Source organism: Leuciscus leuciscus (genome assembly GCF_965113295.1).
Source record: "Leuciscus leuciscus genome assembly, chromosome: 2".
NCBI classification, from domain to species: Eukaryota; Metazoa; Chordata; class Actinopteri; order Cypriniformes; family Leuciscidae; genus Leuciscus; species Leuciscus leuciscus.
The window spans coordinates 55,590,241-55,693,010 of record NC_138726.1 but is presented as its reverse complement, the minus strand read 5'-3'; the positions used below and the strand labels follow the sequence as shown (position 1 = coordinate 55,693,010).

The 102,770-nt window shown below is 38.7% G+C and overlaps 6 protein-coding genes and 3 long non-coding RNA genes across 13 annotated transcripts in view; 5 read left to right on the top strand and 4 right to left on the bottom strand.

Moving 5' to 3' along the window:
- Window positions 1–11,263: 11,263 nt before the first annotated feature.
- On the top strand, window positions 11,264–16,840 carry pnp5a (purine nucleoside phosphorylase 5a). 2 transcript variants are annotated; one of them, XM_082148806.1, is made up of 6 exons: window positions 11,264–11,467; window positions 13,379–13,548; window positions 13,636–13,739; window positions 14,213–14,388; window positions 14,871–15,061; window positions 15,960–16,840. In XM_082148806.1, the coding sequence occupies exons 1-6, from the start codon at window positions 11,445–11,447 to the stop codon at window positions 16,175–16,177; spliced, it is 882 nt and encodes a 293-aa protein (XP_082004932.1). In that variant the 5' UTR covers window positions 11,264–11,444; the 3' UTR covers window positions 16,178–16,840. The 2 variants fall into 2 exon arrangements, with proteins under 2 accessions (XP_082004932.1, XP_082004933.1); XM_082148807.1 differs by lacking the exon at window positions 11,264–11,467 and having other exon boundaries at window positions 13,036–13,548.
- Window positions 16,841–17,519: 679 nt separating this feature from the next.
- On the bottom strand, window positions 17,520–24,144 carry LOC309493503 (uncharacterized protein). Of its 3 annotated transcripts, XM_082162663.1 has the most exons (7): window positions 23,785–24,144; window positions 23,084–23,279; window positions 22,932–23,008; window positions 22,764–22,842; window positions 18,902–20,679; window positions 18,523–18,726; window positions 17,520–18,205 (listed from the first exon to the last, which is right to left on the bottom strand). In XM_082162663.1, exons 1-5 carry the CDS (start codon window positions 23,947–23,949, stop codon window positions 19,511–19,513), a joined length of 1,686 nt encoding a protein of 561 aa, XP_082018789.1. In that variant the 5' UTR covers window positions 23,950–24,144; the 3' UTR covers window positions 17,520–18,205; window positions 18,523–18,726; window positions 18,902–19,510. The 3 variants fall into 3 exon arrangements, with proteins under 3 accessions (XP_082018789.1, XP_082018788.1, XP_082018790.1); XM_082162662.1 differs by having other exon boundaries at window positions 17,520–18,726; XM_082162664.1 differs by lacking the exons at window positions 17,520–18,205; window positions 18,523–18,726 and having other exon boundaries at window positions 19,375–20,679; window positions 23,084–23,276; window positions 23,785–24,140.
- Window positions 24,145–24,211: 67 nt separating this feature from the next.
- On the bottom strand, window positions 24,212–26,360 carry dusp19b (dual specificity phosphatase 19b). The gene is made up of 4 exons (XM_082162454.1): window positions 25,570–26,360; window positions 25,124–25,170; window positions 24,628–24,780; window positions 24,212–24,493 (listed from the first exon to the last, which is right to left on the bottom strand). The coding sequence occupies exons 1-4, from the start codon at window positions 25,793–25,795 to the stop codon at window positions 24,311–24,313; spliced, it is 609 nt and encodes a 202-aa protein (XP_082018580.1). The 5' UTR covers window positions 25,796–26,360; the 3' UTR covers window positions 24,212–24,310.
- A 152-nt stretch (window positions 26,361–26,512) lies between these two features.
- capn1 (calpain 1) lies at window positions 26,513–57,250 on the bottom strand. The gene is made up of 22 exons (XM_082162358.1): window positions 57,070–57,250; window positions 50,698–51,137; window positions 49,385–49,454; window positions 47,394–47,512; window positions 41,890–42,023; window positions 39,298–39,466; window positions 38,377–38,460; window positions 37,856–37,941; window positions 37,698–37,772; window positions 36,414–36,574; window positions 35,790–35,950; window positions 35,663–35,674; window positions 34,881–35,092; window positions 32,829–32,868; window positions 32,466–32,531; window positions 32,263–32,320; window positions 31,089–31,153; window positions 30,793–30,861; window positions 28,872–28,950; window positions 28,634–28,750; window positions 27,522–27,580; window positions 26,513–27,324 (listed from the first exon to the last, which is right to left on the bottom strand). The coding sequence occupies exons 2-22, from the start codon at window positions 50,947–50,949 to the stop codon at window positions 27,298–27,300; spliced, it is 2,115 nt and encodes a 704-aa protein (XP_082018484.1). The 5' UTR covers window positions 50,950–51,137; window positions 57,070–57,250; the 3' UTR covers window positions 26,513–27,297.
- LOC309493377 lies at window positions 44,370–45,717 on the bottom strand. The gene is made up of 2 exons (XR_014203887.1): window positions 45,056–45,717; window positions 44,370–44,842 (listed from the first exon to the last, which is right to left on the bottom strand). It is a non-coding gene; the product is annotated as an uncharacterized lncRNA (long non-coding RNA).
- Window positions 57,251–57,869: 619 nt separating the features above from the next.
- Window positions 57,870–76,160, top strand: sf3b2 (splicing factor 3b, subunit 2). The gene is made up of 22 exons (XM_082162348.1): window positions 57,870–58,022; window positions 58,449–58,492; window positions 58,579–58,638; window positions 58,753–58,908; window positions 61,245–61,307; window positions 62,082–62,211; window positions 63,272–63,375; window positions 63,892–64,000; window positions 64,261–64,355; window positions 64,579–64,776; window positions 65,097–65,219; window positions 65,296–65,376; window positions 66,170–66,397; window positions 67,416–67,565; window positions 68,339–68,428; window positions 68,574–68,681; window positions 70,106–70,213; window positions 71,146–71,288; window positions 71,949–72,050; window positions 72,858–72,957; window positions 75,029–75,229; window positions 75,939–76,160. The coding sequence occupies exons 1-22, from the start codon at window positions 57,917–57,919 to the stop codon at window positions 76,008–76,010; spliced, it is 2,571 nt and encodes an 856-aa protein (XP_082018474.1). The 5' UTR covers window positions 57,870–57,916; the 3' UTR covers window positions 76,011–76,160.
- Window positions 76,161–83,785: 7,625 nt separating this feature from the next.
- The window catches only part of pacs1 (phosphofurin acidic cluster sorting protein 1), a 56,385-nt gene continuing 37,400 nt past the window's right edge, over window positions 83,786–102,770 (top strand). For both annotated transcript variants that reach the window (XM_082162338.1, XM_082162337.1), the window contains exon 1: window positions 83,786–84,187. In XM_082162338.1, the coding sequence (XP_082018464.1) occupies window positions 84,039–84,187 (149 nt within the window). In that variant the 5' untranslated portion in view covers window positions 83,786–84,038. The remainder of the gene's footprint in view (window positions 84,188–102,770) is intronic.
- On the top strand, window positions 98,113–100,763 carry LOC309493360. Its single transcript, XR_014203865.1, has 2 exons — window positions 98,113–98,343; window positions 98,402–100,763. It is a non-coding gene; the product is annotated as an uncharacterized lncRNA (long non-coding RNA).
- LOC309493363 overlaps window positions 101,574–102,770 on the top strand; it is a 2,591-nt gene continuing 1,394 nt past the window's right edge. The window contains exons 1-2 of the long non-coding RNA XR_014203869.1: window positions 101,574–102,600; window positions 102,651–102,770. The exon at window positions 102,651–102,770 is cut by the window's right edge and continues 1,238 nt beyond it. This is a non-coding gene — a long non-coding RNA (uncharacterized lncRNA). The remainder of the gene's footprint in view (window positions 102,601–102,650) is intronic.

The following is a 102,770-nucleotide window of genomic DNA, read 5'->3' as shown; positions in this document are numbered from 1 at the left end:
GGAAAGGGACCGGATGAAATCCATGAATAACTGCTGTGATCTCTGTAACTGTAAGCCTAGGAACTCCTGTGTGAGTCTTGAAGCTGAACTTCTGCTGATGAAACTGCAAACTATTTTCAGTAAAACTTTTCTTTAATTTATTATAATTCTGACTCTGGATCTTCTTTCAAACATCTGGTCCTTGGGTCCTAAACTGTAACCCCCTAACAATGCAAAATTCACTTTTACATGGTGTTTGAACATAAATGTGTGTTAGCAGTGTGTGTACACAACCACCCAGTAATAATGAAAATCCACCAAGTGCTTTCTTTTAAATGCCCATAAATCATAAGCATTGTCTCAGAACAAGCCATTCGCAGATTCTGGGCAAAGTGACATCAATTTGCACAAGCCCCGCCCACGACTGTTGACTGACACTGCAGTTTTAGTATAGACCCGCCCTGAGTGAGCTGTACACAGTCGGAGACAGAGCGACACGCGTCATAATCTGAAAACCACGCCCACCGGGGGGCAAACAATTAACCGTCTCCATTGACTTTGCATTGCGAGAAGCTGCCACCTTGTCATTTCTGACTTATAAGTTATAACAAAAAACAAAACAATGTCTAAAAGCTGCTATGTGACAAGGTGTACAGCAAAGAAGCTAAAAAAAAACTTTTTTATAAGCTGTCGACCCCCAAAAATTTGCGTTTAAGGACACAAAAGTGGATACAGGCTAGAACAAATGGGTAAATTGTGGGATCCTGACACTCATATGCACTAAAAATATTCTACGTGTGCAGTAAACATTTTTTCACTGTATAATTAAAATATCCACATGTCAGTTTTATATATTATATTTCTGTAAGCTAAGCTATCCTGTCGCCAATTATGTTCCCCTCCAGTGAAGTAGTTCTCAGAGTAATATGACACGTTGCACACTTTCTTAATTGCCCATCCACTATCATTTTTTGGGGTCGACAGCTAATAAAAACGTATTTCTGGTTTTTTAGCTTGTTTGCTGTACACCTTGTCACATAGCAGCTTTTAGACATTGTTATATGTTTTGTTATAAGTCAGAAATGACAAGGAGGCTGCTTCTCGCAATGCAAAGTTAATGGAGACGGTTGGATTGTCCCCCTCGGTGGGCGTGGCCTAAATGTGCTCTGTCTTCTATTGTCTCTGAGACTGCCCTGCTCTCAGTAATTGAAGCTCTGAGACTGGCAAGAGCAGCTTCCAAATCATCAGTTCTCATCCCGCTGGATCTGTCTGCTGCCTTTGACACAGTTACCCACCAGATCCTCCTGTCAACCCTAAAGATGAAGGGCATCTTGGGAACCGCACTCCAATGGTTCGAATTTTACCTCTCAGGTAGGTCCTTCAGGGTATCGTGGAGGGGTGTGGTGTCTAAGACCCAACATCTAGCTACTGGAGTGCCTCAGGGCTCAGTGCTGGGATCACTTCTCTTATCCATCTAAATTACATCACTAGGATCTGTGATTCAGAAACATGGCTTTTCCTATCACTGCTACGCTGATGACACACAACTCTACTTCTCATTCCAGCCTGACGATCCGACGGTAGCTGATCTTATCTCAGCCTGCCTGACTGACATTTCTGGCTGGATGAAGGACCACCACCTTCAACTAAACTTTGCGAAGACAGAGCTACTTGTGGTCCCGGCCAACCCAACACTTCATCACAACTTCACCATTCAGCTAGGCTCGTCATCCATATCTCCATCAAGGTCAGCCAGGAACCTTGGAGTGGTAATTGATGATCAATTGAACTTCACAGACCACATTGCTAGAGCTGCCCGGTCATGTAGATTTGCCTTGCACAACATTAGGAGGATCAGGCCCTTCCTATCAGAGCATGCTACACAACTCCTTGTCCAAGCGCTTGTTCTATCCAGACTGGACTATTGTAATGCACTCCTGGCTGGTCTTCCAGCTTGCACGGTCAAACCTCTGCAACTGATCCAGAATGCTGCAGCCCGAGTGGTCTTTAACGAGCAGAAGAGGGCACATGTCACTCCTCTCCTCACAAAATTGCACTGGTTGCCAGTTGCCGCTCGCATCAAATTCAAGTCACTGACGTTTGCCTTCAGAACAACCACGGGCTCTGCTCCCTTTTACTTAAACTCATTACTTCAGACTTATGTGCCATCCAGAAACTTGCGCTCTGCAAGCAAACGACGTCTTGTGGTGCCATCTGTGGTGGATTTTTAATAGATAAAATAGTAAACTGTATATTAAACTAACCATGTTTCTAACATCTAACCTTACTTCTCTTTTTAGGCCTAACATGATAACACTTTGAAACACAATGTACTAAAACGTTCTATCCTGTGTTTTTGAATGTTGTATGTTGTGTTGCCATACCCCATTGACTTTGGCTGTGTGAGTGTAAAAATAACAAATTTGGGAATTGAAACTAGACAGTTGACTAAATTTGAACCTTGTGATTAACAATGAAGTAATCATTAAAACAAAGTTTGCTTTACCTGGTAACAGAAGGGTTTGTCTATGAAAACCAATCAAATTGTGGGGAAATTATGTAATGCAGCATGACATTTTTGCCATACCTCCTTATTCTATAAAAACTGTTGTAGAGTGGCTGTTGAAGAAATGGCTGAAGACGCTTCTTTTTCGACAGCATTTGATCCAGTAATACTAACACTTTCTCTTCTATTCTATTCTATTATTTAAAAAAATAAAATAATAATTAACATGTACTGCGTTAGATTAAACTGGGAAGGGTCATAGCACTTGCATATCGTTGTCCTACTGTTAGTTTAACTGCTTCTATTGTTCTCATTTGTAAGTCGCTTTGGATAAAAGCGTCTGCTAAATGAATAAATGTAATGTAAATGTTTCGACGCTGGAGGAGCTGTATGTCAGAGAATGTCTCGTAAGCGATTAAGGTGTTTTGTTGTTGGATGTAAGAATGAACATCGCAGTCGTCATTTACTCCCAACATCTGAACTGCTGAAGACACAGTGGATTACTATTGTTTTTGAATGGAATTCAAAATCAGTGCATCCTGACACCAGAGCACGAGCTCTTAAAGCTCCGCCCTCTTCTTGAAAGAGAGCAGCAGCTCATTTGCATTTAAAGGGACACACAAAAACAGCGTGTTTTTGCCCACCCCAAAAAGTGGCAATTTTAATATGCTGTAAAAATTATCTGTGGGGTATTTTGAGCTAAAACTTCACATACACATCCTGGGGACATCATAGACTTATTTGCATCTTGTAAAAAGGGACATAGGTGCCCTTTAAACATTGCATGTAGGCTTACCTTGGTGATAATATTAACTTTCTGCTTTGATTTAATGCAAAACCGTTGCTTGGATTAAAGAAAGTCATGGCAGCGTGCTTTTAGGCAAAGTATCTCTTTATTATGAATGAACAAGCTCTTTTAGAATTGAACAATGGGATTTTTGTCTTCGAGTGTGTTCATTACATCTGCAACCCAACCGATCCCTAATCTTAGTATACAATGACTTGCAAAAAGCATAACGTGTTGTGCAATAGTAATCGAAGAAAACAGTCTGTTAAACTCAGAGTTGAGGGAGGGACATGCAGGACATTCACTTTTATTCTCAAAGTGATACGAAACGCCACCATCATCACACCACCCCCTGGATGCGCCAATTGCTGGCGTGCCGCACAGTTCCTTCTCTTCACATCTGTACTGTGCGTTGACTGACCTGTGTAGGGCCTTGGCCTAAATATTTGCTAAAATAAACAGTGTCTGCACGCCATTATATGTCAGCGGCTGCCCATTATTCTCTCATCAGATGTCTCAATTTGGAATTTAGAAATGCTAAAATGTCGCCTGTGTTCTTGTGATGGTCTGAGTTTCATAATAGATTTGTTGCAAAACTGTAAATTCCAGCTAGTTTCCACTGTTGACCAAGTCTAATGTGAAAGTGTTTTATGATGTACACAAAAGAATGGCTTATTGATAAAGCTTATCTTATCATGGTTTATCACCCATTTCCTGTTTTATTTATTTCTCTTGTTATCCCACTGTTTCTTATAAGGGTGATAAGAGAGATAAGGACGGAGTGATGGCTTGTTCTAGAAGGGAATGGTTGGCACAGTGTCCACATTATGATAGTAGGTGGGAGTAGATGACTCTGTGAAAAATTTCACATAAGACTGATGAGCCACAACAACAACTGGAAAACCTAATTATCTTCATGGCAAGAGTTTAATAAAGAAAGATCATTTGTAATAATACTTGATCACTAGCAGTTAAACCCTTCCTTTTACATCACTTTTATAAAGTCAACAATTTCCTCATATGTTCCTCAAAATGTTCTTCCTCTTCTACTTCTTATTCTAAAGTTGCCAGAAGTCTTTTTCAGTTCAAATATTCTATATTAAATAAAAAATAAAAAGCCAAACAGAAGCAGTTCAGCAATGACTTTTGTACCCGTCTGTATATTTACTAAAGCTCTGTGTGTTTGCTGCGCAGGAAATTCAACATTTGAAAGTCATTCGCGAAGGACTGTGAGAGAAAACTGAGGTTAAGTCTACATTTACTTTGGTCTCAGTCCAAATACGTTTGGCTGTCAATTTCTGCAGTTAAACTGACTAAAACACACATTACATAACATTTTAAAACACATTCAACTGTGTTTCACAGTCCCACTATATCACTCTTAAAAAGAATGTTCTATAGAGTTCCATATGGTTCTTGACTCAATTTAAAGAAAACCTTGATGCCAAAAAGGTTCTATAATGAGTCTTAAATGATATCCACACTGTTAACGATTTTCTTGTATTTTTACAGTACAGTAGTGGCAGCAAGGTTGCCAGCAAGTTACTGTATTTTGATTTACAGTAACTGTACTGTAATTTACTTTACAGTACAGAAGATCAGTACTGTAAACTACAAAACAGTACTTTACTGTATTTTACTGTATTTTTGTAATGTTTCTGCTTCTGCTGTAATTAATTATACAGTATACAGTATACAGTACTAATAATGATAATATTATATTTATATAATATGTAGTTATAACAGTATATAAATTTACAGGTAATAATATTATAATGCAACTTCAGAATAACTGCAAATCAATCAATCCAAACAATGTTATTGTCAAAAAAAAATTTATGAATCAGTTACACTGTGTATTTGTGAAAAAAACATTCCATTTAGGAACATTGCATGTCCAGTACACCAGCACTTTACAGGTAAACAGCTTTTAAAGGGATAGTTAAAGGAACACGCAGACTTTTTGGAACTTCAGCTTATTCCCCGTATCCCCCAGAGTTAGTCCACACATACCCTTCTCATCTCCGTGCGTGCCGTAACTCTGTCTGACGCACCCACCGCTAGCCTAGTTAGCACAAAGACTGGAGGTAAACGGCTCCAGCTAGCATACCGCTCCCAATAAGAGACAGAATAACCCAACATTTTCCTATTTACATGTTATGATTTGTATAGTCACAGCATGTACAAATAACAAGGTCACATGAGACACGGCCATCTTCTAACCGTACACATACTGGGAACTAATACTTCTGCGGAGTGATTTGCTCGCAGCGCCTGAGAAGCTCGGTGGTGAGGAGAAGAGTTCGCTCAGAGTGTTGCGCTAATCACTCTGCCCATGTAGTAGTGCTTCGCCTTCTGAGAATATAGTTCCCAGTATGTATACGGTTAGAAGATGGCTGTGTCTCATGTGACCTTGTTATTTGTACACGCTGTGACTATACAAATCATAACATGTAAATAGGAAAATGTTGGGTTATTTTGTCACTTATTGGGAGCAGTATGCTAGCTGGAGCCGTTTACCTCCAGTCTTTGTGCTAAGCTAGGCTAGCAGTGGGTGCGTCAGACAGAGTTACGGCACACACGGAGATGAAAAGGGTATGTATGGACTTCACTTATCTAACTCTGGGGGATACGGTGAATAAGCTGAAGTTCCAAAAAGTCGGTGTGAGAGGTTGAGAAACTGCATGACTTGCGGCTGTAGCTGGACATACTTTTAAATTTGGCTGGGACTTTGAGGTGGTACTGGAACCTGGCGGTGACCAAAACTGAAAAAGACATGACACACAAAAACACGTATGACAAAACCTGTTATCCACAGTACCAATAAAGATGAGCAGACAGTGTAAGAGAGAAATTGTAAAAGAAAATTCTGTAGAAATAACAAAAATTAAATAAATAAAAAACTGCCAATTAAAAAAACAAAAATGTAACCTTTAGATTTTAAAACTTTGAGTTTAAAACATTGTATTAACATGGCTAATACTTACAGAAAACTCCTTCCCAGGCTGCAAATAAAATTGTCCCACACTGTAGAGCTGTAAGAAATCAAAATACATATTATTCAGTTAACTGTTATGTTTCTTGTTGAGGACATATATTTCATTCATCTGCTTACAATACATCTAGGTTAATAAAATAAAAATAAGCTTCTCTTTAAGCTTCACTTGACCTCTTTAAATATTCTAACTAGCTTTTTTGGCATGCATTTTACTTGTCTTTGTTGCCTAATAGATCATTATTAACTCAGATAGTTTTTTTTTTGACTAATTTACACCTTTATTCATATTTTTAATTATTATAATAATCATTATTTGTCATTACAAATCACAATGCTACAGAACTGGGTCTCCCGCCTAAATAGAAATGAAATAAAAGGCTAAACTGGTAGGCTACCAATAGCCAATCTCTCTAAGCCCAAATCACCCATTTTGCGTTGCAAAGGAAAGTGCAGTATTTTTAACCCTTGTTTTCACGTGTTTTTGTGTCTAAACGACTTATTAAATTTGGTCCAGTATTTATCATAAAAGTTCGTAAAATCATAAAATCATAAAGTTTCCCATCCGAGAAACGGACTGCAAATAGCAGTTTGAGCAAAATAACGTTATGTCTATAAGTGCTTGTTTTTACCACTGACGGGCTCGGATGTTATGGAAAGGATCCCTACAGATAACAGTTAACGTTAGACATGTTTGTTATCATAAGATCCTCCAAACGTAACATGTCAAATGCAGTAATTTTATCTCGCAGACCATCGTATAACACATTTAACGTTAGTTAACCACCTCGATTTGTCCTTCCACCGTTCCAACAATCACCAAGTCTGTTTTGGTCGAAATAAACCGTAAGGTAATGTTAATTCAATGTTCAAATCTCGAGTTAGATTTGAAAATGTCGGGACAAGCAACGGGGTGAAAGAGCAGATCTAACTAACGGTGTTTTTGCAACCGTCGCTGGCTAAACTTCCACTGTTATTTGTACACTATAGTGTAAAATCCTAAAACCTTATTATAAAATTCAAAATTAACTTGCCAAATGTCCAGATATCCGCAGAGATCCATCCATCCATCCAGCGAGTGATCTGCGTCTGCCTGCAGTTGTGCTCTGACGTCAGTCGGGCGGCGCGCGCGCTCTCTGTTTACAGCAACCCTGTACTATTGCCTGGCATATTACAGCCAGGCTACAGCTAGGTTACAGCAACACTAAAATTTACTGTAAAATGTTCCCGCTCAAACAAAATTACCCACAATACAATGCAAATTACTGTACTTTACTGTAATATAGAAATGCAGTATTGTCCTGTAGGTTATTACAGTACTGTGCTGCTAAATCTACAGCGACATTTAACAGTGCATGTTTAAGAGGAGATAAACTATGAATGTGAGCTGTTTGAATGTTTATAAAAATTTAATTAGAATGAAAACTAAATTAATGAAAACTAAATCCATAAATTGATGGGAACCCCTCAAAAGTTATATAAACAAAGCTGACGGAACCCTTTATGTTTCTATAGAACCCATACAGAAGATTCTTACTCGACTGCAGATTACACAAAAACATCTCAATGCTTATCAGTTCATGAAGCAAACACATTAAAGGTCGTCACTCATGTACTGGGCTGTTTTATTTCCTAACTTTGACGACACCTGATTCTGCCATAGCCTAAGCCTAAAGCCGCTCATCATTCATTAAATCGGGTGCTTTGGTGCAGGACAAAACGATTCCACAGATTCTGCAGTCATGTGCTTGTGTGTCTATCTGTAGATCATAATCAGACAGGGTCAAAGATGAAGCCCAGTGGCCCATTACATAAGATCGGTCTCTTTTGAATTGGAAAAGTAAGATGGTTAACTGCTAGTTGGTCAAACTAGTTCTGAAGACACAGAGATGCAACTGGCCACAGAACATTGTAGATCCTCAAGTCTCACACCGAGTTACAGACATGACGGTTTTGCTCGTGACCTAGCTCTTCTCAAATGATGCATTTACAACACTGTGTTGGATTATCAAAACCACATTATTCTTTTCTGTGTGTGGCAGTTAGCCAGGCTCAGAAGTAGCCTAAAGCTAAACCATTAAACTCACACACACTCTCTCTCATTAAGAATAATGGGGTCGCTGTGTCTGATGACGACACATGTGACTTTCATGCACACACTTTCCTGAAGTGAGTATACTTTAACAATTGACCCTTTGCAGGGAGTTTGATTAACAGGCGATTAACGTGGGTTTGAACTTGAAAAACGGTGTGTATTGACGTCTTTCCGCAAACAACATCCCTTCTTATGTCCATACGTGTTTATGTGATGCTATAAATTATCTAGAAGGAAGAAAGGATCGGTTCACGAGCAGCTTTAACTGAGGATCTGTCAGACACACGGTAGGCCTATTTATTGTTTAGATAAAAAAAAAAAAAAAAGCTTTTTTTTTTTTTTTACCACATTTGAAAGGTGAGACTTTGTTTCATATCAAAAGTAAGCTGGTCTGTCCTGTCTGTCTGTCAGCGCGATGTCGTGTCTCTCTGCTCCGCGATGTATTTCTCACTGCGTCAGTAACTGAAGGGGGCGTGTCTTTGAGAACGGTCAATTATCTGGCATGGATAATGTTATTATCTCTGCAGTTTGTTGCGTAAAGGTTCATGTGTTCATTCAAGACTGATTCTGATTGTTGCAAAGTTCAATAAAGTAGTGAAGGAAGGAGACAGGGCTGGCTTGCTGTGGAACGTGTGGATTTTGTATTCAATATTTTCTCAACCAAAAACAAAGTCGCGCTCTCATACGCAGTCTTTCTCCAATAATTTCCACAAGCAGCTTCTCTGGCAGCACAAACGTCCACACTATTCCACAGCCCCCCTCTCTCTGTCCTTGCTTCCCGTTTCCAGATGGCTTTTATCCGGTTCCCCATGGCAATTACTGCAACGAGATCCAGGTGGTCATTTTGCACTTGACCTACTTACTCGTCTCCCGACTCTCTCTCTCTCTCTCTCTCTCTCGTCAAACTAAAGAAACAAAAACAAACAAAAAACAGTTGCAATGGAGGTAAATATCATGGTGTGTAGACTTTGCTCAGACAGTGTTTAGATTTATCGGCTTTTCGGAAATAATGTGTAATCGCGTCAGATCATAAAAGTGAGAAATGACGAGGGCCCCCCGACCTTGTTCTGCAGAACTTGTTGCTCAATGAACTTGGCATCGTGTCAGCTGTGGGAACATTTTTATTGATTCCTACAAGGGCTCTGGAGGAAAAGGCTCGATTGTTTTGTGGCATCATGATCCAGAGAAGCCACGCGATTGGTCAAGATGGAGGAGTGTCAGCTCGTCCAGGGAAATACCACAAATAAGAGTCATCCATGTAGTGAGCTCTGCACTTGTTATTTCTCTTCATTGTGTTTTTGGGTGGAGTCACAACAGAGACTGAGACGAAAACAAGGGCCCTTAACAGGCCTTACCTTATACCATAGTGGAAAAAAACTATACCTAAATGTATTTAAAATATATTTATTTCATACTAAGTATACTATAAATCCATTAACATATGTATTGACATATCACTTGAGACTTACTGATATAAAAAATATAATTAAACTTTATTTGGAGTACTTTTTTATTGCACAATGCACATTTCTTAATTGTAATGCTAAAATGTGTTCAATATCACTATTAGCATTTAGCAAGGATAATGATCTTATCAGTCTTTAAATGCAAGATATTTAAAGTGTACCTAAAATATACTTTCAATAGGCTAGTTCCACTTTAGCACAATCAAATATTCTTAAGTATATATTTAGTTGGACCTCAGAACTATTTCTGAATAAATAAAGTACAAAAGTATTTATATTAAGTATGTAATATGTATGTGTATTTATAGTATACTTAGCATTTAATTGATGCATTTTAAATATATTTTAGTGTATTTATTGTTCACTGTATTATAGGTGAGGTTGTAAATATTATGCTTATCTATTCGCCATCCAGTCACGTGTGTACCTTGAACCTGCGGATCACAACAACAGGATACATCAAAATAACAGAATAAGTGATGTAATGAATTGAAATGATGCCAGTCTCAGGTGCCACAGTTACAGAATGACAGAAAGAGGTGATCGCATCAATTAATCATTACTGAAAAACATTCTTCTTCATCGGTGGCTCTGAGACTGTTTTGACGGACATGATCATGTGTGGGAAGTGAGGTGCTAATATAAATAGGATAACTCTACCTAATGTGATATGTTTGAGACAGGTCGTAGGTCAACAGGGGTCATGACCTTTGTTCCTGAGGTGCCCTGGTTGGTCATGTTCTTAGATATAGGTCCAAAATAACGTGTGCTCGACCATTCTAACATGTCGTTGTCCAGTGATTTGAGGTGGCCTAAATGAGGGGAATGTTGAAGAACTGAATTCTTTGACTTGTTATTTACTTTAGGCATTTCTGAAATGTTGACTCAAGACTGGTCAAAGTGGGTCAAAATATGTTAAATTCCAACAACATTCCATTTTTTTTTATATTTATTTTTTTAATAGGTTGTGCATAGCCTGTTTTAAAATACACACCCTACAATTCATAATAGGAAAAATGAAAGTTTAATTTTCTACATGGTAAAAAGGCACCAGGAACGACCCTTATATCGTGCGTTATTGTTGATATTACGCACCACGCACTTCTTCAGTATAGGTCTGGCAAAGATAAAAGGTAATTGTCGTGATTTAAGTTCACGATTTCCTTATCTAAGCCAAATACACATGGACCCAGTGTTAATATTTGAATGACTTGTTGTCTCATGCGTTTGTTTTGTTCGACCATCCATAAATCTAATCTTGCTGAAAACCCATTTCCAGTATATCAGCTGTTTCTCGTGTTTAAGAGCCCGTGTTGAACTTGGCCCACCCTGACCGGGGGCGATGCGTCAGGGCGTTGCGCCAGGGGTGTGTGTTGCGTTCCGTTTTTCATTTGCGTCAGAACGCGGGGAGGAGCGGCAGAAACGGAGGATCTATAAAACACCGGCGACGTGCGCAGCACTTCAGGAATTATTAAACAGCTTTATTGACTGTATTTGTTTGAACTCTATCTCCGTTATTTGTTTTCTTGGTCGTTCGTCGCATAAGTTACTTCCGAACCCGAAACATTGATATTTCCGTTCCGTATTTGTGAAGGATCTGACCAGCGATTTTGAACATGTTTCCTGAGAGCAGCACTGGGTATACTATTATCATTATTATTATTTTCAGATCTAACTATTTCTGCATTCTTTATTTTGTCTTTTAAAAGTGTATCCTTTGTTTGAATTCTATTTCGTTGGTGAATGTAATATAATCGCTCCATAGTACAGGGGGTTGCATAGTTAAAGCTGATCTATCATCATTTATCCATTCATTCTGTCATAATCAATGCGAGATTGCATTTAACCGAATCGTCACAGTGAGGAGCACGTGGTGATGCTCGTGCGCGCTTTGTGTCTTGAACAGCTGCCAGAGAACTGGACTACAGTGCGCGCGCGTTTCGGTGCCGTTATATAAGAGGACGTTTCGGATTTTAAACGGGTTTTCTTTGAAAACTTCTAATTATTCAGTGGAAAGTGGTCGCATTAAAAAAAAAAAAAAAAAAAATTGACTATTTTGATTTTTTTTTTATATATATTTTTTTTTACTATGTTGATTGTTGATTGTATTGAAATTATTTAGAAAATTTATATTTTCTACAATAAAATTGTAAAATACGTAACGCACACATACATATCATATACAACAAAGACACTATAACCTGCAACCCTACTCTCTAGATAAGCTTAATTTTTCAGCCATTAATATTGGTCAACCATTAGCCTACTAGTTGTAAATTCTATGATATACAATACATCAAACTAAAAGGAAAAGGGACTGACATGTTTAGTTAAAAGCTTAACAAAAAACAAAAATAATAATAATATTAATAATATATATCTTTTTGGACCTGGACTATTTTCACATTCTTTTAGATTTTTTGACAATTAATTGGTTGTATAGAAAATGTATATTTGCTACAATTAAATTGCAAATCTAAACATTAATTTTTTTAATGATAAATTTGTTACTGTTTTCCAAACTGCAAAGGCCATAGTTAATCGTAAAGCTGCTCGGTCACAGAAAGTTTATTTCAGGAGTCAGCCGCTCGGGTTACAGTAGTGATGTGTCCAAAAGTGGCTCAAGTTTAAAATCTGCCAGGATATTTTTATTTGCTATCAAATTCATAGCCATTCAAATCCATTCAGAGCTGCCTAATACAGTATTTGGCATCTTATAATGCATAATACATATGCAGATGCTATTCAAAATGCCTTTTGTGTAAGTAAATTCTATGTTTATGACGTTCAAGTGTGTCAGACTCCGGGGAATGTGATGGAATTTAAATTTTTTGATGAATGTAAAGTGTCGTTTGACAATGTCTATTCCTACTTTATGATTTAAAATATGTTTATGTTGAAATGTTATGTCCCCTGTGTGGAGGTTGTGGAAAATATCTTCTCACAAAAGAAGGAGAGTAAAATGAAACCCTATATAACGTCTTTCTAATCTACAAATACTCACGTGATTTAATAAGTCTAGACTTTGTTGATTAATATGATAATACTGTCAGCTGCGAGTCGGGCCAGTATGAGCGTCACCAATCAGAATGTAGAACGCTGTGGCGCACACACACTCATCTCATGAGTATTTTGAACATATTCTGCCAAGTTTGAAATGAGTGTGTATTTTCTGGCCATTGAGTTGCTCTGCTGCGTCTGAAGTGACTCCCGACCGGCTGCTAATAAACTTTATCACTGCAGAGAGGAACTTCTCTGATGCTCTGATAATTTAAGGGAAGCACTAGCAACACTTTGAAAGTGATACTTAAGTAATAGTGTTTCTTGGGCGGGACGCCATCGCCCATGTTGGGTTAACAACACCTGTGGAAAAAGTGGTTAGTCCATGTTAGTGCCTCAGGCCAGAATCGGATAGGCTAGTTTTTAAAACTTTCCATCACAGGAACTTGACTTCTGGGCAGATACAAGCATAACATGTGTGCTGGGAATGCAGTGAGCTAGTTAAAGTCGTGTGTGTAGTCTCATAAATGTTTCCACTGTCTCTCCGCAGCTACAGCTATGAGGATTGCCAATCCACAGCGGACTGGCTCCTGTCCCAGACTGCAGTGCAGCCTCTGGTGGGCATCGTGTGTGGCTCGGGGATGGGTGGACTGGCTGACGGGTTGAAGGACCCGGTGGCCTTCAACTACAAAGACATCCCCAACTTCCCCCAAAGCACAGGTGAGCGTTTCTGTATAATGTGAGGTATTGCCTTGCAAGGTTTCCATTATTTTGTGCTAAATCTGTGCATTTGTTTCTGTTCTGCAGTGCACGGTCACGCAGGTCGACTGGTGTTTGGCACTTTGAAGGGAATACCATGCGTCTGCATGCAGGGAAGGTTTCATCTCTATGAGGGATATGCCATTCAAAAGGTACAAACGCCCCATAATACTCACGTCCAGTTTATTTTTTTGTCAGTCTAACAGCTAGACTGAGAGTTATCCTGGTAGGAGACTGGTTGTTTATCCGTTTCTATGTATTAAAATATCACTGAAATCGCAAGTTGGACAACGTTAAAGAACCCTGACCTAGATTTCTCATGACCATTTTTGCTCTTCACCACGTGATTAATCTAATTATCAAATGACCTAATTTGAAAATCTAATTATTGTGTTCTGTGTGTGATTGAAGCATAAACTCTTCGACCGTATGAAATGTGAAGTCCAGAACACTAGTTGGTTTTGCATTAACTTTAAAACTTGCCTTAGTGCTAAAATCTGATGCTTGTGTACTTGGCACACGTTTCATTAGTGCCATTTTTGTATGTAATTGTTGGTCTGTGTAAACTGCTACTGATGTGAGCTTCCTCTGAGCATCTCAAACTAATATCGTTGTTCTGTTGCAGATTACGATGCCTATGCGGATCTTCAAAATCCTGGGAGTGAAGACCGTGATTCTTACCAACGCCGCTGGCGGTCTGAACCAGGACTTTAAAGTAGGAGACATCATGATCATCAAAGATCATCTCAACATGCCTGGGTTTGCTGGAAACAACCCGCTGACGGGACCCAACGACGAAAGGTGTGTTTATATGTGTTGTGGCACTAACTTTTATATTTAACACTCTCACGCCATGGAGCTGTTTTGACATGCAGAGATTTCATGCATACTTCAACCAAAAATGAAAATTACCCCATGATTTACTCAACCTCAAGCCATCCTAGGTGTATTTGACATTCTTCTTTCAGTCGAATACAATCTGAGTTATATTAAAAAATGTCCTGGCTCTTCCAAGCTTTATAATGGGAGAGAATGGGCATCCTTTTTTTGAAGTCCATACAAGTGCATCTTTACATCATAAAAGTGTCCCAAAAGGCTCCGGGGGTTAAAAAATGGTGCCCATAAAGCTTGGAAGAGCCAGGACATTTTTAATATAACTTTGATTGTGTTCGTCTGAAAGAAGAATGTCATATACACCTAGGATGGCTTCAGTGTGAGTAAATCATGGGCTAATTTTCACTTTTGGGTGAACCATCCCTTTAACTTGCATTGCTTTTTTTTAGGTTTGGGTTGCGTTTCCCCTGCATGTCTGACGCATATGATCGAGAACTCCAGCAGCTGGCGTTGGACGTGGGTTCAGAGCTTGGCTTCAGTGATTTCCTGCGAGAGGGCGTTTACTGCGTTCTAGGAGGACCTTCGTTCGAGACGATCGCGGAGTGTCGCATGTTGAACAAGCTGGGAGCTGATGCTGTCGGTAAGAGCTGTCACGCCTCTCTTAAAGGGATAGTTCACATTAAAATAAGAATTCTGTCATAAATTACTCACCCTCATGTTGTTCCAAACCCGTGAGACTCTCGTTCATTTTCAGAACATGAATGGAGATCTTTTTGAAGAAATCTGAGAGATTTCTGTCCCTCCATTGACAGCTACGCAACTACCACTTTGACGCCTCAAAAAGTTCATTATGAGATCGTGAAACTAATCCATATGAGGTTTAGTCCAAATATTCTGAAGAGACTCGATTGCTTTATATGATGAACCGATTGAATTTAGGCTTTCCTTTTATTCACATTTAAACATTCATCAACTCACACATTAATTGTGGTAAACAGAAGCTCAAGCATGTTCGCTTGACATGCAAGAACCAATAAATTAAATCTGTTCACCATATAAAGCGATCGAGTCTCTTCAGAATATTTGGACTAAACCACTATGAATTTTTTAAAGCGTCAAAGTGGTAGTTGTGTAGCTGTCAATGGAAGATATCAAAAATATCTTCTTTTGTGTCTTCAAGACCCTTCAAGTCTTACTGGTTTGGAACGACATGAGGGCGAGTCATTTATGACAGAATTTTTATTTTTGGGGTGAACTATCCCTTTAAGATCCAATCAGTAAACGCCATTATAGTTTAATTCTGCAGTTCTCTGACAGGCCAAAGGGGGCGTTCACACTGACAACAATTTGCAGTAACTTGAAGTCATTCATTTTCAAACTTTTTTCAATGTAACCAAGTTAAACTACATCACTTCTCATTTGCATGAAGTTAAATCCAGTGGCCAATGAGAGTGCAGACAGTGACATTTCTGTAACATTGAAATAAAACATGTTTTCTGATGTGAACTAGTTTACTAACCAGGCTTTGTCTGTTTTAGGCATGAGCACTGTTCACGAGGTGATCGTGGCGCGTCACTGTGGCATGCGTGTCTTCGCTCTGTCTTTGATAACTAATAAAGCGGTTATGGACTACGACAGCGAGGAAAAAGCCAATCACGAGGAAGTTCTGCAGACGGGCAAACAGAGAGCGGAGCAGCTGGAGAGACTGGTGTCCACCATAGTCGCCCGGCTAGAACACAACAACAATTACGCCTGAGACTGTTCTCGGATCAGATCCGACATCAGTCACAGACCAAAGAACGCCGATTCATCTGTGAACAAACACACTGGATATATGGTTTCAAAAAGCATGTTATACAGGTCAATTCCATTCAACTCAGACTTATTTATAATGTTTATTGAATCTTATAAGTCTTCATTTATTTTTGGTCTGCCTGATATTTTGCGCTTATGTATATAGATCTGGTGAGCATGGGAGTGCTTGGGTGTTTTTCCTCTTTCTCTCTTTTTACAGGAAAAAATACAAATAATTTTTACATTCCTATGAATGATAAACTAATGTTTCTTATTTCTATCTTAAATGTTTACCATTTGTTACTTAAAATTAAAAATCTCTGTAACACTTTGATTGGTTTGTAGCATTTGTAGGTAGATGTACAGTAAAGGTCTATCTTGTGTATTTTTTTAACATTATTAGCAAAATTGGCTATTTATTATTATTGTCTCCCTCTTGTTTATGTAACTTAATATTACACATTTATGGGTGAACTTTCTGTCAATGCTTGAAATGCTTGAGGGTATGAGGACATGGTGATGAGTAGAAAAAAAATTGAGATGGAAGAAAATATATATTTAATATATATATAAAATATATATTCACCCCAACATCAAAAATAAATTATATTTTGCATAAATATAATGAAGTCTCATTATTTTGTCACTATCAATCATTATTTCGACTATGTTGAGACAATTACATAACATGTAAGTATTTTACATTTCAAGTTGTATATGTATTTGTTTATTGGGGGTATAATGGCTTTATTTTGACCTGAAAATATTTTTGTTTTTTTAAATGTTAAAAATTGAGTGTTCATCAGAGGGGTCCAAAACCCTAGGCCTTTTGTCGAACTTGAACCACGAATACACACACAAATAATTTAATGGATTCGAGGAGTTCTGTGGTTGAAATTTAAAAAAGTAACAAATCCTTCCCTCACGGGTCAATTTGACCCCCATAGGAATGGATGGAATGCGTGGAATGCTTCAGTACACAGAGAAAAACATAAAAATGCTCAAAATTCTAACTAAAAATGCTAAAACTTTACCAAAAAAGTATTTTATTATGTCTACATGTGTATCTGAATGCACACTGAAGAAAAACTGACTTTAGGACCCAGTGGAAGAGCTCACTTGCTCCATATAGAGATATAAGGACATCTAGAGTCATGAAATATGTAAGGGATAAATAATATGTAGGCTGTCAGGCTGTCTTGAATCAGCTTGAAGGGGTTGTATTCGCTATAACAACCGCCTCTACATTATCCCGCTTATTACATGGCTACCTACCAAATAAATCAATAATTTGACACAAAATATTGATTTAAAAAGGAGTTTATTGATTTAAAAACGTTTGTATTTCTTCCGCTAAAGAAAATAGTCCGTTTCGTCTCTTCTCTACGGTTAGAATCCTGCGTCCATAGCAACGCTCTGTTTTTCATGGCAACGGTGAGTTAGCGGTCTGTTATCAAGAAATAACACCGCATTCTACATTATAATTCAACCAAGCCATGTAATAAGTTATATTATTATTTTTCCACAAGAGGTCGACAAAGACACCCAATGTAAGGTATTTTGAGCTGAATTAAAAGGGTTATGTGTGAAATAGTGAGTTATTTTGAATTTAAGTTGAAAGAATGTGAAGAATGTGCTTAAATTACTACATTACTATTTATTTATTATTTATTGATCAAATCTAGTAATTTAAAGGTAAATAAAATAAAAAATAACAAAAAATTGCATTAAAAATAGAAAAAAACACGAGGGAAAGATGTTACAAAGTGCGAGGTTAGGATGAGGGTTAAGGGTGAAATATGACTTAGATGTTTCGTAGATTCACCCTAATGATCCAATCCAGAACTTAAACAGGAAATTGCAGTTCATCTATGAAAATTCTCACGTATTTGGGCACAGTTGGGTTTAACAGGGTTCCCACAACTTGGTTAACTTCAAATTCAAGAACCTTTCAAGGACTTTCCAGGTCCAATACCCTCAAATTCAAGGACTTAATGTGGGGAAACATTTGTTGTGTTCAACAACAAACGTTGAGGTACCATAGTAGTTTAGTACCTCGTCATGGCAACGTACAACACAAAGTACCTCACATGGGAAACTCTTAACATAACGCATGCGCGGAAAGCCTGTTCACTCCAACGCCCTATTTAGTCCTATTGGTTGTAGTTCCACCAGAGTTCCACTGGGGGCGCTCGCCATGAGTGCAAAATGAATGGGAGTCAATGGGGCTAGACGGCTAAATTTGTCTCTTTCACCCGATTGCCGTTGAGAAATCTCAGATTTGATTGTAGGTTTTGCCAGTTCAACATGGGTTATAGGTCGAAAGTTGAATAAACGAGTACTTATGTCCTTTCGATTTCTTACAGGTTGAGTTGTTGTTGCCCATAACACGCTAGCATTCTGTTAATGAACGCTGATTGGTCAGTGAAGGACTGATTACGACCAGAGATGCCGCTTGATGGCACCGTGTCATCCGAAGCGGGACCAGAAACAAACAAAACAAAAACTTACCTGTGACAGCTGTGTTGTGTGTTTACCTGTGTCAGCTGTGTTGTGTGTTTACCTGTGTCAGCTGTGTTGTGTGTTTACCTGTGTGTTGTGTGTTTACCTGTGTCAGCTGTGTTGTGTGTTTACCTGTGTCAGCTGTGTTGTGTGTTTACCTGTGTCAGCTGTGTTGTGTGTTTACCTGTGACAGCTGTGTTGTCGATGCCTCGAGAGAAAAGAAAGTGCAGAGCGCGAAAGCACCAAAGTGACTGAAGGATTGCCGTAAAGCAGTATCTCTGGTCGTACGATGTGTATGACGTCATTTACATTCTGAAAGACTTTTTAAAGCAAATAAGTGACTATAAAATCTAACACCAAGCAATGTGTAATTTCTTTGCATCTCCTCTCGAAAACAACATTCAAATTACTAGACAAAAAATTATATCCTGAGAAAAGTGGATTTTGATGGGTATAGCGCCATAGACCTCCATTCATTCTGCACTCGTCCTGTGAGCGCCCTCATATGGAACAAGAGTGGAACTGCAACCGGAAGTTTATTGAGTGGCACTTCTCCCCTCATTAGACTTTCTCTGCTTTCATCCGATCGGAGGGAATAATATGGATTTTTTTTCAGAAAACTTCTTGCCCAAAATAAATTGAAGCACTCTCAAGGACCTGTATCTATGTATGTTTATTTTCCAAAACTTTCCAGGGCCTGCAAAAACAATTTTCAGATTCACAAACTTTCAAGGATTTCAAGCACCCGTGGGAACTCTGGTTTAATCAGGAAAGGCACAGGTGGAACGACTGGTTAGTTCTCGTCCACATTCGAGTTGGCTGAACTTCCTGTCCCAGCGTGACAAACCTTCGAGTGGTAGTTACGGTGGCTGCTTTGAGAGAAAGCCCTGCCACAGTTTCGGCAGCGATGCGGCTTCTCTCCGGTGTGAACCCGCCTGTGTTTTCCCAGCGAACTGGGCTGAGTAAACCGCTTATTACAGATGTTACACGCGTAGCCCTTCTGTCCTGTGTGAGTGAGCTTGTGAGTCTTCAAAGACCCCTTGAGAGTGAAAGTCTTCTCACACACGTCACAACTGAACGGTTTGTTTCCAGAATGTGTCAGTAGATGAGTCTTGAGATGCGTTCCTCGTCGAAACCCCTTCCCGCAGAGCTCACAGCAAAAGGCTTTGACTCCTGTGTGGAGCTGTTTGTGGGATTTGAAGGTGTTTGAGTGTACGAAGGTTTTTCCGCAGTCCTCGCATCTGAAGGGTTGTTCCCCCGTGTGCAGCCTTTCGTGTGCCTTGAGGTTCCCCTTCTGAGCGAAGCTCTTCCCGCAGTGTTTGCACGGGAATGGCTTTTCTCCAGTGTGAACTCGCTGATGGTAATCCAGGTAAGATTTGGTGAGGAACCGGGAACCGCACTGCAAACACACAAAGTTCTTCTCGCCACCGTGTGTTCGCTCATGAGATTTGAGGATGCTCATCAACGTGAAGCTCTTGCCACATGTGGAACAGGTGAACGGTCTCTCGTCACCGTGACTCGTCATGTGACTCCTCAAGTGGTTTGGCAAGCGAAACGTCTTCTCGCAGAGCTCGCATTTGTGAGGTTTCTCCACCTTGTGGATTCTCCGGTGGATTTGGAGGAGGCGTCTGCGGGCGAAACGCTCTCCACACTCTTGGCAAGCGTGAGGTGTTTCTCCACTGTGGAACTTCTGCTGGTGTCTTCTCAAGTTATTGAGGAAGGTGAAGGTTTTTCCACAGGTTCTGCATACAGTGTTCTGCTCATCTTCTGCATTCAGTTGCACTTCTTCAGTAGTGTGTGTAGTTGCATCCAATCCTGTTCCGATAATGTTGGGTACATCCAGTGTGTCTATGTTTAACTGGACTGAAATGTCATTTGATTCGTCTTTGGGGTTTGGTTGGTTTGGTTCATCTCTTTGATGGTCTACAGATTCAGGTTCTTCTGCATTGGGCTCTACTGATTCTGTAATATGAACATTGCATGTTTATTAAGGGTGTAACAATATATCGTGTCACAATATATCATAATACAAAAATGCAACAATATGTATCATGGATAGTGACAATATGTATTGTGTATAGTTCGACCAAAATAAGAATTACTGTGTGAGAAAAAAAATCAAGTTTTCAGAGTTTTAGTGTCAGTACTACATTAAACTACTATATAATGTTAAATAGAGGTCGACCAATTCATCGGTTTTGCCTATATATCGGTACCGATAGCTGATTGGTGGAACTATCGTTGGCAAAAATACACACCGATAGTTTTCCCGGGTTGTGTCTGTTGCTGGATCGGCTGAGTTCGTGTGTGCAGTCATTACACAGTAGGAGAGCAGAGTGCTGGCATTATATAGAGCGAGAGCGACCTCTAGAGGACAAATAACAAACTATCACTGGCTGAGTTGTTTACGTTAACACGGGAGACTGCGCGGATCACAGAGATCACAGAATACAGAATGAATACAGAACACTAAAGTACATATTGCCATGTCATTATAAAGTAATTCATTTGTTGACTAAATGCTGCATTAGCAGAGAAAGAACAGAAGTATGTTTGCCGTCGAGTCTGAGAGGAATAACATCAGTGGCTATACCTCAACAATGTGACAAAAACACACGCAAACCTCACCCAAATGTTTTATGTCACAATCGTTACCATCTATTTGCATTAGTTTATATCCAGCTGATCACTTTTATGGATTCATTAGCCGGAAAAAAAATTATATTTAAAGTTAGTGACGTGATTGCTTTCTCAACATTGATATGTCAAAACATAAACAAATCAGAAACGCATTCGATTTCTTTTTTTTCTTTTTACTACAATACATATTATTATTTTTATTAGATAATCATCAAGTGTTCTAAAACTGAGAGACTATACATGTAATATAGCTCTACATTTATGTAATTTTTATGCTCTGGCCTTTGCAGATATTTAAATATGGCCATCTTCTTTAAGCATGATTCATGTGAAATGGTAACACTTTACAATAAGATTACAATTTTAGCATTAACTAAGGTTAATAAATGTGGTAGACGTATTATTCATTGTTATTTAGTTAATTTCAACATAACACATTTTAAATTGAGTTTTGATTTTTGATTTTATCTGAAATTACCTAAGTTAATGTACTATGAACTAACATGAATGATCAAGGTACAATTGTATTGCTCAAATATTATTACATGCAGTAAAAACGTATATTGCATAATGCATAGTTCATGAAAGCTAGCTAATACATCCTTGTTAACAAATGGGACTTTTGCAAAGTGTTAACTATGAAATTTGCATAGGCTATGTTTCTAGGTTATCGCTAAAGAAACACACATTTGACCGGTAACATTTTAATGTTTAAATTATTTTCTGTAGAACTTCTCATTTGAACATATTCATATTTATATATTTATTAATTTAGCACATTTCAGTTCAGCACTGTTTCACTTGGAGTGTTATGTTTGTTTTTAATCCCAATATCCATTAAAAACAAAAAATATCAGTTGAATCGGTGATCAAACCTAAATATCAGTATCGGTAAAATCCACTATCGGTCGACCTCTAATGTTAAATATAATGTATAATAATGCAATGGGGGAATATTTGTGGGTCCGGATAATGCCAAATGTCTGATGTTACCAGTAAAAAGTGGCCGACATTATTTTAAATATATCTAGTCAGTGACAGTGAAAGCATATTCGTCTAAAATAATGCTGTATTTTCAGCTTCAGAATCATGAATATTGTTATTCTGGTGTCTCTACTGCCCTGTGCATTGGGTTATCAGCACCAAGTCCAAACATATTCATTTACACACACACCATATAAAATTTAATTTAGCATTTTAATTAAATAAAAAATAAAAAAGTTAACCTTTTACCACATGTCTTGGAGAATCGCAATAATATCGTATCGTGAGTTCAGTATCGAATCGTGATATAAGGGTATCGTTACACCCCTAATGTTTATAGATATGATATTGGATATTTAGGCCTCACATTAACATATTACACCACGTGCGTTATGTGCATGACACAAACATGCCGTCAGTACCATCAACAGCAGGAGACTGATCCTCTATGTGTTCCTCTTCATGACCAAATGCATCCTCAAATGTAAACTCAGGCTCTTCCTAGATAAATACAAGACTATGTTACTTTAATGTACAGCAAATTATAGTTTGTATTATATTGTAAACAAGTACAGCAGGATGTGGTTTACTTCAACAGTCCGAGGAAGATCTCCACCAAATGTGGTGCAATCCTGGATTCCTGAGGTGACATCTTCCTGGTTTCCTTCTACAACAGTGCATTTTTCTTGTTTAATCATTTAAAACATAATTTAATACATGATTTATTTACGTTAAGAACCACCTTTGACGTGTTCCTCATCTTTGGCATTGGGGTATTGGGTCTTGAGTGGTTTCCCCGTCCCATCAGACTGCTTGTCTAAGCTTTTGTTGACTTGTGTAAGATATTTTCTTCGTCCAGTTGATGCTTTATGAAGGATTGTGCAGATGTGTTCAGCTGTTGAGTTTGTTATTTTCCTTATAGCATCTGTCAGATTCTTCTGAAGCAAACAACACATATCAGTAACTATAACTGTGAAGGTAAAGTTCTGCTTGCCTAACTTTTTAACACGTAATACAGATTAACTTAATGTAACTGCGCATGTACTATCAATGATCAAAGCTCAAAAATATGATTTTCAATCAATGTTTTAATTGAATACCCACAAAGCTGTTTTAATACGTGCAATAATATTTCAACAGCACACTAAACAAAAGTTTACCGTTAATTATTAGCAATAAAATGTATCTGGTAGTTCCATCATTAACTGTGGCAGTTTAATATTAGTCAGTTATTAGTCGAACAAAATGCTTATTATCAAAAGAAAACAAAATGACAGAAGCTAAGGAGATTCCATATTAATTATTTATAACTTTACAGCGATTCAAATAACTATTAACTGGTATGTTTAGCAGTAACTATGTTTACCACGGTGATTTTTAATAAAATATCTTATTCTTTACGAATTTTAAGACATCAGCAACGATATATTTGAACGGACTTACCAATTTGATATCAGTTTCTGCATTTCCATTTTGACGTTTTGACTGAAAAATATCAAGTTGACAAATTTCTGTCACTATAGATGAGACTAAACTGTCCATTATTGTGAGCAGTTGTTTCTGGATAGAGAGTTCACACGACATACTTCTATTCCTTTGATATATCATTAAAATGTTTAATAAAAAAGGCGACTATTATCAATGATTCATTTGTTTTGCCAAAGTCCCTTCGGTTACTGTGTTGTGACGTGAACGCGGATTCAATGGTTGATCAGTTTCCAGTCCTGATGCATTTCAAAATAAAAGTCACCTATTAAACCTCATGAAAATGTAAAGACCATCGATAAATCAGCAGCAATGGCAAATGTTTTATTTATGCAACAAGTGTAAACATTATATATATATATATATATATATATATATATATATATATATATATATATATATATATATATATTTTAATATATACAGAAGAATTGGGTTTACAGAAACATCAGATCAGTCTCAATGTTTGTATGGAATTATGGCATTATGGATTATATTTCTTCAGCTGATTCATAAAGCCTGGGTTTGGCTGGATGGAAGGCCGGGCAGTTTTCACAGCGCTGAAGGCTTCATCAAACGACATCTTCTCCTGGGACATGAGGAACCCGATGACGACAGAAGCAGAGCGAGACACTCCAGCGTTACAGTGGACCAGCACCACACCATCCTGAAGAACACACAGAACAGAGCTTATAGACACACACACACACACACACACACACACACACACACACACACACACACACACACACACACACACACACACACACACACACACATCTGTCTGTCTTCCACACACACCTGCTGACTGGCTTCCTTTATGAACTCAAAACATTCAGGGAAGTATGAGGTGATGTCTGTCTCTGGGATATCCATCATGGTAACAGTCTTATATGTGAAGAGATCAGGAAACACATTCTGAACCCCATACGACACATTCAGCACATGAGTCACCTAAAACACAACAGATATACGTGTGTGTATATATTATTATAATGTATATATATATATATATATATATATATATATATATATATTTGTGTGTGTGTGTGTGTGTGTGTGTGTGTGTGTTTGTGTGTATTTATAGACACACACATTTAATGTATATACGCACATATATAAAAAACAAAAACTTTTATGTTAGATATGATTAATCACGATTAATCGATTTGACAGAACTAATATATATATATATAGCTGGCCTAGTTTTATAAAGTTTATAAGTGGCTTTAGTAAGATATATAAAATAAATAATATAAAAATATATAAAATAACAATAAAAACCTCATTACCTTACCTTTAACCTTTTCAATGTTTCTATGTCATGAGCTGCATCCTGGGATGCTAAAAATACAAATTTGACAGTTAGAGGTTAATACTTAATGTGCCATATGTATATGTATATATATATATATATATATATATATATATATATATATATATATAAAAAAAAATCATAATCCAACATTATTTTAAAGTTTGAATTTAATTCATTTTAAAGTGTAAACAATAGCTGTGGGCCAAATTATATAATTTATTACAATATTGGATAAACTTCGTTTTACAAAAAGTAACATGCTAAATGCCATTTAGACACTGTGTTGATAACTTGGAGTCCATTAATAAAGTAATAATTACCATGTTACAATGGTATTACCATCACTTTACCAAACACAGTGGGAGTTGTGTCGGGTCTTTTATTTTTATTACAAATTACAAATAGACATTAAAGACAAACCGCACAGAGCAGGAGGAAGGGTCTTATGATGCCCACTTGCAGGTCCAGGTTCAAGTCCTGCACGAACCCGCACGCCGCGTCACTCTCGCGCTCCGTATCGCGCGTGACGTGGAAATCATCGCCGCGTCGCGTCTCCACGAGTTTCTCACCCGTTACAGTCGTGACGCGCGTGATCTGCTTCCTCAGACGCGCCGTGGAGAATCCCTCGATCTCCTGCGAGAGAGAGTTCATAACCTCTATCTACTGATCGCACTGCGGAACTAAAGAGAAAGGCTGTAAACAAAGCGGGGAACCCTAAACTTGGTGCAATGGTGCACCCTTTAATTTCAAAATAAAAGACCCTGACTATAATTTCCACAAAATACAACGTTCGTTTAATAAATCAATACTAATGAATCTGAAATGTGGCCTTAAAACAGTGTAAACATTTCCAGGAACTCTGTGGTTCTATTTAATAGCTTAGTATTTTAAAATAAACAAAGTAAAATAAAATTATCTAAATTTCTTTGTATAAATGTCAAATTCTATTTTATTTACTAATACCAAGCTAATATTAAACTACCAGTTTCTGTAGGGACAAATCTTCTTATAGATCTCTAGTTGTTTATAAAATCTGCATATAGAAAAATTTGTATATAAAATCTACATGAATGTTAAAGATATTTTTTTTAGCTGCTGACAGTGTGATCATTTTTATAGTTAAATAGTTACAGTACCAGCCAAATTAATTTTATATTCCACGTAATATAAAACTGCATGCATAATAATTGTACATATATATTATTATATGCTGTTTAAAATAGTATTCGAGTAAATAGGCTATATTATTTTGTAGAATCAACAGACATTATTACTCATATTTGATATTAAGACCCACACCGGAAACATTTCCCTACAAAAACTAATAAGTAAGAAACAAAAACATGTAGACAAGCCATAACAGAGCACTTTTTTTTTTTTTTTTAGTTTATTTAAAACCCCAAAAAATGAATTAACAAAGGAAAAAAATATTTTGTGAAACCTGCTGATTGACATTAAAAGAAGATGAGTTTCCTCAACTTTTCATCTTTGTATTGTAAGAAAAAAAGTTTGGTTCAATCTCGTGGTTCTGTATATCAGATTCGATCCTGTTGCTCCTGTTGTATTGAAGAGAGGTTTTGAATTGCTCATATAAACAGAACTTAAGTAATGTATATAAAATACAAACGCGTGTCTGTTTCGGCTTGATAAAAGATCCTTTGGTTTGTCCTATAAAACAGCTGCATGAACTTCAGTCCAAACAAACACTTCCTGTAAGTAAAGCTGGGCTCAGATCTACACGTGCGTTTCTAATACGGCATTCTTTGTGTGTACAACATTCAGATATGACATGCACTGAAAAATACACAGCTCATAAAACATTGATTAAAAACGGCTGAGAATGATTGAAATTGGCAATGATTGATTTGGCACAGAAAGTGTAAACGGGATTTATCTGGCGATCCATGGGAGACGCATGCAGCTCGATCCAGAATGACTAAAAACATGCTGTAAATGGTTTGATAAGAGCTTTCTCTTGGCTTCAGAAACACTCACGATTGGCACAGTATTTTCCACGCTCTGATTAAAGTCTATGTAAACAGGGCTTCGTGACTTAAGGCTGTTTGTCCATTAGAAATGAATTGGAGATGTGTAGAAATGAAGGCACTCTTTAGACGGTCTCAGTGCAGACAAAGGGTGGATATCTGTCCTTTTCAGGCAAACATGGTCAGAGAGATCCACTGAGAGAGAGAGAGAGAGAGAGAGAGAGAGAGAGAGAGAGAGAGAGAGAGAGAGATGAGACACAAATGCTTGTTTCCTTCACATGTCAGTGTGTTGTTTCAGGGATCATTTAAAGTGTGCTGTGGCTGTTGATGTCGTGCACCAGGTAAAGCAGAAGTAGTGTGTGTGAGAAATGTTCATGAAAGTGAAGTGAAACCTCAAAGAATGTGAGCGACACGACTCCGTCTGCGTCTGTGTCCATCGTTTTGAAGGTCTCTGAAAAACACAGACGTCTGAGTCAGCTTTATGTCATGGCAGAATTACTGTATTATTAGATAGAGATTATGTTTAGATATGTTCATGTAATGATTTGTTGTTATGATAACGGCAGAATACTTAATTACATGAATTCTCTATATATTACTAGTCTCTTCAGCTCATCAAGGCTGCATTTCTTTGATCAGAAATGCCGTAAAAACAGTAAAAATTGTGAAATATTATTGCAATTTAAAATAACTGTTTTCTATGTGAATATATTTTAAACTGTAATTTATTCCTGTGATCAAAGCTGAATTTTCAGCATCATTACTCCAGTCTTCAGTGTCACATGATCTTTCAGAAATCAGTATAATATGAGGATTTGATGCTCAAGAAACTTTTATGATTATTATCAATATTGAAATCAGTTGTGATGCTTCATATTTTCGTGAAAAAAGTTTTTTTTTTCAGAATTCTGATGAATAGAAAGTTTTTTAAAAAACAGCATTTATTTGAAATAGAATATTTTGCAACATTATACATGTCTTCACTGAAGGGTTATTAAAATTATTAAAACATTTATGTTAATTGAAATAAAGCTGAAATAAAATAAAATATAAGTATTAGTTGAAAAACTTAACTAAATGAGTTTTGCCTGGGCAACAAAACTTAAATAAGTTTAAGTTTAAGCACTTGAATTAATAACTGGAAATAAATAAAAGCTAAAATAAAAACAACTTAAACCTAAATAGCAATATAAAAAAAAAAAAATGAAATGACTATTACTAAAACACACAAACTGAAAATAAAAAGCGAATTAAAAACATTAATAAAACTATAATAACTAAAATAAAAACTATCGCTGCTTTACTGTCACTTTTTATCAATTTAATGCATCCTCGCTGAATAAAAGTATAAATATCTTTCACACAAAAAAAAAAATCTTCCTGATCTCAAACTTTTGAACAGTTGTGTTTATATTTTCTACATATAATCTTTGCACATTATTGAAAAACAAAAACAATACAATTCTAATATTTAGGACAAAACTAATTCTCCAGCCCGACTCACTGAACATGGTCTCCAGTCGCACTAAACAGGTGACGAAGTTGTCGAAATCCACAGAGAGGTCTTGCTCCGTGTACCGCAGGATGATCAGCTGGAATAAATGATTGTTCAGCTTGAAACCTGGAGGAGGAGAGGAAGAGATGAGGAGATGAAGAGATGAGGACAGGAAGAGAGGAAGAGATGAGGAGATGAGTGCTGTTTCCTCTGTTCAGTTTCTATCGTCCCGTGTAAGTCAGTGTACCTGCTGTTTCCAGAGCTCTTCTCATCTCATACGAGCTCATCGTGCCGGACTTATCCAGGTCATGGTCTCGGAAGATTTGCTGTGAACAGGAGGAAGACTTCATGAACTTCAAACAATATGAAGTCGGCAATCAGAATTGACAGCATTTATTTTGCATTATGAACACTGTTATTTTCCTATTTATTAATCTGCAGCTGCTTTGAAATAATTTGTCTGGTATCCAGGCATGTGATTGGCTAAAGACAAAAAAAGGAGGAAAACCTTCTTAAGCAATTATTATTAAAAATAATTATCTTATTAAATTAATAAAGATAATACAATACAATTACAATTATACATACTATCGTACTGTTAAATAATATCAAGTAAATCAAGTATTTAATAATAATAAAATATTATGTTATAATAAAAGTATTAATAGAATTGTTATTATTAATAATAACAACAAAAATAATAATTATCATTATTATTATTATTTTATTTTACAGAACAACAGTAAAATTATAATACTAACATTTATGGTTGTCTTAATTGTTTTGCTTTCAAACGTTAAACCATTGTGCTTTTATTTTGGCAGGAAACCACAGGGTTGTTTCCCACAAATTTGGGAAGATAGTTGGCGTATGTTGCGTACCAAATGCAAATTATGAGCGACTTAGGCCGTGTGTCCACCAAAGCGTTTTTAGCCAGCTGAAAACGCTAGGCGCTCTGCTAAAAACGCTCAGCTGTGGGCGCTTGAGAGCGTTTTGGCAGCGCAGCGTTTTTTCAGTTGAGACGGTTGAGACCGAGACACTTTGCTTGTTATGATACGGAATATCCGCGAAAGTCTTACTAGTATCTCATTTCACACATATTTTGTTTCTGTGTTGATTCTATATTAAAATGTCAATACAATGTAATGTATTTTCTCTGGCTCTTGATTTTTTTCCGTTATTATGCTTGTTGTTGTCATCTGTTGACGTTGTACAAGCAGAATCATGTGGCGGACGCGGTTGGTCGGTGTGGTATTAGTCCCGCCCCTCCTCCACTGTGATTGGACGGTTGGGTAAAAAGTGACAGTGATGAGCGCTGCGTTTTACCAAAAGTTGAACATTCTTCAACTCTCGGCGACCAGTAAAAAACGCAGAACGCTCAGCGCTTCGGCGTGAAAAAGACGCTCAGCGCCTCGTTACGCTCATGGCGTTTTAAAAACGCGGCGCTCCCATTGAAAACAATTGAAAAAACACGCCAGCCGCGAGTAAAAACGCTTTGGTGGACACACGGCCTTAAAACACACAGAATAGCAGTGAATCTGAAAATGAACACAGTGCTGTGCTTTACTCTGAAACATGCAGCGTGTCAGACTATATATTTATATAATTACATCACAACCGCTGCGATTTGATGATCACACTAAACCATATCACATGCATTGACAAATTTATAAAAAAGTAACCAGGCAATTGGCGAGTAATATAATTTCAATGCTGTTTTTTAGTCGCATTTGGCGCTTTGAACCCTGATTTGTTTAAGAAAACGTAATAAAATGTGCATATTATTTAGTAATTACTTAAGGCCATTTCACAATTACAGTGACAAAATCCTGTCCCTCCCCCACTAAACCATTTTTTCCCTCGGATTTACACGATTCAGATGGTTCATACTTTTCAGTTTGGATAATACGGAAATTTGTATAATCCCATCCCTAAGTATATTGCTATATAAACACAGGTGGCTTGACCAGTTCATGACCTTTCCCACCTTCTCTCTGACCCTGAGAATTAAACATGAAGCTTTTTCTGCTGCACCTTTAATATGTTTATATGTAAATGACCTGTGTTGTGACTGGCTGACCTGTTTGCATGTGTTGACCAACTCGTCATAAGAGCCTTCACTAAAGACCACCTTTGAAAACCATGAATATAATATAACATCATCTCACCAGGTAGCGTTTAATCTTTTCCCACAACACATGAAACTCTGTGAGTCCGAGCTTCCCGCTGCCGTCCGCCTGAAGCAAGTCAAGGACAATAAGAGCAAGACCAGCAGAAATACAGCCAGAACTGTGAGAGACAGAGAGGCCTGAACGCGAACGAGGCTGGACATTAAAACACTGCACTGGCTAAATGTATCTGGTGATAAAGCATAAGAGGATAACTCATATTTGGAGATGAGTTATTCTGCATTAGAGTCAAATTGAATATTTTTGCATTAAAGCAGAATCTGTGGAAAGGATACGTCCATGAGGTTGATCATGCTCCGACAGGACTCCTTCCCGAAGCCGTCCGTCTTTAAATCTTTATCTGTGGAATAAAGACACAAACACAGACGAGTGTTCAGGACTCTCACGTCCTTTTCTTGAGCGGTGATCAGTCTGATAGTTCATTTAAAGTGCCGCTATTATGCAATGTGAAAGGTTCCTAATTTAGTTTTGGAGTCTTCTACAATAGATCCTGCATCCAAGGACAAAAACACTTACATTTTCTCATAATACACATTGCAGCATCAGCTCTTTTCTCTCAGTGTCTGAAACGGTTCGATAAAGGATTCGGTCTCTCTAAACCCCGCCTTTCTGAGAGCTTTCCTCTGCTCTGATTGGTCAGATGACCCAGTCTGTTGTGATTGGTCGATTGCTTACAGCGTGTGTCGGAAACGAAACGCTCATTTCCATATCTGAATTTCAGATTTTCCTCAGCACTTGATAGGAACAGTAACGATGGCGTCGTTTTATCGTATCAATCTTATCTTTTGGAAGTGCAGCAAAGTGGATTTACTTTTAAAAAAAGCATCTTCTCGACACGACAACACGAACCAAACTCTTCCAGTCTCAGCTGCAACTACAAGTTTGAGGGCGGGGCAAAGGAGATGTTATTCCCCGGCAGCCAATGAAAACCATAGACTGGAATTACTGACGACTCGTTTCAGGATGTTTAGAATCATAGTTTTTGGGGTTTTTTTTGGAGACAATAGCTTCATTTATCGTTCACTTTGACCTTTAAACTTTGGAGACCTTTTACATTCACAAACAGCTTTACTACACACTACATGACAGGTTATTATCAAAAAAGCATAATAGGGGCACTTAAAATGTTATTAGCTCCGTTTCGAAACCTAGTGAGACAGCATAACGTATTCAGACAAATTCTATGAATAACTGAATCAAAAATATAATATAGAAGTATGACAGTCAATACTTTAAGTTTATTGCTCAATATTCAGATGCAAATATGCAAATAATTTGAGAGTGTAGCAAGAGTGAGACGACCGACTACAGAAGTATATGCTATCGATTTATTTACTTTTATTTAATTGCATGTAATTTAGGATGCTGTCTTTGTAGACAGTGAAGTGGTTCCCTAAGGTTTGGAAATCAAAGCTAGAGTGTCTGTCACGTGTGCTTATGAAGACTCACGTTTGGAGATGATTCTGTTCAGGATGGTCTGCAGCTCCGTCACACTGATTTCCATGTCCTAGAAAACACAACCACACACATGATTTCTGTAGCAATGCATCATAATGTTGAACGTCTGCACACAACAGTTGTGTGTGTGTGAGTGTGTGTGAGTGTGTGTGTGTGTGTGTGTGTGTGTGTGTGTGTGTGTGTGTGTGTCTCACCGGTCCGGCCAGCTGTCTGAAGAGACTCTTAAAGCCGGCATCAATCTGACTCTCATGCAGATGTTGCTGGAGAGAAAGAGAGAGAATACTGTGTCTGTAATGATAGAATGACTGATAAAATAACAGCGCATCACAGTACCACTAACTATTAAATACTATTAAACTTAGTTTACATATCAGGACTAGATCTTTTATTAAATGAATTTACAGCTTTTGTATGTTCTATAGCAGCACAAACACACTATACAGATGTGTGTCGAGCCAAACTACAGCCTTTAGCCGAGACTATACTGACAACGCAGAAGCAGTGCAATCTTACTTATTGCTTAAATATAGAAATGCGTCTCGAACTGATCATCTCACCTCCTCGGGAATATCAGCCGTGACTTTATCATCCATTTCTCTGAAGGGTACAAAGACAAAATACATTATCAGCCTGTGATTCTATGATTGGATCATTTTCTAGCATGTTAAGTTTGGCAACAGTTCTTCTAACCCTAACTGATAGATCTTGACCAAAAATGTAAATACATGTTGTGATGTTATTTCCATCAAGAGGTGCTTCAATTTTTGGACAAGATCTTGTGTTGACAATGCAAGAGTCCAGCTCTCTGTAAAGTCTCCTCCAGCACATCCCAAACACTTTCAGTGAATTTAAGCTCTGGACTCAGAGGAGACCATTCATGTGTGAAAGTGATTCTTCATGTTCCTCCCAACTATTCTTTTACTGATGAATCTTGACACTGTCATCCTGGAATATGGCCATGATGTAGTAGTTTAAGAAATGAAAAGCTACACACTCCATTAGGGCTGTATTCTTCCAGTCGATTAGTCGATTATTTGGTCGATACGTTCTGGCTCGACCAAAATTCTGATTGGTCGATTTTTTGCCGCGTTCATTGCATTAGTTTTGTCGCGTTCATTTACCGGTAATCAGTTTTGCCGCGTTCATTTCATCAGTTTTGCCGCGTTCATTTCATCAGGTGGAAAGCACTAATTGCTAATGGGGGTGTTTTCAGAGCACCCCTGTTTCACAGGTAACAGTCTGTCTTCAGAACACCCCCCTTGTTTTCACTTCTTTTGGATTAGCCCAACTCACCGGAGAAGACGGACAGATTGAAGAAAGTATGCTACTAGAAGGTTTGCTGAATATTACTTGATCTGGTTTGTTTAATAAATATAATTTTTTTATTAAAGTGGACGTGCCTTTTGTGTTTAAGAGTAAAAGCTTTAAGTTAATAGTCTATTCGTGTCTCAGCCGCGAAGCTGAGCTCCTATGTTCAGCCCATAGCATAGACTGTAAAAAATAGGTTCAGCCTCACTCTGTGCGAGCTGCACAGAGCGGCTGAAATTATAGAGTCTGTCAGTTATTATAATACATATGACAGAAACAATTGTCTAAATTATGTTACATATTCCTCAAAAGTTGTCATGATATCACTAGTTGACAACATAGTACTATTTTCGGAAATCATAGGCTATGATATTGCGCAGGTGCACGTGATGCAACGCTGTCAGAGCCGACAGACTCGTGTGTCAGACTCATTTCAGTGCACATTAATACGTCAAAAACGATTTAATACTGCAAATAGCCTACTAGTTTTTTTTTATGTTTATTTATAATTCATTTAGGCGGACAACAAGGCTACCAAGTACTGCGCACAGTGCGCAGCTAATTAATTTAACGTTTTTTTTCTAACGTCATTTTTAGTCGATTTTAGTCGATTTTTAGTCGAAAACTTCAGGACTTCAGTCGACCAAGATTTTCTTTGGTTGAGTACAGCCCTACACTCCATCAATCAGGGCTAGAAGAGCTGTTGATCCATAATGATCCAGTCATAGACTCTTCAGCATTTGCCTATTTAAATCCAAACAGGGATTTTTTTGGACGGCCAGTGTGTGTATACACATTTTTATGTTAGATGCAAAAATTGTGATTAATCGATTTGACATCACTAATTAAAAGTAAAGCTTGTTCTGATGAGTCAATAAAATTACAGAAAAAAATATGAAAATATCAGTTGGCAAAAAATTATTGCAACATAAGAGCAATAATCTGCTACGTTTTTTCTCCTTGACAATGCAAAGCGATTCAAATCAGAGAGATTAAAGAATTAAAGAAATGTTGGGCATCTTCAAAAAAGAAAAAAATGTAATTAAATTCATTAAAAGTTTAGTTAGAAAGTCAGAAAGCCATATTCAGGCATATATAGCCTTTTGATTCCACTTAAACAAAAATATGGATCATATATGATGCTTTGAGTGACAGCATGATAAATAATGCAATTGTCTTTTTAAGAAAATTATGCAAAATAGATGTGCATGGCCAGTGAAAAATACTTCTGGACCCCATTAACAAACCTTATTTTTAATTCCGACTAATAGCAGTTTAATGCTGTAAAATGCAGGACTCACTGTGAGTTGGCTGGTTTCTCTGAGAAAACTCTGAGCACGAAGTCTCCCTCTTTGTTGGGCTCGAAGGTGGACGGTACGATGATGTACTCTCCGGCCGGCAGACGGAAGCGCGAGCTCACCTCCCGCAGGTTGATGAAGAGCTCCGAGCGAGCGCTGGACGCATGACTGAGGAAGAAGTCCCGCTTCAGGTGCACGGCCGACCTGCCCGTATACTGAGCGGAGAAGTACACACACAACAACATCAACTGAGGGTTGTGTCGGATTTACATGTTGCTTTGGTCAAACATTAGGTCTCATACACCAATCATGAGCACATGTGAATTTGTGTGTGAAATCCGTGTACAAACGTTTTCACAAATCATGATTCATCAATAACTTTCTTACTAATATGAATTCTAAATTTACAAAGAAAAAAAGAGTGGAGGAAAGCCCTTATGTGGAGACGGTGTGGGCTTTTTAAGCCAATGACTAACTTTGGCCATGAGGTGGCTCATTTAGAGTCCGAATTCATTAACATTAGAACGAGGTTAAGAACATATTCACATGCGTATGCATGTGTTGAGAATTAGGCAGAAATTTTTTGTGAGAAGTTAAATATGAATAATCCATGCAACTATAAGTGAAACAGACCCAGTGTCCTCAAGCTCTTCAAGAGGATCTCAATTACCTTTCCGGACAAAATGCTTTTTCTCTCCATATTCTACAGTGTTTCAAGACCTTCAAAACTCAGAAATATCTCACAATCTAAAATTCACAGTCATTCAAACGGCCTCTGATCGTACCTCATCTGGCACCTGCAAAAATAAAGGTGGAAAAAAACGACCAATCAAAAAGAGCAATCAAACAGAGAGCCAAGAACAAGTGAACACAAACTTCGACAAGTTAAACAAAAGCGATCTGCTTTCTGACCTCATAAATGGCGAACCCGATGGTCTCCATGTCCTGTCCTTCTCTCCGCTTCTTCCTGCGGTCCTTCTGCATCAGCGCCACCAGGAAGCTGCAATCTGATTGGCCGGGAGAATCCGGATGTTTTAAGGCCACCTTGAACTGAGGGTTGATCCAGAACGTGGCTATGGTTTATGGGAACAAAAGAGGATGATGAGGATTTCAACTTTTTTGCAGACACTGACTAGAGTTGGGTATCGTTGAACTTTAGCGATTCCAATTCCGATTCTGCTTATCGATTCAGATTCTTATTGATTCTCAGTTTCGATTCCACTATGTTATAAAATAAAACATTGACAAAAAGTCAAACATTTAGATATCAAAACATTCTGTTGCAGCTGAATACCATGAACAAAAATCTGCAGCCTAAAGAACAACTAACTAATAAGCATCTTTTTCCACATCTTCTTGCGCTTGAATGGTTTAAAACCATTCAAATTAAAATAAAAATGTTTAATTAAAGCATTAAAATGCGCACAATTTTGATTCCGCTTATCGATTCCTTTAATTTTATAACAAGTATTGGATACGTTTTTCGATTCCCAAACCAAACACTGAGGCAGCGATGTCCTTCTGCGGATGCTGTACCTGGGAAGTTCCTGCAGCCTCCAGCCGTGCTGCCTCTCCTCCACTCGCCCTGATAGAGCGATGTGCTCCACTTCTTCACCTGACTCGCCTGGAGAGCGTCTGGTGTCAGGTTACAGATCTCCAAGCGGCTGAACTCGCGCAGGAAATCACTGAACGACATCCTGAGAGAGAGAGAGAGAGAGAGAGAGAGAGAGAGAGAGAGAGAGATGCAAACGATAGAAGATCCAGACACACTCATTTTCACAGGTGCTGAGTCATTGATAGGTCGTTGCCAGGGTGTTCTATGTGGTTTCTGGTTTCTAGGGTGTTGCTAATGTGTTTGTAGGGCATTTATAGGTCGTTGCTAGAGTGTTCTGTGTGGTTTCTGGTTTCTAGGGCATTGCTAAGGTGTTCTGTACAATTTGTATGGCATTTATAGGTCGTTTCTAGGGTGTTCTGTGTGGTTTCTGGTTTCTAGGGTGTTGCTAAGGTGTTCTAAACAGTTTGTAGGGCATTTAGGTCATTGCAAAAGTGTTCTGTGTGGTTTCTGGTTTCTAGGGCATTGCTAAGGTGTTCTGTACAATTTGTATGGCATTTATAGGTCGTTTCTAGGGTGTTCTGTGTGGTTTCTGGTTTCTAGGGTGTTGCTAAGGTGTTCTAAACAGTTTGTAGGGCATTTAGGTCATTGCAAAAGTGTTCTGTGTGGTTGCTAGGTGGTTGTTGAGGTGTTCTGAACGTTTATAGAGCATTGATAGGTTGTTGTCAGGTTGTTGTGGTGATTCAGGTGGTTTCTAGGGTTGTTGCTATGTAGTTGCTAAAGTGTTCTGAATGGTTCATAGAGCATTGATAGGTTGTTGCCAGGGTGTTGTTCTGTGTGGTTTCTGGTTTCTAAGGCTTTGCTGAGGTGTTCTGAACAGTTTGTATGGCAATTATAGGTCATTGCTATGTTTTTCTGGGTGGTTGCTAAGGTGTTCTGAACGTTTATAGAGCATTGATGGGTTGTTGCCAGGTGGTTCAGGTGTTCTGTGTTGTTGCTTGGTAGCTTCTAGGGTGTTGCTATGTGGGTGCTAAGGTGTTCTGAACAGTTCACAGGCATTTAAAGGTTCTTGCTGGTGGATCTCAACCTTTTTGACTTCAAGCCCAGACTTTTGACTTTAGCTGATAGCTAAAGAAAACCACTATGGTGTTCTGTGAGTTTGCTAGGTGGTTTCTAGGGTGTTGCTAAGGAAATCTAGGGAATTTTTCCTACTAGTATGGCTGGAGACTAACTGCTAATCTAAATCTGTCAGAGCATGGTCCACTAACCAGAACTCCCCGTCCTCGCTGCGGTTCTGTAATCGGCCCCGGACGGAGCGGTCCACGTTGTCCCATTCCCGAGAGCTGAACACACACGTCAGATCGGTCATCAGAGCAATATCATCACAGTAAAACAGACTCTATCAGTTCGCTTATGTGTTTCTCACTTGTCACTCCAGGCTCCCGTCCACTCCACTTCCCCCCACGGGTTCCTGATGCGCACCAGTTTAGTCATGTTTCCTCTGTAGACCACCTGATCAACACATATTTCATATTTTCATTAGGAATTACATGCACTGAACAATCTTCCATAATAAGACCAGAAACGTGTCCAATGTCCTTTTTGATTTATATTATTCTCTCTCGCTTGGCTTGATTTCTGGGATATTGAATATAATATGCAGCCATCAGGGATGGCTTTCAATATGTGGGAGACTCCCGGAGCTTCTAAGGAAAGCTGGGATGCCTGAATTTCCCTCACATTTATGCATTTGCCAGATGCTTTTATCCAAAGTGACTTACATGGCATTAAAAATATAAATGTTTTAGTAAGTTCATTCATTCCCTGGGAACTTTATCTGACTTGAAAGCATGACAGGAACCTCAAAGAAAGATATTCTGCATCTAAAACTGGCTAGATTGTTGTGTACAGTAAGTGTTTTAGTGTGTCTTTGTGTCTCTGGCTCACCTCTTCCACTCCAGTCACTGAGTACGCGTGACCTTTGACCAGCTTCTTAAAGGTCACCGCCTCCATGTCAAACTTACTGGTGATCTTGAGGACAAAAAGAAGCATAATGCAATCAGAAAATGAACTTAAACACCCTCAGCAATACAAACATGAGCAAAATAAACATGCTTATCAGTGTTGTCATCGTTAACTAAAACTACAATTATTTAAATAATTTCAGGAATTAATATAAAGCTGAAATAAAATATAAATATTAGATTAAAAACTTAGAAAACTCAAATGTGCTTGTTCATCTAAACGTGCCAAAGCTTTAACATAAGACATGTTTTTTTTTAATTTTTTTTTTATTCTGTGTTGTGTATTTACATTTTTCTGTTGATCAAATTAAGGCACAAAACAATAATTTATCTTTTATTCAAATGAAAATTAAACAAGCCCAAACAAGTGCAACACAACAGAGGTTTACTGTTGAAATTATAACATGGAAGAAAATGAGTTTTAATAATTTTATTATTAGTAGTATTATTAGAAGTAATAGTAGTATTACATTAAGATATACATGATATATTTTGACGGGTTGAAGTGTAGACCTTCTTGTGTGATGTGAGGATAGTTCCTCTCAAATGAAATGTTGTCAAAGTGAGAATATTACACAACAAAAGGCAAAAAAAATGTACATATGATTCCAGCATGTTCTGTGTGTCTCTGTGTGAATAAACGCTGCCTTAAAAGTATCGAACTCGATACCCAGCCCTATTTAACAAACTATACAAATGCAGCCTCATCGTTTTGCAAACACCTCAAGTGTCTGTGACTGTACGAAGCTCATGAATATATAACGAGGCTGCTTCTATTGGTGTTCTGTTGCTCATTGAAAGGTGTTCAAGCATGAGGCCGAGTGTGAGAGAGAATCATGCTCACGTCTATCGAGCAGCCCAGCAGCGAGCCTCTCTCCACGGCCCGACCGATGATGCTGAAGAGGTCAGAGGGCGCTTTATTCAACTCGTACATCTCTGTGACCCCGCCTGTGAAGTCCTCAAAGCCCTCGGACGTGCTGCCGCCCGACAGAGCCTCGTAACAGCCGTTCAGCCTGGAAAACAGAGCAGAAGCTGAGCGAGTGCAGTTCAGCTGTGTTTGATTCATGTGTAGAGTTAGGGATTATCAAGAAATATGGACTTGGTTTGTGTTTGAGAAAGGTCTTCAACGTGTTAAAACATACAGGGGTCACTGAAGCCAATAGTTTAAGGGACCATTTCTTTGTTAAAGCCTTACTTTCCAGTTAGACTAAAGTGTAGCTCTCCTTCAGAGAAAGAACGCATTATCTTGATGTTTTGAGAAAACTCTCCTGTTTATAGTTAGAGCCTGGCCAAATCCAACCTTGGAAAAGCTGTGTGTCGATAACTAACTTCAGGGTCCGAGTGTCAGCAGCATAATCGATGGAGATATGCTTCAGTCTATCTGTATATGTGTGGAAAATTACTGTGTTTATCTTTCTTAGCCAATCAGAAACTGCAACCTGAAGCAAGGACATAGTTCAGACCTTGGTGAAGGGTATAACTGCTGTGTGTGTGTGTGTGTGTGTGTGTGTGTGTGTGTGTGTGTGTGTGTGTGTGTGTGTGTGTGTGTTAGGGTATAACTGCTGTGATCTCTGTAACTGTAAGTGGGGCGGCCTACGAACTCCTGTGTGAGTCTTGAAGCTGAACTTCTGCTGATGAAACTGCAAACTATCTTCAGTAAAACTTTTCTTTAATTTATTATAATTCTGACTCCAGGTCTTCTTTCAAACATCTGGTCGGTCCTTGGGTCCTAAGCTGTAACCCCCTAACACAATAGTTGGGCCTAGGCTATAGAATAGTCTCCCCTTATCTGTGAAAACGTCACATTCTGTTTATGAGTTTAAATCTAAATTGAAATCTTATTTTTTTTACTTTGGCTTTTTAAACTTCAAGAAAACTTCAAGAAAGGGCATTCAACTGAGACTGCATTACTGTCAGTCACAGAAGCCCTACGGATCGCAAAAGCTGCTTCCAAATCTTCAGTCCTCATTCTCCTGGATCTGTCTGCTGCCTTCGACACTGTGAATCATCAGATCCTTCTGTCCAGCCTCTCATCACTGGGCATCACAGGAACTTCCCTCCGCTGGTTCGAGGGCTATCTCACAGGTAGATCTTCAAGGTCGCATGGAGAGGTGAGGTATCCAAAGCACATCAGCTGACCACAGGTGTTCCCCAGGGTTCAGTTCTTGGACCCCTCCTCTTCTCCATCTACACCACATCACTGGGACACATCATACAGGCACATGGTTTTTCCTACCACTGCTATGCTGATGACACACAGCTCTTCCTCTCATTTCAACCAGATGATCCCACAGTAGCTGCACGGATCTCAAGCTGTCTGGCGGACATCTCGGCATGGATGAAGGAACATCACCTGCAGCTCAACCTGGCAAAGACTGAGCTTCTCGTCCTCCCTGCCAATCCGTCTCTACAGCACGACTTCACCATCCAGCTAGAATCATCATTAATCACCCCATCAAGGTCGGTCAGAAATCTTGGAGTAACGTTTGATGACCAGCTGACCTTCACAGATCACATTTCAAAGACAGCTCGATCATGCAGGTTTGCACTGCACAACATCAGGAAGATCAGGCCTTTCCTAACTGAGCATGCAACACAACTTATCGTCCAGGCCCTGGTCATCTCTAGGCTTGACTACTGCAATGCTCTTCTGGCTGGACTTCCAGCATGTGCAACCAAACCCCTACAGATGATCCAGAATGCTGCAGCTCGTCTTGTCTTCAACGAGCCCAAGAGGGCCCACGTCACTCCTCTGTTCATCTCTCTGCACTGGCTACCTCTCGCTGCTCGCATCAAGTTCAAGGCATTGACGCTTGCTTACAGATCTATCACAGGCTCAGCTCCCTCCTACTTTCACTCACTCCTACGAGTCTACATCCCTACCAGACACCTACGATCGGTCAACGAGCGACGTCTCGTGGTTCCATCGCAGAAAGCCACAAAATCTCTTTCCAGAACATTCTCATTCACAGTTCCATGCTGGTGGAACGCTCTCCCCACCCTCATCCAGAATGCAGAATCCCTGACAACATTCAAAAGACAGCTGAAAACCAATCTCTTCTGTGAGCACTTAACGTCATAAAAAAAAAAATCAGGCTTATCAGGCTTATGCTACTCTGAATAATACCTGAACTTCGTATTTTGAGCACTTCTTGCGTTGATGTTGTTTTTTGCCTCTTCATGATGACTTGCTTAATTTAGTCCTAATTTGTAAGTCGCTTTGGATAAAAGCGTCTGCTAAATGACTAAATGTAAATGTAAATGTAAATGTAAAATTTGTATGTTAAATTTGCTGATTTTCTGATTGCTGATGTTCCCTTTTATCTTTTGTTTGTTTCCTTTCATTGTTTTATCTTATTTGTACAGCACTATGGTTCAACTACTGTTGTGTTTATCGGTGCTTAGTAAACACATGAATGAATGAATGAATGTTTACTTGGCATAGGCCTTCTCCAGCAGAGCGCTCCAGAACTCTCCACCCTCCGCTGAGTGAACGAACAACAGCTTCCCATCTTTCACCGGCAGACGGTCATCAATCACCACGTCCAGCCACTCGCCGAACTGCCAGAACTACAGAGACAGAGACAGAGAGAGAGAGAGAGAGAGAGAGAGAGAGAGAGAGAGAGAGAGAGAGAGAGAGAGAGAGAGAGAGAGAGAGAGAGAGAGAGAGAGAGAGAGAGAGAGAGAGAGAGAGAGAGAGAGAGAGAGAGAGAGAGAGAGAGAGAGAGAGAGAGAGACAGGTTAGATGAGGTAACGCATGAACGCATGGGATGGCAGAGATGAAGTGTGCAGAAGAGAACGAGGGGAAGCAGTGATGGAGTAAATTAAAAATTAAAACAGATTGAAACTTGTGTTTAGAAAAACTTGTGTTTTGCATAGCTTTGTATTTTACTGATTCACTTTTATGTTGTATGGTGTCCTTGAGTGTCTTGAAAGGCACCTATAAATAAAAGTTATTATTATATATTAATTCTTGTTTCTGACGTCACAAACTACCGTGTAACCAATCATATCAACGTGTGATCGTCAACGAGTGAGAGACAGAGAGAGCAGTTCAGTTTCATATCCTCTAAAAAATAAAGGTTCTTCATGTAAATGATAATGTACATCGTATAGAAGCTTGGTTTTGCCATGGAATAAAAAAAGGTAATTGAGATGTTTTATTTCACAAATCTGACTGAATTTTTTTCTGTTTACGTCTTGCAATTCTCAAAGGACAAAAAAGGAAGGGCCGTGACGGAAATAACATTTAGCTGGTTATCATCACAAAATAAACGTATTCTGTCCTGACGTTCAGCTGGATGTACATTATCCCACTTATTTCACTGGTGACACTTTACATTACAATAAGGTTCATTAGTTAACACTAGTTAATGTAGTAACTAACATGAACTAACAATGAGCAATACATTTGTTACAGCATTTATTAATCTTTATTAATGTTAGTTAATAAACATCCAACTGTTCATTGTTTGTTCATGTTAGTTCACAGTGCATTAATGTTAACAAATACAACTTTTGATTTTAACAATGTATTAGTAAATGTTGAAATTAATATCAACTAAGAATAAATAAATGTTGTAGAAGTGCAGTTCATTATTAGTTCATGTTAACTAATGAACCTAATAATAAAGGGTTAACATTTTACTTCTCACATGATGCAAAAAATGTATCTGAGTTTAAATATTTTTCATCATGTATTATAAATATTACGTATATATAAACAAGACGAGACATATGTTCAAACAAGACAGACATTAATGGGATAATGTACAGCCGGATCACGCATTACACAGCTTTACACCACATAAATAATGACAGGGACACGAAATATTAAACCGTTTTAAAGGCTTACTTGTTTAATATCTTATCATCCGTTACACTGCACAAAACAATCATTCTTTCTAACAACCTACTATTAATAAAGTCCTCCGGTTTCACTTACTTAGTAAACAAGAGAGAGCGAGTGTGTGGTGTGATTCGAGAGACATGACAGAAGAGTCTTCCTCAGATACCCGGATGAGCCTCATTATACAGGTTAAATGTCATGACTGACCAATCAGAATCAAGCGTTTCAGAGAGCCATATAATGCCAAATAATGGCACTGATGGTTCGATGACGAACCTTTAATATTCATGGAACCTTTTCATTCCACTAAAGATTATTTATAGTGGAAAAAGTTTCTTTAGATTTTCTAAATGTTCTTCACACTAAGAAAAAAAGGTTATTTTAAGGTTCTTCCAGAGCCAAAAAATGGTTCTTCCATGACCGTCCAGCAGGTGGCTCACACACACACACACACACACACACACACACACACACACACACACACACACACACACACACACACACACACACACAAACACACAAACACACACACACACACACACACACACACACACACACACACACAGACACACAGACACACACACAGAGACACAGACACACACACTCTCTCTGGTCCTGTAATCACTGGATCACATTAGTAGATTATAACTTACATTTATCAGTTATCCATTAGCATAGAGATAGCATTCTACAATACCTGATCATTAAAGATAATCACCAATCTGTTAAAGATACTTTGTAATGATTTTGTTGAGGAATAGCATCCACTGATCACTGGAAAAGGTGGCTGCACAAACATGATAAAAAAAAAACAGAGATAAAGCATTAACTTCACAGATAATGCACATCCTTTGCAGTTTGTTTTGTTGCATTAGTGCTAAAAAGTCAAAGAAAGATGAAACGTTCTGAACAAATTGGCTTCCATGCACTGAATGCACATCATAATGTCATTACAACTTCAACATTTCATGTTCAATTGAAATCTGATTTTTATTTTTATTTTTAAAGGTATAGACTTTTAAAAGTATATGTAACTTTTTTGTAAAAAAAAATATATACAGTATATATATATTTTTTTTTTTTACAAAATGTATATAATTGGTGCATTCATCTTCCAAACCGTGTTTTTGCCTTCTCCTGACTCACTCCGCTACACATATACTGAGTTTATATTTGGACTATATTAGAGCGAGCAGGACGACAGGAGCCAGAACCAGCGGGACTCGCGAGACTCATGCAGTTTTATTAACCGCTAGAGCACTGAAAGTTACATAGTGTACCTTACATTTTTATTCAATCAGTGTTACTTGCCATTTCTTTGTAATTATTTGTGAAATTTACTAGTAAATTCTGAGTGCAAACAGTTCCTCCCCCAAGGGTTTTCAGTATGAGGTGATGTGACTACAGCGTTATAGTGAACCCTCATTCATTATTCATCACGTATTCCAGAATATACTGGTGCAGCAGAAAACCCTGTTATTTACGTCCATCCACACTTCCACCAGAAATACACACACACACGTCTGTCTTCCACACACACCTGCTGACTGGCACCTTTATGAACTCAAAACAGTCAGGGAACACACACACACACACACACACACACACACACACACACACACACACACACACACACACACACACACACACACACACACACACACACACACACACACACACACACACACACACACACACACACACACACACACACACACACACACACACACACATGTCTGTCTTCCACACACACCTGCTGACTGGCTTCCTTTATGAACTCAAAACAGTCAGGGAATGTTTAGCCTCTCTCTCTCACACACACACACACACACACACACACACACACACACACACACACACAAATGGATTTGAGAGACATAAATGAAATCAATCATCAATCATTGAACATCCCTGAGGAATTTCTCTTCAGGATATTTGATTTATATAAAGCAGAGGCCAGATTAAATCTCACAGTCTTTCAAGAACATCTCGGAATAATTGTTCAGTACGTGTCTATTATACATATACGTAAATAGATATACAGGTATGAATATGTATAAATCTTGCATAAAGAATATATTATGCATTTGACTATATATTTCAGTATCAATTTGATGGTTTTATATAAAAATGAAAGCAATGTCACAACGCAAATCATCTAAATGGTCCTAAAACTGCATTACTTGTTATTAAATATGACCAGGACAAGCGAGGTTCACTCATTTCATTTTTCATGTGTGTGTAATTCTCTCCCACCGTCCCTCGTGATTTACTCTCTCATCATCAGCTTCAACACACACTCGCTGCATTTCTGCTTCTAATGTAATCTAAATGAGTCCCAGATGAGACAGACAACGTGTGTGTGAGAGTGTGTGAGAGAGAGAGAGAGAGAGAGAGAGAGAGAGAGTGAGAGTGTGTGTGAGAGAGAGAGAGAGAGAGAGAGACGCATTAGTGAACACATTTGGGTCCTAAAGAAGCCCTGTGTTTTTGTTCTCACGCTCATTCATGCATGATGCACATCGGCTGTGTGTGTGTGTGTGTGTGTGTGTGTGTGTGTGTGTAGTATTTGATGATGATATATTTTGCAGTTCAGGATTATATTCAACTTTTGTGAGTCCTACTGAGTGTTAAGTCTGACTGCACGGTGTTGTTGTCTAGTTCTGCACAGATGTTCATGCCACCCCCAAATAAAATCTGTGTTTTTACACATGTGCCACAGTAGCAACATCACATGTAAACACTAAGATGCATGAACATGGTAATCATTCAGAGCCGTTGTATTTCTCAATTTGAACTTGTGATGTAATTTGCTTCGTTGCATTATGCTGCCTGTACAAATTGTGAAAGGATTCTTGGCTTGCGGTGTCACCTCATTACCCATAATGCCACTTCACTGAGGTTATTTGAAGAGTGTATAACCTGCCCTCCCCCTCATCTCACACACATCCGCACAATAACTCCCTTCGAGACACTGAAATGTGATCACACCTATTGCCATTGTGAACGCACTACAGTAGAGCACAAGAGGAACAGATTACCCATGTTGCCTGAATACGCATTCACTGTTTCTGAGAAGCACTTCACCGCTTTATAATACTCACACACACACCATTGCTCACTCTAGTCTGTTTACAGAGCAAAGTTCAGGAATGGTTTATGGCCACATTTGTTTCAAATCACTCTTAAAATTAAAGCTCCCAAAGGGGGTTTTCACAGCAATGCCCTAGAAGAACATTTTAACCCTAGAGTCTTCGCACGTCGGTCAAAAAAAAAAAAAAAATATATATACATATATATATATTAAGGAACTATATTTTAGTTTGATAATGTTTTGTTAATATTTTGTATTTTTAGGGGATTTTATGGTACTACATCATATTTACGCAGTAATTATAATCCATTTATTCACATTTTGAGCATAGACCTGGAATTTTTCCAACTTAAACTTTCGTAAGTCTTGAATGCTTTAAAGCACAGACTGAAGTTTGGTCTCTTTTTAAAGAACACACACGGCAAATTATTGCTGGAGTGAAAAAAGTTTAAAAAAGTGAACTCAAATTTACAGAATTTTACGTTTATTGTTACGAAAAATGCACAAAATTACTATAAAAAAATTGTTTTACTGTAAAACTGCAAGAAAATCAAAGACATAAATAAATCTAAACAAGTTGTGATCCAAATTTGAGATATCAAAAAATGAGCTTTCAGTAAGATTATTTTTGGCCGCAGTACCAAATGTTTCCACCAGATGATATTCATCTCCCATTCATTTCCAATGTGCTCATTTTTGACCATGTGACAATTTTTTTCAGGACCATTTAACCTTTTCGAATCATGACCATGATTTTGTGTGTGTGTGTGTTTACATAGCAAGTGCCAAAACCTTTACCAAGTTTCGTACCATTCCGTAAAAAAAACAAAAACAAAAAAAAACGTAAAATGTTCCGGTCAAAAATGACGAAGAGCATCAAAGGATCTTTTTCCACTATAAAGAACCTTTAGTGCATTGGAAAGATTGCATGGAAGATGAAGGTTCTCAGTGGAACCACAGATGCCAGTAAAGAAGCTTTATATTTAGGAGTGTGACGTACCTGGAAGTGGAAGATTCCCACATAACTTCCGTCAAAGTCCTGTCCGTGCGGCACCACGCGGTGCAGGAGGTTATCGTTCAGAGTCAGAGACGCGATGGCCGCCAGCAGCCAACAGTCACCTGATGAAACACACCACACATGAGCTTCAGTGAAGACAAGAGACCAGATGTAAACACTTGGTCAAAGTCCCCCTGTGATGAAAACTCACGTTTTTAATGTTGTTTATATGTGAATGTGAAGATTTTTTAAATATGCTTTAAGACCAACCATGTGCAAATTCATCAGTCAACACCATTGCTGAGTATTTTCTCCTTAAACTGTCTGAATATCAGTGTCTATGGTGTTTTGGCCCATGATGAGAGATTTAGTTTTATTTCAGTACAGGTAATTGTGTAACTTAAACACAGCTGAATAAATATGTGTAGAGAATGGTGTCTAACTAACCACGAGTCCACCAGAAATGGTCTTTGGTGTAATGAAACGCCTGTCTAAAGCCCTGTTCACTGCTGGTATTAAGATGCGTTTTGGTCGATCGGATCACAAGTAGACGAGGGAGACACATTCCCGTTTACTCCTGGTGTTTTAATCCGTCTCTTCTGTCCACTTTCATCCACTTCTGTCCTGATTTCTTCGAGGGGAGGGTCTATGGGCGGGAAATGGATGGGTTTTTCAGATCTTTCTATCTAATAAGTTTGTTTACACATGAACACGACCGGAGACGAGGGAAAAACTCACGGAGAGCATCAGCTTTAGTTTCTGCTCTGACCGACCCAAGATCAGCCGAACGCTGTGAGTGTGTGTTAGAAATCAGCCGAACGCTGTGAGTGTGTGTTAGAAATCAGCCGAACGCTGTGAGTGTGTGTTAGAAATCAGCCGAACGCTGTGAGTGTGTGTTAGAAATCAGCCGAACGCTGTGTGAGTGTGTGTTAGAAATCAGCCGAACGCCGTGAGTGTGTGTTAGAAATCAGGAATGGAGAGAGAACATTGTTTGTGTTTGATACGTTTTTCATCTTCAAACCAAACTTGGTTCTTCAGTCGACAGAGTTTAAACCCCGTCTGTATAACCTCTTCTCATAATGTCTCTCATTAGTTCAGTGGACGGAGAGCAGACGAGCTTCTGAGGCTGTTTGAACACATTCGATCACAAGAGTGTTTACACTACGAAAGCAATCCGGTCGGATGTGTTTTAATCTTCCTCTGGAAGTGTTGGAAAGTGGACGAGCTCAAAGCGTTTAGACCCGTTTACAGCTGTATTTAGTGTCGTCCACTTGTGATCCGATCGACCAAAACACATCTTAATACCAGGAGTAAACCGGGGCAAAGTGTTCCTTTCTGTATTTATTTATTTTTACTTCATGCCTCAGTCTCTGGGATCCTTCAAAACATAATAATTATTGCCCCAAACAACAGGACGATGAACGATGACCTGATATTACAAGCCAGAGAAAATGTAAATAACCTCCATCAGGTTAAAGGAAATGTGATATAAAAGAGGGAGAGTCATGTGTTTATTTAAGCTTTTACAAGCACAAGACTAACATCAGCAGTCACTGTGTGTGCTCAACAAACATCCTGACCAATCACAGCTCTTCCTCCCGCTTTTATTTAATGACCGCAGAGCTTTAATTATGAACGGGGCTCTGAGTCTGGAGTAAACATTGCAGTGCTTTACTACTCCATGTGCCTTCCTCTGTGAAATACAACACTGATAATAATCACAAATGTTTCTTGAGCAGCAAATCCTCATATTATTATGATTTCTGAAGGATCATGTGACACTGAAGACTGGAGTAATGATGCTGAAAATACAGCTTTGATCACAGGAATAAATTACATTTTACTATATATTCAAATTGAAACCAGTTATATTAAATAGTAATAATATTTCACAATTTTATGAGATTTTTGATCAGCCATTGGTCCAGTAAATGTTTGGTTGAGGTTGTGAGGTAAATCGAGGTTGCGTGAGGTAAAGTCCTGGACAGACTCACCCAGAGCTCCCTGACAGATGTCAGTACGAGTCGCTCCATCCACGATGAACTGGGGACGCGTGCAGATCTCCTGAAGCACACAAACACACAGAAATTAGATTTGCATTTACACACGGAAATGAGGCACATCAGTATTTAGCCTCACACACACACACACACACACAGGCCTGTCTGTAAGCTGTGGGTGACGAGCACATGCAAGCAACGAGTGGAAACACTGGGAGTGTTGTTCAAATTCAAACTCATGTTCGGTTCATAAAGAGAGGAAGGAGAAACAAATGTAAAACGAGTTGCCATTTTTCCTGACAAATTGTTCCAGCTCTTAAACCGCCCATATCAACTCTCTCTCTCTCTCTCTCTCTCTCTCTCTCTCTCTCTTTAAGGCGGTTTAAGAGCTGGAACAATTTGTCAGGAAAAATGGCAACTCGAGAGAGACATTGGGAGTTGATTACTAGAGACAGAGAGAGAGAGAGAGAGAGAGAGAGAGAGAGAGAGAGAGAGAGAGAGAGAGAGAGAGAGAGAGAGAGAGAGAGAGAGAGAGAGAGAGAGAGAGAGGGAGACAGACAGAGAGACAGAGAGAGAGAGACAGGTTAGATGAGGTAACGCATGAACGCATGGGATGGCAGAGATGAAGTGTGCAGAAGAGAACGAGGGGAAGCAGTGATGGAGTAAATTAAAAATTAAAACAGATTGAAACTTGTGTTTAGAACAGCTTTTAGTGATTTGATTGTTTGATTTTATGTTTGATCTGTATGTCTGTCTTTTTGCATAGCTTTGTATTTTACTGATTCACTTTTACGTTGTATGGTGTCCTTGAGTGCCTTGAAAGGCACCTATAAATAAAAGGTATTATTATTATAATAAGGAAATAGTGTCCCAAACAAATACAAGACTAACCCATTTGACCCTTAAAGTCCTTTTCTTGACTTTCTTGTTTCTGACGTCACAAACTACCTTGTAACCAATCAGATCAACGAGTGGATTTCTGAGCTGAGTGAGTGAGTGGAGGCGGGGGTCATTTGCATATTCATAGAACTGCGTATACTAAATGAGGCAAGGGTGTCGAGTTACATTCAAGATATTTTAAGGCATGAGGATTTTTTTTATCAAGGAAAAAACTTTAAATATGTAATTTTAGTGATCAAAGATGAGTTTTAAGGGATAAAATGATTGACTACAGGCGGACTTTAAAATAATGCAGTTAGAAGAGAACGAGAGGAACAGGAAGCAGTGATGGCGTATAAAGGAAGTAGTGTGGACAACAAATACAAGACAAACCCATTTGACCCTCAAGACCCTACGGGTCGGCTCACCGTCGGTCTCTTCCAGCGTAATCCCTGCGTCTTGGAGGATCGCGGGCCCAACTCGTTGAAGCCCACAGAAGAGCTGCTGGCTGGGAACAGTGGGTCCTCAAACAGGGTCCTGGTGCGCTGGCATTGGGCCCTCAGCGAGTCGTAATCTTGTCCCAGGAACTTCACGGCATTGTGGTTCTGACCCAAACCTGCGTCCCGGTCCCACTGACTCCGCAGCTTCGCAGCCATTCCCGTGGCGTAAATGGGCTCCATGCTTTGGCCCGCTTTACTTTGGCACTAGAGCGCTAATAGATGACGTTACCCCAGACAGCCAATGAGGACAGAGGAAGGGGAAGAGACGAGCCAATCACAACCCAGGAAATGAGGAGTGGAACGAATGTCTTAACTTTGAATGAATGATGTTGGATGACATTAAATCAGAGCGCACAATGGTCCAAGTCCTGGAAAAGAGAAGAATTAAATAAAATGAGCTTGTCATATGAACAATTGCATATTTCTTTCTGTCATTTTTTGTCTGATAATTCTTGTGAACTTGATGGGAAATGTAGTTTCTTATGTTTTCCAGCTTAAATGAGTCATATTTTCTAACTAGTTTCATCACTATTCTTAATCAACAGAACAGAAAATGCACACAAACATTCACAATTATATCATGATCAAAATCCATTCATTCCCACCATGTTCCCAACCTCGAAAGAAGGAAATTAACCCCTAACTTAGGTGTCGGGTCAATCTGACCCATTCAGATAAAAGTTAACCTATGATGCTTTTCTTGAAATTTGAAACTTTTTTCTAAAATATATATATATATATATATATTGATGTACTTTGTTATGCCAGTTTCTCAACTACCCTCAGAGAGTATTTACATTTACATCTATGCATTTGGCAGATGCTTTTATTCAAAGAAACTCACAGTCCATTGAAGGCGTACATTTGTAACAGGTCACGCATGTTCAGTTCTCTGGGAATCACACATGATCTTGGTGTCACGAGCGTCATACTCTTTGAGTTCCAGGAAAACACACAAAAGATGTGCTTTTCCACACTTCAAAAACATCTGAAAGTCTGTTTAAAAGAGTAAATGCAACGAACACTCTTCCATTCCCTACTGATTTTTGTGTTTGTTTGTTTATTAAAAGAATAATAATTGGATTCAACTTACCAAATATCAATTATTTGGTGAATTGAATCCACTTCTGGTTCATTTAACCCCCACTGTAACGACTGTACCCAGATTTTGAACCCAAGAAAGTTTCCCACAGGAAACTTTGCCTATATGGTGCTTAAATATGATCATTCTGACATGCCTCTGAATGCAGAATAAACTAGCATTCATTTCAAACAAAGCCTGAGATCTGCTGTCACAACCTCCATAAGCCTGACCTCAGCCTGCATGCTCAGCTTTAACCTTCAGAATAGTGACTCACTAGCGCTAACAAACTTGACAACCACAGAAAGAACTGTTAATCCTCCAGGGAACAGCAAACATTCATATCTCGAGCTTCAACCAGAGCAAAAACATCTGAGAGTCTGTTTCAGAGAGTTGAAAGAGCGATACAGTAAACGAACACCCGCCCATTCCCTCCTATGAGTCAAACCTGTCGTAATTTACCCTCCTCCTCCTCAAACGTTTATCCTTGTTTGGTAAACCATAAAGTGCTATTAGTCTAGTCTTAGGGCTGAAGCTCCATTTAATGTTTCTTGCTAATGTTAATGTTTTTTATTTAAATGCTGTCGACCCATCTTACTTATGTCATTTGTTGTTGTTTGTTATAGTAGCTCAGGGCCGGCCCGTGGCATGGGCGGAAGAGGCAAATGCTAGGGGTCATGCCGAATTCACATGACGCATGAAAAATGAGCATTATACCCTGCCATAGATGGCACGCAATGTTAAAAAAGTAGACCAAAGACCTCTGGTGGCCATGCAAGAAAAAGATAAAGACAGAGGTAATGGGATGCAATGAATGAACAGTTTATCTAGTAGTTAGACAAGAGTGACGTTTATTATTCTGAAAGCTATCTAGCCAGAGTTAACGCCAGTTTTTTAACCCTAAAATCGCAACATTTTATGTAAAATTCACAGTAAAAAATATTTTATTTGTGATTACAACATGAAAAATGTGCCATAGTTTAGAAAGACTGCCGCCATCTACTGGAAAACAAACACTTTTAAAATGTATTTTGAAAATTAAACAGTATTCTAGACTATGCTCAATGAATACGTGTTAGCATGAATTGCTAATTACTCTTGCTATTTGAGTTCAAGCCAGGACTATTTTTGTATAGTTCACCCTCATCAGCTTTTTTAATTTTTTTATAATATAACGTAACACAATGGTCTCTCTCATTCTCCAGTATATATGCCGTTTCTGTGTAAGTGTATAAACACAAGGACCAGTGGCTAATGCAAGCGGAACAATCTTGCCTAGGACAGCAAATTAGTCATGATCATGAACATGAAAGCAATCCCCATTAAACTTAATGAATGAACTCAATAAACGCATTCAAACCAATGAGAGAAAGTAGAGCAGTGGAAGGGTGTGGTGCGTGAGAGCCGGGGAGAGCAGAAGACACGCTGCCAAGAGTGTATTAAACTGTGTGTGTGTGTGTGTGTGTGTGTGTGTGTGTGTGTGTGTGTGTGTGTGTGTGTGTGTGTGTGTGTGTGTGTGTGTGTGTGTGTGTGTGTGTGTGTGTGTGTGTGTGTGTGTGTGTGTGTGTGTGTGTGTGTGTGTGTGTGTGTGTGTGTGTGTGTGTGTGGATGTTTGCCATGAGTACAGATGCAACATTCAGCGCTCGAACAGTGACTTCGCATAAACACACTTCAGCTAAAAAACGGGAAACCCATTTCAATTTTGCCTTCAGCGATGCTTTTCTCTAAAGCGAGTTTCTTTCTTTGTTTTGTGAAGTTCTTGCTATTTGTCTCATGTCAAATCTCCAGCCATCTGCCATTAAACCAGCCTGATGAAACATGTTCCTGTTATCATCGAGATCTGGTGGTGGAGGCGCTCAGGCATGATGAGCAGAAGCTCACAAACATGCTCAAGTAAATATTGAATTTGTCTCTTGTGGAAGCGGGAACCTCTATTGTGTAGCTCTCTGAAAAAAGGGACAAAGATGACAAAAGAAAAACAAGTAAAGACACATCATGAAACCTCAGTTTTTGAACAGACGCTGTCGACCAATCAGAGAGAGAGAAGACGTGCACAGACTGAGAGAAAACATCTGAGGAAAAACGTGTTCCAGGAGACCTAAAACCGTTCCCAAGACTGCTAATGGGAGTCGTTTAATTCACACTAATGAGCCAAATATGTATGTGAACAATGCTGATCATCTCCTAACAAGGTCACATGTCAAGTTCTCAGTAGATTCGATGATTAGCGAAAAATCAGTTCTTGTAGAGTTGAATGCAGGAGAAATGAGCAGGAATAAAGATCTGAGTGACTTTGACAAAGGCCAAATTGTTATGGCAAGGCGACTGGGTTAGAGTATCTGAAACGGCAAGGTTTGAGTGTTGCTCCCGTTCGGCAATGGTGAGAGTTTACCAACAGTGTCTGAGGAGGGACAAACCACAACCTGTCGACAGGTTCATCGAGGCTCATCACGGCTCATCGAGGCTCATCACGGCTCATCGAGGCTCATCGAGGCATGAGGGCAACAAAAGCTATTCCATCTAGTCCGAGCCAACAGAAGATTTACTGTGGCACAAGTCAAGCAAAATATTAATGATGGTTTTGGGAGGAATGCGTCACAACACACAATGCATCGCACTCTGCCTGCGTATGGGGCTGTAGACCAATCAGAGAGCCTGTAATGAATGACAGTTGGGCAAACAAGTGTCGTAACTGGACCTTGAAGCAGTGGAAGAAGGTCTCCTGGTCCGATGGGTCCCGTTCTCTTTTACATCACATGTGTGTGCCGTTTACCTGGAAGTGATGTCACCAGGATGCACTATGGGACGCCGGCAAGCCGGTGGAGGGAGTGTGAGGCTCTACTGGGAAACCCTGAGTCATACGTGAATGTAAATTTGACACGTGCCACCGACCCTGGTGTGTTCAGCAGGATAATCTCACTGACACACACTGCACACACACACTGCACACATTATTCAGGAATAGTTTGAGGAACATGATGAAGAGTTCAAGGTGTTGTCCTGGCCTCCAAATTCTCCAAATCTCAATCCAATTCATATTTCGCAGGGAGTTTGATTGACAGGCGATCATCTGACCAATCATAATCCGCTGAATCCGCCATTTTGTCCGACAAAGCAGTCAGGAGAGTTAGTAGATTAACGTCTTTCCGCGGTTAAAACAACATTCCTTCTGATGTTCATTCATGTTTATTTGATGCTCTAAATTAACTATAAGGAAGAGATGATCGGTTCACGAGCAGCTTTAACTGAGGATCTGTCAGACACATTAAAGAGCCACAAAACGTTATTTATTGTTTAAATTTCTTTAAAAAATGACCAAATTTGAAAGTTGAGACTTTGTTTCATATCAAAGGTAACCTGGTCTGTCCTGTCTGCCTTCACTGCGTGAGAACATGTGTGGTGTGAGAGTGTCCATGGCGGACATAGCAACAGTAACTAAAGGGGGCGGGTCTTTGCGACAGTAAATTGAGGATCTGTGGGATGTGCTGGACCAACAGGTTCAATCCACGGCGGCTTCACCTCGCACCCTACAGGACAGGACACCTTCAGGGCTCTAGAGTCCATTCCTCTGCGGGACGGTGGTGTTTAGGAGATACATGGAGGACCAACAGCACATTAGGCATGTGGTCATAATGTTGTGTGGCTCATCGATATATAATTTTTTATTAATAACATGTCAAAATCCAGATTTTTGCAATTATGTTTGATGCCATTAGTGGTGCAGAAATCACAATTAAACATTGCTCAGTGGGAAGCAGCAAGAAGCCTCTGTATTCTCTCTGTACTCTTCCATAATCAGAGAAACAGCAGATGTCGAGGTCAGGTCAGGTTAGTCTGCAGGTACGGGATTTTCTCACACTCACACAGACAGACAACACCCTAAACTACTAAATCACACAACTAACACTGTGATCACAGTAAAACACCTGCACTGTTCCTAATGTAAATAATGGCGCTGCTGATTCCAACTTCCCTGAATCTGATATGATCACGTCAATAGTGGCAGAACTCTACAATACCGACAACACTTATCAAGTTACATCCTATTTAAGACATGATTTTCATACAAAGCAACACGCAATACATGAGCCCTCTAGGGGCTCTAGTCGTCTCAGAAGACAACTACGGGTTCAGTGTCTTAGTCCAGGGGGTTTCAAACTGGGAGACACAATGGAGTGCTAGGGGGTCTGTGGAAATGTTGTTTAGAGAAAGAACATTAACAATAAATCTATAATAAATAAATAAATTACATTAAAATTAATTATTTATTAATTTATAAAATAATTAAATAACTAAAGAATAAATATAAATTAACAAATAAATAATACCTAAAGTAGTTATAGAAAAATAGATTTAAATAAAATTTTATTTAATATAATAATGTAACTTAATAGAAACTAGAAATCATATTTTTGAAATATTTATAATGTAATTTTTTCAGAGTATAAATTGGGTCTTTATACAAGAACCTATATAGATTAAATTTTAGGATGGGGTCCCTCACACAGGGATGATCATAATTGGGAATAATTGGGAAAAATCCAGTCTTATTAAAGTGTAAGTTCTCCAATGGCATTATTTAATCACAAAAACAAGCACCATTGCACTACCAAAGTGGATTTTAGACAAGAAATAACGGGGCTTCGCTTTCATTCACTTTCTGTATGATCGAAGAAACCCACCCTGACCACAACAGCTGAGCTGACCATGTGTGTGTGTGTGTGTGTGTGTGTGTGTGTGTGTGTGTGTGTGTGTGTGTGTGTGTGTGTGTGTGTGTGTGTTATTTAAAAAGCTTTTAATAGCCAAGCCATGCATGCATTCAGCATCAAACAATTCAGATGTTTTTTTTATGGAGAAGTGACACGAATGTAAACTGAAAGTATCAACTCTCAGAACTTGACCCACACACACAACTACACGCATTCACAACCACTATGACGTATATGTATGCATGCAAACGATATCGTATGAGTGTATAATGGCCATAAACAGGCGAGCTTTAGAAACTGCAAAACAAGGAAATGAAGTTCATTCACTTTTAGACGTTTTAAAGTCTAAAAAAAAAAATTGTTTGGCTGACAAACAATTATCTTATAACACAACCTTCACGTAAGGCATATTTTGTATCAACAACACGCGAATAAAATAATAAAAGTGCAACAAAGTGTCAAAGTCTCACTTGCGTGGATGGGGAGAAAGCGTTGATTTCTTTCACTTACCTCGCGTCTTGATCTGCAGTGCACTTTCGAGTATGAGCAATAATTATATAATCCAGACCTTTTGGTTCTTGTTTGGTCCTTCAAACATCTGGAGTTCATGTAGTTTAACGTCTTTCCACTGATTTTGCACTGCAGCACAAACGCCCTGCGGATCCGGGGCGCGTGCGCAATGTGTGGGAACGCGACGCGATGGGGTCGTGACGTAGCATCACGTCGACCAATCAAAGAGTGCGTTTAAGCGTTCACCGCGACGCGACAAAACTAAAACGCTCCCGTTCGATAAATAGGAGAAAATAACCACAAGAAATGTTTAATATAAATACAATAGCTCGTTTAAACAAACAAAACAAACAAAAAATCATAGTATAAACTGTAAGACCACAGTTCTGACACCATGGTTGGAATTGTATAAATATGCATTTCGATATGATTTTGCGCATATCAAAGGCTGGTTGGCTATTAAATAGCAGGAAAGTATTGTTTTATTTCAGATTTTCTTTTCTTTTTTCAGATGTTAGAAAGACCACCACCTTGAGGCAGAACATGGTAAACGCATCCTATATACTGTATAAACGAGACGCCAAATATTTCACCTGTATTATTCATCTTATTCATTTCACTGCTCATCATGTTTGTTGTTGCGTTATTATAGTTAAATGTAACGGAAACCATACAAATATGTTCGTTATTTGAAATAAAATAAGCGTTAAATGAAACACTATGAAGTATTAAACGCAAACGCGTCATTTTCAAACTGCGAGAAAAGGCACAACAAATCCCATAATGCTGTGCGTCGCGTTCCCATGATCCCTCGCGCTTGAACGCGTTTGTGCCGTAGAGCTTCATCATGGCTAGCGACGGGCCGCCAGGCGCTGAATCAAACATAGATTTTAACACATGGAACCACGGCGAGCTGCAGGCCAAACTGGCCGAGTTTGGTGCTCCTAACATGGGTGAGAATAAACCGTTTTGATAAGAGCGCTGTGACGGAGTTCAGCTCAGTTTCCCTCCGTTAGCTTAGTTAGCATGTTAGCCTGTTATTTCCCTGTTGATACCCTGCGGGCCATTAGCGCACGAAACTTCGCGCTAACGTGTGCAGTACATGTAAATAAGTCTAATTGATAGCTGTATTTGCGTTTATTCTGGTAAGTTAGTTAAAACCCCTGTGAGCTGTGAATGTCGTTAAACAACTAAGTTAAGTCGCAGTGTGAATGTATCTGCGTAAACCGTAACACTGTGATCGTATTTAAATGCAACAGTTTTAAACACAAACACACTGCAGTTACAAATCAGCACATAGCCCATTAAACTAATGTAAGCCATGTTTAATTCAGTCCAGTGTTGTTGGCCATCTTCATGTATGGTGTTCTGTTCTTCAGGTCCCAGAGAGGAGCTCATAGACCGGCTCAAATCGTTTGCACAGGTAAGCTATTCAGTTTTGTTTAAAACTGCAAATCTGATCATAACTCTTATTTCTTTTCCTGAGTGTAATTTTTATTTTGTCTGCAGTCTGGGATGATCTTAAACAAGCCAAACATAGCAGGAGGAGATGACAAGGTCATGACTACGGTACTGCAATGTGTCTTTTATTCTGTTTATTAATGTTTTTTTGGTATAATTAGGACTAGACACGACATGCCTGAGACTATAAGTGTTAAAGGTTGTGCTGTGTGTGTGTGTCAGATGCCAGGTCTGCCGCCCATGCCCCCGATGCCCTCAATGCCCCTTCCGCCGGGCATGAACATGATGCAGGCCATGAATATGATGGCCGGCCCTCCACCGATCCACATGGGCATGGAGCCGCCCGGCATGATGCCACACGACGACAGAGTCGCGCAGGTGAGAGCCGCGCATGCTAACTCTGTGTGAAACCTTTTACTGTGAGGCAAGCTGCAGTTGTGTGGTAGATGATGCATGACTTTACTGTCAAGTTACACTACTGGTGATGCTTGCTAACTACTGCCAAACTTTCCTATTAATGCTTGATGTACTTTAGGCATAAAATTGAGCAGAGACTTGCATGATGACGTGGTTTTCTTCAGAATCAAAACAAACGCTCATTATGTATGGCTTAAAGGGCACCTATTATGCCCCTTTTCACAAGATGTTAAATGAGTCTCTGATGTCCCCAGAGTGTGTATGTGAAGTTTTAGCTCAAAATACCAAACGGATCATTTTTTACAGCATGTTTAAATTGTCACTTTGGGGCTCAGAAAAACGTGCCGTTTTAGTGTATCCCTTTAAATGCAAATGAGCTGCTGCTGCCGGCCCAGAGGGGCGGAGCTTCACGAGCTCGCTCACAGCCAGGACAATCTCATCTGACGGAATGATAATATCAGAACAGAAACTCTCAGTAACGGTGTTCATTTCAACCCTGAGTCGGACAATAATGCACACAGAGTCAGAGAATATTTGCTGCATGGAGATAGAACAGGTATAGTTTAGTTTAATTACGGTTATAACTTATTTGTCATTTGCTTTTATCCACTATTAATACAAGCCTGCTGTAGGGGACCGTGTCCGAATGATGGCCAAAAATATACTGATGAGTTTTATGAAGTTTATTGTGCATCACACAAAAGATGAAGCGTTAGTTTTACTCCAGAGAATCACAGTAAGAGCTGAATAAACACAGTATAAGAAGTGCGCATTAAAGTCTTATCCATAAACTCTCTCTCTCCCTTTCATTATCATCAACATACACAGCGAATTACGGAAAACACTTGTTGCAACTAACAGTAAACAAATACATACTCACCTTTTAAAGGGGTGCTTAATAAACTGGTAAACTTTATATCCGTAAAACGACTCTGAGCTGTCGTAAAGTGTGCGCTCTCACTTTCATTTCTGCTGTGATCAGTGACGTAAGGACTATCACTCCGGAGAAAAAAAACTGCTTTACACTGACCCTTATTCACAAAGCAGTCCGGTGTAAAATGATTCGAGCAGACATAAATTAATTTCGGTAGAGTTGAGGGAGCAATTTCTTCGAAAACAAAATCAATCCACCTCGTCTTCTTGCTCAATTTTCGGGAGTAAATGGAGAGAGCCATGTGTATTAATACATCCAGCTACACAACACCTACAACGCTTGGGAGACATTCTCGTCAGTGCAGCAATGGCGGATGTGTGCAACTCGCTGTGAACTCGATCAGGGCGGGTCTATGTTCAAACGGCAGTGTCTGTCAACATTTGTGGGCGTGGCCTGTGACTGATGTGACGTCACACCGGCCCCATGGCTGAAAACGGGTCGTTGGGACACACTGCTTATGATTTATGGGGATTAATAAAAAAGGAGTGGATGGATTTGTATCACTATAGGGTGGTTGTGTACACTATAGTGAATATTACATAAAAGGTCCCCTTTAAAAGAAAGAAGCATTTTTTATTTATTTAGATGTTAAATGCTGAAAAACTTACATGATCAAACATTATTAAAGGGATAGTTCACCCAAAAATGAAGTTTGTCATTAATTACTCGCCATCATGTCGTTCCAAAACCGTAAGACCTTCATTTGTCTTCAGATCACAAAGGAAGATATTCATACCCCTCCATAGACTGCGCCGTCATTGCAATTTTCAAGGCCCGGAAAGGTAGTAAAAACACAGATAAAATAGTCCATGTGACTCCAGTGGTTCAACCTTAATGTTATGAAGTGACAAGAATACTTTCTGTGTGCAAAAAAACCCCAGATTACGACTTAATTCAACAATCTCTTCTCTTCCACGTCATTCTCCTCCGCTGTTGAAGTGGTGTAAGCAACACTTCCGAGTCCTCACCATTGGCTGACTCTGATCATGTGAGCACCACGACACATGCGCGTGATGCTGACGCAGGAGTTAGCCAATAGTGAGCCAGCAAGTATTCTCGTCACTTCATAACATTAAGTTTGAACCACTGGAGTCACATGGACTATTTTAACAATGTCTTTCCTACCTTTCCGTGCATTGAAAGTTGCAATGATTTTGCTGCCTATGGAGGGACAGAAAGCTCTCGGATTTCATCAAAAATATCTTCATTTGTGTTCTGAAGATGAACGAAGGTCTTACGGGTTTGGAACGACATGAGGGTGGGTAATTACTGACAGAAATTTTATTTCTGGGTGAACTAACCTTTAAGAATACAATGAAATAAAGGGGTCACATGACTGCAGTTTATAACCGTGTGTGTTTAGGGTGATTCTCGGGGGATGGACGAGCAGATGAAGGAACAGGAACTTCTCGAGCAGCAGAAACGGGTGAATGTTTGCTTATTACTGTGATGCTGTCTTCAAAAGAATTTGTCATATAACCCACACATTTAACAGCTATATGAATAATGTGATATGCACTCTACCGTTCAAAAACTTTTGGGTTTGGTTGATCAAAATTGCAAAGATATTTGTAAATAAAATAGCAACATTTATAATATTTAAAATAAAAGCTGTTCTTTTGAACGTTCTATTCATCAAAGAATCGTGAAAAATAATTCACGATTTGAAATAATTCACGATTCACGTTTTCCACACAAATATGAAGCAGCACAACTGTTTTTAACATTGATTATAACTATAAATGTTTCTTGAGCATCAAATTATCATATCAGAATGATTTCTGAAGGATCATGTGACACTGAAGACTGGAGTAATGCTGAAAATACAGCTTTGATCACAGGAATAAATTAGTTTATTATTCAAATAGAAAAGGGCTTTAAGTTGTAGAAATATTTCACAATTTTACTGTATTTTTTATCAAATAAATGCAGCTTTGTCGAGCAGAAGACTCTTTCAAAAACATAAATCATACCAACCGTAAACTTTTAAACGGTAGTGTACATATTTTGATCCATATTCTGCGATGTACCATAAAGTTTAAATAATCTTTCGCCTGTCATGTTATCGTTGGTTTGGTGTTTTTATTTTTTATTGTTTTTTTTTATTCTTTTCACTCAGTGTGAATTAGTATGAATGACTCTAAAACCAGTTTAAAGGTCTAATAGTGAGTGTGTGTGTCTCTCTCTCTCTCTCTCTCAGGCTGCTGTGCTTCTGGAACACGAGAGACAGCAGGAACTTGCTAAAGTCCAGCAGGGGGCGCCACCGGGCCCCAGAGGACCTGAACTGGGACCCCGACCCAACCTCCTGCCCCCCATCCCCCCTCTCAGAGGTCATTCACCATGATGCTCTCTAACATGCTCAAACATCAAGTCATGTCAACCTAATATCACATCATGCTGACTGGATGCCGTGTTTGAATTTTAATAAGGATATATAATGGGCAAAACATTTCTCATCCAAATTTTGGTCCAAAATCTATTTTTCGTCCATTACGTCTCTCAGACTAGTGGAGAGAAAACATCCAAAATACACTTAAGTGTTTAGTTTATTGCACTATCTATTTGCATCTGTAGATTTCAGTTACAATCAGTCAGAAATCTCCACTTCAGCAGCTTTACACACCAAACTTTAGCCTTATTAATATCTATATTTTGAATGTTTTTACAGAGGGGTTTGTTCATAAATAATTTTACTGATTTATATAACATTTTATTATTATATATATATTTTTTTGGCAATATTTTCTGATTTATCAAGTGATAAAAAGTGAAATCTGAAATGCCCTCTGGTTTTCACCTTCAGATTTTCATTTTGTCAACAAAATGAAACACAAATTTTAAATCCAGCTTTATCAATATTCAGATTTCTGTAAATGAATGCATATTTAATTAGATATTGTCTCTTTCGCATATTTAAACTGAATGTTTCAGAAAACTTGTAATGCAAAAAATGTTAGCAATTTTTAATCAATCAACTGGGGAAGTATGATGATGTCTATTAGTTGCATGTTCACCCTATTCATCTGTGGTGTCTAAAGGGACCGTTCACCTGAAAATTACAATTCTGTCATTTACTCGCCCTCAAGTTGTCCCAAACCTGCATGAAGTTCGTTCTTGCGCTGAACACAAAAGATATTGTGAAGAATGTGGGTAGCAACAGTTTCTAATCCCCATTGACCTCAATTCAGTTAATGGGGACCAGCAGCTGTTTAGTGGCCAACATTTTTCAAATGTCATCCTTTGTTCAACAGAAAACTTGAGGGTGAGTAACTAAGTAATGACAGAATTTAAATTTTTGGGGTGAAGTATTCCTTTAAGACAAATCGACGAGATTGAAACGCCTGTAAATGTGATATGGATTTTACTCTAATCATTGATTTGCTCCTGTAGTTGGGACTCAAGGTGGCCCGGCTCCTCCAGGTGTGTCTATGATGCTCCAGTCTGCCAATCAACGGCAGAAAGTCCCGCCCCCTCCAGGAGAGGACGCCAGAGAGGTGCGAGAGCCTTTACTTATGAATCTCTTTACTGATCTTGAACAAGACGAGTGGAACACGGGCAAGAATAATAAACTATACATCTCAAACAGACTTTTAATCACTCTTAAAACTAGATCTGATCAGGTGGTGTTCACCAATGTCGTATAGGTCATGCAAGCTTGACTCATGCTTTTTTGCTTAAAAGTAAAGACTCAACTCTATGCATGTTTTGTAAGATTCCCCTCTCTGTTAAACATATTTTATTGGACTGTCTGGGGTTTAATACTAGTAGAATGCTATTTTATTAAGTTATTTCACTTAAGGACTTATTTAGTAAGATTATGCCTGAAAAGATTCTTTAACATGTAAAGAAAATTGATATATATGACTTGTGTTTGTTTGCTTGGTTTTATTTTATTTATATGATATTTGTATTTTTGTAATCTAATTTTTGCCATGGAAATAGCCTTAAATGCTGACATTCTGTCTATCTATCTTTACTGATCTTGACTTGTGTTTGTCATGTGTGTTCAGGCGTGGCAGGGTGAAGATGTTGGCGTTGGGCCGAAGATCCCTCAGGCTCTGGAGAAGATCCTGCAGCTGAAGGAGATGAGGCAGGAGCAGCTCAGCGTCGCCCCTATAGGTCACTATGAGGAACTCATCATTATCATCAAACGCAGCCTTAATGTCACTAATGATCGTGTTTAAGAGATGAGAGCACTTGAGCACATCAAGTCTAATTACCAGTGGGAGAAACACTGAATTTACTTTGAGACTTGAATGTGAAAGCGGGGGCGTGTGAAGTGATAAAACCAATATTTGTGATTAAGTCAATGCTGGTTTACTTCTAAACAATATAGGAATGTTTGTTTAATGATTTCTCTGGCTCTTTTTTGTCTTTAGAGGAGGAAGATGATGACGATGAGATGGACTTGAACAGTTCCTCCGCCCGTGGAAATTCAGATGACGACGATGAAAGCGGCCTTTCTAAAAAAGATGTAGGTCTCCTCGCCTGTTTTGTCAGCATTTGCGAGTCTCTCATTGATATAACTACAGGAGTCAACATATGAAGAGGATCAAATCCTTTCATCAAAGTTATACATGAATTTTGAACAATACCTGTTCGGCTTTGAGGCACTTTTTTTTATCCACTTCAAATGTTGACTGCTGTGTTTCTTCTGAACACTTTTACTCGATTCCTTCTCTCTCGCTCGCTTGCAGAAAAACCGCAAGCGCAGGAACAGGAAGAAGAAGAACAAGAAGAAGAAGCGGGAGCAAGAGAAGGAGCAGGAGGAGGAGAGGAAGAAAGAGGAGAGCCGTGAGAAAGAGGCCGAGGTGGAGATCGAGTACGTGACGGAGGAGCCCGCCATCTACGACCCCAACTTCATCTTCTTCAAGAGGATCTTTGAGGCGTTCAAGGTCAGGAACTACAGATGCTTCATTACAGGGTGGCCAATGCTAAATTTACTTGGTATTTTGAGATAAGAAACTGTGCTTACTGTAACTTTCAAAGCTCAACATTTCCTCCCAAGTCCAAAAATAACATTTCCTGAGCAAAACTGCTGCAAAACATTGTTTGATATGAGAAAGTATGAAGAATGAAGCGCTTTTTTGGTGTTGTATTTAGATTTTTGATTGATCGATCATGACCCGTCCAGCTTCATTCACCTAGACTAGTATTTTAAAGACTGAAATGTTATATTTTGATGGATTTGTCATTGAATGGCTTTCTATCACAGCTGACAGATGATGTGAAAAAGGAAAAGGAAAAAGAGCCGGAGAAGCCCGAAAAGCCCGAAATCCTTTCCTTTAAGAAGAAGGGATTCGAGCTGGAGAAGAAGGACAGTGATGACAGCGACGATGTGAGTTGATAGTCGCCCAGCTCTTATGGTCTCCTGGTGATGTTCCCGTCTAACCCCTCCACTTCCTGTTTCACAGGACCTCAAGAAGGACTTGCCTAAGCTGTCCAAAAAGAAACTGAGGAGAATGAACAGGCTGACCGTGGCGGAGCTCAAACAGGTTACTTGAGTTTATTGTTCAATGTTTAGATCAAAATGCATATTAAAAAGACTTGTAGAATTGTAAATGTACTTACTGGAAATGTCATAACTGTGCGTTTTATTGTTTACTTGGCACTCAAATAATATGATCCAGTCATTTGAAAGTGGGAATTGTTGCTGGTTTTAGTACTAATAGCAGATCAAATATTATTGTCACCAGGGTTTGACATTAACTTTTTTGCTCACCAGCCGTAGTGGCTTGTGGTTTGACATCGATACCATAGCCATATAGAGATTTTTAATTTTATCTCATAATTTGGTGGCCGGTATATTAGGCTGCTTTCACTTTAAGACCTGACACACAGACCCACTATACTGTTTTATATAGCCAAAATACTTTATGTGCACTATTATGCACACACTTTGGGTGTGAGCAAAATCATGCAAAATATGTGCAGTCCCACGGCAAAATTCAAGCCCTGTAACATCAATATTTATCCAGAGCAAATGAAAAATATTTCCACAAACGTGGGTTTGTGTGTAACTCAAGCGCAGCTGGTATTGTGGATCCTGCGGAAGAGCTTCAGATATTTCAGTATCTATGTATCAAAAAATCTATATTTTTGACAACACTACATTGCACTTAGTTTATTATTTCAGATGCCTTTTTAAAAGACTACAATTCAAAAATGTATATTATATAAAATTCAACCCGCCAAAGTGGCCGGTAGGAGTGACTGCAGCCACACACATCTGACAGGTGTTAATGTCGATCCCTGTTTGTCCCCCTTCCTCACGTGTGTCTCTGCTAGCTTGTGGTCCGCCCTGACGTGGTGGAGATGCACGATGTGACGGCGCAGGAGCCCAAGCTGCTGGTTCACCTGAAGGCCACCAGGAACACGGTGCCGGTGCCGCGTCACTGGTGCTTCAAGAGGAAGTACCTGCAGGGGAAGAGGGGCATAGAGAAGCCTCCGTTTGAGCTGCCCGAGTTCATCAGGAGAACCGGCATCCAGGAGATGAGAGAAGCCCTGCAGGAGAAGGTACCGCACACTGCCATACCATCAATTTATTTAAAAAAATTATATATAATGCCTTTATTCAGCGAGGACACATTGTTTATGAAAAGTGACTAAAGACATTTCTTATGTTCTAAATAGACGCTGTTCTTTTGAACTTGCTATTCATCAAAGAATCACGAAAAATGTGTCCTATGAAGCATCACGACTGTTTTTAGCATTGATAATAATCAGAAATGTTTCTTGAGCTGCAAATCATATCAGAATGATTTCTGAAGGATCATGTGACTCTGAAGACTGGAGTAATGATGCTGAAAATTCAGCTTTGATCACAGGAATAAATTACATTTTACTATATATTTAAACAGAAAATAGTTATTTTGAATTGTAATATTTCACAATATTACTATTTTACTGATAATTTGATCAAATAAATGCAGCGTTACTGAGCTGAAGAGACTTCTTACAAACACTAAAAAAAATTACCAACCCCAAACTTTTGAATTGGTAATATATAAAGCTTTATTTAAATATTAAGTGCTTTTAATGTACACGGCTGTATAAAAATCTATTGAATATGTTCCTCTTGGCTGTTATTGTGCCGCATTTTTGCTTTTTATTGTGGTAATATAATAATGCTTCCTATAATAATAATAATAATAATAATGATGTTTGATCATATTGTTTTAGAGCAAGGTCATAAAACCAGAATGTTAAATATAGTTCAGCGCAGACATTAAAAAAGCAGTTTTTTTGTCAAACATGATCTATGCAGTTGAACATTAAGCAGATCGTGAAGAGCACCTCAGGGTTTAGTTCCTGTCTTGAAATGTGTCAGATGAGCTCATGAGGCCGTCAGGAGTGACACTGATGTGTGATCATTTGTTTGCTTCATCTGGCATCATCTTGTGAAGTTTCCATCCGAGACCGCGCTTGACTGACGTTTATACGATTGTGAAGCTGGTTATTTTAAACTTTAATGTTGAGTGTTGGTGTGTTTCCCACTGCTGTCGGCTCTACTGACGTCTCTGTGTCCCTGTAGGAAGACGCCAAAACCATGAAGACCAAAATGAGAGAGAAAGTTCGGCCCAAGATGGGGAAGATCGACATTGACTACCAGAAGCTGCACGACGCCTTCTTCAAATGGCAGATCAAACCCAAGCTCACGATTCACGGAGACCTGTACTATGAGGTGCGCTGGCGTTACCTGCTCATTACAGGAGGAACCTATTCATAGCTCCTAGAACTGGCGGAAGTTCCCAGATTTTGGCGCGTTCGCACCGCAGGATCTAGGAACGATTTTAGTTCTAGGAACTCCTTTAAGAGGAACTAATTTATCTCCTACTTCAGAGTCGGTCTAAACCAGCACTATATGAACTATCCGTGACGTTAGTGTTCGCTGATTGGCCGAACGCACGCGAAACACCAGCACCCGCCATTTAAAAAAAAGTTGTGTAAACACAGATTATAGCCTATATATTTACTCCAGAAACTAACTCTACGAACATGGAAAACAGTGATAGATGAACCTCTTGACCTTTACGCTGAGGAGGAAATCCAACGCGACTTTGAGGGACCAATAGAAACATGATTATGTATTCCTGCTCCACATCACTGAACATCAACCGCACGGCATACGCTAATAGCTTTTCACACACTGTCTACTTTCTATGTATAACAGATTGTAAACTAATGAACACGGAGGATGCGAGCGCTGTTTGTTTGCTCAGGCTCCGGCGTTCTCAGCGCCGTCAAAATAAGTCACTACAACAAGCGCCGCTTGCGTCACTTCAGAGTTCCTACTGGCGGCGCCAATGCAACAGGAAAACGGTCCTATGGGAACCATTAGTTCTCGGGGAACCACCCTGGTGGCTCGTTCCTACTGCGAAAGACTCTTATTATGTCACTTTATTTGTTATGGTGGTGCTTTCTAAGAAAGAAACCCTTTTTGTTGTTGCTATTCAGGGAAAAGAGTTTGAGACGCGTCTGAAGGAGAAGAAGCCGGGCGATCTGTCGGATGAGCTGAGGGTTGCTCTCGGGATGCCCACAGGACCTGTGAGTGCTCCTTTATCAGCTGCTTGTGCACAGCAAGTGTTGCTGTTGTGTGAAATTGCAGGAGAGCTCCTCATGCACCTCGACGCTTATGTAATTTCTCCTGTCTAATCTTAGCTGAGCTTTTCACATGTGTTTGTCTCGGCAGAACTCTCATAAAGTTCCTCCGCCGTGGCTGATCGCCATGCAGAGATACGGTCCTCCACCCTCCTACCCCAACCTGAAGATCCCCGGCCTCAACGCCCCCATCCCTGAGGTCTCACACACACACACACACACACACAGGGGAAAATAATGTTGAGGAATGCTGCTTTTATAAGTAGCTCTTTCCTATACATGCCTTAAACCTTGTAAAATTAAAGGGATAGTTCACTTTGAAATTAAATTTTGGTATGTTTTAGCTTACCTCAAGGGCATCCAAGATGTAGGTGTCTTTGTGTCCGCAGTAGTTTCAATTTTGATATTTTTAGGTCAAACCGTTCTTGTCTGTCAGTCATATAATGCAGGTCTATGGTCACTGTCTCAAAGAGCATGTACAGAGTCCAAATTAAAACAATTCCCCATCGTAAGTACACATTGATGGCCTAAGACATGAAACGAGCGGTTTGTGTGAGAAAACGAACAGTATTTATATCGTTTTTACCTCTTGTACACAACCGCGTCCAAGTGATCTGAGGGCGCGGGCGCTTCCTGCTGTGTGACGTGTGCGCGCGTTCTGGCTTAGTCTGCGCAAGCGCCTGGCTGTGTTCAAGAGGTAAAAACTATATAAATACTGTTCGTTTTCTCACACAAACCGCTCGTTTCGTGTCTAAGGCTCTTTTTTTTAAATGGTAGTGTAATTGACTTGCAGGGTTTTAATTGACCTTTTTAATTAAGTATTGTAATGCATTACTTTTAAAAGTAATTTGTTACAATATTGCATTAGTTACTTTTTTTGTGGAAAGTAATGTTACTTTCTCATCTGGGCTTGTTTGTTAGTTTTTGTTAGTTTGTAATTAAAAACACCCGAGAGTTAAGATTAGAAGAGCTTGTTGCCTCACATAAGAAACATAATGATCACTGCAATAATGATCCGGCACAGACTCTGAGGCATTGGCCTATTTAAATCTAAACAGACTTTTTATGCTGGGCAGTGTATATTAAAAAAATATAAAAAAATGTGCTTACTTTTTTAAACTTAAAAAATGTAAGCAGCTGTTATGAACTATATATGGAAAATTTCCAATGAGATTATTAGGTTTTCAAGCTCAATTTGAAAGTATTTCTTTGGCAGGATCGACACTGTTGGTGAGTGTGAGCTCTATTAAATATTCAAGTTCATACATCAATTAAGTTGTTAAGTTAATTAACTCAACATGTGGGACTCCAACATGCAATTGTTATTTTTCACAATTAATTAAAAATGATGCAAACACTTCCCGCAGTGATATGCAAAACTCTGAGCCGTCATGTTTGATTAGAGGACGTTCTTATGAGGAAGGAAGTGATTTTCCTTTTGATTTAGTCAGTAATTAAGATATAAAGTAATGCTTGTAACTCAACAAATGCGCATCCTTCTCCATTAGAGGATCTGATTTACATTCATGAAAAACCCTTCCACAATCTAAATGTCATGGCTGTCATAATGTTGATGTAAAGCTGAGATGTTCATACCGAGGTGTGTGTGTGTGTGTGTTTCAGAGCTGTTCGTTCGGGTATCACGCCGGCGGGTGGGGAAAACCTCCCGTGGATGAGACGGGAAAACCGCTGTACGGAGATGTGTTCGGGACCAACTCCATAGACTTCCAGGTGAGGACACTCAATTAGCTGCACATTTAAGCAAAGTGCAAAATGTTGTGAATATAGTCACATTTAAGAACAACTGTGTTCATGATAAACCACATCCTAAAAGTTGCGAAACCTGAGATCTGAAGATCAACTTACTCATGCCAAGAACTGGCTCAAAGTGTCGGAGTAATAGAGCTTTCTCTGAGGCTGGTCCCACTTTATGGAGAAGCTTTCCAAACTACATTAGGGTTCATCTGCATTCAGATCTAGTCTTAAAACAATCTCTTTTCTTTGGCTTTTAATACATTGTAATATCTTATTATGTTCTTCTGTTATCTTATGGTCTTATGTTGTGTTGTACAGCAGATTGGTCAGCCTTGTTGCTGTTATTAAATGTGCTTTAGAAATAAACTGAGCTGAATCTATTAAAGCAAAATGCCTTATTGGTTTCATAAAACTGTTAATTCAGGAAATAATTAAGGTGCAAGTTTTCATAAAATGTAATTGAAGTAAAGAACAGTGTTTCCGTAACCCATGGGGTTCATGAGATGAGGAAAGAATAGTTAAATCATAAAAATGTCAAATTAAAATAAATACTAAAAACGAAATAAAACTCTTGCTATAAAAGATGAAATATTTTATGTTTGCCTGCATGTGACGTGGGTATTAACCAACATCTGAGAATCACGAGAAATGTACACGTTAAATTATTGAACTATTAACTTCAAATCTCAGGGGGACTTAGAGTAAAGATTTTGGTTCAGCTGAGAGTTAATTTTGCAACACTGATTTGAAACACTGAAATAAAACTGAAGTATTACAGTTCAAATAGTTTCTTAATGAACTGTACAACATTAACACTGTTATTTTCCTGTTTTATTAATGTGAAGCTGCTTTGAAACCGTATAAAGCGCTGTATAAATAAATGTGACTTCCTTCTGAAATGTGGACAGGCCAAAGCCGAGGAGGAGGAAATCGACCGAACCACGTGGGGCGAGCTGGAGCCGTCCGATGAAGAATCATCTGAGGAGGAAGAGGAGGAGGAGAGCGACGAGGACAAACCGGATGAAACGGGTTTCTTCACACCTGCAGACAGGTGCCGATTCATCTCAGCGATTCAAACTCTAGCGATTCAGTCACTAGCCGCGTTTTCCATTACCCTTCAAATTGGCCAAATTGAAAGTACGCCCAAACACGTCAATTTTGCAAAAACTCCCATTTATCGCAAACAAGTTTTTACGCTCGCATGAGGTGGTTTTTCAGGCAATTCGAAAAAGAAATATTTAGCAAAACTGCAATGGAAACAGTTTTTGGCCATTTACAGGTCACCTGACGCAGATGACGCGGTGTGTTTGGACAGAATACGAGACAGAGCTCTTTATTAAATTCATAAAAGACAGAAGGATTACAGGAATACTGGACTCTAAACCTCAAAGAAATGCCACAATCAAGACCTCGAAGCAGATACGAGTGAGAAACACCCAGAAACACCTCATATGAGCCGCTCACAGTATAAGAGTCGTTCCTTGCCATTAATGATTGGATAACACACATACGTCTCCTTTGATTAATAATGGCCAGTGCGGCGACTGAGGTTTAGTCACATAACCAATGTTAATGGAAACGCCGTCATTTCGCAATAGTTTTGTCAACATTTAGAAAAAAACGCAAAAGTTTTGCGCAAATCTGTAATGGAAACACGGCTAGTGTCGTGTGTTGAAGTCGTTAACGTTTCCTCTTGTTGTTGTTGTGACAGTGGCTTGATCACTCCGGGTGGATTCTCCTCCGTTCCTGCCGGCATGGAGACTCCAGAGCTCATTGAGCTCAGGAAGAAGAAGATCGAAGAGATCATGGACGGGTGAGTGTCTGTGCAAACACCAGATTTAAGCCCCGGAAATCACTAACTTAACCCTGTAAAGCCTGACAAATGAAATGGGCAGAAAAATCTATTTATTGAACCTTAAGACAATCTTTAAAAATAAAAAATGCATGTTTTTTTGTTTTCATATTTGATACATCAGGCTTTTATGGCTCATATAGTGAGAATATGGAGCTCATATTCAAGGAGGGGGAAAAAAAACTCAAGTTTTATTCATAGTCCCAACTGCAAAATATTACATTTTATATGGCCAAAAAGTAAGATGATATTCTTGTAATGTAATCAATGAGATCTTTATAGCAGATACTGACATAGTGTGTATAAATATTAATATCTGCCAATAATGTTTTAGTAAGGAGATATTTAAGTGCTTCGTTTTATGATCAAAGCTCTGTAGTTTTAAAACAATGCAGTACAATACAGTAATGCTTGAGGGATGAACTAATAAACTAATAAACCGTTCTCAAAAGCCTGATGATCATATTTGATACTTACATTTTAACAAGATTTTCTAAAAATGATATGGATAATCAAGTAAAACTTAAGCTGCTTTCAGTCCAATAATGTTAATCTTGAAACAATACTAACAATATAAAAGTTATTCTTACATTTACTTTATAAATAGTTTAATATGAGACTATTATATAGAGAGAGTGCACTGTGACTCGGTTTATACTTTTGAGCGCTCTGAGGCAACAACTGTCTCGTCGAGCACTTAAGCAGCGGTGTATCAGACACTTATATCTTATTTAACACGTGTGTGTGTGTGTGTGTGTGTGTGTTCAGGAACGAGACGCCTCAGCTGTTCACGGTGCTGCCGGAGAGGAGGACTGGGCCTGTCGGAGCTGCTATGATGGCGTCCACACACATCTACGACATGACTGCGGTACGTCTGTGTGTGAGAGATGGATGAGTGTGTCATGTGTTGTTTCCATACACCTATTTTTATGCCAATTTGCTGGATGGAAACGCTAAGATGTGCATCATTTCATTTAAAAAGCGTATGCGCTCAATTGAGCCTGATCAGTTTATTATCTGACAAGACATGCGCATAATCTACAATTGACACATTTACTAAATAAATCTGCATAAAACTTGTGACTGTTTCAACAGTGGATGTGATTGGATATCTGGACTAGCCAGTGGACCAATCACATCGCACAACATCTCAGATGTTCCTTTAGTTATTCAAAAACGCCTGAACCAAAGTCTGTCGTCAGGATGATTTGGTTTACTCCCTTCACGTCACATGAGTGCGTTCCCAAACACCAGCATCCGAACGCAAGAGAACATGACAGAGTTTAACTCCGGTATGATGGAGGAAAAGAGTCCCCGATTGCTGCAACTTCCAATTTTATGTGCCAATTTCCCAGGAAGGGATGATTTTGTTCTCTTGAACACACGGGATGAAAACGCTGCTTTGTTTGTGAATGTTTTGTGATATTCCAATTACAAATTCCCGTGTTTTGGATGGAAACGGCTGTAGGAGTCCTCAGTTTCTCAGATCAGTTTGTTTTTAAACTCTTGGCTCGTTCCCATCCACCTTTTTCCCTACGCTCCATGATGCTTTGTGCTAATTATGTGGATAACTTCCATTTAAACCACACAAAATCTGCCAAAAAAAACATTTAAAATCCATGAATGCAACAATAAGTTCCCCAAACCACCCATAGTTTAAAATATGGATATGAAATCTACAGGACCAAAGATGCACACTTTCCCTTATACATTTAAACCTAAACTATTGTTCATTAAAAAACATCTGACTCGTTCTGCGTCATCTTCCCATTGATGTCATCAAAAACAAACCCAGAGCCACGAGATGAACCAGTGCTTGCTGAGCCAAACCATTTGTGTTTTGTATGGTAATCAGTTCGCCTCAGTTGTTTTACACGCTCGTATCCCAGAGTTCTCTCTGTCTGGTGTGTTCAGATGTGGCAGATAACCTTTCCCAGGCCTCTGATAACAGAACGACCTGCGCCTCATCTGTCACAGCCGTCACATGCTAATGACTTCATCCATATGGGACTCGTTTAGGTTTAGACGACGGCGAGAATATAAACGAGGCGCAGAAGCCGACAGCTGCCCGTGGAAATGTCAGCTATAAAGCGGTGATGCCACTGCTGATATATTTGTGCAGCTGTTTGCGAATGTGAAATGAATGAGATTTTGATGTGTGACCTTGGCTGGATCAGATGTGGTTTAAAAGACACTTAATATTCAGTGGCCAAAAGTGCTTTCAATGACCATTCAAGTGCGATTATCCCTCATCCTTCCCTCGCCTTTGTAACAAATCCTTCCTGTGCGATGTTGTAAAATAAGACTTAATTTATGTATTTTTGCCTATAAAGCTTATTTTATTTCATTTTGCAATGCAATTTTTGGGGAGATTTTTATTTTATTTCATTTACTTTTTTAAATTACTAGATTTGATCAATAAATAATTAGTAATTTAAACACATTCCTCACATTCTTTCAACTTAAATTCAAAATAACTCACTATTTCACACATAACCCATTTAATTCAGCTCAAAATACCTTACATTGGGTGTCTTTGTCGACCTCTTGAGGAAAAATAATAATATAACATAACATGATATTTCATGACTCTAGATGTCCTTGTATCTCTATATGGAGCAAGTGAGCTGTTCCGCTGGGTCCTAAAGTCAGTTGGCTTCAGTGTGCATTCAGATACACAAGTAGACATTTATAAAATAATTTTTTGGTAAAGTTTTAGCATTTTTAGTTTGAATTGAGCATTTTTAGGTTAGTACTGAAGTACTCCTCGCATTCCATTCATTCCTATGGGGGTCAAATTGACCCGTGAGAGAAGGATTTGTTACTTTTTTTTCTTTTTTTTATACTCAAGTCCATTAGGTTTTTTAAGAGCTGTTTTGAGGGAAGAGCAAAAAACGAACCTCGGTTAATGTGACGCATGATATGTCTGTCTCTCTCAGACGGTGACGAGCCGTAAGGCCGGGGTGACGGCGCTGGGCGGAGACTCTCAGGCTGTGGAAGTGGCTCTGGCCCCCGAGGAGCTGGAGCTCGACCCCATGGCCATGACACAGAAGTACGAGGAGCACGTCCGGGAGCAGCAGGCGCAGGTGGAGAAGGAGGACTTCAGCGACATGGTGGCCGAACACGCCGCCAAACAGAAGGTGAGCTCAAATACTGCAGCCAATCACAAGCCAAACTCGTATACATCACTGCAAAAACAAGGAAACAGGAACATATCTTGCATTATTGCATTAAAGTCTGTAAGGATTTTTTGGGGGTAGATTTTCTAAATTGTTATGGTCATTCTCATTAGATCAATTAAATTAGTCTATACAGAAATGCATAATGTATAACTTTGCCTGTGATATTCCTCATTTGTAAGAAGCTTTAGCCTAAATGAATAAATGCAAATGTAAAATCAGCCTAGAATTAAATGGAAAAACATTGGCATGATGCATTCATTTTATAAATGTCTAAGATTTTTTTTTTTATGTACATTTATAATATAAAAATACAATTATAATTAATTTTTTTTACATTTTATATATTTATTTAATTATTAATATTTTCACATAATTACACAATTTTTCACATTTTCGCAATCCTAAATAAACTGTCTTCATGCCACATTTTCATAATGTTCCACATTTGTATTTGTGGATAAATGTAACCTGTACATGATATTGAAATGTTTTAAAATCGCAATATTAACGAGGAACTAAATGGGACGCATTAAAAATGCAGTAGTTCTGGGAGAGCCCCTTTAAACGCATCTGATCACATGAAGTGTTTGATTAACCATTTACAAACAAGAAAAAGATGGTGTTTACCCGTGTTCCCTAAAGCCTTCCTCTCCTCTGTTCCTGGCAGCAAAAGAAGCGCAAGGCTCAGCCGCAGGACACGCGCTCCGGGGCCAAGAAGTACAAAGAGTTCAAGTTCTAGTCCTGCCAGAGACGCTCTCCTTCATTCTGCTTCTTTTTATCTGCTGATACGCTGTAGAAGCGCACTCGTGTTTGTGCGTTACGTTACAGCGAGTGACGATCTTCATTTATGCTCAAATGTTTTTGTAAATAAAATGGCCGTCAATGACAAGCTGTTGTTACAGAGTTTTTATTTAACGTTTCATCCGCCTCGTTTAGGTTTCACTGCTTATGAAAGCTAGTCTGTTTTTGGTTCCATCTGCTAATATCTGAAATATGGTGTATTTATATGTAGCATTCCTGGAAATATCAGTTTAAAATAGTCTATTAATGTAAAATGTCATCTTAAAATGTAAATATATCATGGAAATTTCAACGACTATGAATTTTTGTAGTTTTCTAGAATGTATTTTGTGAGCGTAAACTTAAACATGATTTTTTTTTGTTTTAATCCTTAATCATTAACCTTGAACAACTGCACACATTGTGGTATTTATTGTTCTGTAAGTCTGGGATCTCAAATATAAAAAATCTATTCATATAATAAATTATATTCAGAGTATTCAATAATTGTATCCTTAACTCATCTATGATCACTAAAATTACATATTTAAAAGTTTTTTCTTCATGCCTTAAAATATCTTGATTGTAATTCGACACACTTGCCTCAAGTGTGTTTCTATGAATATGCAAATGAGCCCCGCCTCCACTCACTCATTGACGATCACACGTTGATCTGATTGGTTACAAGGTAGTTTGTGACGTCAGAAACACCAGCGACTTCAAAGTGTGTTTTTGAGACTGTCTTTGGTTCACTGCAGTTTTAAAGGGGTGGTTCGGGATTTTTGACATCGGACCTCATTTTTAAGTCAGCCTGGTTGTTATTCATCAGTGGAGACATTTTTTTTTTTTAAATTATCCAGTCCTTATATTTGGATAGTTAGCCGATGCTAGGCTAGCGCGAGTCAATAGTATATGTTAGCCAGCCATTAAAAACCGTTTTACCCACTCCACAGTGCACCAAACGCAAATCAATTATAACACCAGACTATCGATGTCCGTTGAGAGAATAATGTTAGAAATCAAACTTACCTTTCATCTCAATGATCCCAAAGGAACTAGTTTCTCAGCAGCTGCGGAATTTTACTTTGCTCCGGTTAGTAATGCGGCAAAAAGTAAACACAGAACAGAAGCGCACTGTAATCAGTGTACCAGCGGCAGGTAAATACACTTGCGTCATGTGTGTACCGGCTCACTCGGTTGCCTAGGTAATCAATATCACTCCACTGCTGCTGTAGACAAGGCTTATGATTACAGGGAACAAATTATAACTAATGCAATGTGATGAAAGGTAAGTTTGATTTCTAACATTATTCTCTCAACGGACATATACATCGATAGTCTAGTGTTATAATTGATTTGTGTTTGGTGCACTGTGGAGTGGGTAAAACGGTTTTTAATGGCTGGCTAACATATACCATTGACTCGCGCTAGCCTAGCATCGGCTAACTATCCAAATATAAGGACTGGATAATATTTTTTTTTAAATGTCTCCACTGATGAATAACAACCAGGCTGACTTAAAAATGAGGTCCGATGTCAAAAATCCCGAACCACCCCTTTAAGGAGAAAATACCCAGCAATGTTGTCGACTTATGAATTTACACATGGTTTTTCTTAAAGCGTATTAAAAACACCATAGACATATAAACAACATTAAAAGCTTGATTTTCACCACAGGGACTTTAAATGAATCGATGATTTTGAGGTCTGCAGTGACACACTCAGGCCAGCAGGGGGAGAGAGAGAGTCTGACCGTCACCTGATGTCTGGGATTCGGTTTGACCTACATAAAACTTTCACCGACAAACAAAGAGTCAAATACGCTTTCTCAGACAATAACACACTCGTTTCCCCCCAAACACACAGTCTGAATGAGCTGAAACACTGCATCCGTGGGCAAGATTCAGTGTGACTTCATTAAAGACTCTATCATCTCAGCCCTTCCTTTGTTCAGTGGATTCTGAGGAGGAACTGGAGGGATTGTCTTGTTCAGGAAGGTGTGCTGTCGAAGCGGGGTGGTTTGTGCTCTCGTCTCCTTATGAAACGCCATTTCTGCCACATAAGAAAAAACGGGGGGAAATGCTTTGGTAAATTGCAATTATGACATAATAAATCATAAGACACTAAATCATAGACAACATATTAACAAGAAAATATGAGCTAAGTCAATTAAAGCATAAGTCACTAATAGATTATTATTTTTTTTCATTGTAATAATTTAAACATTTTATCTCAGTTTAGAAATTGTCAATTATAACCATAATTTTGATATGTCATGGTTGACTATCTCATAGTTTCAACATTTCATAATTATGACTTAGTATCTCAGTTTCGACATTTTATGCCATGGTTGACTATCTCATAATTTTAACTCAAGATTTTTTTTGAGATCATGACAAAAGTAAAAAAAATATGAGAAGTCAATCATGACAAAGTCAGAATTTCTACTTGTCAATTATGATTTAGTGTCATAATGTCATTTTAGTATTTCATAAATTTTACTTGTCATGATTGATTATCTTATAATTTTTTACTTTGATATATTTCGATTTGTTTACTATGACCTTATCTCATAATTTCAACTTTTTTATTATAAATATGACTTAGTAACTTAATTTTGATGTTATGTAATGGTTGACTTTTTTTTGTATTATTTAAACTTTTTATCATTACAACTTAATTTCTCAATTTTTACTTCTAGCGTCATGGTTGACTTTTTATCTCAATAACTTTCACTCTTAGTCATATTTAGACGTATGATGATTATGACAATTAAATAATTTCAGCTTTGTATTATGATTATGAATTAGTATCTCAATTTTGACATTTTATGTCATGATTGACTATCTCATAATTTTGACGAGTCAAATCAAAATTATGAGATAAAAAGTCAAAATTATGTGAAATGACTTCTCATAATGTCAACTTTCTTTGTCATAATTTCGACTTATGACGATGTCAATTTCATCTTAGTATCTTCATCTTTTTATCTCATAATTCAACTTTTAATCATAATTACGACTTAGTATCTCAATCTTGAAATTTTATGTCATAATTTTGAATTGTGTCATAATTATGATTTACCAATGCACGCTTTTTTTTACTTATGTGGCAGAAATGGGCTTCCATGCATTTGAAATAAAATCTACACAGACTAACTTTTCATATTTTAAACTTTAAGGAGCAGCTTTGCATGACTAAAATTGTGATGCAAACCAGTAAATGGAGTGTTTTTAAAGGCAGCTTGTAATGACTCAACTAATTAGTGGTTGATTTGAATATCCACAGGCGTGGGTTCTTACCTTCCGTTTCAACTGTACAACATCATCAGCGTTCTTCAGGCTGCGCTCATTAAAAGATGAAGTCATGAACGCACCGAAAGCTGGAGGCAAACACACACACACACACACACACACACACAGGAGAAACCCAGCAGTGTCGTGCATTGGTCAGCATCAGCCAGTTTCTCTCCATCACACACACCCACAGGGGTTAATGAGTCTGATAAATATAGATGTGCTTTCATCATCACCAGCCTCTGTGTGGGTTTCCCAACGCCTGCTTACTGGACAAAATAATATCCCGTTTGCCTGGAACTGAGTGACTAAACAACTATTTTAAATGTGAGAAAAGCTTTTTATAGTTTATATATATATTTAGTGATTTCTGAGAAACACTGTTGATATTTGAAATCAACCCAAACAAACAAACACACCCCTTCCTTCATTGCTCCGCCCCTAAAATGCACAAACACACAATGCAAGAGTGGATGTCTCTTTATCATTGCTGAAGCAAAGCAAAATAAAGTGAAGATGATGAACGAACAACAAAGAAGAACAAAAAATGAACACAGTACACATTCGCCAAACTCAAACATCACAACAACAGCATCTCGGTCATGAGAAACAGCAAAACAAATGTTACTCGTGTATGAAGTATCGGCATCCGTTTTCAGGCCTTCCCGCTTCTGTCTCTCCAGTGCTGGAAAGCTTTTCTAATATAAACGCGGGTCCTAAAGCTCTTGCCTGATCATAACCCTTCTTTCCCCAGTGATACTCCTCTGAGCTTTCTCTTTTCTAATGTCTCTCAGCCATCTCTCTTTCTACAGTCTTTCTTCAAATCTCCCTCCTACTCACTCTCTCTCCCCCCACAACATGAGTGGAAACATGCCCCCTACTGCTGATTGGCTCACTCTCTCTCTCCTCCCCCATCATGAGAGGACACACCCCCTACTGCTGATTGGCTCACTCTCTCTCCCCCCACAACATGAGAGGACACACCCCCTACTGCTGATTGGCTCACTCTCTCTCCCCCCACAACATGAGTGGACACATGCCCCCTACTGCTGATTGGCTCACTCTCTCTCTCCTCCCCCATCATGAGTGGACACGCCCCCTACTGCTGATTGGCTCTCTCTCCTCCCCATAATGAGAGGACACGCCCCCTACTGCTGATTGGCTCACTCTCTCTCTCTCCTCCCCCATCATGAGTGGACACGCCCCCTACTGCTGATTGGCTAACTCTCTTTCTCCATTATGAGAGGACACGCCCCCTACTGCTGATTGGCTCAATGTCTCTCTCTACTCCCCCATCATGATTGGACACACCCCTACTGCTGATTGGCTCACTCTCTCTCTCTCCTCCATCATGAGAGGACACGCCTCCTACTGCTGATTGGCTCATTCTCTCTCTCTCCTCCCCCATCATGAGAGGAGAGGACACGCCCCTACTGCTGATTGGCTCACTCTCTCCTCCCCCATCATGAGAGGACACGCCCCTACTGCTGATTGGCTCACTCTCTCTCCTCCCCATCATGAGAGGACACGCCCCCTACTGCTGATTGGCTACAGGAGTGTTGTGCTGATCGGTCCTTTAAAACGGTATTTAAAATACCGTTATCGTCTCAATGTAAACTACAAAAACGTTTTTTTTGTGAAACGGTGACGTCATGCAAATGTTCAGTCTATAGGCATGTGTGTTTCTTTACAAAGTGACATCGCCATCTACTGGCCTGGCAGCAGAATACAGCATTTTTTTGTTGTTTTCGCGGATCCGTTTGAATGGAGATCATTTTGACAATCCACTTTCAACAGCATTTTTCAGAAATTGCTTACTGCGATATTAATCCATAATTCCATATAGAACCTTTCACATCCATGGAACAGAGGTTTTGTGTGAAAAAAGGATTATTTATAATGTTCTTCACACTAAGAAAAAACGTATATGGAATCGCTGTAAAAAAAAAAAAAAATACGTTTGGAACCTTTATTTTTAAAGGTGTATCTACTTATTTCCAGCACATGCGACTCACTTAATCTCAGCGTGGCTTGTTATGACACAGAGGGGCCGTTTCTAAATGACCTTCTCATCCCATTCCTCTCTGTCCTGATGATGTGGATGTGTGTATTAGGACAGGAGAGGATCAGTGTCATATCTATAATCTAGGCTCATTATAAAGTTGCTGACACATGATCACATGACCAACAAAGTGCAATGAAGTTAGCTTTGACCTCAAATGTTGGTTGCGATGGGTTGTGTGTTTAATCAAATGCATTCAAATTGCGGATACTCTGATATGGGGTAACTTAATATATTGCATTATGACTAGTTCAGTGTCCCGTTAGAGGCCTTTAATACTGTTCATTACCAAGCCATTTAGAGATCTGTCTGACAGAGATGTGCATGATACAATTTAACTTATTTTATTATTTAATTGAATAATGCATTAAATAATAAAATATTTATTTAATAATGATATGTACAGAAAATGGTTTAATTTAATTTAACGACTATTTCACAATATTAACTAAGACCCACAAAAATATCGAAATATATCATTTAAAATATATCAAAATATTCAATGACAGTGTTGTTGTGCTTGAGATAGATATAAAGGAAATGTTTCAAAATGCCATAGCAGTGGACAACTTTAATGAGGATATATATCTAATATCATATGTCTGTGTATATATATATATATATATATCTAATACAAATTCATCAGACATTAAATAACTCTTAAACATGTCAAACAAAAGCAGCCGTGAAGTCATGAAGATGAGCTCTAAACCCTCCGGTTGTCCCGAGAAACTCAAATTTGACCCACATTGAAAACCGTCAATAATTCATGAACTCTTAATCACGGTTCACTGGGTCTAAGGGGCCGTTTACACTGACACGCTCTTCAACTAAAAACATAAAACTTGTTTTGCGTGTTGGATGTTCATTTACAAAAACACTGTTTTGGGGGCCTGAAAACGCAAACTTTAAAATACCGTTATCGTCCCAAAAAGTGCATTTGTGAAACGGTGACGTCATGCACATGTGAATTACATGTTCAATCTATAGGCATGTGTGTTTCTTTAAAAAGTGACATCGCCATCTACTGGCCTGGCAGCACAAGTACTAACGTTTTTAGTACAACATTGTCATGTAAATATGTGGTTTATCTGCTCTCAAAGAGTGTTATGATCGAGAGAAAATAATGGTTACACAACAATGATGTACTAGAAACTTAAAAGATTTTAATTTGCGTTTTTCATGTACAGACGACAACGTTGTCAAAATTATCCTCATTCAAATGGATCAGCAAAAATGACTAAAAACACTGCATTCTGCTGCCAGGCCAGTAGTTGGCGATGTCACTTTAAAATAATAATAATAATAATTACGCGCATAGTAATACGCACGCGCATGACATCACCGTTTTCACAGATTCACGTTTTAGTCGTTTACATGGCGAAGATAACGGTATCGTTTAAAGTTTGAGTTTTCAGGCCCCAAAACATTGTTGTTGTGTAAATAAATGGCCAAAATGCATAAAAAGTTTTCCGTTTTTAGTCGAAAACGGTGTCGTATAAACGGCCCCTTAAAGGAATATTGATGGAGTAACACAATTGGAGGTAAAAGTTGAATATCAATCACTTTTGGCATTTTACATTTCACTTATTTCTAAACAATGCATTATGTTATTTGTCAATGAATGGTGAATTTCTTACAGCTAATAAATAAATCTCCACTGTCTTCAACTGGAACAGCATATAGTCACACTTTACACATCTATCACAATAAATTCACCCCCTCCCTCCACTTACACAAATCCATTTCCTGAGGAACCACAAGTGTTTCGAAAAGTGCTGTTGTGGTTTTTGCTGTCAGTGTTTTAGAGAAAATTGCATCCAGAAGGCTTGTACTCTTTTAATCACAAGTCGCTTGGGATAAAGTGTTTGCTATAAATGTATAAATGTAAAATAAATGATCCCCATTGTGGCTTTGTTGTAGGTAGGGCCGATACACTGTAGGCTAAAAATATGAATTTTTAAAGCTGTGCATACAAAGATTATTGGAGTAGGCTATAATTTAAAAGAAAGAGCTACTTCAAAATTCCGTGTTTAATCGAATGCGCGTTACTTTCAGTTTCTTTATTTTGAGTAAATAGATAAATATGAGATAATTTAAATTTACACAATAAACAAACAAATAGGCAAAAGGCCAAAATATTCTGGATATTCGAGAAGCGCGGGAAATTGATAGGCCCTTTATAAGAACATAAGCTAAATATTCCCTTTGTGGACAAATATAATTTAGGCAACAACCGTTTTGCACGATAAAAAACCCGAAATGTGTCCACAAAAAAATCTCTCTCTCTCTCTCTCTCTCTCTCTCTCTCTCTCTCTCTCTCTCTCTCTCTCTCTCTCTCTCAGTGGTTGGTTGTGAGGGCTCGTCTTTCACTAGAGGCGTTGCTCTTCGGCAGTGGCGCTTCTCTCTGCGAGGCAAAAGAGAAATTTCCGCTTCCTGCACCGATAAACAACTAACGCAACTTGAGAAACACTGGCCGCGAGTTTGACGGCGAACGGCGGATCGGTATACACCCGAGCCTCGGTGTTCGTGGACGGGTGTTCGGGGAGCAGTAGTGGACCAACCCTCCGACAATAGCCGCTTTATTCGGGTTTTCTTTCATTGTTTTCAAACATAAGGTTCCTCCAGTATGTCGGATCGGGGAGGGCTCCCGAGGACTGGAGGAGTACCGTCTCCGCAGCCCTCCAAGCCGATGGCGATCACCTCCAATCGGCCGGTGCACATGAACCTGTACGCCACCTGGGAAGTGGACCGGTCGTCCCCGAGCTGCGTGCCGAGGTAAGGCGCCTCTACACCGGGGAGGGAAGCAGCGATGCACCGCCGGATAATGCGGGAGGTTCAGGGCTTTTTCTTGACGCTTATCCGCAATCTGCGATAGTGGATATAACTAGATGTAATTAATTAGTCAAATTGGGGTGGACAGTTTTCCACACGATGTGTGTGTGTCGCGGTTTGCAGCGAAAGCGATATGAAGAATGAACCTCAATCTGAACACGACAGTGCGGTGAAGACAACCAGAGCAACTTCTGCTTAACAAAGAAATGTTCAGACATGCAGGGTTCATGTGTGGTCTTCAGCCTGACAGTGCTCTGGATTATGTGTCTGGAATGCTGCATGCTTTGTTTCCCAACCTGCTGTTCAGGAAAATATTGGAGTAGTCGAATATTAATAGACCGATATTGCTTTTTTTTTTTTTTTTTTTTGACCATATGGATATATACAGGTATTGTTAAGGTCAGCGTGATTATTGTTCTTATCATTTTAATTTTTATCGGTAGACCCAATATTGACAAAATGAGAACCGATTAGCCTAAATTTAAAGTGAATATCGGGAAAAAATGTCTTCCCATTTAATCCGAGATGATCATATTTATGCATTGTATTCCATCCTGGGAATCGTCTAAAATATATGTTTGGAAATGAATGTATATTAGTGTGACATATCCTAGAAACGCTAGGATTCTATTGTATAGAGTCATGCATTGCATTCCGAAATGGGAATGGAATGGAATTGGATTGGGATTCTGCAATGGTAACTCCAGAGCTTGATCCGTTTTATTCTAACCTGATGTTCTGGAAAATATTGGAGTAAAGGATTGCGATTAACTGATATTGTTTATGTGTTTATTTTATTCGTAGTAGTAATCAGTCTTATTATTATTTCACAATTAATGCTAGTTTGTTTGTAGACCCAATATTAAACAACTTAGAACCAATTAAGTTGATTGTGAATATCGGGAACAATATCTCTCCTCCCCACTTAAAATGAGGAATGCTATTGTATCCTATTCATGCATTGTGTTCCAACCTGGGAATAGTCTGAAATGTAAGTTTGGAAAGCTGCATTGTTGGGAATATATTGATGCGATAGATCCTATAAATGCTGGTTCAGTATGTGCAGGGATTCATATGGAAATCGTCTTGTATATATGGGATGCTGCCATGGTAACTGTAGAGCTTCATGCTTTGAATTCCAACCTGGTGGTCTGGAATATGTTGCAGTCATGTGGCGATCCTAATGTGTAGATTCAGGTTTCAGGCATTGTGTTCTAAATTGGGAATGGTATGGAACTGGTTTGGGATGCTGCCATGGTAACTAGAGCTTCAAGCTTAGTGCTCCAGCCTGGCTTGTGATCAGGTGAACATGTATGTGTCAATCTTCAAAACAACTGTCCGTTTGAAATCCAATACTCCCTGTTGTTTTGGCCTGGAGTTAATATCGGCTACGGATACAGACAACACATGCACGTGAAATGGCTGCCCATAGAAGCTAATTGGTTTATTTGTATTAAATGCGTATTGATGGAGCAATTGGGATAGATCTGGGTTACACAGCGTGCGCTTGTTTTGCATGGCGTCATGCTGCTGTTATTGACAGGAAACTCTAAAAATACATGGAGATATTGATCGGCTTGTTGATGTTTTGTGTTTGGCCGGAGCGGTGGCTGTATTCAAAATGTAATCCATTAGGAAAAGAGCGTAGCGCTCTTCTTTCCACTACTATCATCTTGCTCGCAACTGCTATTAAATATTGATGCAATCTTGTTTTATGTCTAATTCAGGTGGACAATAGCCCTGTAATTCACCCCAGCTACTTAATTAGAGCTAAAGATGGCACAGTGGGCGGCACAGGGCACCCGTGCGGCGCGGGTCTGATTTCTGACTGTGGCTTTGAGTACGTGTTTGTGTCTCTGTGTGAAAACTGCGAATAGGAATGGGATTTGATGAGCATTTAAGGGATAGTTCAGCCAAAAATGAAAATTATGTCATTATTAATCACCCTCAAGTTGATCCAAACCTGTATGAGTTTCTTCTGTTGAACACAAAGGGAGATATTTTGAAGAATGTTGGTCACATTGACTTCCATTACATACTATGGAAGTCAATGGGGACCGACTGTTTGACAACAACTTGAGGGTGAGTAAATGATGACATAATTTATTTTGGGGTGAACTATCCCTTTAACAGCACAGTAACATTTATTGGTTCAAAGTGGACATAATGATACTAATGACTGTCAGTTCAGCAAAAGAGTCAAGAACCGCTCTGGGCTGCGTTTCCTAAAAGCGTCGTAAGACTGAGTAAATCACGCCAACCACCGGCACTAATGGGCTCTACTTTTGGAAAGACAGATACAAATCAGTCATTCAAGGCTCTGTTTACTCCTGGTATTAAGATGCGTTTTGGTCGATCGGATCACAAGTAGATGAGGGAGACGCATTCCCGTTTACTCCTGGTGTTTTAATCCGTCTCTTCTGTCCACTTTCATCCACTTCTGTCCTGATTTCTTCGAGGGGAGGGTTTATGGGCGGGAAATGTTTGTGTTTTTTCAGATCTTTCAATCTAATGGACAAAAATAAGCTTGCGCAATTTACATATGAACTTTAGTTTCTGCTCTGACAGACTCAAGATCAGCCGAACGCTGTGAGTGTGTGTTAGAAATCAGCCGAACGCTGTGAGTGTGTGTTAGAAATCAGGAATGGAGAGAGAACATTGTGTTTGATACGTTTTTCATCTTCAAACCAAACTTGGTTCTTCAGTCGACAGAGTTTAAACCCCGTCTGTATAACCTCTTCTCATAATGTTACGCATGAGTTCAGTAGACGGAGAGCAGACGAGCTTCTGAGGCTGTTTGAACACATTCGATCACATGAGCGATCACAAAGCAATCCGGTCGAATGTGTTTTCATCTTCCTCTGGAAGTGTTGGAAAGTGGACGAGCTCAAAGCGTTTAGACCCGTTTACAGCTGTATTTAGTGTTGCCCACTTGAGGTCCGATCGACCAAAACACATCTTAATACCAGGAGTAATCCTGGCACAAGAGTTCAAGTCGGTTAAAGAGTCATTTATAAGAACCTACTCACTAGAGTAATAGAAAAATGAAGGTTCCTTCTAGTTGTCTTCCTTGGCGTAAATGGGCCTTAAGAACCGTCCTCGATTCCCAAGCCTGCGTTTGGCTGTAGCAAATGAGCTGTCGTCTGTATCTGCGTGTCAAGCGTTTTGTTGTCGCAGGTCTGTCATTTGTCTGATATTTGTTAAGATAAAATCCCTCCTTGCAGAAACCCCTGAGCATCTTTTGGCAGCTGAATCATTGATCGGTGCCAAAGGCCAGCAGGAAAACAGATTGACACCTCATTCAACACAAACAACAACAACAACACATTCAGTGTGCCATTATATTCACACTTCTGTCATACACTTCCCCAGAAAACCTTCAATACAAGGATCTAACCAAATGTTCAAGTAACGAAGTAGTTTGGTCTTTGAAAACACACATCGATCGACCTCAAACATTGACGTCATTGACACCAAAACGCCACTGGTTCTCACAGAACGTGACTAGTCATTTCTGAATTCTGGACAGGAACGTGGGCTTGGTGAGAGCGAGCTAGAGCTTCAGTGGTTTTAATTTCAGTCTGTCCCTCACACAAAGCTATCAGATGACTTTGTTTGATGGCGCACAAGCCGTATGGATCATTTTTTATGGTTGTTTTTTTGTCTTTTATTGCAGATTTACAGATGTAAACACTATGAAAAGATTCTTATCTTTAAGGAGGCCATATTATGCCCTTTTTCAAAGTCGATGTTGTTTTTTGGGCTCTATTAGAATAAGATTTCATGCTTGAATGTTCAAAAACACATAATTTTCCTCATATTCTCCATTGTTGCAGCTCCTCTCTTCCCAGTCTGTCAGTAACGCTCTGGGGTGTGTTTCCCGAAAGCATCGTTAGTCAACTATGGTCGCAAGTTTTGTCGTTATCAGCAGTTCAACGAGTCGGTGTTTCCCGAATCCATCGTTCCAATGAACATTCGACAAACAAACATCATCGCAGAGTCGTGTGTTCGGAACGACAGCTCTCGACCTGTCATTATAATGAGCCAAATAAGCAAGATGATGTTCAGTACAATCTGCATCTTTTAGTTTAGAATACATACAAATGTCATTTACATCGTTTAGTTTGTCAAGAGATTTAAAGCGTCGTTCTTGAAGAGTGTGCGTGTGTGAACGTGCTCTAGTGTGTAAGAACGAGCCTATGATTCAATCTGGAAATAAAGCAAAATAACCGAGAAAAATTAGCATTAGTCCTCAGATGTCATGTCCGTAATTTATAGCAAAACATCTGCCGTTAATTCGATCTCTAACAGATTCATTAAAAGTAGTTATTACTCCAACACCTGCGTGACATCATTAACTAACGCGGTTGAACGACCAATTTGTGACAATACGGTTTCGGGAAACAGTCGTGACTAGATAGTTGATTTCTTCAACAATGCTTCTTACTACAGAAGTGAAGCAGCGAGTTACGACGTTGTACGGGAAACACACCCCTGCTTAGTTCCTGTCTCTATGAAGCCCCTCCTTCTGAAAAGCACACTGTGCTCTGATTGGTTGGCTGGAGCAGTGTGTGTTGTGATTGGTCAAGCGCTTTGAGTGTGTTTGGGAAATGCCCCGCCCCTTACCATAATCGCTTAACTAACTCAACCAGGCCCCGCCCCTTTATTTAGCGTATTCATTGGGCGGGAAATATTTAAATGAGGAATTTTTTGTTCCTGGAAGAAAACTCATGACTACAATTAAGGCTTTGTAGACTCTTTTTTTATGCTCAAACAGCAACATTACATCCTAAAGAAAGATACAAATAAAAATAGTGAACTATTCCTTAAATTTGAGAATTTTTGGTCATTCGAGGCGTATTAGCATTGTGTTTGGCACAGACTCTGGTTACTTCCTGTTCATCTGCTTCTGTTTCCCTCTGCAGTCTGAAGGCTGGCGATGTCACATCCTTTTGTTTGCGCTGCCACCGATTTCTAGAGTCACGCTTTGTTCACATAATTTGATTGCCGAGCACAAAAAGAGAAGAAATGAAGCCGACAGTCTGAGAGACGAGGATGGAGGGAGATGCAGAGAGAGTTCACACTGGAAATGTGAGTTAGGGAGCGAGGGAGTGAAGGGGGGGATGATGGGACGAGGGTGGAAAGGTAATTGTTTCTGCCGCAAGATTCTGAGAGAGAGAAACGAAACTGTGGCACCCAATCAATATCGACAGGCCGGCTCTCCAAACTGAGATTGAGTTCTCCTTGATATCCACAAGAACCATCGGAGAGCTGGAGGCTACGGCTGAATCAGCTCTGAAGGTCATCGCCACTGAGACCATTGCTTTGGCTGTTCTTGGTTTTAATCTGAACAATATGTCTGTGCAAATTATATATTTTTTAAAAATCCCTTTTATTCTAAACTCAGATCCATTCTGGCACAGAACGCAGACCTTTGATGATCTGCTTGATCCAGTTTCACAACAACATTTAAAATGATTTAATCCGTAAGTAATGACAACATATGTTTGTGCATTGCTACAACTCATCAAAATAAGTTAAGCAATTTACTTTTTTATAGTATACAAGATTGAACTCATGTTTAAGTCAGTTTAATGTGATTTAAGTTGAAATGACTCAAAAATTCAAGTTGATCGTACTTAAAAATTTAAGGCAGCATCTTTTTTATTGATTTAAAATTAATGTAAAATTAATTATTTGATGTAAAATTAGCTTATTATTATTATTAAAGGACAAATCCAGTGAAAAATGAACCTAGGGGTAATTAACACATGGTTACCGAGTCGATCGTTCCCTGGAGTGCGTTTTCATGATAATCGAATGTAAAGAGTTTTACTTATAAAAACAGATTAGCTCATAACACTAGTATATTGGGCACAGAGTAAGTAAAAACAAATCGCAAGTTAATACCACTAACAAGGCTCAAAATAGCCTCACACTAACACGGTAGCATAATGAGGGTCCCTACATGCAAACCGAAGCATTGAGAACTTTGTAAGTGTACAGACAGTTTAATAAGAAGATACTTTATAAAGACAGTACATTACGCGTTTACATGCAGGATCCATCTTGGAAAACAGTCTCGACTAATCGACTCACAAACGCCGCGCTAAGTGAGCTGGTCGATAGGAATTACGCATAGTGAAATCTAACGTAGCGCGGCGTTCGTGACTCGATTAGTCGAGACTGTTTTCCAAGATGGATCATGTAAACGCGTAATGTACTGTGTAAGTACTGTGTAATGTAAGTGTTATGAGCTAATCTGTTTTTATAAATAAAACTCTTTACATTCGATTATCATGAAAACGCACTCCAGGGAACGATCGACTCGGTAACCATGTGTTAATTACCCCTAGGTTCATTTTTCACTGGATTTGTCCTTTAATGAATTGGCTGTGCATTACAGGGATTTATTTATTTGTATTAATTTGTTAATTGATTTTGTTTTCATTGTTTATTATTCTGCCATACAACTCCCCTTAATTGTTTTATTGTTCTTAATATTTTGAATTAGCTTTTATTTTTATATATATATATATATATATATATTTTAATAGTTTTAATTTTACGTTTTAGTAATTTTATGTGCTTTTGTCATTTTTATTAGTATTTGTTTATATTTATATTTAGTTAATTTATTTTTATTTCATTTTTTTCAGTACTTCAAAACTTATTTTATTTTAGTTAATTGCCAAGGCAACATTTCTAATTTTCTTTTTTTTTTATTAGATAAAATATAAATAATTCCAGAATTTTTAAAATTTATTTATTTATTTAATTTTTTTAAAAATATTTTTAATGTTTAACTTTTGACCTCTTTCACAGTAACAGCACCGAGGCTCATTGCCTGTTCAGTAAGACATGTGTGAACTAGTGCTAAATGTTATTAAACTCACGACTTGCCCTTGCAAGATCTTCCCTGCCTTCACTGAAAGTGTTGGGGAATTTTCGACAGTTGCATTATGGGTAGTCTTTGCTCGGGAGCGGAGATGAGAGATGCCTGACATTCCTCTCCATCCTTGAAATTGGGAAATCCTCACGGCTCTGCCGTTTCAGTGATTGTCCCTGCAGGATCTCGTCCCATCCTCGCAGAGCTGATCAAGATGGACTTTCCCATTTTCTCCTTTCCTTCCTTCCTTCCCTCGCTCAGGTGGAGGATTATTCTCTCTTTCTCAGAGTCAGACAGTCGCACTCTTCAAACTAAAGACTCGCTGCTGCACTAAAGCCGTACATGTAAAATATACTGTATGAGATTTAATTCATTTAAGCAGTTTTGTCTACATCATTTGCTCTGATTAATTATACACTGATTAGCCTAAACATTGACCTAATATTGTCATGAAGAGCTGTACATCATTTTTTATCATAATTAATGTTAAATCCAACTTTTATTTTGGTGGGTTGTATTGAAGACCTTTGAGTTTTTGCGTTTGTATTTGTTAAATATATTCTTTTCACCTTCAATTTAATGGATCATGTGATCTTTATGGTGTTTCTCTGGTTTCACCTGCATATATTCTCATGCATCAGCTTTGTTCCTGTCAGTGTTGTGCATGTTTATGTCATCATCATAACTGTTATGAAACCATACACTCTGCCAATGCAGAACTGAAAAATGTTGACGGCATTGATTATTAACTGATGAGTCCATGCGAGTGAAACCAGAGCAATGACCCACTGGAACGCTGAGATACTGACACGTTTATCAGTGTGTGTGTGTGTGTGTGTGTCACAACAGGCCTGTCAGTGGTCATGTGACTCAACTGCAAAACTACTGACTGCTGGGATCCTGAAGCTTATTATGAAGGCTTAACACTGACACACGAGAGCGGCGTACACTTCATCTGTGTAAGTGTGTGTTTCTGCACGACACATGCTTGCGATGATGATGATGATATAACCTGAGGAACTGAATCAACAGCAGCGTTCTGACATGTTTCCTGGGATTGTTAACTGTATTTCTAATGATACACACACACACACACACACACACACACACACACACACACACACACACACACACACACACACACACACACACACACACTCTCGTGTCATTAGGCCAGAGACACACTGACCCACTGACACACAGAGACGGCAGTCGCATGATTTCAGTCATTCATAACATCAAGATATGACTGATGATGATGATATCACAGACTAATATTATATCTAGTTAATATTCTCATTCAGTTATTGTTCTGATTTGTAATATGTTTGATCAATGCAGTGAGTCATGACTCAGTAACACATGATAGAAAATCTAATATGCATCTCACGGTTTTATGGCTGGAATTTGATGAATCTGGTTCTAATTTTTATTAAAATTATGGTATTTCAGCATTATTTATACTATGATATTATTTATTAATATTTTGAGTTAGTGTTTATTTTTGATATCATTATAATATAGCATACCATTATAATAATAATAGTAGTATATGTTAGTGTTATATTAGCTTATATCAGTTTACATTTACAATTTACTTTAAGTTTTAGTAATGTTGTCGTGCTTTTGTCATTTTCCTTAGTTTTTTGGGGTATATATTTCTAATATAATTTTAACAGATTTTTATTTTTAATTATTTACAGTTTTAGTCATTTAATAATTATTTAAACTTTTTACATATTATAATTCGAACATTGCTTTATTAGAAAATAATGCCTAATACAGTTTGTAGATTCTCAAACATTATGAAAAAAAAAAAACCATAATGACAAATAAGCAAATATTTGTCATGATAATAAATATCATATGAGAAAGAATATTCCTAATTGTCAGTCCTGTGTAGAAAACAGATGTGCTTTTAAATATTAAAACAAATTAAATTCAGATTCCACATGGACAAATAACTGAAAAACACATTGTATTTCCTGTCAGATGTTTGAGTCACAGACAGTGCATGACATCATCATCATCATCATCATCATCATAAGGCGTGGACGTTTAGTCTTTCAGCTCCAGTGATGATGTCATTACTCCGATTAAATTTCAGTCTCTCTGAGTCTGATTTGAATAATAAGGGTGTGTGTGTGTGTGTGTGTGTGTGTGTGTGTGTGTGTGTGTGTGTGTGTGTGTGTGTGTGTGTGTGTGTGTGTGTGTGTGTGTGTGTGTGTGTGTGTGTGTGTGTGTGTGTGTGTGTGTGTGTGTGTGTGTGTGTGTGTGTGTGTGTGTGTGTGTGTGATCGACATGTTGGTGTGTGTGTCGTTCTCCACACCCTTTCTTCTCGGCTGCGGTTGCAATCGAGCATCTGTGTGTGTGTGTGTGACAGCAGAGACACATTCTTCACCGCTGAACTTCAATATATACCAATATATCAGTCACTGCAGATTCATAATCATCATGCCTTCTGATCTTCAAGGCATGTCGGCGTAATTTTCCATATTGTGCCGCTGTTTACATTTATCGACTGATTCCGATGACGTGCCGATTATATCATGCATCTCTAGTTCTGAGTCAAGTATGTGGTTGCTAGGGTGTTTCTAGGTGGTTAAAATAGCCCATTTTCCAGTTTCATTTTCCAGTCTAAAGATATGCCTTTCAGTCAGTGTGTGTTTCACTGGTTTTATTGTCCACAAAGTGAAATATTGCTCATTATGAACCGTAATAATAATGGAGAAACGTTCACTCTCCTTCATTGCTTTTCTATGTCATCTCCAAATAAGATTAACAGTCTTAGCATCATTAGTAGCTAATCGTGTGTGTGTGTGTGTGTGTGTGTGTGTGTGTGTGTGTGTGTGTGTGTGTGTCAGAGCTGGTGAGAGTCTATTCATCTCTTTAAACTGATCAGTGTTTAACTTGTTTTGCAGGACTGACAAAATTATTAATTGATAGACCTCTATTATACACTTGCCGGTGGTTTCAAGGTTATAATTGAATCAATATTTGTCATGAGCATACATAATGTGTCCAATAATATGAAGATAATTTAAAAAGTACTTTTAATTTATTTATTATAGATTTTAATATTGATAAAAAGCCGCTTTATTTGCCATACAACTGGAAAGACGTTTTACAGTATTATTTTATATACTATTATAGTATTTATTTATGAATATATGTTTAATTGGCTTTTATTTTTTAAGTGTTCAGGTTTCATTTCTAATTTTAGTAAAAAAAAGAAATCATATTTAAACATTTTTTTTTATTATTTCAGTTTTATTAATTTAAGTACTTAAAATTAAACTTGCATATTTTAGTTACTTGCCAAAACCACATTTCTAATTTTTCTTTAAGGTTAAGTTTTTCATCAAATATATATTTTTAAATGTAATTTAATGCAATTTTATTTTTCAAAAAGTTTGTTTCTATAGTTTTAGTTCGCAGTAACAACACTGACGGTCCATCATTCCTTTAACCTCAAACTCATTTGATTTAGCATCAACCCTTTAAAGAGTGTGTATCTACAGACACACACCAGTGTGTGTGATTTCAGAGCCTCACGGAGTCTGTTTTGAGATCAGTGGAAATGAAAGCTGAGCGAGTGTTTGATGGATGTCTCATGTTGTTTTGAGAGTGCGTTCAGCGTGCGGGACGTCCCGCGGTGTGTGGGACTTCCATGACGTACATGTGTCTCTTATCTGTCCAGAACAGAAAGGTCACAGAGTCGTGTCATCGTCTCTGAAGATTACGCCGATGCTTTCGCTTTCTGTCAGAAAGTGAACCGTTTACACCCAGACGTCAGAATGATTTAGAAAAAAATTGAAAATTGAACAATTGAAAGTTGCGAAAAAAGTTGAAAAAAAAAGGCTTTTTAATATTTTGATTTTGAAGTGTCCTATGGATTATTTTTTATGATTATTACTATAAATTTAAATGTATACATTTTTCATAGCCTAGTTCAGGAACACTAATATTTATTTTGACCATTTTCTTTTGACATTTATTATCATGACAATCAAGCTCAATTACTCAATTACTGTTATTTGTGATAATCTCATTCCTGTTTTTTTCTAATTAAATAAACAAATTAAATTAATTTCAACAAATACTATCATATACTTGAAGTTATACTTTACAAATATACTTAAACGTGTGTGTGTATAGATATACACATATTTGCATTGTCAAGAGCTTAAAATATTTGTATTAGTGCAAAGGCAAATGTTTCTCTGTGAATAGTTTGTCAACCCATTTTATGTAATTTATTGCATTCATTTCAATTTACGCAAGTATTATTATTTTTTAATTTTTTTATTTACACATTGTGTTTTATGAATGATACATGCTTCATTGTCAAATATGTCACACTGCATAAAAACTCATAAAATTGGTTTAATTTTCTTTATGCATATACAGTGTGTGTGTGTGTGTGTATATATATAATTCTTTTTTTCTCTTGACAGTTTTTGTGATTTTGATTCATCGTAGAAAACGATTTAACTCTAATAATCTCTTCAAGCCATGGGCCAAACATAAGCGATTAACTAAAACTCTGCAAACTTTAACCGTAGCGCATCAGACATTAACCTCACAAACACAGTTAGTAAAGTTAATTCAGTATCGGGACTCTACAGGAGTGGCTAATGGGGGCAAAGACTGGACTAACCCCATTTGAAGTGTGTTTTGAAGTGAGCAAAAGCAGTGTGTGTGTGTGTGTGTGTGCGATGTGAACGTTGCCCGGGGGTCTTAGCATGTCTAGGGAGATGAGCTCGACTCGTGAGCGGATCGCCACCGAGGACGTGAAGGAACAGACTCGTCCTTCCCGCGAGCGACTGGAAGATGGAGGGAGGAGAGGACGGAGGGAGGGGTATTATGGAGGAGAAGATGGAGGGAGGGGTATTATGGAGGAGAGGATGGAGTGAGCGTTATTACGGAGGAGAGGATGGAGGGAGGGTTATTATAGAGGAGAGGATGGAGGGAGCGTTATTACGGAGGAGAGGATGGAGGGAGCGTTATTACGGAGGAGAGGATGGAGGGAGGGTTATTATAGAGGAATGGAAAGCTTTGTCAGAACGGATCTTGCACTGGGCGAAAGACACGAGTCTATTGTACAACATCCATTAAGAGCCAAATGTCTGTTATACTTGTGCATGTTTGTGTTTGCCCACCTACTTTCCTGGTTAATTTTAGCCTGTTATAATGTGTGTGTGTGTGTTCACTGTCCCCATTCCACTGGTTCTTTACATTGTCTTGTTTATGCATGCATGTATGACTGCATATTTGTATACATGTCACTGAACAATGTTATCACGATCAGCACGTCTCTCTCTCTCTCTCTCTCTGTGTGTGTGTGCACGTGCATCCAGCTTCAGCATTTACCATTTAAATCCCCATTTAGAGCAAGAAGAAACTATGAAAATTAATAATTAATTTGGCAAACACTGTAAAAAGGAAAGTGATATTTTCCTGCGATTGCAGTCAGTTATAAATGAATGATCTATCCATTCTTTTCATTTTGAAAATACACTGTAAAAAAATCTCCTGTTTAATTTATGGGGAAAAACTGGCAGCTGTGGTTGCCAGAAATTCACAGTAAAAAAAAATACTGTGACAGTGGGTCTCATTCACTAAGCATGCGTACGCACAGATTTGTGTGTGAAATTTGCGTACGAATGATTATATTGAGGCTATATTGACATTGCACTATAAATAAACATTATCCTTATGAAAATATCATATATGAAGAACACCGATATGATAAACCATCATACTGGCATCTTAGGGTACGTCACTGACCCTTAACTTGTGTAACGGTAGTGTAAAAGAGATCAAACATGTGTAACGGTAGTGTAAAAGAGATCATACTTGTGTAACATAGTGCAAAAGTGATCAAACTTGTGTAACGGTAGTGTAAAAGACATCATACTTGTGTAACGGTAGTGTAAAAGTCATCATACTTGTGTAACGGTAGTGTAAAAGTCATCATACTTGTGTAACGGTAGTGTAAAAGGGATCATACTTGTGTAACGGTAGTGTAAAAGTGATCATACTTGTGTAACGGTAGTGTAAAAGGCATCATACTTGTGTAACGGTAGTGTAAAAGTCATCATACTTGTGTAACGGTAGTGTAAAAGGCATCATACTTGTGTAACGCTAGTGTAAAAGGCATCATACTTGCGTAACGGTAGTGTAAAAGTGATCATACTTGTGTAATGGTAGTGTAAAAGTCATCATTGTTGTTAAAATTGTACGCCATTTGCATTGGTCTAAAGTCAGACTTTCTAAGATTATAGCTAACATAGATTCCACATGTGATGGATGCAGACAGGCTCCCGCAACACTACTGCATATGTTTTGGACATGTCCAAATCTTTACATGTTCTGGACTAATATCTTCGAGACCTTCTCTGGGCTATTTGGAGAGGTAGTAGAACCATCTCCATTTATTGCATTGTTTGGTGTGGCCCATGAAAATATTAGTTTTACTAAAAGTAAAAGTAAAATATTGGCCTTCTGTTCTCTTTTGGCTAGAAGACTGATACTGATTAAATGGAAAGACCCTTTGCCACCTACATTTAATCAATGGGTAAGAGAAGTTATGTACCATCTTAAGCTGGAGAAAATTAGGTATACAGTCAGAGGGTCTACTGGGGCATTTTATAATATCTGGCAACCTTTTCTAAATTTTGTGGAGGGAATGAAAGCAGACAATATGACATTGTAAAAGAAAGAGGGAGGGGAATATTATTCATACTTACTTTATGTTGTTTATTTATTTATTGATTGTTACTATCTCTTTATGGACGCCTGATCATGTATAGTATCTTTATGTTTATGTCTGGTATTTGAGGGATGGGGAGTTGAGTTTTGTATATCTTTGTTCTTTCTGTATAATTTGAAAACAATAAAAAAACCTTAATCAAAAAAAAAATCATCATTCTTGTGTAACGGTAGTGTAAAAGTCATCAAACTTGTGTAACGGTAGTGTAAAAGTCATCAAACTTGTGTAACGGTAGTGTAAAATCCATCAAACTTGTGTAACGTAGTGTAAAATCCATAAAACTTGTGTAACGGTAGTGTAAAAGTGATCAAACTTGTGTAACGGTAGTGTAAAAGTCATCATACTTGTGTACTTGTGTAACGGTAGTGTAAAATCCATCAAACTTGTGTACCGGTAGTGTAAAATCCATCAAACTTGTGTAACGGTAGTGTAAAAGTGATCATTCTTGTGTAACGGTAGTGTAAAATCCATCAAACTTGAGTAACGGTTTGAGTGATCAAACTTGTGTAACGGGAGTGTAAAATCCATCAAACTTGTGTAACGGTAGTGTAAAAGTGATTGTACTTGTGTAACGATAGTGTAAAAGTGATCATACTTGTGTAACGGTAGTGTAAAATCCATCAAACTTGTGTAACGGTAGTGTAAAAGTGATCTTACTTGTGTAACGGTAGTGTAAAATCCATCCAACTTTATGTAACGGTAGTGTAAAATCCATCAAACTTGTGTAACGGTAGTGTAAAAGTGATCATACTTGTGTAACGGTAGTGTAAAATCCATCAAACTTGTGTAACGGTAGTGTAAAAGTGACCATACTTGTGTAACGGTAGTGTTAAAGTGATCATAGAGCTGCACCGGAGACTGGAAGAAACCTGAGAGCTGCTGTGTTGTGGTATGTACTGTTGGTGTGTGTGTGTGTGTGTGTGTGTGTGTGTGTGTGTGTGTGTGTGTGCGTGTGTGCGCGCGCGCATGTTTTTCTGTGGCTGAGTAAAAATATGTGATTGTGAAACTGCGAGAGAGACGGGGGAGTGTCGCACACAGAGGAAAGTGTTATTGCTCAATGAAGCTCAACACACTTCTCTACACAACAGCTGTGGTTGATCTTATTTGTGATTTGTTGTTTCCTATAAAACAACACACATGGCATGTCAGGAGTAGGAGGAGTTGAGTACGAGTTACAGCCCTTTAGAAAGTGCCATGGTGTGTGTGTGTGAGTGTCTGTGTGTGTGTGAGTGAGAGAGAGAAACTGCATTGCAGAACTAGATTGCGGCTTTATTAAGTGGGACAGACTGAGAATGAGAGATCATGTCTGGAAAACAATGAGGAGGGAAACGGGACATCAAGTGGATCAGAAAATAAGATCTTTGCTGTTTTTTTGTTGTTGTTTTTTGGTTAGTTTGTTTATTAAAGATGAAGTGTGTAATCTCTTCTGCACCAAACAACCCTATCTTCCTTTAGTAGTCAAACAAGAACTCCTCAGCTATACTAGGTGGTTGCTAGAGTGTTTTGGATGGTTGCTAGGGTGTTTTTGGTGGTTGCTAGGGTGTTTTGGGGTGGTTGCTAGGGTGTTTTGGGGGGTTGCTAGGTGGTTGCTAAGGTTTTTTGGGTGGTTGCTAGGTGGTTGCTAAGGTGTTTTGGGGGGTTGCAAGGTGGTTGCTCCCTGGCCAAAGTGACAACACTCCTGCGTCCTCAAATCTCTGTGATATGCAACTTTCCTTCAGTGCAATATTTTGGGAAATCCCACTTACTCATTCACACTCACACTCGCACACACACACGCTTACACACTCACTCACGCTCACACACTCACTCACACACACAATCACTCACACTCACTCTCGCGCACACACACACACACACACACACACACACACACACACACACACACACACACACACAAATATAGTAAAGGTAAACAAACCGATTGAATCTCTCTCTCACTCACTCACACACACACACACACACACACTGTTCTTCACAGGGGTCGGTTGAAGGCTATTGTCTTCACAGCATGACGACTAAATTGTAGAATCATTTGATTGCTCCCATGGGGCTCAAACACACACACACACACACACACACACACACACACACACACACACACACAGAGAGAGAGAGAGAGAGACTAGAGTGATTCTCATCCAATCAGCCGGGTTCTGGGTGTGACCCTCACCCAAACCCATTGCAGACTCTTCAATCAGAGCCATTTAGCCACGATTGAACCGCTGATCTCAGACCTGCCCTGAGCGTCACATGATGATGATGATGATGATGATGATGATGATGATGCGGGTCGGGATTTCAGCCGTCATGTAAATTCTGTCCTCATTATTAACTCTCCTTCAGTCGCGCACACACACACACACACACACACACACACACACAGGAGTGAGTTAAGCTGTTGTTCAGTGTGAACTGGAACATGTTTGTGCAGATGATGATGATAATGATGATGATGATGACGATATTACTGTGGGAAACTGTCAGATGAGCACATGACACTGAGAGATGGCACGACAGGAAGAGGAAGTGGCATAATGACTGACAGATTCATTAGACACTTAATCTTCCGTGAATCACATCCTGTTCACTGCCTGATGAAATCATCTGATGTTGAAATATTAATGACTTTATTTTAAAGACACGATTGAATGCCTGTATAATATCAGTGCAGGACTTTTACTCCTGGTTGTTAATGGGCTTTCACAGTGTTCAGCCGTACACCGGTTACATTACTTGCCCTCCGTTTATTTACCGTTGTGGAAAATGTCCTCACTGTGAAACCACTGCTTGTTAATGTGTGTGTGTGTGTGTGTGTGTGTGTGTGTGTGTGTGTGTGTGTGTGTGTGTGTGTGTGTGTGTGTGTGTGTGTGTGTGTGTGTGTACATAAAACAACTCTCATTTCATATATTTCACAGACTGTTTCCTATTTGTAACTATTATCTATTATTTATGGTTTTGAATTTATATTTGTCCTAAAACACTCATTTAAATCTGTTAAAACTATGATTTGAACTGACTTCTCCAAGACTAAAGGCGCGTCACAATTCGTGTGCTTGCGTACTCATCTTTCCCGCTTTGTAGTATAAATAGTGCTAAACTTCATCACAATTGAAAAACAGAACTGAACCACGAAAATGTACTGTACTTTTTAATATAAAAATATTAATTACGCCTCGATCATTCATGTTAGTTCATAGTGCATTAACAATGTTAAGAGATACAGCTTTAATAAAATGTAAAAATAAACAATATTTTTATTAACCTTAATTAAAGTTAAAAATGGAATCTTATTGTAAAGTGTTACCATTTCATATAAATCCATACATACTTAAAGATGGCCATCTTTATTTATCTACACAAAGGCCATAGCATTGAAGTTATATATATATATATGTATGTATGTGTGTGTGTGTGTGTGTGTATATATATATACACACACACACACACACACACACACACACACACACACACACACACACACACACACACACACACACACACACACATATATATTATACACACACACACACACACACACACACACACATACATAATATATATTATGTGTGTGTGTATGTGTGTGTATTTGCTTGAGGCACTAACTTTAGCGTCCTCTCAGTCTCGACGGCAAACACACTGCTGTTCTCCACTAATGCAGCATCTACTCAACAAATTAATAACTTTATAATGATATGAAAACACTTACGGTAGTGTATCACTGTATACATACCATTTCATTCTGTCATTCTCTGTTTTACACCCGCTCCGTGTAGCGCAGTCTCACGAGTCAAAACAAACTCCACGAGCGTCAGTGATGTTTTATTGCTCCTCTAGAGGGCGCTCTAGTTCTGTATAACAGCAGACGCTTCTCCGCCGCTCCAGCAACGGACGCAACCCGGAAAAACTATCGGTATGGATTAGGGAAGCACAAAATATCGGCCACCATATCGGTATCGGCCAATATATGATCATTTTTAATGTTATCATTATCGGCCCGATAAGAAAATGTGGCCGATATATTAAAGCTGAAAAATAATGTATTATTTCCTCCAGCTGAAACACTTCAGATGCGCACTGATCATCATGATGGTTTTGAATTGCTTGAAATATGATTGAAATCACTTAAAAAAAGGAAAATACAGTTCAGTGCAACATGTGCAGAGCAATGATACATAAAATTATAATGAGAACATTATTATAATTGTGTGCTTTGGGCATGGATTTTAATGGTGACTTTTTTGTAATCAGGCTCTCAGAAATTATATAAAAATTTGGATTTAGATTTATCGGCCAATATATCAGTTATCGGCTTACAAATATAAAGCTTTATCGGTATCGGCCAAAATGTTAATATCGGTGACTCCCTAGTGTGGATTTTTGCAGATAACCCATTGTTCCAGCAGTCGTTATTGTTGCAGATTAATCGGCAAAGCCTCTATCGGACACTTCATGCACTGTCGCAGTTTAGTTTCGTAGTGGAGGGGGAGGAGCTTTCAGACTGATGATGTATGATAACATTACCATATTAAGTTCACACATGATTGAGTGCATAAGAATGCAGTATTGCGTATATAGTGTGTTATTTGTGACACAGCCTGAGAATCTTCATGCTCTGATGAAACCGATCAGGAATGTGGAAAGAGTTTCTGTAAGTCTGCGTGAGAAATGAGTCGTGAGTAACCGTGAGTAACCGTGAGTAACCGTGAGTAACCGTGAGTAACCGTGAGTAACCGCGAGCGCAGGAGTGTTTCTGCAGGAGTGTGAGCAGCAGATCCACTGTCCGTGATTCTGAGGAGGAAATCACTGGTTTGACATCATGTGTCTCGTTCAGGAATGATGGATTCAGTGATGCTGATCAACCG

Coding starts and splice junctions, on each gene's coding strand:
- pnp5a (XM_082148806.1), top strand. CDS start 11,445: ATGTTTCCTGAGAGCAGCACTGG. Junction 13,549..13,635: donor CAACTTCCCCCAAAGCACAG/GTGAGCGTTTCT, acceptor TCTGTTCTGCAG/TGCACGGTCACGCAGGTCGA. Junction 13,740..14,212: donor AGGGATATGCCATTCAAAAG/GTACAAACGCCC, acceptor GTTCTGTTGCAG/ATTACGATGCCTATGCGGAT.
- dusp19b (XM_082162454.1), bottom strand. CDS start 25,795: ATGAACTCTCTCTCGCAGGAGATCGAGGGATTCTCCACGGCGCGTCTG. Junction 24,781..25,123: donor AAACATTGAAAAGGTTAAAG/GTAAGGTAATGA, acceptor GTTGTGTTTTAG/GTGACTCATGTGCTGAATGT. Junction 24,494..24,627: donor TAAAGGAAGCCAGTCAGCAG/GTGTGTGTGGAA, acceptor TGTGTTCTTCAG/GATGGTGTGGTGCTGGTCCA.
- LOC309493503 (XM_082162662.1), bottom strand. CDS start 23,949: ATGATATATCAAAGGAATAGAAGTATGTCGTGTGAACTCTCTATCCAG. Junction 23,280..23,784: donor CAGAAACTGATATCAAATTG/GTAAGTCCGTTC, acceptor TGTTTGCTTCAG/AAGAATCTGACAGATGCTAT. Junction 20,680..22,763: donor TCAGTCTCCTGCTGTTGATG/GTACTGACGGCA, acceptor TTCATATTACAG/AATCAGTAGAGCCCAATGCA.
- sf3b2 (XM_082162348.1), top strand. CDS start 57,917: ATGGCTAGCGACGGGCCGCCAGGCGCTGAATCAAACATAGATTTTAAC. Junction 61,308..62,081: donor TTCTCGAGCAGCAGAAACGG/GTGAATGTTTGC, acceptor TCTCTCTCTCAG/GCTGCTGTGCTTCTGGAACA. Junction 68,682..70,105: donor TCAACGCCCCCATCCCTGAG/GTCTCACACACA, acceptor TGTGTGTTTCAG/AGCTGTTCGTTCGGGTATCA.
- capn1 (XM_082162358.1), bottom strand. CDS start 50,949: ATGGAGCCCATTTACGCCACGGGAATGGCTGCGAAGCTGCGGAGTCAG. Junction 39,467..41,889: donor CTGGAGAAGGCCTATGCCAA/GTAAACATTCAT, acceptor TCTGTTTTCCAG/GCTGAACGGCTGTTACGAGG. Junction 37,773..37,855: donor ACGGGAGCCTGGAGTGACAA/GTGAGAAACACA, acceptor GTGTGTGTTCAG/CTCTCGGGAATGGGACAACG.